The sequence below is a fragment of the Nicotiana tabacum genome, chromosome 11 (genome assembly GCF_000715075.1).
Source record: "Nicotiana tabacum cultivar K326 chromosome 11, ASM71507v2, whole genome shotgun sequence".
In the NCBI taxonomy this organism is placed as follows: Eukaryota; Viridiplantae; Streptophyta; class Magnoliopsida; order Solanales; family Solanaceae; genus Nicotiana; species Nicotiana tabacum.
In genome coordinates this window covers 148,362,478-148,506,656 of record NC_134090.1, presented here as the reverse complement: position 1 = coordinate 148,506,656, position 144,179 = coordinate 148,362,478, and the positions used below count along the sequence as shown (strand labels likewise).

At 39.7% G+C, this 144,179-nt stretch overlaps 3 protein-coding genes across 3 annotated transcripts; all 3 read right to left on the bottom strand.

The window, feature by feature from the left end:
• Window positions 1-56,438: 56,438 nt before the first annotated feature.
• Window positions 56,439-57,343, bottom strand: LOC107801076 (uncharacterized). The gene has a single exon (XM_016624343.2). It carries the CDS (start codon window positions 57,232-57,234, stop codon window positions 56,683-56,685), a length of 552 nt encoding a protein of 183 aa, XP_016479829.1. The 5' UTR covers window positions 57,235-57,343; the 3' UTR covers window positions 56,439-56,682.
• A 965-nt stretch (window positions 57,344-58,308) lies between these two features.
• Window positions 58,309-86,885, bottom strand: LOC107801078 (protein transport protein SEC24 C-like). Its single transcript, XM_075225547.1, has 26 exons — window positions 86,796-86,885; window positions 86,469-86,595; window positions 79,733-80,574; window positions 75,712-75,942; window positions 75,397-75,471; window positions 75,128-75,226; window positions 74,116-74,227; window positions 72,395-72,522; window positions 71,459-71,578; window positions 70,528-70,608; window positions 69,635-69,712; window positions 69,427-69,519; window positions 68,647-68,701; window positions 67,397-67,473; window positions 66,161-66,232; window positions 65,959-66,042; window positions 65,669-65,788; window positions 65,484-65,552; window positions 64,312-64,389; window positions 63,708-63,846; window positions 62,598-62,762; window positions 60,474-60,619; window positions 60,143-60,322; window positions 59,542-59,630; window positions 59,336-59,367; window positions 58,309-58,886 (listed from the first exon to the last, which is right to left on the bottom strand). Exons 3-26 carry the CDS (start codon window positions 80,549-80,551, stop codon window positions 58,780-58,782), a joined length of 3,249 nt encoding a protein of 1,082 aa, XP_075081648.1. The 5' UTR covers window positions 80,552-80,574; window positions 86,469-86,595; window positions 86,796-86,885; the 3' UTR covers window positions 58,309-58,779.
• An 8,784-nt stretch (window positions 86,886-95,669) lies between these two features.
• LOC107801077 (2-alkenal reductase (NADP(+)-dependent)-like) lies at window positions 95,670-99,961 on the bottom strand. Its single transcript, XM_016624345.2, has 5 exons — window positions 99,436-99,961; window positions 97,695-97,872; window positions 96,776-96,942; window positions 96,603-96,685; window positions 95,670-96,309 (listed from the first exon to the last, which is right to left on the bottom strand). The coding sequence occupies exons 1-5, from the start codon at window positions 99,703-99,705 to the stop codon at window positions 95,931-95,933; spliced, it is 1,077 nt and encodes a 358-aa protein (XP_016479831.2). The 5' UTR covers window positions 99,706-99,961; the 3' UTR covers window positions 95,670-95,930.
• Between the last annotated feature and the right edge of the window lie 44,218 nt (window positions 99,962-144,179).

Genomic DNA, 144,179 nt, shown 5'->3' with positions numbered 1-144,179 from the left:
TTTGGGGTGCATGCACGTACCATGCAAGTTGCAAAAGGCTTATCTTCCCAATAGCTTTTGAATCTTTTACCATTCTTTTACACACTCGATTTCTTCAAATTATTCTTTTCTTAACTTAACCATTGGTTTTTTGTTGGAATTCTTCTTCTCCAAGAATCATGTATACTTCTCTTAAATGATTTCCTTTTTCAATTATTGATCTAAGCTAGGAGCATGCATCTTTCACTATCTATTGGTTTTGTCAACGTTTTCAAGATATTACGCTAGCATACTCTGTATTTGTTAACCCCTACACTTTTAAGTTTCAGTTTTGCGTACTAATAGTGTTGTAACGACCCGATCAGTCGTTTTAAGTATTGTAGCCTCGTTCCCCCATTTACTACTCATTTTATGCTTAGTAGTTGCTATGTGAATTGTCGGGATAGTTGGTTCGGTTCCGGGGAGGTTTCGAAATAAGTTGAGACATTTCGTCTCAAGGTTGGCAGCTTAAATTAAAATGGTTGACCGGATATTGACTTATGTGTAAACGACTCCGGAATGAAGTTCTAATAGCTCTGTTGGGTGATTTGGACTTTGGAGTGTATCAGGATAATAATTTGGAGGTCCGTAGTTGATTTAGGCTTCAAATGACGAAAGTTAAAAAATTTGAAGTTTTGGAAATTGAAGAGTTTGACCGAGAGTTGACTTTGTGGTTACCGGGCTTGAATTTTAGTTTTGGGAGTTGGAGTAGGTCTGATGTGCAATTTATGACTTGTGTGCAAAATTTGAGGTCAATCGGACGTGATTTGATAGGTTTCAGCATCAATTGTTGAAGTTGGAATTTCTTAGTTCACTTTAGGGTTGAATTGAGGTGCGATTTATGTTTTGATGTTGTTTGATGTGATTTGAGGCCTCGACTAAGTTTGTATCGTGTTTTGGGACATGGTGGTATGTTTAGATGAGGTCATGGGGTCTTCAAGAGTGATTCGAATTGAAATCAGATTGGATTTGTGAGTTTTGGAGGAGTTGGTGTGATCAGGTCTGGTGCAACCACACCTGCTAGGGGTAGGCCACAGGTGTAACGACCCTAAACCCGAACCCGATCATGATGGCGCCTCTCATGAAGACAAGGCCAGCTGACACTTTCCGATTTCAGTTTTAAACAATTAAACAATAAGAATTAAGTCTAAAACGTAATAAATAATTCCAAAGTAAGCAGTGAACATTACAGTTTGCGGAAATAAAACCCAACACAGCCTGATACCGGGATGTCACCAGTCATGAGCATCTATCAATACACTACAAGTTTGAAATGTCTACCAAGCTATTACAGAATAACTGAAAAGAAGAAAGAAATGAGATAAAGGGGGAGAGTCACGGGGCTGCGAACGCCGAGCAGCTATCTCGTGGACTCTGAAATCTACCGGGAGCTCTCAACCCTCGCAAGCAGGATCAGCAGCGCCTGAATCTACACACATGGTGCAGGGAGTAAAGTGAGTACTCCAACTCAGTGAGTAATAATCATAAATAAAGACTGAGATGTAAGAAATCACGTAAGGCACATTACAAGCTATAATGAAGCAGTAAAAGCTAGTAAAAAAAGAAAATAAGGAAAACAGTGAAAATATGCAAAATTCACTTTAGTTCACTTTAAACTTCATAAAATGCCCTTTTAACAATTAAGCAAGTAAATGACAGGCAATTAAAAATATAAACACATAAAGGATCGCCCCACGGGCACAGTGTCACAAATCCGCCCCTCGGGCAATATCTCAGAAACAATACCAGCCCCTCGAGCTATGTCTCATATCACAATAGGTACCCGCGCTCACTGGGGGGTGTGCAGACTCCTGGAGGGACCCCTTACGGCCCAAGCGCAATATCAAGCCATCTCGTGGCATCACCACTAGGCTCTCGGCCTCATATCAACAAGCCACCTCGTGGCGTACATATCTCAGGCCCTCGGTCTCATAATCATAATCAATGTTTCCTCACAATATAGGCCCTCGGCCTCACTCAGTCAGAATCTCACAGCCACTCGAGTAATAGTAAAACATAGTGCTCATCCCAAAATATCATTAAAAATATCATTTAAGTGTTAAAGCAGAGTAAACATGGTTGAGTTATGAAAATAGTAGAATATAGCATGACTGAGTTCAAGTATAAAGTCAAAACAGTGAGGAAATATCAATAAAAATTCCCTAAGGGTTCAAATAGTTGGCACGAGGCCCAAATATGGCATTCAGCCCAAAACATGATGATAGCGAATAGTTTTTAGACAAATATGCGGTAAAACAATCACTCGGGATGGACTAAATCACAATCCCCAACAGTGCACAACCCCACGCTCGTCATCTAGCATGTGCGTCACCTCAATATAGCAAAATGATGTGCAAATCGGGGGTTTCATACCCTCAGGACAATATTTAAAATCATTACTCACCTCAATCTGATCCAAACTCTAGCCCGCGATGCCTTTGCCCCTCGAATTGGCCTCCACTCGCGTCGAATCTATCCAAAATCAGAATCACGACGTCAAAATATGCTAAGGGAACGAAGCCCAAGTGTAAATAATCAATTTATAATATAAATCCTGAAATTACCATAACCCGACCCCTGGTCCCACGTCTCGGAATTCGATAAAATTCACATCAATAGATTCCTTATCTCCTCACGAGTTCATACATATCAAAAGTACCAAAATCCAACCACAAATGATCCCTCAAATCCTCAAGTCTAGGTCTCTAATACCAAGCCCTAGTTTTCCCAATTTTTAACCCTTAAACTCCATTAATTATAGTTCTAATCCGTAAAATAATACCATAGGAACGAGTTTTAGGTCCAAAATCCTTACCTCAATGAAGTCCCCTTGAAATCCTTCTTCAAAATCGTCCAAAAAGCTCCAAAGCCGACTTAGAAATGGTGGAATAGCTCAAAAATCGCGAATTCATACCTTCTGGCCCACGAATTTCGCATCTGCAGTCAAAATCCCACTTGTGCGGTACTACATTTGCGGTCCTTGAAACGCTTCTGTGGTTTTCACTTAAACCACAAAATTCTGCATCTGCGATGCACAAGCCGCACCTGCGTCATCGAAGGTGCGGTTCACCAACCGCTTCTGTGGTCACAGCCTTCCTACCTCCTTTCCGCTTCTGCAGTCCCTTTCATCGCATCTACGGCATCGCACCTGCGGTCCCCAATCCACATGTGCGGAAACACCAGAAGTAGAAAATCTGTTGTTGCTCCAAACTCCCAAACTCTCCGTCAACCATCCGAAATCACCCTAAGGCTCCCGGGACTTCAACCAAAAGCACAAACATATCCCATAACCTTATTCAAACTTATACCAATATTCAAAACACCTCAAACAACATCGAATCAACCAAAACACATCGGATTCAAGCCTAAGTTTCCAAAAATCTTCTGAATTACGCTTTTGATAAAAAAAACCCTACTAAACCACATCTGAATGACCTGAAATTTTGCACGCACATCCCAAATGAACCAATGGAACTATTGCTACTCTCGGAATTCCATTCCGACCCATATATCAAAATTCACCTATCAACCGGAAAACGCCAAAAATCTAATTTCGCCAATTCAAGCCTAAATCTACTCCGAACCTCCAAAACTCATTATGATCACGCTCCTAAGTCCCAAATCACCTCCCGAAGCTATCTGAACCATCAGAACTCACATCCGAGCCCTTTAACACATAAGTCAACATCTTGTTGACTTTTTCAACTTAAGCTTCCTCAAAAGAGCCTAAGTGTCTCAAACCTTACCAAATCCTTTTCGAACCCGAGCTAACCAATCCAATCACATATAGAACCGATAGACAAAGCAATAAGAAGCAGAAATGGGGGAAACAGAGTGGTTACTCATGAGACGACTGGCTGGGTCATCACATCCTCCCCCTCTTAAACAAATGTTCATCCTCGAACGAGTCAAGAAACATACCTGAAGCCTCAAACAGGTGAGGATATCTGCTCCGCATCTCCCGCTCGGTCTCCCAGGTAGCCTCCTCCACAGGCCGACCTCTCCACTACACTTTCACTGACGCTATATCCTTTGATCTCAACTTTCGAACCTAACACTCCAAAATAGCTACTGGCTCCACATCATAAGTCAAATCACCATCCAACTAAACCGTGCTGAAATCCAGAACATGAGACGGATCCCCAATATACTTCCGGAGCATAGAAATATGAAATACCGGATGGACATTCGACAAGCTGGGTGGAAAAGCGATCTCATAAGCTACCTCCCTAATCCTCTGAAGCACCTCAAAAGGCCCAATGAACCGAGGACTCAATTTACCCTTCTTCCCAAATCTCATGACACCCTTTATGGGCGAAACCTTCAACGGAACCTTCTCACCAACCATGTAAGATACATCTCGAACCTTCCTGTTAATATAGCTCTTTTGCCTCGACTGCGCTGTACGAAGCCTCTCCTGAATTACCTTTACCTTTTCTAAAGCATCCTGCACCAAGTCTGTCCCCAATAGCCTAGCCTCACCCAGCACAAACCAACAGATTGGAGATCTACACCGCCTCCCATAAAAAGCCTCATATGGAGCCATCTGAATACTCGACTAGTAGCTATTATTATAAGCAAACTCTACAAGCGATAGAAACTGATCCTATGACCCTCCGAAATCAATGACACAATCACGCAACATGTCCTCCAATATGTGAATAGTGCGCTCGGACTGCCCGTCCGTCTGAGGGTGAAAAGTCGTGCTCAACTCAACCTGAGTACCTAACTTTCGCTGCACAGACCTCCAAAACTGCGAAGTAAACTGAGTGTCCCTATCTGAGATGATGGAAACTGGGACACCATGCAAACGAACAATCTCCCGGATATAGATCTCTGCCAACCGCTCTGAAGAATAAGTAGTGCACACAGGAATGAATTGCGCAGACTTGGCCAGCCGATCCATAATTATCTAAATAGCATCAAACTTCTTCAAAGTTCGTGGAAGTCCAACTACGAAGTCCATAGTGATCCGCTCCAACTTCCACTCTGGAATATCCATCCGCTGAAGCAAGCCACCCGGTCGTTGTAGACATGTGATTTTTGACTCTCCCTAAGATTTTTTATATTTTAGCATGTAAATATTTAATTTAGGCCTAATATAGCTATTTCAACTAATTTACTATTTTACTTTATTTTATTACAAGAAAATAAAAATTACAAATAAAATAGTTTCATTAATGTTTTGTAGTCATTTTTAATCTTGAAAAATACCAAAAAGAAAACAGTTTCATTTATGGTTTATCTTTAATAGTCTATTTTAATTAATTGGGAGTAGTCTTACATTTTTTAAATGCTTTATACTATTTTAAATAAGGAAAACTTAGGCCCTTAGTTAATGAAATCCAGATCTTCTAAGAAGCCCAATTGTTAGTTAATTCAAGACAATTTTAGCTTAATTTTGGGCAAGAAAATGGTCCAATTTCGGACTAGTCCTTTAGCCCAAATCCCCATTGCCCCAAAATTAACTCTTATGCCCTTATGGGGGTACAAAAAAGGAGGTGTGACAGCTCTGGCGACTCTGCTGGGGATAAGAACCCAGAACTTCTGATTCAGGGTTCAGAATTCGAGCTTAGAATAACTGTTATAGTTGGCTTTTATTTTTTTATCTGATTTTTATATGTTTGAGCCTAATGTGCTAATTATCGCTTTTTACCACTTTGATATTGTTGGACTGTATATAAATTGTTACGAAACCCTCCTCTCTCTGAGTCTTCTAAATTATCTGGGAAGTGTGCACTTCGTGTGACTTCTTTTCTGTTAGAGTCATATTCTTTATAATGAGGTTCGAACAAGTTGCAAAGCCGGTGAAGCTTCTGTATTCCTGGTATGTTGCCTCCCATCGGCCCGAGCTGTCCGCTCGGGTAAGCCAGGTCTATAACAGATAAATCCAGGTTTTTAAACCTAGAATAACATAGCCTCATGCTGGATCTCTAGTAGAAACGTTTGTTGCATCATGTGCATTTGACTTTGGGGACTTAACACAAGGGTTGGGTCCGTCTAGGACAAGTGTACCCAAAATAACAGACCATCTTGATGCATCCTATGTGCTACATGTTACATTTTTTCAAGGGTAAAAGGGTCATTTGGCGGACCAATAATAGTTGATGGCAAATGAAAAAAAGAAAAAGAAAAAAAGAGGGTGAAGTATGAAAATAAAGCAAGTAGGGCCCAGTTATGTTTTCTGTCACATTTTTGTTAAGAAAAAGAAAAAAAAAACATGAAAATTTCAAAAAAAAAATTGCACTTTTTCATCATTTTCCAAAAATAAAAAAAAACAAAAAAAAGGGAAAAGAAAATCCAAAAAAAAAAGAGGTTTACATGTTTCATCTTTTTTTAAAAAAAAAGGACAAAAAATATATTTTCTCTGAATTAGTTATTTTTTTATATTTCTCGCTCGTATCCAATTTGCCCGAACTACGTATACCTGATTCTCGTCTTTCAGGGCGTGATACTTAGGCAACCCACATAGGGTCCATTCTTCCTAGTGAGTCTTAGGTTCTTGATTTCGCGGGGTCGTAGCCAAATCTGGCATGTTTAGCCACTTTTAGTCACGATCATGTCTTGCATGTGTCCAACAGGAAGTGTTATTGTTTCACATAGCGTTCAGATCTTTAACTTATTTGGTCTTAATTTTCTTACACAAGTGTGGGTCTACTTACCGGAGTTTGAGCATGATATAGACACCCCGGGACCATCCAGTCAGGATCGCTCATTCAGGAGTTGCTTAAGGATATTTTTTTTATTTTTTATGTTTTGAGTTTGTTCTTCATTTTATGTTGTCTTTTACTTTCTAGTTTTGTACAGTAATGTCGAGTCTTTTGTTATTGTTGTCACACCTCCTTTTTCCGCACCCGAGGGGGCAGGGGAGTTTTTTCCAATTAAAGGACAATCGAAACGGGATTGGTTTATTTATTTCAGAGTCGCCACTTGGGAGGTTTAGGGTGTCCCAAATCACCAATTTTGATCCCGAATCGAGGAAAAGAATGACTCCATATTACAGTCTGCGTACCAGAAATCCGGATAAGGAATTCTGTTAACCCGGGAGAAGGTGTTAGGCATTCCCGAGTTCCGTGGTTCTAGCACGGTCGCTCAACTGTTATATTCGGCTTGATTATCTGATTTTATACAAATATGAACTTATGTGCAAATTTTAACTTTCACCGCTTTCATAATTATTATTATTTTTACAAGGAATTGCAACGTCGTGAAAACTTACGTCGAATCACGTTACATCAATGTACACGTGATTGTTGACATATCTCCACTCGGTTGAGATTTGGATTTGGGTCACATAAATGTGCACCCGAGTTAAGGAAAATAAATTATTAAAGGCGCGCTTAAAGCAACTAGCGTATTGTTATTTTGGGGAAAGCCATGAAATTCGCTAAACGGCATGTCCCGAATTCTAAGTATTTTTATATATATACATTTAGAGGGCCCCGCACTTTGTACATTTTTGTTTGTCGAGGCTCGTCTCATTCCTTATGAAAGGAATTTGCAACGTCATGGAAATGCATCTCAGACCACGCCACAATCAATGTACCCGTGGTTAGAGACACATTTCGATTCCGTTGAGATTTGGATTTGGGTCACATAAATGTGCACCCGAGTTTAAGGAGATAACATTATTAAGTACGCGCTTAAAGAGACTATCGCGTTATTATTCTGGAGGGCCGTGAGATTTGCTAAACGACCCGCCCTGGAAACTGAATGCTTCAATAATATACATTTAACGAGGGCCCCGCAGCTTGTGCGTTTTTATTTGTCGAGGCTCATCTCGTCTTTATTTTAAAAGGATATCCTATAGCAACTATGTTTCTTGTCGTTTGTCTCTACTAATTAAAAGCGGAGATAGTCCTAGTTAATTATATGCTTGCAGGTCATTTATAGCAGGATTCAGAATGCTTAAAAAAATCAGAAACAAGGCTGCGCCCCACAGACAAGCGATCAAATCTCATGGGCCCAAACCCAGTTTGTGCGGGATTGGCCAGGCTTGGGCCACTGATTTTCTGACGAGGCCTGCTTGGTCTGTTTCAACTTGGGCTCGACCTTCGTGAGGTTGAGACCGTAAACTCGTGTTCTTTGTTTTAAAGGTGTGGTTTATCAATTATAATAAGGCAGTTTATCAAAAGGAAATGAACTTAGCTAACAATGGATAGCTTCATGCTTGCCATGTATTAGAGAATATGCTACACGATTAGACTAAGTCTAAGATACAACCTACTGCATTGGGAATACTTTTACCTAACAGCATACATATACAAACTAACATTCAATCACCATGCATTGATATCTACTAGGCGTGCAAGCTACCATCAATATCCAAACAAAATGTAAACTATTATACATTACATGATATTCAATATAATAGTCTATGTATAAAAAAAACATCTTCAAATCTTCTCTTTTGTATTCATGCTCAACTTTCAAGTTACATTGATACTGTTAATCGTGTACCTGGTATAGAGGACAAAGAAGAAGGGAATGATCAGCTGGGCAGTATGCAATAAACACAGCAACAGCAGATACACAATGACAACACAGCAACAAACCAACAACCACAAGTGTTTTCCACAGTCCACAGACAACCAGCAACAGTTTCCAGAACAAAGAAAACCAGCAGATGGTCGAGCACCAAACAAGTAATCCCAGAAAAGAGTAATAAGATGCAGCCAAGAAAAACCAAAATGTTCAATGCAGTAACAGCAGAAAATCAATAACCACAAAAGCTCAGCAAACAGCCAACAACAATCAGCAAAGACAGCTTGAACAACTTGAACTCTTACACAGTTTTCAAATGATACTCATTCACAGTATTCTGAAATCTCTTTCTGTTTTGTTTTTTTTTTTTGAAGACTAAAAGTCCAGCCCTTTTTTAGTTCTGCAACAGCTTATTTATAAGCCAACAACCCAGTGCAGTCAAGCTGCCTGGATCCTGCCAGTTGCAATCTGCCCATACCCCTAACTCCCCATGCCTAAAGGCATCTTTCTCGGTAAACTTAATCAGCCCCCCATGCTTTGTCCTATTGCTCTAATCAAGGATTATGGGTGCATTTAAAGTATTCATTTTGAACCCATGCCCTCATGTTTTGCTCCCCATTGTCACTAGGTTAATCATATTTTAATTATCACTTGACATATTCTGAAATTATCCCCTAATCAGACCCTGTCTTATGCCAAGATTACCCTTATACCTTGCATATTACTGTATTACCCTAACTCTTAATAGTTAGTATATAAACCTCTCTGATTTCAGCCAATACCTGACTACTAGCTAATTAAACTCAATACTGTTTTCAGGCTGATTTGTTAGATTTCTAAAGCTAATTGCCAATTCTCTACCTACGTTCAGGCAATGATTCAAACTTTAAGCAAACAGGGTAATCAATCAAATGGTATGAGTTGGCCACATTAGGAGCTTTTCCTGAACAACTCACAACCAATTGATCCAATGTGCAGTCAGGGGTGTAAACTATGATTGACGTGCTATTATATCAGGCTTACAAACAACATAAAAAGAACGGACACAGTAATCGCACTGAAACGTAGGCTCCTGATTTTCAAACATTCAAGTGGATTCAGTTGACGACACTTATTTAGATGACTATACAAACTATAACATACAGCAAACAACCAATAAAATCAACAAACAAACTCAACTTTAAACTCAAAATGTACACACATGGATAGATGAGTCAGAAACCAAAACAAACCAGAACATGTACGACAGATAGAGTTTAGGATGACAAAAGAAAAAGGGAAAATACCTCCAGGACCTGAAACTAAGACTGACTCAAGCTCGAACTCGGGCCAGGTGATTTTGGGTCTAATGGACTTTAACCGAAGCGTTCTCAACTGAAAACACTTTGGTAAAAGTCTACTAGGCCCTGATCCTGCCACTGATTCGGACAAAACCCATAGATCTGAATCCTAGGGTTCTTGAGGTTCGATTTGGGAACCGTTCAATTCCAGTCAGATTCGAACGGAACCAAAGCCATTCAGGGGGTGAGGGAGGTTAGGAGGGGCTGTGGTGTGAGTTTGGGGTCAATCGGTGTAGATCTGGTTTTTGCTCGAATCTTCGTTTGAAGATTCGAGAAGCTACGGGTTGATTCGAGGTGAACGGTTAACGGATTCATGTTCAGGGTGGTTGGGTGCATCGGGGATGTTATTTTGGTGGTCATCGGAACTGTGGTTACCGGGCTCATGGGGGGAAACCTAGGCTGCTAGGGTTTGAGAGGAAAGGGGTCCTGGGGAAGATGGTGAATAGTGGCTGAAGGGGGGTGTGGTTTGGGGCGTGGGGTGTTAGGTTAGGATTATATACGGGGAGGGTGACTCAATCCTGGCCGTTGGACTGATCGCAATTGATGGTCAGGATTGGGGAAGCTTAACAATACGGTGCCATTTTGGTTAAGTAGGGGGTCGGTTAAAATGGGAATGGGTCGGGTCATGAGGGCTAATAAGGGCCATTGGATCAATGGATATGAATGGCTCAGATTAACCGTTCCTGAAACGACGTCGTTTGGGTCCGTACTTGGGCAGGCCTAGTTTGGACCGGACTTGTGCTGGTTTGGGGCCATTTTTTGTTTTATTTCCTAGGCCCAACCCGATTTTCATTCACTCTTTTGTTTTCTATTTTTTTTTTTAAACAAAAAATGAAATAATAATAATAAAACAATGAAGTTAAAACAAACAACAATGTAACATTTTAACACAATTATCACAAAAATATTTAAGTAAGTTAAATCACAACCTAGAACGAACGATGCACATATATTTTTTGAATTTTCTTTTAACGACCGAATTATGGTTTGATTACCATGACAGACATACTTTGTATTTTGATTGATAGCATCAAATGTAACGTGGACCGAACCACTAATGACTGACAACACGTGTCACGAACAGTCAAAAAATTGTACAGCGGAGTCATTTGTCACTATTTTTGTTTTCTTTTGGAGCGATTGTCCGTGAAGCAAAAATCACGTGCTTACAGCTGCCCCTCTTTGCACGAAGACACGAAGGGTTTTCGCGCAAAGATAAAGCGGGCGATTTTTTGCTCGTCTGAGTACTCCGTGTGAAGCATTTTTTGAAAAAGATTTGACCGAACCTTTGCTTCAGAGGTTTCCTACATATCCTGGGCTGAACAGGAATCAGGTCAATGTAGTTCGGGAAATTTTGGTAGCTGGGACTACCGTGTGACTGTAGTGCTCGCTGCTGTTGTGCGCTGTTGCATGCTGCTGTAGGATGCTACTGCTCACTGATCTCCTTGTTACATTGTTCTTGAAAGGAAAAACAAGAAGCTAAGCTAGAGTATGAGATCTCATCTATCTTCAACTTGTTCTTGTTGCCTTGCTTTCTTGTCGGCTAACGCTTTCCTCTGATGCCTTTATTTCGTGAACTTGGGAGATGATGCTGGTCCTTCGCCTTTTCTGAATGCCAGTTTTCATCACTTTGCTTGATCTGCTGGGAACATGGCCCTCTTCTTTAAACCTTCCGATGGTTTCTTCAGTGGTATCACAGTTTGTTATGTTGGGCGTGCTATAACGTTCCCAAACTGCTTCTTTTGAGACGCGTTCCTTCTTCCTTTTGAATCGCGCGCTTGCCTTTGCAGCCTTCTGCTTCTTGGCGCTGGGGATTTTATTGTTTCCTGCTTGGGGGTCTCTGTTGTAACCTTCCGCCTTCAGGTGAGGTTACTGATTCCAAAATCTAGAGCTGAAATGTATTCCCGCATTTTACTGGTGGGCGACCTAGAACTTAAAATGTATTCCTGCATTATACTGGTGGGCGACCTAGAACTTAAATGTATTACCGCATTATACTGGTGGGCGACCTAGAACTTAAAAGTATTCCCGCATTATACTGGTGGGCGACCTAGAACTTGAATGTATTCCCGCATTATACTGGTGGGCGACCTAGAACTTGAATGTATTCCCGCATTATACTGGTGGGCGACCTAGAACTTAAATGTATTCCCGCATTATACTGGCGGGCGACCTAGAACTTAAATGTATTCCCGCATTATACTGGCGGGCGACCTAGAACTTAAATGTATTCCCGCATTATACTGGCGGGCGACCTAGAACTTAAATGTATTCCCGCATTATACTGGCGGGCGACCTAGAACTTAAATGTATTCCCGCATTATACTGGTGGGCGACCTAGAACTTAAATGTATTCCCGCATTATACTGGTGGGCGACCTAGAACTTAAATGTATTCCCGCATTATACTGGTGGGCGACCTAGAACTTAAATGTATTCCCGCATTATACTGGTGGGAGACCTAGAACTTAAATGTATTCCCGCATTATACTGGTGGGCGACCTAGAACTTAAATGTATTCCCGCATTATACTGGTGGGCGACCTAGAACTTAAAAGTATTCCCACATTATACTGGTGGGCGACCTAGAACTTAAATGTATTCCCGCATTATACTGGTGGGCGACCTAGAACTTAAATGTATTCCCGCATTATACTGGTGGGCGACCTAGAACTTAAATGTATTCCCGCATTATACTGGTGGGCGACCTAGAACTTAAATGTATTCCCGCATTATACTGGTGGGCGACCTAGAACTTAAATGTATTCCCGCATTATACTGGTGGGCGACCTAGAACTTAAATGTATTCCCGCATTATACTGGTGGGCGACCTAGAACTTAAATGTATTCCCGCATTATACTGGTGGGCGACCTAGAACTTAAATGTATTCCTGCATTATACTGGTGGGCGACCTAGAACTTAAATGTATTCCCGCATTATACTGGTGGGCGAACTAGAACTTAAATGTATTCCCGCATTATACTGGTGGGCGACCTAGAACTTAAATGTATTCCCGCATTATACTGGTGGGCGACCTAGAACTTAAATGTATTCCCGCATTATACTGGTGGGCGACCTAGAACTTAAATGTATTCCTGCATTATACTGGTGGGCGACCTAGAACTTAAATGTATTCCCGCATTATACTGGTGGGCGACCTAGAACTTAAATGTATTCCCGCATTATACTGGTGGGCGACCTAGAACTTAAATGTATTTGAAATTGTTTCCCCGTTCTTCCGAGAAATTTTTTTGACAATCGGCAGAAAATTTTCTGCCTCGGTTTTTGGTGATTTCCCTGGCGTTGCATCTTGCTACCATCATCAATCCTTTGTTTTCCTGCAGCAGACAAAAGGATTTAATTAGTTTTAATCGTGGTGGTAGAGGGTGCCTTTCCGGCGGATGATTTTTCCTCTCTTCCCCTTTTCTTGCTCTATGTCCCCATAGTTGGTTAGTGGACAAAATTGCCTGCTGGGGGTCTCTAGCCTGCTGGGGCTAGTTTTCAAATTGTTCCCTTTTCTGCTTTATCTTTAAGCACATGCTGTGGGAATTTGCTTTTACTCCCGAAACCATTCCCTTTGGGAGCTTACTTCCTTCAAAACTGCGAGGCACGATCATTGCATTGCCTGGTGCCGGCCTTTAAGACTGTTTGTGTTATCCTGCATTGGATGAATTCCCCTTCGGTCTCTGGTAGTAAGCTTTGAAAAATCCTTTTCAAGACAAATTTTTAGGAAGAGAAATAAAAGCTAGAAAAGGAGAAAATCTTTCTGAACCAATATTTGGTGGGAGAAGAAACTCAGAAGAACTTATCTGAGGACATGACTGGTCCTCGGGATCATGACGTGCACCATAGATTCCCGACCCAGTCTATTTGTATCAATCGATTTGCCCGATGGTCTGACTTGCTGGGGATGATAAATGACTGTCCATTTCGTTGTGAATGTGGTCGCTTTTTGTTGATCTATCTCGTCGCCTCATAGTGCCCTTCGAGGGGTTTTCACCAATGAGACTCTCTCTTTTCTCTCATCTCCCGGCGCCTTATGGTGCCTGTGAAGGTTTTCACCAATAAGACTCTCTCATTTCATATCTCTCATCTTACGTCGCCTTTCGGTGCCTGTGAAGGTTTTCACCGATAAGACTCTTCTCATTTCATATCTCTCATCTTACGTCGCCTTTCGGTGCCTCTGAAGGTTTTCACCGATAAGACTCTCTCATTTTATTTCTTTCATTGAAGAATCGGGGTGTTATCGATACGACCCTCTCTTCTGGAGATCCCTTATGATCTCTTCTTTGCTGGGGATCGGTGTATTATTCTCGCACTTATTTGCCTGACTTGGCATCTCTTGGATATTGATCGGGGGGTCTTTTGGACGTCGATGTTGGTTTTGGTGTGAGGCTAAAGAAAGGCTATCAAAAATGAAAATAATTTTGATGGGTGATCTGCTACAGCTTTTGGAATCAAACCTTGGTTGGAACTTAAAATATAGCCTCTGCCCCAGCTTTCTTGCTTGGGGAAATTATTTTTTTTTACACTTATGTTGCGCTATATGCGTTACGCACACTGTGCCTATTATGCACACTATGTACATTATGCATCCTATATTCACTATGATGCATACTATGACCGAGCCGTGAGGCGCCTACGTATCCTCTTTGAGGAATCAGGTCAAACGTAGTTCCCACGGTTTTGCATTTCTTATGATTTTTATCTTAATTTTCTTTTTCCTTCTTTTCATTTTCTTTTTTTTTCATGTCTTTTCCATTAGTGATTCCAAAAGAGGGGTATGAAAGAATAACTTAAGGCTCAAAGGGGGAAGCAAGGGTTAAAAAGTGTTTGGATAGAAGAAAGAATTTGCCTCCGTCATCCCATTATCCAATAAATGCCAAATACAAACAAACGAACCAATAATTGCCATAATTAAAGAAATTACGCATAATATCTCTTGACTGCATCAGAATTGATAGCCATGTCGACACATCTCCCCTCGACATCTGTCAAACACAAAGCACCGTTGGACAATACTCTGGTCACGATATAAGGCCCTTGCCAATTTGGGGTGAATTTGCCTTTTGCCTCGACCTGATGTGGGAGGATCTTCTTCAATACCTGCTGCCCTACTTCAAACTTCCTGGGGCGCACCTTCTTATTATATGTTCTTGCCATTCTCTTCTGGTACAGCTGACCCTGGCACACTGCTGCCAATCTTTTCTCATCTATCAGGCTCAACTGTTCCAATCGAGCTTTGACCCATTCATCATCATTAATCCCGGCTTCAGCGACAATTCGGAGGGACGGAATTTCGACTTCCGCTGGTATTACGGCCTCAGTTCCGTACACCAACAAATAAGGAGTTGTGCCTATGGAAGTTCGGACGGTAGTGCGGTAACCCAACAAAGCAAAGGGTAATCTCTCGTGCCATTGTCTGGACCCTTCCACCATCTTTCGCAGTATCTTCTTGATATTTTTATTGGCTGCTTCGACTGCTCCATTCGCCTTGGGACGATATGGGGTGGAATTGCGGTGTGTAATCTTGAATTGTTGGCATACCTCTCTCATCAGGCTGCTATTAAGATTCGCACCGTTATCCGTGATGATCACTTTTGGGATCCCAAATCTGCAGATGATATGGGAATGAACAAAGTCCACCACTGCCTTTTTGGTTACCGATTTGAAGGTTTTAGCCTCAACCCATTTGGTGAAGTAATCAATGGTCACTAGAATGAACCTATGACCGTTGGATGCTGCCGGCTCGATGGGCCCAATGACATCCATGCCCCATGCCACAAACGGCCAGGGTGCTGACATCGTATGTAACTCTGTTGGCGGAGAATGAATCAAATCTCCATGTATCTGGCACTGATGGCATTTCCTCACGAAAGTGATACAGTCATGTTCCATGGTGAGCCAATAACACCCTGTTCGAAGGATCTTTCTTGCCAATACATATCCGCTCATGTGTGGCCCACAAACTCCAGCATGTACCTCTGCCATAACCGTCGTTGCTTGACTGGCATCTATGCATCTCAACAATCCCAAATCCGGGGTTCTTTTGTACAATACTCCTCCGCTGAGGAAGAAACCATTCGACAAACGCCGAAGGGCTCTTTTTTGGTCTCCAGAGGCATGTTCTGGATATATCCCCATTCTGAGGTATTCCTTGATATCATGAAACCAGGGTTCGCCATCTGCTTCTTCTTCTATGGCATTGCAGTAGGCGTGCTGATCACGGACCTGGATGTGCAGAGGATCAACATACATTTTGTCAGGGTGGTGCAGCATTGATGCTAAGGTGGCCAAGGCATCCGCAACCTCATTGTGAATTCTCGGGATGTGTTTGAACTTCACCGATCGAAATTGCTTGCTTAGATCATGCAAGCATTGTCGGTATGGTATGAGTTTTAGATCTCGCGTTTCCCATTCACCCTGAATCTGGTGTACCAAGAGGTCCGAGTCTCCCAAGACCAAGACGTCTTGGACATCCATGTCAGCAGCCAAGCGCAGACCCAGAATGCAAGCCTCATACTCGGCCATATTGTTGGTGCAATAGAAGCGTAGTTGAGCCGTAACAGGATAATGCCGTCCTGTTTCAGAAATGAGTACTGCTCCTATTCCAACCCCTTTCGCGTTTGCAGCTCCATCGAAGAAAAGCTTCCAACCCGGTTCCTCAGGTAATTCCAACTCATTTGTATGCATTACCTCTTCGTCAGGAAAATACGTTCTTAAGGGCTCGTATTTTTCATCAACGGGATTCTCCGCCAAATGGTCTGCCAGCACCTGGGCTTTCATGGCCGTCCTCGTCACATAGACGATATCAAACTCTGTGAGCATAATTTGCCACTTTGCCAACCTTCCCATGGGCATAGGTTTCTGAAAGATATACTTCAATGGGTCCAAACGGGATATGAGATAAGTAGTATACGAAGACAGGTAGTGCTTCAACTTCTGAGCTACCCAAGTTAGGGCACAACATGTTTTCTCGAGTTGAGTGTACTTGACCTCATGTACTGTGAATTTCTTGCTAAGATAGTAGATGGCCTGCTCCTTCCTTCCTGTGTCATCATGTTGCCCCAAAACACAACCAAATGAATTTTCCAAGACCGTCAGGTAAAGAATTAGGGGCTTCCCAGGCTTCAGCGGGACCAATACGGGTGGATTAGACAGATACCCTTTGATTTGGTCGAAGGCTTCCTGACACTCTGCCGTCCAACCTACCGCAGCATCCTTTCTCAGTAGCCGAAATATGGGCTCACAAGTTGCGGTGAGTTGAGCGATGAACCTGCTGATGTAATTGAATCTACCCAGCAAACTCATTACCTCTGTTTTGTTCCTTGGCGGTGGCAAATCTCGGATGGATTCAATTTTGGATGGGTCTAAATCAATCCCCCATCGACTGACGATGAATCCTAGCAGCTTTCCTGATGGAACCCCGAATGCGCATTTGGCCGGGTTGAGCTTGATATCATACCTTCGGAGTCTTTGGAAAAATCTCCTTAGGTCTGCTACATGGTCTTCCTGACGCCAAGATTTGATGATCACATCATCGACGTACACCTCGATTTCTTTGTGTATCATGTCATGAAACACAGCAGTCATTGCTCGCATGTATGTTGCCCCGGCATTCTTCAATCCGAACGGCATTACCCGATAGCAGTAAGTTCCCCATGGCGTAATAAACGCTATTTTTTCCGCGTCTTCCTCGTCCATTAGGATCTGATGATAACCCGCATAGCAATCTACAAAGGATCCGATCTCGCGCCCCGCGCAATTATCGATCAAGATATGGATGTTGGGTAACGGAAAATTGTCCTTGGACTTGCTTTGTTGAGGTTGCGGTAGTCGACGCACACCCTGATTTTTCCATCCTTCTTTGGGACTGGTACCACATTGGCCAACCACTCGGGATATCGAGTGACCCGAATGACCTTCGCTTGCAACTGCTTAATCACTTCTTCTTTGATCTTTACACTCATTTCTGTTTTAAATTTCCTTAGTTTTTGCTTGACCGGAGGGTATGTCGGGTCAGTGGGCAATTTGTGAACCACTAAATTGGTGCTTAATCCAGGCATATCGTCATACGACCATGCAAAAACATCTTTGAATTCCATGAGGGTTTTGATCAATTCTTCTCTGACATTCGGCTCAATGTGGATGCTAATTTTGGTCTCTTGGACGTTATCAGCGTCTCCTAGATTCACAGCCTCAGTGTCATTTTGGTTAGGCTTGGGTTTCTCTTCAAATTGGCACAGTTCTCGGTTTATCTCTTCGAAGGCTTCACCTTCGTCACATTCAGATTCATCGTCGCAAACGACCACTTGCATTATTGAGTCGGATTCAGATTGATTTATTAGACTAGGTCGAAGATCCGCTATGTATGCCATGTCATTAGAACCAGTAAAAAGAGCACTGTTCAGAAAGAAAAAGAACAAAACAAAATTAAAATGGGACAAAAGAAAAGAACTTTATTAAACTTGCGGGATAAAAGGGTTCACACTTTTACAAAAACGAAAGTAAAATTTGGATTACACCCTTGAATAATCCGGACAAAACAAAACACACAAAACATAAATCAAAGTCTACTACCAAGACTCCCCTCGGACAGGAAGAGGAGTAACTGTCCAATTGTTGGTCTTGGCCTCAGGCCCCACAAACTGTATCTCTGCTCTGCTGGAACCTTCTCCAGCTTCCACCATACTGACATCCACAAATAGCTTCTCAAAACTCTGATTCAAGTCTTCATTTATACCGATCAAAGGTCCTAGAATCTTTGGGACCGGCGACCCCTTGGCACTTGCTTTGACAAAAGACCTTGAGAGACGTGGCACTGGTTTAGGCAGAAACCAGACCCTCTTCTTCATTTTTCGCGCTTGCTTTCTATCTGCTGCGGTTGGTTTGAACCCCAATTCGAAAGTTTCCAGATTTTTAGGAAGGGAGACAGGTTGGACAATCCCTTGAAGCTCGACTCCCAGGCCTTTTCCCGGCACAAATCCATTACCCAGCATTTCTGAGACCATCATGACTGTTGCGGCAGCTACCTTAGGGTGCGGGATGATTTCTCCTTCAGAAATTTTGTTGGCCGACCCTGTATCGAAAATCTGGTAGACCCAAGGACCTTTGTCATCAGCGGTCTCTATGAAAGGTACAATGGCTCCGCCCATGGTGCACGTTGTATCCTCGCCGTGTAACACGACCTCTTGTCTTTCCCACTCGAACTTCACCATCTGATGTAGGGTGGAGGGCACCGCCTTGGCTGCATGAATCCATGGTCGACCTAACAGCAGGTTGTAAGATACTGTGGCGTCTAATACCTGGAATTCCATGGTAAACAGGACTGGACCGATGGTCAATTCAAGTACAACATCCCCCACAGTGGCCGTTCCGTTTCCGTCAAACCCTCGGACACAGATACTGTTCTTATGGATCCTTCCGTGGTCGATTTTTAACTGGTTCAAGGTAGATAGTGGGCAAATATTGGCGCTTGAGCCGTTATCCACCAATACTCGAGTTACCACCGAGTCTTCACATTTGACAGCTAGGTATAAAGCTTTATTATGCTCCGTACCTTCCACCAGCAGGTCATCATCTGAGAATGTTACCCTGTTCACCTCGAAAATCTTGCTGGCAATGGTTTCCAGGTGGTTTACAGAAATCTCACTGGGTACGTGAGCTTCGTTCAATATCTTCAACAGGGCCCGACGATGCTCCTCAGAATGGATCAGTAATGACAACAGTGAGATCTGGGTCGGTGTTTTTCTCAGCTGTTCGACCACAGAATAGTCTTGTACTTTCATCTTCCTCAGGAACTCTTCAGCCTCTTCTTCGGACACAGGTTTCTTGGTTGCAACTGGGTTGGTTCTTCTTAGCTCCACCGGAGTAAAACATCGACCTGATCGAGTCAACCCTTGTGCTTCACAACTGACTTCTTCCACCTGTTTTCCTTTGTACATCACCACTGCCTTTTCATATTTCCAAGGCACAGCCCTGCTGTCAATCATCGGCAGCTGGACCACAGGCTTTATGGTCACCAGTTCTCTACATACCCCTTTTAACACGACTGCCGGTGTGGGCGGGATCCCTGATATTACCAACTTGCTTGGCTCGGGTTTGCTTGTTATGGCGGACGGGCTCTTTCCCAATATCACTACCGGCTTGACGCCTTCTCCCTGCGACTGTACACTCGTTCCTCCACTGGTTGAGACTTTTTTCGGGGCGGCTTGGATCATCATCACTGTTTGTGAGGGTTTTCTCAACTCTTCTCCCTCACACACCAACTCAATCATGTGATTTTCGTGGTGCGCTGGCAGTGGGTTTTGGTTGATGTTAGGAGCTTCTGGTGTCTGGACCTCGATCTTATTGGTGTCGATAAGATCCTGTATGGCATGCCTTAACTTCCAACACTTCTCGGTGTCATGCCCGAGCATCCCTGAGCAGTATTCACAACTTATTGATCGATCCAAATTCTGAGGTGGGGGATTTGGTTCTCGAGTCTGGACAGGATTAACCAAACCCAATTGCCTCAGCTTGTGGAACAAAGCGGTGTAGGTTTCTCCCAATTCCGTGAAAGTTCTCTGCTTCCGCAACCTGTCATTCCTAGCATCTGGATTTCCCTGGAAGCCTGCCCCTGAAGGGTTTCTATACGCCCTCGGTGGAGGATAGGTGTTTTGTGGTGGTGCATATATGTTCTGGGGAGCCGGCGCGCGCCATTGTGGGCGAACCGGAGGCTGAGTGTATGCTTGGGCCTGGTGTACGGAACAATGTGGTTCTCGAGGTGGATAGAAATTTTGTGGTGGGTTGTATGGGTAGTTTGACCTGTGAGGTCTGGGTTGGTTGTAGTGCGGCATGCCAGCCCTGGACCAACTGCCTGCCTCGATCGTGGCAACCTCTTCTTTCTTTCTTCTCAGCGCACCTCCCGTGCCGCTTTGAATAGCCTGGGTTGTGGCTTTGAGTGCCGAATAGTTCAAGATCTTGTCAGACCTCAGACCCTCTTCTATCATGACCCCTATCTTGACCACCTCGTTGAAAGATTTTCCAACCGTTGTCACCAAGTGACCAAAGTAGGTTGGATCCAATGTCTGCAAGAAATAGTCCACCATCTCTCCCTCTCTCATGGGAGGATCGACTCTAGCTGCTTGTTCTCTCCAGCGGAACCCGAACTCGCGAAAACTTTCCCCGGGTTTATTCCCAGTTCTTAATAATGTGAGACGGTCAGGGACTATCTCGAGATTGTATTGGAAATGACCTGCAAAAGCCTGCGCCAGATCATCCCACGTGTACCACCTGCTAGAATCCTGTCTGGTATACCATTCTAGTGCAGATCCGCTTAGACTTTGGCCGAAATAAGCTATCAGCAGCTCATCCTTGCCGCCTGCCCCTCTTATTTTGCTACAGAATCCCCGCAAATGTGCCATGGGATCACCGTGCCCTTCATATAAATCAAACTTAGGCATCTTGAACCCAGCCGGGAGTTGGATGTCTGGAAAAGGGCACAGATCTTTGTATGCTATGCTGACTTGATTGCCCAGCCCGTGCAAGTTCCTGAAGGATTGCTCCAGGCTTTTAAACTTTCTCAATACTTCGTCCTGTTCAGGGGCCTTAGCCGGCTTCTCAATCTCTGCCGGCACTTCCAAATGTGGATTGTAAGCCTGTGGTTCGGGGGCATGAAACGTAGGCTCGGGGGGATAGTATTGTGTATCGTGAGCCTGAAACAATGGCTCACTGGTCGTTCTTTGCAAAGGGGCTGATGTTGGTCCCACAAAAATGGGAATATTGGGTGTTGGGAGAGGTTGATGGGGTGGTGGAGCTTGGGAATCATGAGGGCTTCTTTCTTGATGATAAAGGGGATTTGGGCGGCTTGTGGAAGGGCTAGAGTGAGGGTATTCCGGCGTGTGTCCCAGTGTTTCAGGGCTCTTTTGTGTTTTGGCTATGGCTAGCTGCATTGCACTCATCTCTAGTCCCATCCTTTCAATCTTTTCCATCGCTTCTTTCAACAACTGGCTCATCGGCCTCTCTTCCTCATTACTATTCTCTGAGGTAGTCATGCTTGTCGCTATTGGTCCTTTGGATCTGGTTTGGTAGGAGTGTGTTGCCAGAGTTCTTTAACAACTAACTTGTCTGGATCAGACAACAACAAACTTTGTTAGCGTTAGAGTTTAACAGATTTGATCATAACACATAGAGGATGCAATGCACCTAGGCAGTTAACCGTTTCTACATGCTTTGCTTCAAACAACATGCGTCATCCCGGTTTGCTCATTCGTCCCTTTTTAAAGTATTTTGGGAAACCCTGTGATTTATTTTATTTTGTATTTTCTTTTATTTCTTTATTAAAAGTGGTCGAATCTTATGGGGATTGCCTACGTATCACGTCCCCGCGTGAATCAGACCAGGCGTAGTTCTGCCTTAAAGTAAAGAAATACGAAATTCTTGTGAAGTCATAAATTCATTCTCAAAATTTTGCTATTACAAATTACTTCAAACAGGAATAGCAACAATACAGACTCCACGGTTCTTTGACCCTATTTGATTGAAGGAAAAATAGAAAACAACATATGGGAAAACATCAAAGCCTAAATAAACAAGACTTGACCAAAGGTTAATTTTCCAACTTAGGGACCCGCGAGGCATCATTCGGCCTTTTCGCGGTTCTAGGTACGAGATCCCTTTCGAGCTGCTCCAACTCGTGCATGGTCTGTTTGACATAACCCATCACTGCAGAGAGAACGGTGACGCAGGTCATGTTCTCACACCGCCGACACCGTCTGATGATGGCATGGGCAATGGCCCTGATCTTATCTCTGGTTTGTTTCTTCTCTATGAGTAGGTGTCTTATCTGATCACTGCACGTCTTGAATACCTGTGAGTCCTGTATATGCTGATTCTTCAGCTGCCGCACTTCTGTCTTCATTTGGGCCAACAAGTCGTAACAGTATCTACTCTCCAATTGGAAATCCCTGGCCCGCTTAACTGCTTTAAACTCAAGTGTGGCCATCTCTCTCTTTATTTTGGCAACAGTCTTCTCGTGGTCACGTTTCAATTGGTTCAAGCATCGGCGATGCTTATCTACTCTTGTATCCCATTGTGCCCTGAGCTCTGCTGCGACGTTTGCGGATTTCTCCAAACCATCTTGCCATTCCCTGATTTCACTTTTTAGCCTTTTTATCAGCTTCTCGTCTGATCGACGCCTTGGCTGTTTATCCGCATCCACCCTTATTTGTTTGATCTGGGCTCTGAGCATTTCGTTTTCCTGAATCAACCTGTTCCGCTCTCCCAGATTGGCAGCAACTTGCACATTGTGCTCATATTTCAAGCTTTCCACTTGTTGCTTCAACCTGCTGATTTCGGCGCAATAGCCTCTTTCTTTTGCCAGCCAATCCCATTGTTTTTGCGATGTTTCAGCGAAATTCAGGATGTGGGGTCTCTTAGCCGGCCTTTCATGCTCAAGTTCCCTTCTATACCATGCGAGGTAACCTGGTGCCATCTCACCTTTGGCTCGATCCCGTACGCAAGTATCTGATTTCAAATAATGACACTCACTCCAGATTTGGAGAATTTTCGCTTCTGGAAACTGTCCGTCAGGACTTATCTCAACTGCTTGAGTGCTAAGATCTTCCTCATGAGGTACTGTCTGGCATCTTCCGAGCTGTCTCAAAACTCGGCAAGGCGTGTAAGGTTGAATGCTCTTAAGCCCCATCAGTAAGAAATGAGTTTTAGCTGCCGGCATATATATGACTTCATCAACAGGCAACCATCCCAACGTCCATTGTATTTGGCTGGCAGTAAGAGCTTGAAAGAACGAGGTCCATGCCAGGACTCCTTTGGGCAAACTAATCTCTTTGGTTCTCGTGTAAAATTCTTCTATGCAAGTCTTTTCCAGGGAACCATGGCTCAAAATCTCAGAACGATGGCAGAGGTGCTCGGTCATCCACATTTGTAGGAGCAAGTTACAACCTTCGAAAAATTTTCCCCCAGCTTTACAAGCTGTGAGGGCTCGGAAGATGTCTGATACCACCATAGGCACGAGAGTACTGTCACTTTGCGTGAGTAAAGTGCTGATGACCCCGGATATCTTCAAATCAATGTTTCCGTCTTTCCTTGGAAATACCAGAAGGCCCAGGAACATCATCATGAAGGCTACCCATCTGTGTTTGTCCCACTTCTGACGAATATCTTTGCTGCACAGTTTGTTGATTGGATTATTGAATCCCCCTTCATGACCGTACCTATCATATATGAAGCATGGAGTGCAAAAACCGGCAGCCAGATCCGGGTTGTGGACCGTTCTGGGTATCTTCAGTGAATCGAGGAACCGATGTACCGTGACAGCTCTTGGGGCGACCAAGTATTTTTGCTTTAACGGAAGTTCAGCAATTCCGATGTACCCAGCCATTTCTTCCAAAGTCGGGGTGAGTTCAAAATCAGAGAAATGGAAAACATTGTGCGCCGGGTCCCAGTAGGTAACCAAAGCTCTTATGATATCTCCCCGAGGTTGGATTTCCAACAAACCCACGAGACCTTTCAAATATTTCTTGACCTCATTTTGTCCTTCAACACCTAGATCATTCCACCATAGCCGTAACTTGACAGGGATTTTGGTCATTATTGAAAAATGTTCATTTTGCATCGTGCTCATCCTGCACATTTATTCAGGTGGTTTTAACAAAAAGACTTGACGCAATAATATTTTACAAATGGGATCAAGTTTTGAACACGGCCTTTAAGTATTTCGGGGACGAAGATTTTAAGGCCGTGTGGGTCAACTGGACGAAAATACTAAACAAGACCCAAAGGTGGTTGTTTTATGCAAAGTCAGCCTTCCGGCGTCCCTTTCGGGAACATTCGGCTTTTATGACAAAACAACATCACCTGACTTATTTACGACTCTTCAAAATTTGACACATTTTTTTTATTTATTTATTTTATTTATTTATTGATTTTGGCTATTTTAGCAAAAATGGGATTGAACCCGACGAGGGTTACCTACGTATCTCACATCCGGTGAGAATCAAACCGGCGTAGTTCGGTACATCATGAATAGAAAAATCAATTAAAATCCAGAAAGCAAGAATATATTTTTCTTTTGGAAAGGAGATAAAGACTAAAGAAACAACATTTTTTAAGACTAAAGACTAAAGAATATATTTTTTTTTTTTTTGAAAATATAGAAAAGGTACATTAAAGAAACAACATTTTTGAATTACGAATTTTCCATTTTTGAAAGTAATTAAAGAGAATATATTTTTTTAGAAACCGGTCAGCATGCGGAACTGAAGCAAATAAATGCGCAAACAGGTAGGATGCAGCAGGATGGCCTTTTCATTTCAGGTTGCCTGTCCTAGACGGACCCAACCCCTGTGTTGAGTCCCCTAAGTCAAATGCAACGTGATGCAAATAAGCATTCCTACTAGGGATCCGGCATGAAGTTTCTTTATACTAGGTTTATAACCTGGGTATTTGTTCTAGACTGTGTACCTGAGCGGACAACTCGAGTCGAGGAGGGGGCTACGTACCGGGGACCCGCGAGATCGTCCGGCTTTGTAACTTGTCCGACCTCTTTCTTATTTCAGGGTATGACACTAACAGAATAGGGAGTCTCGACCAGCGAGCTTCTCCCCGGAGGTAAGAAGAGAAGGGTTTCGGCACAGTTTATATACAGTTCAGATAATATCAAAGAGGTAAAAGACAAAATTTAGCACGTTATGCAGAAACATGTAATAAGGATCAGATAATAAAGCCAAATATAACAATTATTCTAAGCTCGAATTCTTGAACCCTGAACCAGAGATTCTGGGTTAAAACAAGTCCCCAGTGGAGTCGCCAGAGCTGTCACACCTCCTTTTTCCGCACCCGAGGGGGCAGAGGAGTTTTTTCCAATTAAAGGACAATCGAAACGGGATTGGTTTATTTATTTCAGAGTCGCCACTTGGGAGGTTTAGGGTGTCCCAAGTCACCAATTTTGATCCCGAATCGAGGAAAAGAATGACTCCATATTACAGTCTGCGTACCAGAAATCCGGATAAGGAATTCTGTTAACCCGGGAGAAGGTGTTAGGCATTCCTGAGTTCCGTGGTTCTAGCACGGTCGCTCAACTGTTATATTCGGCTTGATTATCTGATTTTATACAAATATGAACTTATGTGCAAATTTTAACTTTTTACTGCTTTCATAATTATTATTATTTTTACAAGGAATTGCAACGTCATGAAAACATACCTCGAATCACGTTACATCAATGTACACGTGATTGTTGACATATCTCCACTCGGTTGATATTTGGATTTGGGTCACATAAATGTGCACCCGAGTTAAGGAAAATAAATTATTAAAGGCGCGCTTAAAGCAACTAGCGTATTGTTATTTTGGGGAAAGCCATGAAATTCGCTAAACGGCATGTCCCGAATTCTAAGTATTTTTATATATATACATTTAGAGGGCCCCGCACTTTGTACATTTTTGTTTGTCGAGGCTCGTCTCATTCCTTATGAAAGGAATTTGCAACGTCATGGAAATGCATCTCAGACCACGCCACAATCAATGTACCCGTGGTTAGAGACACATTTCGATTCCGTTGAGATTTGGATTTGGGTCACATAAATATGCACCCGAGTTTAAGGAGATAACATTATTAAGTACGCGCTTAAAGAGATTATCGCGTTATTATTCCGGGAGGGCCGTGAGATTTGCTAAACCACCCGTCCTGGAAACTGAATGCTTCGATAATATACATTTAACGAGGGCCCCGCAGCTTGTGCGTTTTTATTTGTCGAGGCTCATCTCGTCTTTATTTTAAAAGGATATCCTATAGCAACTACGTTTCTTGTCGCATTTGTCTCTACTAATTGAAAGCGGAGATAGTCCTAGTTAATTATATGCTTGCAGGTCATTTATAGCAGGATTCAAAATGCTTAAAAAAAATCAGAAACAAGGTTGCGTCCCACAGACAAGCGATCGAATCTCATGGGCCCAAACCCAGTTTGTGCGGGATTGGCCAAGCTTGGGCCACTGATTTTCTGACGAGGCCTGCTTGGTCTGTTTCAACTTAGGCTCGACCTTCGTGAGGTTGAGACCGTAAACTCGTGTTCTTTGTTTTAAAGGTGTGGTTTATCAATTATAATAAGGCAGTTTATCAAAAGGAATTGAACTTAGCTAACAATGGATAGCTTCATGTTTGGCATGTATTAGAGAATATGCTACACGATTAGACTAAGTCTAAGATACAACCTACTGCATTGGGAATACTTTTACCTAACAGCATACATATACAAACTAACATTCAATCACCATGCATTGATATCTACTAGGCGTGCAAGCTACCATCAATATCCAAACAAAATGTAAACTATTATACATTACATGATATTCAATATAATAGTCTATGTATAAAAAAAACATCTTCAAATCTTCTCTTTTGTATTCATGCTCAACTTTCAAGTTACATTGATACTGTTAATCGTGTACCTGGTATAGAGGACAAAGAAGAAGGGAATGATCAGCTGGGCAGTATGCAATAAACACAGCAACAACAGATACACAGCGACAACACAGCAACAAACCAACAACCACAAGTGTTTTCCACAGTCCACAGACAACCAGCAACAGTTTCCAGAACAAAGAAAACCAGCAGATGGTCGAGCACCAAACAAGTAATCCCAGAAAAGAGTAATAAGATGCAGCCAAGAAAAACCAGAATGTTCAATGCAGTAACAGCAGAAAATCAATAACCACAAAGCTCAGCAAACAGCCAACAACAATCAGCAAAGACAGCTTGAACAACTTGAACTCTTACACAGTTTTCAAATGATACTCATTCACAGTATTCTGAAATCTCTTTCTGTTTTGTTTTTTTTTTTTAAGACTAAATGTCCAGCCCTTTTTTAGTTCTGCAACAGCTTATTTATAAGCCAACAACCCAGTGCAGTCAAGCTGCCTGGATCCTGCCAGTTGCAATCTGCCCATACCCCTTAACTCCCCATGCCTAAAGGCATCTTTCTCGGTAAACTTAATCAGCCCCCCATGCTTTGTCCTATTGCTCTAATCAAGGATTATGGGTGCATTTAAAGTATTCATTTTGAACCCATGCCCTCATGTTTTGCTCCCCATTGTCACTAGGTTAATCATATTTTAATTACCACTTGACATATTCTGAAATTATCCCCTAATCAGACCCTGTCTTATGCCAAGATTACCCTTATACCTTGCATATTACTGTATTACCCTAACTCTTAATAGTCAGTATATAAACCTCTCTGATTTCAGCCAATACCTGACTACTAGCTAATTAAACTCAATACTGCTTTTAGGCTGATTTGTTAGATTTCTAAAGCTAATTGCCAATTCTCTGCCTACGTTCAGGCAATGATTCAAACTTTAAGCAAACAGGGGTATCAATCAAATGGTATGAGTTGGCCACATTGGGAGCCTTTCCTGAACAACTCACAACCAATTGATCCAATGTGCAGCCAGGGGTGTAAACTATGATTGACGTGCTATTATATCAGGCTTACAAACAACATAAAAAGAACGGACACAGTAATCGCACTGAAACGTAGGCTCCTGATTTTCAAACATTCAAGTGGATTCAGTTGCAACACTTATTTAGATGACTATACAAACTATAACATACAGCAAACAACCAATAAAATCAACAAACAAACTCAACTTTAAACTCAAAATGTACACACATGGATAGACGAGTCAGAAACCAAAACAAACCAGAACATGTACGACAGATAGAGTTTAGGATGACAAAAGAAAAAGGGAAAATACCTCCGGGACCTGAAACTAAGACTGACTCAAGCTCGAACTCGGGCCAGGTGATTTTGGGGTCTAATGGACTTTAACCGAAGCGTTCTCAACTGAGAACACTTCGGTAAAAGTCTGCTAGGCCCTGATCCTGCCACTGATTCGGACAAAACCCATAGATCTGAATCCTAGGGTTCTTGAGGTTCGATTTGGGAACCGTTCAATTCCAGTCAGATTCGAACGGAACCAAAGCCATTCAGGGGGTGAGGGAGGTCAGGAGGGGCTGTGGTGTGAGTTTGGGGTCAATCGGTGTAGATCTGGTTTTTGCTCGAATCTTCGTTTGAAGATTCGAGAAGCTACGGGTTGATTCGAGGTGAACGGTTAACGGATTCATGTTCAGGGTGGTTGGGTGCATCGGGGATGTTATTTTGGTGGTCATCGGAACTGTGGTTACCGGGCTCATGGGGGGGGGGGAACCTAGGCTGGTTTGAGAGGAAAGGGGTCCTGGGGAAGATGGTGAACAGTGGCTGAAGGGGGGGTGTGGTTTGGGGCGTGGGGTGTTAGGTTAGGTTTATATACGGGGAGGGTGACTCAATCCTGGCCGTTGGATTGATCACAATTGATGGTCAGGATTGGGGAAGCTTAACAATACGGTGCCGTTTTGGTTAAGTAGGGGGTCGGTTAAAATGGGAATGGGTCGGGTTATGAGGGCTAATAAGGGTCATTGGATAAATGGAGATGAATGGCTCAGATTAACCGTCCCTGAAACGACGTCGTTTGGGTCTGTACTTGGGCAGGCCTAGTTTGGACCGGACTTGTGCTGGTTTGGGCCCATTTTTTGTTTTATTTCCTAGGCCCAACCCGATTTTCATTCACTCTTTTGTTTTCTATTTTTTTTTTTAAACAAAAAATGAAATAATAATAATAAAACAATGAAGTTAAAACAAACAACAATGTAACATTTTAACACAATTATCACAAAAATATTTAAGTAAGTTAAATCACAACCTAGAACGAACGATGCACATATATTTTTTGAATTTTCTTTTAACGACCGAATTACGGTTGGATTACCATGACAGACATACTTTGTATTTTGATTGATAGCATCAAATGTAACGTGGACCGAACCACCAATGACTGACAACACGTGTCACGAACAATCGAAAAATTGTACAGCGGAGTCATTTGTCACTATTTTTGTTTTCTTTTGGAGCGATTGTCCGTGCAGCAAAAATCACGTGCTTACAATTGTACTTTGTAATTTGTATTTGAAAAAGTGTGTTGTAACTCAAAAATCCAAAAAAAGAGGTTTTGCGTTTTATATTTCTGTTAGAAGTTTTCTTAGAATACTAATTCTAGAAATAAAAAAAATCTTTTAAGGTGGTTTTCCTTTAGGAAATTAATATCTAGAACTCAAAATAAAAATTACTTTTATATTTCCTTTAGTAAATTAAGACTAAAAATTCAAAAAACAAAAAAAGAGAATTTTCTTTTAGTACCTCTTTAAAAGTTTTTTTTAAGATATTAATTCCAAAAATCCAAAAAGATTTTCTTTTGAGGTTCTTCTTTGGGAAATTAATGAAAAATGAATAGAAATTTTTTTACTAGAACTTTAGGACATTGTACATAGAAGAGAAAAAAAAATAACATATTTTATCTTGGGTTTATTTTCAAAGTTTTTCCCATAGGTAGTCAAATTGAAATCCAAAAATATTTTTATCTTTTTCATTTTTTGGTTCGAAATCTTTCTTTCAGGATATCAAACAAAATTCAAAATATTTTTCTTTGGTTTATTTTTATATTTCCTTCCTAAAAAAAAGAATCAAAAATATTTTTCACTTGTAGGGCTTTTTCTTAATATTTTCCCATTGAGTGATTGTTTCAAAAAAAAAGAGAAAAAAAATACATGCTCATTAAGCTAGAGTTAAGAATAGGATATAGAGCATTAAGTCTAGAAAATTCAAAAAAGGTTTTGCTTCTTTATTTCTCTTTTCTCATTAGGGTAATCATTAAAGTAAAAAAGAAAAACAAAGAAAAAGAAAAAGAGAACGTTACTTTGTTTACTTTATTCCCGATCTTCCCGAACTACGCAAAGATCTGATTCATGCGGCGTCACGATATGTAGGAAACCTACATAGGGTTCGATCAAATTATTTTTTTATTATTAAAAGAAAAAGAAAAAAAGAAAAAAAAGGAAGAAAAAAAAGAAAAAAGAGATGAAGTTATGGGATGTGAGAAATGAGAGGAAAGAAAAGAGTGGTAATTAGAAAATAAAAAGGAAGGAAAATGAGCAAGCAAGTGCTAGAAAAGGAAAGAAAAGAGAAGATTGAAATGAATAAATTGGGATGATGCCAAGTGACCTTGTGACCCTCGAAGTCATTCTTGAACTGTTAATTATTCTAGGTGCATTTCATTGCACGTAATGTGATATTTTTAGCTGTTAAATGCCCTAAAGCTAACATGATTACTTCATTTTGTTCCTCTTTGTTATCCTCATTATAAGAGAAGGGTGGTTGGTTTGTGGTTCTTAAGGTAACTCATCCATACAACATAAGATCAGAGAGCAAGGTAGCCATGACTAGCAAAGACCTGGATACAAGAGTTGTTGACCCGTCGAGTAGTAGTCGGAGTCTGAATTGAAAGAGGAGGTCCAAAGGTTGAAACGACAGATGGCAGAAATGTATCAGTCTTGGATCAGGGGGCATCCTCCACCTTCATTCCCCGCTAACTACACTGAAAACCCTGCAACTATTCCATCACTACCACAAATTCAGATTCCCACTACTGCTAATATCTCCCCACAACCTTTTTACACTCTAACCACCAAAACCACCTCATATCCCGCTCTTTTGGCCACTCATGCTCTTGTAGATCTTTCTCCAGCTACTTTTCCTCGATCCTCTAATGAGACTATGTTCAAAATCCCCAATGCCCAACATTGTGCTCCAGAACCAATTTTCAAGGCCTCGGGTCCATACTCTTACGCTCCTCATTTTGAGCCTCCCGGTGAGACTACAAAGCCTACTAAGACAGTGGAGAAAAATGAGCTACCCAGAAAGCTGAAAGGGTCTAAAACACCAAAGCTTAATTTATATGATGGGCGTGGAGATCCAGTAGCCCATCTGAGGGGTTACTGCAGTGAAATGAGAAGTGTTGGCGGGAAAGATGATTTGTTGATGGTGTATTTCAATGAGAACTTGACTGGGACAACTTTGGAATGGTATATTCGTCAAGATGTCAATAAGTGGCATGCATGGGATGACATGGCTCAAGATTTTGTGCGACACTTTCAGTACAATACAGACATTGTCCCAAACCGTTCCTCCCTATCACAGATGGAAAAGAAACCCAAGGAAAGTTTTAGGGGATTTTGGTTCAGATGGAACGAACAAGTTGCTCAGGACAGCCCTCCCATTGATAGAAAAGATGTTGCTGAGCCCCGCGAACGACAGGATCCAGTGGGCATTCCTGCTAAACGTTTTCAACCTCAATGCCGACCCCATGAACATCCCCAAACTCCACATAATCCACCACAGTATTATCCTTCGAACAACATCCAGCCATCTGCCCAACCACTAGGTCACTCCTAGGGCGAGCACCAGTATCCCAAAATTCTCATGCGCCTTCACAACATTTTCGAGCATCCAACAATCCTAGAAAACTAGGGCATGGAAGGAAACAAAGGCAAAAAGATAATTTCACGCCAATCGGAGAATCCTACACAAACTTGTATGAAAAGTTAAAACATTCTGGCCTGATCGAGCCGCTCCTCGTCTATATGTCGGACCCATATGCAAAAGGATTTGATCCTACTGTACGATGCATGTACCACTCTAATGTCCAAAGGCATAGCATTGAAGATTGTCGTGCTTTGAAAAGGGAAATAGAAAGAATGATTCAAGAAGGAATAATTGTAGTACAAGGCAGTAATACCCCAAGTGTCACACATAATCCTCTACAGGTACATGACAACACACAGATTGTTGAGATGGTTTGCAATGACGAATGGTTGGTCAAAGGAGTCAATGAGCCACTTGGTGAAGTTAATGATATTGAAATTGGTAGTGGTCATGTTAATATTGATGTGGAACTCAGTGGCCAAGATGCCGTGCTTGGTAATTGGAAAAATGCTCCATCTCTTGGCTAGCTGGGGAGGAGTCTTGGTGGTTTATTTTTTATGTTGTCCAGTTTATTTCAGGGTTGTAATCCCGATATTATCTTGTGGCTCAAATCCTTCTATCCTTTTATTTTGTCTAGTTCTTTTAGTCATAGTAACTCGTTTAGTGTTATCTAGGTTTGTTCCAGGGTTGCAACCCCAGTTTAGTTTGCTTGTTTCATTGTTCAAACCCTTTCACCGTCTGTCTAATACAATTTTCTGTTTTCTGTTATTCTAATCATTTTTTTGTTTAGTCCTCTTTTTCTTTTATAGTTCTTTTCATGCCAATTCTAGTGACATAACATTCACGCATAATTCTAGGCCTGGTCTTAAGAGTTAGTTTAGTCATGAAACAATGAAACAATTTTGAAGATGATAGGGACACTTGAGGGAAATAAGTACAGATTTGGACATTTTGAGATCATGAAGCCCGAACCATGTGAAACTGGGGCAGATAATTTGGGAATTTAATAGGGTGACAAGAATTCATTAAAGGAGAGTGCATCCCGAACAATTTGAAGCAAGCAACTTTGAGTTCAAGTGCATCTCAAGTTACAAGATAAAGTCAAGAATGTTCTCTCCGAATTGATGGAGGATATCCATTGTGAAGAGGGAGTCACCCAACGAGGGTTCTGTACTTGACAAGGCACTAAAGAAAAGTGGAAGGAACATCAGTAATATAAATGCTAAAGCCGCAAAAGAAATATTGTGCATGATCTTCAATTTTTTATCCTCAAGTTGCATATGTTGCATTTGGCATTTTCAGGGATTGAGAGGCCCTCTTTCAGCTACCCAAACACTTATACCATTTGATACCCTTTTGAGCCTATACTGATTTCTTTGACCTCCCCTCTTTTGGAATCAAGTTAGAGTTATACAAATAAAAAAGTTCATGTCCCCATAGGTTTATTTTAGAAAGTTCATTCCAAAAAGAAAATTCAAAAAAAAAGAAGATAAAAGTAGAGATAAAGAAAAAGAAGAAGAAAAAAAAGGAAAAAAAGAAAAATAGCAACAACAAAACGTATCTCTGTGAACTACGTTTGACCTGATTCTTGTCACCAAGATACGTAGGCAGCCTTACGATTCGATTATACCAAATAAAATATTTCATAATCCCATAAAGTCGAGAGTGGGGCAGTCTTTCTTAGTAACTCCATCAAAAGAAAAAGAAAAAAAAGAATCAAATTCCCTTGTTTTAGAAATTGGGGCAAAGTGTTGAAATGGATTCCAAAGGTTGTAGATAAATTAACCCCGTTGTCTTAGTTATTTTGAGCCTTTATGATATCTTTTCTTTCTATCCCTGTCCAAAAGCCACATTACAGTCCAAAAAAAGACCTCCTGGATAATCTTTGAGAGTGTTGAGTTTAGACATGCCAAGAGTATATGATGTTTTTACCATGGTTAATGCCTTGTCATCTGTCGAATCCGAGGAAATAAGAAGAAAAAAACAAAATGAGAGAGTCTTATCGGTGAAAACCTTCACAAGCACCATAAGGCGATGGTAAGTTGAGAAAAAGAACAAACTGAGAGAGGATTGATGGTGAAAATTCTTCGGGCACTACAAGTCGAATAAGGATCGTGAATCAGATTGGATAATCGGAGCATTGAAGCCCAATTTCATGGTTTAGGGGTATAACAAGAGTTGAACATCAGACTTGCTTGATAGATTATGCCACTTAGTCCAAAGGTGCATGTCATGGTCAATAGAGTTGGTTCTACATCTGATAAGTTTCTACTTTGTAGTTTTCTTGTTAGGAATCATCTCTTTCCATTGTCCTTTACTTTGTTCCTTTTGTCCTGTTTACTTCCTCTTCCTGAGTCTATTTGGGCAAAACAAGTGAGAAATGACTTCAAAATTTTTCACCAACTTTCTAATTACACAAAACAGGATTTGGCTAGCACATCAAAGTGGCATAAGTCAGGAAAGAACAGCGTGCGCACTGAGTTGGTAACAATCAACGTGCTTTGGGATTCATGTGAAGCACAAGGGTTCGGTATATGTCAATTCATGAGAAAAATGCAACAGATAGAGGATGTTGGGTTTGAACGGATCAGAGGTATTTTCTGTGAAAAGGGTGGCAGAGAAAGTGGTTACTCAATAAACAAGCAAGGTCTTTCGAGTTGAAATCAAAGTTATCATGGGAAGTGAAGGAGCAATAACCCTCAAAGTCAAGGCCACAAACCAACCACCATATCTATAAACTCACAATTTTTCTTTGTTTGAAACAGGGACGAATATTGTGTCCAAATCAAAGCTTGGAAGTTTGAATTTTTTTTTCAAGTGTCGTGCCCAAATTTTGTCAGCACAAAGGCGGTTTGAGAAGGGGAAAGAAAAATTTGTTCAATCTGTAGCAACCCTCCATGAGGAAAAGCATGGCTCAGGGGCAAAGAATTTTGTTCGTTCTGTAGAGATCCTCCAGGAAGAGAGCATGCCTCAGGTAAGTTCACTCTCGGCTTCTCAGGACCTTCTTGGATAATGGAACTTAATTTAAAATTTTCAGGACCCTCCTGGATAATGGGATTTAATTTAAAGTTCTCAGGACCTTCCTGGATAATGAGACCTAGTTAAATTTTAAGATCTTAATAGTTAACAAGATTTAGTGTAAGCTCTACCTTTAGGAAACATAGCTTAACTTTAAAGTTTTCACTCTTAAGATGAGATTTAATTTGAAATTTTCAGGACCCTCCTGGACAATGGGATTTAGCTTTTAAGTTCATATAGCTCTTTTGATAACAAGATTCGATTAACACTCACAGATGTTCCCAATATCAAACTACGGTAGAAAAATTTCTTTTATTTTGTCTGTTTTGTTGGAAATCAGTAGCCCACCTGGAGAACAAAGGGAAAGTAGTTCAAGTGTTGGAAATCAGGAGCCCACCTGGAGAACAAAGGAAAAGCAGTTTAAGTGTTGGAAATCAGGAGCCCACCTGGAGAACAAAGGGAAAGCAGTTCAAGTGTTGGAAATGAGGAGCCCACCTAGAGAACAAAGGGAAAGTAGTTCAAGTGTTGGAAATCAGGAGCCCACTCGGAGATCAAGGGAATACAGTTACACTTTCGACAATCAGGCGCCCACCTGGAGAGCAAGGGAGTACAGTTAAAGTTTTGGCAATCAGGTTCCCACCTGGAGAGCAAGGGAGTACAGTTAAAGTATCGGCAATCAAGCGCCCACCTGGAGAGCAAGGGAGTACAGTTAATGTTTTTGGCAATCAGGCGCCTACCTGGAGAGCAAAGAAATACAGTTAAAGTTTTGGCAATCAGGAACCCACCTGGAGAGCAAAGGAATACAATTAAAGTTTTGGCAATTATGCGCCCACCTGGAGAGCAAGGGGATACAGTTAAACTTTTGGCAATCGGGCGCCCACCGGAGAGCAAGGGGATACAGTTCAAGTTTTGGCAATCAGGCACCCACCTGGAGAACAAGGAAATCAGTTTGAGTTTCAGCAATCAGGCACCCACCTCGAGAACAAGGAAAACACTTCAGAATGCAGTTCAAGTCAGCAACAAAAGAAGCTCGTTGCAAGAATGCGGGTTAACAGTCCGAGATGACCAACATAAGTAGTCATAATCCATAATATAAAAAAAGAGTGGGAAAAGAAAAAAAGAGAAGTGAATCCAAAATACAGAAGCAGAGAAAGATGTGAACTGCTCAAGACGTGGTTGAAGTCACAAGCACTACATGTCCGATCTTGATCCGAAAAGCTGAAGAAGAGCGAGCTAGCACATGCAGCTAACAAGCGTCAAGGTTCAAATGTAGAGTCTGCATGAAGAGCCATTCAAAACTCAAGATAAAGCTTCAGAAGACTTATAAATAGGAATCTTGTAACTCATAGTTGACAGGCTTAGCTAGTCTTTTTCATTTTTTTTATTTTTGATGTAATAATGAGACCAGAACCTCGGCAGAACGGCATCTCGACCGGCTCTCCACCTCAGTATACTCCATTATCTCACTCACTTCTGAACTACACGTGGCCTGATTCCTTCATAGCCAAAGATATGTAGGCAGCTCAGATACCAAGGCTCGGTCATATTCTCCTTTCTCTCTTAGTTTTAGTCTCTCCAAATAAGGGTCGGGTCAAAAAAACTTGTCTAGTCGTTCTTTGTCTGAAAATACTTCATATTTCTAGTCAAACAGGGGCAACTGTAGATATGTGTCTGAAACTTTGTCTGACTTTTTATATTTTAGCATGTGAATATTTACTTTAGGCCTAATATAGATATTTCAACTAATTTTTACTCTTTTACTTTATTTTATTTCAAGAAAATAAAAATTACAAAAAAATAGTTTCATTAATGGTTTGTAGTCATTTTTTATCTTGAAAAATACCAAAAAGAAAACAGTTTCATTTATGGTTTATCTTTAATAGTTTGTTTTAATTAATTGGGAGTAGTCTTACATTTTTTAAATGCTTTATACTATTTTAAATAAGGAAAACTTAAGCCCTTAGTTAATGAAATCCAGATCTTCTAAGAAGCCCAATTGTTAGTTAATTCAAGACAATTTTAGCTCAATTTTGGGCAAGAAAATGGCCCAATTTCGGACTAGCCCTTGAGCCCAAATCCCCACTGCCCCAAAATTAACTCTTATGCCCTTATGAGGGTAGTAAAAAGGAGGTGTGACAGTCGTTGATGCTCATATTTCACCTGCTGGAAATTGAGACACCGAGCTACAAATCCCACAATGTCTTTCTTCATTCTTCTCCACCAATAATATTGCCTCAGATCCTGGTATATCTTCGCGGCACCCCGGATGAATGGAATACCGCGAGCTATGGGCCTCCTCCAGAATCAACTCCCGAATCCCATCTACATTGGGACATATATCTGGCCCTGCATCCTAAACACCCCATCATCACCAATAGTCACATCTGTGACATCATCGTGTTGAACTCTGTTCTTAAGGACTAGCAAATGTGGATCATCATACTAGTGCTCTTTGATGCGATCATATAAGGAAGACCGAGAAATCACACAAGCTAATACCCAACTGGGCATCGAAATATCTAACCTCATGAACCGATTGGCCAAGGACTGAACATCAACTGCAAGAGGTCTCTCCCCAACTGGAATATATGCCAAACTCTCCCATACTCACCGTCTTTCGGCTCAAAGCATCGGCCACCACATTGGCCTTCCCCGGATGGTACAATATAGTGATATCATAATCCTTTAGAAACTCCAACCATCTCCGCTGCCTCAAATTAAGATCCTTCTGCTTAAACAAGTGCTGGAGGCTACGATGATCAGTAAACACCTCACAAGACACACCATACAAATAATGTCTCCAAATCTTCAACGAGTGAACTATGGCAGCCAACTCCAAATCATGAACGGGGTAGTTCTTCTCATGGGGCTTCAACTGACGAGAAGCATAAGCAATAACTCTACCCTCATGCATTAAAACACAACCAATACCAACTCTCGAAGCATCACAATACACGGTATATGAACTTGAAGCTGATGGAAAAACTAACACTGGAGTTGTGGTCAAAGCTGTCTTGAGCTTCTGAAAGTTCTCCTCACACTCATCCGACCATACAAATGAAGCACTCTTCTGAGTCAACTTGGTCAAGGGCGATGCGATAGACGAGAATCCCTGAACAAACCGGCGATAGTAACCTGCCAAACCAAGAAAGTTGCGAATCTCTATGGTTGAGGACGGTCTGGGCCAACTCTGAACTGCCTCTATCTTCTTCAGATCAACTTGAATACCCTCGCTGGACACCATGTGCCCCAAGAAAGACACTAAACTGAGCCAAAACTCACACTTGGAGAATTTTGCATAAAGCTTCTCCTCCTTCAATCTCTGCAACACAACTCTCAAATGCTCCGCGTGCTCCTCCTGACTACGCGAATACACTAGAATATCATCAATGAAGATTATGACAAACAAGTCGAGATAAGGCAGGAATACGATGTTCATCAAATGCATGAACGCTGCTGGGGCATTGGTCATCCTAAAAGACATCACCAAGAACTCATAATGACCATATCGGGTCCTGAAAGCCGTCTTAAGAATATCTGAGTCCCTGATCTTCAACTAGTGATAACTTGAACGGAGATCAATCTTGGAGAACACTCTAGCTCCCTGAAGCTGGTCGAACAGATCATCAATGTGAGGCAAATGATACTTGTTCTTAACTGTTACTTTGTTCAATTACCTATAATCAATGCACATTCTCATGGTTCCATCATTCTTCTTCGCAAATAGAACCGGCGCTCCCCAAGGTGACACACTAGGCCGAATGAACCCCTTATCAAGGAGTTCCTAAAGCTGCTCTTTTAACTCTTTCAACTCCGCTGGTGCCATACGATACAATGGAATAGAGATGGGCTGAGTGCCTGGCACCAGGTCAATACCAAAATCAATATCCTTGTCTGATAGCATGCCTGGCAGGTCTGCAGGAAACACATCGAGAAAATCCCTCACAACTGGAATAGAATCAACACTGGGAGTCTCAACACCGACATCCCTCACAAAGGCTAGATACAAAAGACAACCCTTCCCAACCATACGTTGGGCTTTCAAGAATGAGATCACTCTACTAGGAACATAATCAGTCAAACCTCACCACTCAATCCGTGGTAGCCAATATGACTGTCTTAGCATGACAGTCTAGAATAGCACAACACGGAGATAGCCAATCCATGCCCAAAATAACATCGAAATCCATCATACACAATAATAAAAGATCCACTCAGGTATCCAGACCCCCAATAGTCACAACACACGACCAGTACACACGGTCTAAAACAACAGTATCGCCCACCGGGGTAAATATATGAACAAGGGAAACAAGAGACTCACGGGGCGTATCCAAATAACGAGAAAAGTATGATAACACATAAGAAAAGGTGGAACTGGGATCAAATAATACAGAGGCATCTCTATGGCAGACTGAAACAATACTTGTAATAACAACATCTGAAGCAATAACATCGGGTCTGCCTGGAAGTGCATAAAAACGGGCCTGACCGCCACCTGATTGACCTCCCCCATGTAGCGACCCCTAGCTGACTGACCTCCACCCCTAGCTGGCTGGGCGAGTGGTAGTGAAGTAACCGGCGCTGAAGCCGATAGCTGACTCCTCTACTGAGACGAACCCACGAGACGACGAGGACACTGCCTCTACATATGACCCATCTCTCCACACTCATAGCAACTCCCAAGTGCTGGAGAAGGGGACTAAAGAGAACCCCTAGCACCGGAATGACTAGCAGATGCACTCCGCATAGAAGAGCCTTGAACTGATGGAGCACGAGACGAACTCTGAGCTGGAAGGGCACTAAGTGATGACTAGCCGTGATGAGAACTGTAAGAACCATGACCAGATGACGCCCCACGATAACCTGGGCGAGCTGGCTGAGCATGCCTGAATGGACGGCCTCTGTCGTGCTGAAACTGACCTCTCGAATGAGCACCACTATAACTACCAGATCCTTGAGGCATGTTGGCCTCCCTCTCCTCTCGCTCCTGGCTACAAATAGACTCAATCTCACGAGCAATATCTACAACCTCCTAAAAGGTAGCACCAGTCACCCTCTCCCTGGTCATGAGAATGCGAAGCTGATAAGTGAGGCCATCAACAAACCTCATAATCCTCTCTCTATCTATTGGAACCAACCAAATAGCATGACGAGCTAACTCTGAAAATCTCATCTCATAATGCGCCACAATCATCACTTCCTGACGCAACCACTCAAACTACCTGTGTAGCTCCTCTCTGCGAGACTGCGGTACATACTTCTCCAGAAAGAGAACGGAGAACTGCTGCTAGGTAAGGGGTGCTGCACCAACAGGCCTACGCCTCTCAAAAGCCTCCCACCAAGTGAAGGCAGCTCCAGAAAACTGACAAGTAGTGAAAGCGATCCCGCTGGTCTTCAGAATACCCGCTGTATGAAGCATCCTCTAACACTTATCCAAGAAACCCTGGGAATCCTCGCCCTCTGCACCACTAAAAGTCGGAGGCTGAAGTCTACCAAACCTCTCCAACCTATGCTGCTCATTCTTTGGCATGGCAGGAACTACATAGTCCTGAGCAACTACAACCGGCTGGGCTGGATGTGCCTCGGGTGTCTGAAGTCCTTGCACGACCTGCTCAGGTGTGCGAGCGACGGGAGTCTAAGTGCCTCCCCCGGCCTAAGAAGTAGCTGCAGATGTAGTAATTGAGACCGTCTGAGCTAGGCAGTGCAAACTGATAGAATATGAGCCAAGGCCTCCTAAAGACCCGAAATCACAATGGGCACAGCTGGTGCTTGAGCTGGTGCTGCTGGAGTGTCCACAACTGGGACCTGATCCTGAATTGGGGGGGCTAGTGGATCTGCAGTTGCTGCCCTAGCTATTTGTGGGCCACACCTCTGCCCCTACCGCGACCACGACCACATCCTTGGCCTCTAGTGGCCATAACTGGTGGTACTGGTGGTCGTCCATCCTGATCGGTAGCGCATGTCCTCACTATCTGTGACAGAATAGAATATCAGAAGTTTAGTACTCGGATTAACAAATTCGCACGACAAGAATTTCAAGAATATGAAGTTTTTCCTAAAGGTTCTGTAGCCTCTCGAGGATAAATACAGACGACTCCGTACCAATCCGCAAGACTCTACTAAACCTGCTCATGACTCTAAGACCTATGTAACCTAGGCTCTGATACCAACTTGTCAAGACCCTAAACGCAGACCCGGTCGTGATGGCGCCTCTCATGAAGACAAGGCCAGCCGACACTTTCCCAATTCAGTTTTAAGCAATTAAATAATAAGAATTATATCTAAAACGTAATAAATAATTCCAACGCAAGCAATGAACATTACAGTTTGCGGAAATAAAACCCAACACAACCCGATACTGGGGTGTCACCAGTCATGAGCACTATCAATACACCACAAGTCTGAAATATCAACCAAGCTACTACAGAATAACTGAGAAGAAGAAAGAAATGAGATAAAGGGGGAGAGGCACGGGGCTGCGAACATCGAGCAGCTACCTCATGGACTCTGAAATCTGCCGGGAGCTCTCAACCCTCGCAAGTAGGATTAGCAACACCTGAATCTGCACACGGGGTGTAGGGAGTAAAGTGAATACTCCAACTCAGTGATTAATAATCATAAATAAAGACCAAGATGTAAGAAATCATGTAAGGCACATTACAGGCTATAATGAAGCAGTAAAAGCCAGTAAAAAAGAAAATAAGGAAAACAGTGAAAATATGCAAAAATCACTTTAGTTCAGTTTAAACTTTAAAAAATGCTTTTTAACAATTAAGCTAGTAAATGACAGGCAATTGGAAAGATAAACACATAGAGGATCACCCCTCAGGCACAGTGTCACAAATCCGCCCCTCGGGCAATAGCTCAGAAACAATACCAGCCCCTCGGACTATATCTCACATCACAATGGGTACCCGCGCTCACTGGGGGTATGCAGCCTCCTAGAGGGGCCCCTTATGGCCCAAGTGCAATATCAAGCCATCTCGTGGTGTCATCACTAGGCTCTCGGCCTCATATTCACAAGCCACCTCGCGGTATACATATCTTAGGCCCTCGGCCTCATAATCATAATCAGTGTTTCCTCACAACATAGGCCCTCGGCTCACTCTGTCAGAATCTCACAGCCCCTCGAGCAACAGTAAAACATAATGATCAGCCCAAAATATCATATAAGTGTTAAAGCATAGTAAACATGGCTAAGTTATGAAAAACAGTAGAATATAGCATGTCTGAGTTCAAGTATAAAGTCAAACAGTGAGGAAATATCAATAAAAATCCCCTAAGGGTTCAAATAGTTGGAACGAGGCCCAAATATGGCATTCACCCCAAAACATGATGATAGCAAGTAGATTTCAGTCAAATACGCAGTGAAATAGTCATTCGGAATGGACTAAGTCACAATCTCCAACAGTGCACGACCCCACGCACGTCATCTAGCGTGTGCGTCACCTCAGTATAGTATAACGATGTGCAAACCCGGGGTTTCATACCCTCGGGACAATATTTACAATCATTACTCACCTCAATCCGGTCCAAACTCTATCCTGCGACGCCTTTGCCCCTCGAATTGACCTTCACTCATGTCGAATCTATCCAAAATCAGAATCACGACGTCAAAATATGCTACGGGAACGAAGCCCAAACGAAAATAATCAATTTACAACAAAAATCCCAAAATTACCATAACCCGAACCCCGGGCCACGTCTCAGAATTCAATAAAATTTACATCAATAGTTTTCTTATCTCCCCACAAGTTCATACATATCAAAAGTACCAAAATTCGACCACAAATGGTCCCTCAAATCCTCAAGTCTAGGTCTCCAATACCAATCTCTAGTTTCCCTAATTTTTAACCCTTAAATTCCATTAATTATAGTTCTAATCTGTGAAATAATACCATAGGAATGAGTTTTAGGTCCAAAATCCTTACCTCAATGAAGTCCCTATGAAATCCTTCTTCAAAATCGTCCAAAAAGCTCCAAAGTCGTCTTAGAAATGGTGGAATAGCTCAAAAATCGCGAAGGAAACAATTTATACCTTCTGGCCCATGGATTTTGCATCTGCGGCAAAAATCCCGCTTCTGCGGTACCGCATTTGCGGTCCTTGAAATGCTTCTGCGGTTTTCACTTAAACCACTAAATTCCGCATCTGCGATGCACAAGCCGCACATGCGCCATCGCATGGGTGGTTTAACAATCGTTTCTGCGGTCACAACCTTCCTAGCTCATTTCCGCTTCTGCGGTCCCTTTTATTGCATCTGTGGCATCGCACCTACGGTCCCCAATCTGCAGGTGCGGAAACACCAGAAGAAGAAAATCTGCAGCTCCTCCAAACTCCCAAACTCTCCGTCAACCATCCGAAATCACCCTGAGGTCCCCGGGACCTCAACCAAAAGCACAAACATATCCCATAACCTTATTCAAACTCATACAAATCTTCAAAACACCTCAAACAACATCGAATCAACCAAAACACATCGGATTCAAGCCTAAGTTTCCAAAAATCTTCCGAATTGCGCTTTTGATCAAAAATGCAAACAAACTACGTCCGAATGACCTGAAATTTTGCACACACATCCCAAATAACCTAATGGAACTACTACAACTCTCAAAATGCCATTCTGACCCCTATATCAAAATCTCACCTATCAACCGAAAAATGCCAAAAATTCAATTTCGCTAATTCAAGCCTAAATCTACTCCGAACCTCCAAAACTCATTCGATTACGCTCCTAAGTCCCAAATCACCTCCCGAAGCTATTCAAACCATCAGAACTCACATCCAAGCCCTCTAACACATTAGTCAATATCCGATTGATTTTTCCAACTTAAGCTTCCTCAAAAGAGACTAAGTGTCTCAAACTTTACCAAATCTTTTCCGAACCCGAGCCAACCAACCCGATCACATATAGAATTGATAGACAATGCAATAAGAAGTAGAAATGGGCAAAATAGAGCGGTAACTCATGAGACAACTGGTTGGGACGTCATAGCAGGTACGGAGAGCAGAAGCGGCCATGGGGTCGCAGATGCGGATCTAGGTAAGTTGAGGTGATTGCACAGGTGTGAAGGAAAATTCCGCACCTGCGATCTCGCAGATATGGAGGCTGGTCGCAGAAGCAGAAATGGGCTTGGAGTGGTTTGTACGTTGAAGCGGATGGCTTTGCGCAAAAGTGCACCCGCAAGAGCAGGATTTTGGACCGCAGAAGCGGTTGGTCGTTCCTTAAGTGACCTCCGCATATGCGAATTTTAAACTGCAAAAGAGGTACTGCAGAAATGGACTTTTGGATCATAGAAGCAGGATCTCTAGGCTGTGTTTAAATTCGAAGGGTTCCGAGGTTTTAATCATTTTTGGACATTTCAAGCTCGGGCTTAGGCGATTTTTGAGAGGAATTTTGAAGGGTTTCTTGAGGTAAGTCACTTGTGACCATTTTTATTCAATAATCTTATTTCCCCATTGAATTTCTCAACTAGTTTGTGTGTTTTGAGGTGGAATTTTGGGAGTTTGAGGCTAGGGATTTGGGTGACGATTCAGTGTCAGAATTTGGTAAATTTGGTATGGTTGGAATCGTGGTTGAATGGATTTCGGGATTTTGTGACTTTTATCAGATTCCGAGACGTGGTCCTGAGGGTCGATTTGGAATTGAGTTTTTGACTTTTGATTAAGAACTTAGCATTTTCATATAGAATTGATTCCTATAACTTGTGTTTATTGTATCGAATTGTTTGCGGATAGATTTGAGGCATTCAAAGGCCATTTCGCGAGGTAGGGGCTTGTTGGAGTAGGGATTTGCACAGTTTGAGGTAACACTTCTAAACTTGGTTCTGAGGGTATAAAATACAAAATTGCGTGCTATGTGATTGATGTTGAGGTGACGCACATGTTAGGTGACGGGCATGTGAGCGTGAACCGTAGTAATTATGATTTAGTCAATTCCATGGAACTGCTTAGCCATCATATCTGAACAGTTTTACGCTACTCTATATGTTAGAGCACTTGAGCTGTAATTCATGCTAGAAATTATGTTTATGTTATATGTTGGTACTATTGGGACCCATAGTGGTCATTCTTTGCTGTTGAACTATTTACTTAATTGCAATTATGTACTCAGTCATATTCATCATTTCGTATCATATCGTAGTATTTGTTATCGTATACAGTCACATCTCACATTGATTAAGGCTGCTTAGCATGAGTGTTGTGAGCCCGAGGTACTGGAGAGATTAATGATTGAGTGAGACTGAGGGACTATTGTGAGTGATATTTATGGGTGCATTATTAATTCATGCCAGGATTGGCTTATTATAGCGCTTGGGATGGATCTGCCCCTTCGGGTATGCACATCCACATTGAGTGCAGTTTCTATTGATTTACTTGCATTGTGCTGGATCTGCCCTGGATTTATTACAAGCGGGATGGATCTGCCCTGGATATATTTGCATTTGGGCTAGATACATTGTGTTGAATTATTTTTTGTACTGTTAATATTGTATGTGGGCTGTAATATTCGAACTCGTCACTACTTTCAGTCTAAAGGATAGATTTGTTACTCATTGAGTTGGTTGTACTCACGCTGCACTCTGCACTTCGTGTGCAAATCCAGATGTTTTTGGTTATGGCGGTTGCTGATTCTCAGAGTTCAGTCATTCGGAGATTATAAAGGTAGTTGCCCTGGCGCCCACAAACCTTGAATCTCCTCCCCTATCCCTCGGTTTTGCTTGTTCAGTTTCAGTTTCTTAGACAGTGTTTCAGAATTTGTATATGTACAGATGTTCATGTACTTAGTGACCTGATTTTGGGAAAACTTATGTATCGAGTTGTGACGGTTTATCCGGTGTTTATGAAATCTCTTACTTATTTAAAACATGTTATGGTATATTTTATATTTTAAAGGGTTGGAAGTGTCTGAGTTGTCGGCTTGCCTAGTACCATGATAGGCGCCATCATGACAAGTTGAGTTTTGGATCGTGATAAGTGTAATATTTACACCATCAGAATATTTATAAGAATTTAGAAGTACAACTCTAAAATAAGCATTAATTAGATGATAGTAAAAAAACATATTTATAATTAGATTAAACAACATTGATTGTGTATATAACTTAAATTCTACCTTTTTACTTAATGTTGACCATTATTCACTAATTTTGTAACTATATTTGGTAAACCTATTTAAACAGACAGAGTAATTATGAACTCCTACTGTTTCCTTTGAGGGTGATGAGTGAATTAATATCATTAGTTCAGAAATGACAGATTCTTTGGAGCATAAAGTGTGGCTAAGAATTATACACATATCCATAAGCAACTCTAACGTAGTTGGCTTTTTTTTATTCAACAAAATTCTTTATATTGCACTCTATTTTTAATAGATCTCATGCTTTCCAAATGGTCTATATTATTGGATGTGTGAACAAAGTCCCATATTGTAACAATTCGATTTTGAGCATTTGCACTTTGCTCGATAGTTTGGGGGAACGAGTACCTCCGTATGATGTATTAGGACTTGTGTGCAAAATTTGAGTTTATTTCGAGTTGATTTGATATATTTCGGCGCGAGTTTTTGGAAGTCGAAAGTTCAAAAGCTCATTAAGTTTGATTTAAGGAGTGATTCGTCCTTTTGATGTTGTTATGCGTGAATTAAGGCCTCGAGTAGGCCCGTATTATATTATGGTACTTGTTGGTATGTTCGGATGGGGTCCCGAGGGGCCCTAGTGAGTTTCGGATAGGTTTGGGTTGTATTGCGCTCGCTTTTCTTATGTTTCGACATCGTTTCTTCAAGCATAAATGGTACCACATTAAACAAATGCGCTTCGATCTCTGTTTTGATTGAAACAATAGATCTATATCGTAATTATGGAGCCATAGCAAAAGGAATCGTAGAATTTAGACATCGTATAAGGATTTTATGGTCATTTTACTAAGAATTTGGTTGCTAGATTTTTCAGATTAATTACAAAATTGACACTGGCTTCGTATTTAAAAATCTGCACTATTTCGAAATATTGAAACCAACATATCTCATTCATTATAAGGTCAAATGGAGTGATTAAAAAGTCTAACTTGAATGAAATTTCACAAGGAATCCATTGGAGACATCACAAATGAGTTTCTTGATTGTTGGGCACACAAAATGAGGCAGAAAAGATGGACAAAAATACTTAATATTAAAGGTTTGTTCATTTGATCATATTTTGAGTTGGGGAGATCGGATATGGATAATATTTGGAGGTAATTTTCACCATATAGATTGGGGTAAGTGTTCTATACTCAATTTTGGTTATATTTCATGAATCCATCTTTGTTTTGGGCATTTGATTGATGATTTCAAAGTGAAACTTGGGGGTTTTGTCTAAAATTTCATAAAATGAATTTTTGAGTTTTGAACAACGATTTGGAGTCGGATTTGAAAGAAACTAGTATGGTTGGACTCATAATTTAATGGGTTATCGGATTTTGTGAGTTTTGTCGGGTTTCGAGGTGTAGGCCTGGATTTGTCTTTTTAGTTGATTTTGGCATTTTGATTAAAGATTCAACCTTTATCGATTGAGTTTGTTTCCTTTGGCATTATTTGATGTATTTGAGTTTCCTTTGACTAGTTTCGAGCTATTTGGAGGTTGGTACGTGCGGGATAACATTTTTGGAGCATCGTTTGGCTTGCTGGGTATTGGATTTGGCTTGTTCGAGGTAAGTAACACTTCTAAACTTGGTGCTGAGTATATGAAACCCCGAATTACGTGTTATGTGTGTGGTGTTGAGGTGACGCACATGCTAGGCGACGGGCGTGTAGAAGTGCACCGTGTGAATTGTGACTCCATTATTCCTGTGGTACTGTGTAGTTACCTAATTTTCTGTAACCATGAAATTTTTACGCACTAGAGCATATTAAAAATCATGCTGAGGCTATATGCCAGCATTATTGAGACCTATAGAGGTCATATTGCTGTTAAATTAATTGTTTAAATTGTAATTTCACACTCAGTCATGTTCATTCATTTCATATCATATCTCAGTCTCTGTTGCTATTTATTGACACATCATATTATTATTTTGGTCTAGTTTCATGGCATTGTGAGCTTGAGAGACTAGAGAGATTGATGACTGAGTGAGGCTGAAGGCCTGATTGTTATATTTTGTGGGATCGGGCTGCACGCCGCAACATGTTATATTGATTTATGTCTGGACCTGGCTTGTGATAGAGTTTGGGCTGAAGGAGCCCCTTCGGAGTCTGTACACACCCCTAGTGAGTGCGGTTGATTTATGTTGAGGGATGGGTCTTCCTTGGACATGGATCTTGACCGAATCATTTATATTTGGGGATGGATCTTCCCAGGGCTGGATTGGCCTTATATAGTACTAGTGACTGACTATCAGTTGCGATGTATATATTCGGGATGGATCTTCCCTGGGCTGGATTGACCATATACAGTACTTAGTGACTGAGCATGTCGAGTGGTTGAGCATGATGAGTATAAAGTGTGAGACAGTGAGGTTGAGTACTCTGAGAGTGTGAGTACATGAGTTCATCTCTGAGATACATTGCATTTGATATGCACACTTGACATACAGGCATATAAATGCATTTTTCTCATGTTGTACGGTATCACGTCATTCATGACTTCTCACACATATTGACGTATAGGCATATAGATGTATTTTACTCTTGCTATCTGGAAAACGAAACACCTTATTTATTGTTGAAAGAATTTTTGAGAAAATCACAGTTTTCAAACTTACTTATATTTTTGGCGATTTGGGTAAAAGATTTGGGTTTTCACTAATATACTTGAAAAATAAACCTATTTTCTGGAACTGTGAACGAGCTGAGCAATTTATCTTTGAGTTACTACTTTTATTACTTTCATTATATTGTTATGAATTGTTGTTGGCTATTGGTGTTGGACTCGGACCTTTGTTCTAGCTCATCAATACTTTCAACCTAAGGTTAGATTTGTTACTTATTGAGTACATGGGGTCGGTTGTACTTATACTATACTTCTGCACCTTGCGTGCAGAGGTTGGCTACTGACGTTGTTGTGATCGACGAGAGCTGGATTTGAAGATGTACCTGCATTCCGGTTATAGCTGCCTCTTGTTCATGGTAGCTCTAGACTTATGAAAAATCTATTTATGTATTATTCGGACAGATTATATATTTTTATTTCACACTAGCGTTGTAAATTCTTATCTTAGAAGCTCATAATTTGTACTACCAGCCCTTGGAAAATGTATAAGATTCAGATATTTTCTTTACTTATTTGTCTTATTAAATTTCATTAGAATTGAATATATAGTTGTTAATTGTCTTACCTAGCGGGTGGGGTTAGGCGTCATCACGACTAGTTGGATTTTAGGTCGTGACACATATGAAAAGTAGAAAAAAGAAGAAATTATTTATATGGAGTTAGATACTCTTAATGGTATGAGGTCTTGGGAAAAATCGTACAGGCTTGTCCAAAATGGATAATATCTCACTATATTAAGAGTATAACGATGGCAAAATGATGGTTTTGGGTCCGGTTTAGTATTTTCCCCCCTCAATGGGCTAGTTTAATACTTTTACCCGTAGCTTCAAAATGCATACACATCATATGAGTTGGATACTTTTAATAGTATGAGGCAATTTGGAAAAAAATGTAGAGATTAGTCCAAAGCGAATAATATCATACCGTGTTAAATATCTTTGGGTTAGCTTAAGGAGTTTAAGCCCAAGACTCATCTGATATCTTTTGAATATCCCACAGCCAACTACTAGCGTGCATGTACATATATGATTGTACGTTGTTGTGTGCATGAACGTACGTACCATATATGCAAGTTGCAAAAGGCTTATCTTTCAAATAGCTTATGCATCTTAATTTTAGCATTCTTTTACACACTCGATTTCGTCAAATTATTCTTTTCTTAACTTGGTCCTTAACCGTTGGCTTTTTGTTGGAATTATTGTCCAAGAATCATGTATACTTCTCTTAAATTATTTTGTTTTTCAATGATTAATATAAGCTAGGCCTCAAGGGGCATGCATCTTTCACTATTAACTAACGGTTTTGTCAATGTTTATTGTTGCTCCCAAACGCACACCCAAGTATACGTGATCGTAAAGGTAATAAAATGATAAGTCGAGTGTCGGACCCACATAGACTTGTATTAACTACCCACTAATTTCACCACGATTGTTACTCAGTCAAATCAATCAGAGTTTAAAAGTGTGACTATACTAAGCATTAGATGTAACAACTAACTAGTTAAACAAGCAGAACATAGTCGTTGTGTATTCAGTAAAGATGAATATTCTAGGGTTGTGATAGATTCACCAATCCTATTATATTCTAATTAACTCTCTCTTTCATACAATTCGCTAACGGTTGCTAATTAATCGAGTAATTACTCTTGTAGCAATCTCCCGAATTACTACTCGCCTATTCAAAATAGATTGACACTTATATTCTTATGAAACCAATTTATTAAGAACACATCAAGATTACGATATTCAATTGATCATGGTCACTAGGTATATTCCTATCCTAACCACAAATCCGCCCCCACTCAGAGTTAAGATCATGCCCTCTTTAATTCTTCTCTAGTCTAGATGTAGCTTTCCCAAGCATATCATAAATAGTAAATAGAACCTAACTGTTGGCTAGACAATTAAGCAATTAATTACAGAATTGAAGAAATAACAATATATTAGAGAATTATAATCAAGGTCAAGTCAACTTCAAACAACAATATTTATGGCTAAATTACAAACCTAGAACTTATAGGTTTTAGCCACTGATGATAAAGTCAAACAATTTCAAAGTCATGTTGAATAGTTGAAAATACTAAGAAAGATGAAGAAAAATTAAGAATCCTTGTTTCCGAGTGTTCCTTGTTTGTATTTTCCACTCAAAGTGGTGTCTCCCAATCCAAAATAGGTTTTGGCACGACCCGGATTTCCCACCGTCAGGATCGTGATGGCATCTAACTTTTAGGATGCTAGGTAAGCCATAAGATAAAGATCTAATACGCTAACCGTTATCCAAAACAGTAAATAACAATAGTTTAAACCAAAATAAAGTAAGGAAGTGCGGAAATTTGTAACAATCTAAATTCTAATACACACTACCCAAAATCTGGTGTCACAATCCACAAACTTCTATGAGTTACTACAAATACTGGTTTAAAGAAAATACATCTTTTCTCGAAATAAAAGAAAACAGGAAAACTAAGATAGATGGAAGAGGACTCCAGGGTTTGCGAACGCCTGCAAATCTACCTTGGGTCTCCTGATGGACTGAAGGCAGCAACCCAATACTAATTAATGAGGTCCAGTACCGAAATCTACATAGAAATTGTAGAGTGTAGTATTAGTACAACCGACCCCATGTACTAGTAAGCGCCGAACCTAACCTCGACGAAGTAGTGACGAGGCTAGGACACGATAATAACATGAATCCGTGTAGTTAAATCATAAACGAGAAAATAACAATAATGGAAATTTAGGAGATAATAACGGTATGTTGTGGGGGATATCAAATCCTGAAAATAGTACATTAAAGAAACATAGTAAATATCATGCTTTACACCAACGAAAGTAACAACATAGAAAACAAGTGCACGGCATAACCCTTTGTGCTTTTACTATCATTCTCACCATAAGAAACAGTAGAAACTGCACTGCATCACCCTTCGTGCATTAACTCTCTCATAACATGGCACGACATCACCCTTTGTGCTTTAACTCTCTCATAGTATGGTACGACATCACCTTTCGTGCATTATCACTCATATAATATGGCACGACATCACCCTTCGTGCATTATCACTCTCTCACAAAACATAGCACGGCATCACCCTTCGTGCTTTACACTCTTCCTTACCCAAACAACAGATTAATATCAAACTGGAAAGGGTATTGTCAATAACCAACCTCGTTTCAATATTTAATTTTACAATATAAATCTCAACTTGAGTCAATACTCAACCAATATATAATTCCAGGAAACATGATAAGATTTGTTTGACATGAAGAATAACCAGTTTAAGCATGAACAGTACGAATAAAGAATACAATAATCACAAGTATAAGACTCACTCGCATGCTACGACTCGACGTCAACGTATAGGTACTCGTCACCTCACCTATACGTCGTACTCAACAACCAAACACATAGTAGATAAGGCAACAATACCTAATATCTCAAGCTAAGGTTAACCACAACACTTACCTCGATTCTACGGCCAAAATCAAGCCTCAATCACCGCTTTTCTTCTAGATTCCACCTCCGAACCACTCGTATCTAGTCATAGTTAAATTAATAACATCAATTATTGCTAAAGAAATCAATTCCCATACATAATTATAGGTTTCCTAATATTTTTCCCAAAAAGTCAAAAATTGACCCCCGATCTCCTTGGTCAAAACTCAAAGTTCGGGCCAAAACCTGATTACCCATTCACCCCGAGCCCGAATATACAATTGGTTTTGGAATCTGACCCTAATTTGAGGTCTAAATCCCCAAATTTTGAAATTCCTAAGTTCTACCTAAAAACACTCAATTCCACCATGAAAAAACCCTAAATTCTAGGATGAAATCTTGTAAAAAATGTAATATATTGAAAGAAATGAGTTAGAAATCATTTACCTATGATTTGGGGAAGAATTAGCCCCTTGGAAGATCGCCTCTTGAAGTTTAGGTTTTGAAAATTTGGGAAATGAATCAAAATCCCGTCTAAGTCCAAAACTTATCAGCTACAGATGTCGTAGCTGCGATGCTCGCAAATGCGAGAAAGGCATCGCAAATGCGAACCTGTCGCATTTCTGCTGCTATCGCAAATGCGAACCATTTGGTCGCAAATGCGAAGGTCCCTCCCCCAGACTCACTTCGCAAATGCGAAGGGCTATTCGCATGCGAACATGGGCTGGCCCAGCTTCTCTTCGCATTTGCGATGAGAAGCTTGCAAATGCGACCTCATCCATAGTCGCAAATGCGAACCTTGACCTTGCATATGCGAGGTTTGAGGCCTGCAAAAAGTTCAGCTATACTAGTAATAATTTCTAAGTTCCAAATCATTCTGTAGCATATCCGAAACTCACCCGAGCCCTCGGGGCTCCAAACCAAACATGCACACAAGTATTACAATATCATGTGAACTTGCTCGTGCGATCAAATCGCCAAAATAACATCTAAAACTACAGATTTAACACCAAAACACATGAAATACTTAAGAACACTTAAAATTCCTATTTTCACAACCGGACGTCTGAATCACGTCAAATCAGTCCTGTTTCTCACCAAATTTCACATACATGATGTAAATATTATATTAACAATGTAACGGGCTCCGAAACAAAAATATGGGCCCGATACCAACAAGATCAAATATTATTCAATTTCTTTAAATCCTTAGATTTTCAATTTAATAATTTTTTTAACAAAAATTTTGTTACTCGGGCTAGGGACCTCGGAATTCGATTTCGGGCATATGCCCAAGTCCCATATTTTACTACGGACCCTCTGGGACCATCAAAACATGGGTCTGGGTCCGTTCACTCAAAATATTGACCGAAGTCAACTAAAATCACTTTTAAAGGCAAAACTTATTATTTTCTCAAATTTTCACATAAAGGCTTTCCGGAAATGCGCTCGGACTGCACACGCAAATCAAAGAGAAGTAAGATGAGGTTTTGAAGGCCTTGGAACCCCGAATTGGGTTCTAAAATACGAGATGACCTTTTGGGTCATCACAAGTTTAAACTTGTTTTTATACGAATTGGGGCGTCTTGGGTCGATATAACCTTGTTTCGGGTGAGGTAGGACACTTTCCCAGCACCTAGCGCCCAGGGTAGCGTAGGCTGCTGGGAATTTTGGTGCTTCTGGATATTTACACAGAGTTCGGGATTCGAGGTACCTAGCAAGATCGAAACAGTAATGATCGAAGTCGAACGGGACAGTCATTGAACAAGACCGAAGATAGCATAATAACGAAAAGGCGAGATACCCGTGACTGGTTGGAGATTATGGCGAAAATCTCGGAACAAATCAAATCAAGGGCGGTTGTTTAGCTAATCACGGGATTTATATCTGTAATTAGAATTGTACCATAGATAGGATTCCTCTACTATATAAAGAGTGTTCTAATCATTTTGTAAACTACTTCACACTCATGCATACCAAAGAAATATATCACATTTTATTCCTTGCAGGCTTTGTTGTTCAGTTCATACTTTCATTAACTTGTTCAGTTGGTTCGAGGGCAGTTAGCTCGAGGGTCATAACTGTTCATCATATTGGTTTGCTTTATTCTACTGTAATTTCTATAATTGGTTCTTATATTTATCATTTTGTGTCAAGTGAAATTACATATCCTTAAAACCACTTATAAGTTTAATTGTTATTCTATTTTAAGGGTAAATAGTTTGGCGCCTACCGTGGAGCTAAGGATAATAGTGATTGCCTGGCGCAATTTTCGTAACACACATAATGTTATGCTTGTTCTTTGAAGTTTCTTTGATTCCAGGATCAATATATCAATCTCTCAAGTAACACCCACACACACAAATAATGGCCTTGGTCCACGGCGAGAACGATAACATTGCCGCCCCAGGGAACGGGGTACCTCCAGTCAACCCCGATGGAGCTCCGACCATGGATCCAATCGACGTCAGTTCTCACATTGGCATTAATGGAAATTTGAGCGTCGATCCTGAAAATAGAGTCCGTAGGGATGCTCGAACAGCCTATTAGAAAGCACAAGGCGGTGAAGAAGGCGGGATTAGCCTTCGAATGATATTCGAAATATTGCAGGCCTAGCAAGGCACGATAGCGCAACTCCAAAATCAGAACCGCACACCGAGCAGGATCGAGGTTGATCCATCACAAGAAATTGTTCATAGAGCCGAATCGGTGGCGAAGAGATCGAATGGAGGAGAATCGGAGATCAATCCTACTATCGTAAAATGCTCGAGGAACTTACATACGAAGCGAATCGAGACAAGGGAAAAGAAGATCGAAGAAAATGATAAGAAAGTGAAGACTTATAACTCTAGGGTCGATCAAATCCTGGGGGCACCACCAGTATTGAAAGGACTTGATTCCAAAAAGTTTGTCCAAAAGCCTTTCCCCCCAAGTGCAGATCCGAAGCCAATCCCAAAGAATTTTTGTATGCCCGAGATTTCGAAGTATAACGGCAGAACGGATCCAAATGAACACGTCACCTCATATACATGCACCATCAAGGGAAATGACTTGGAAGATAATGAGATCGAATCCGTGTTGCTTAAGAAATTCGGGGAGACTCTGTCGAAGGGTGCTATGATATGGTACCATAACTTACCACCTAACTCTATTGATTCATTTGCTATGCTTGTAGATGCTTTCGTGAAGGCACATGCTCGAGCCATTAAGGTCGCTACCAGAAAGTCGGACCTCTTCAAGGTAAGATAGAAAGACAACGAAGTGGCTTAGACAAATCTTTTTTGTCGATTACCTCAAGCCAATCAATTGAATATTGATTAATACGTAATCGATCGAACACTACTTGAAAACGGCTCTTCTGCTCCGAAACGGACTGTTCCAAATGTTCCTGGAAAATTCTTGCTCCTATTGGACCATTTATGCATCTCTCGGTTCATGGATCTCTCGGTTCAAGAAATCAAAATAAGAGGCTCGAACCATTTCTTCTGACTCTTTTTCAAATTCGATAAATATTGGTTGATCGTATATTTCATTATAGTTCTATGATTTAGAGTATCCTTTCCTATTTGATCCTTTTGAATTCCATATTCGAAGGTGCGATTGGATCTATTCATTAAAAAGAATCGATTCAATACATTTCTTATATTGAATTTGAATCAGATTTCGGATCAATCTATATTGAATGACTGCCACCATTATGTTGTTGCTAGCAAATACCACTATTTTCGGTTTCGGATCTTCCAAATCATTCCCGCAGGAGATCCGGACCCATTTTGGTTTTGTCTCTATTACTCTCACTCTCCTTGTGTCTGCTATAACGTTCAATAAAATTCCAATAAACCTTTTTTTCTTTCCTTTTTTGTCTTAGAAGTATGAATTAACACATTAGGTGTTCATTTTCTTTACTAATTCATTTTCTTTGTACCATATTACTCAACATGCTCAGTAGATTTGTTATGTCTTTTGAGCATAAAGGTGTTCGCTATAAAAAGAACTTTTTTTACTTTCTTTCCAAATAATCTTGTAGTATTCCCTTCTCAATAGGTAACACATCATATTAATAATTAAAAATATCAGCTTATAAAACTAGTACCAAATGTTCCATAACTTCAATTTCCTCATTAGTACATATCTTTATATGAACCTTCCATGACAATACAAACGAAGGTCCTATCAAGTTACAACAACAAATCAAATAAATGAATGAATTAACTAATAAGAAGAAAGAAATTAAACATATACTACTAGTAGTTGACATTTGCAAAAATAACCATTTTTTACTTAGACTTGAAAAGGCTGCCAATGCTTGATGTTTTCCTCATCTTGAACCCTAGAGCTACTCTTCATTGCAACATTTCCACTGCCTTCAACATAAGCATAGTATTTCAAGAAAAATGCAAGAGTCAGAACTACCCATTCAAGGCAAAAGATGAGTGCACATAATCCACCAGCCAATCTCAAAATCATCACAGCATCTTCTTCTCTCACATAAGACTTCAAATTCCCAAGAAAATCCCCCGTTTTCGTGAAAATCAACACGAAAACAGAACCTTGAAATATTGCAGTTAGAACAGTGGATACCATGTGAGCTCCATATGATTTTCCAGCACCTGAGGTAGCTGATACGGTGGCGCAGCCAAAGACAGCGCCACCAATAGTGAGAATATGGAGAAGGATGAAGAAGAACCCGCAAAGGGATGGGATTAATCGGAGCGAAAGAGTCAAGAAAATGCAGCTAGAAGCTGCACCAAGAAGAATGTAGTTAACAAGGAGAAAGATTTTGTGAGTTCGGTGATGGGAATCAGTTGAATCTGAGTAATTGTTGAATCCCATTTCCTTTTCTTGGTTTTTTTCTGAAAAATTGGATTTTTGATGATTCCTTGGGAGATTTTGGCTAGTGGGGTTTTGATATTTGATGCAGAGAAGTGAAGTGAGGAGAATACAGAGAAGTATTTTGTATATATAGGGTGGGTTTTTGAGAGTACGAGGAGGTTTTAACGGTCATATTTGAAATCTGAGGCTGGTGGGAATAAGACCGTTGGGAAAAGGGAAAATATACAAAATTGTTGGCGGTGTAACGGCTATTGACTATGTAGGATCCATATGTCCTTACTTTTATATTTTTCCCCTTTTTGTTTTTTCGTTTTACTTAGGGCAGCAGGTGATTTGGGAAATGTGTTTTTGCATCAGATTAAAAAATATAAAAAAAGGTGTCTTGTGACACAATTTTTTTATCATTTAATTGTGGCTAATTTATGGTATGTGTTATCATTTCATTTGTGACTCTTAATAACAGGTGTCTTTTACACAACTTTATCATCTAATCATGATTAGAAGGGGAGCCTTGGTGTAACTGGTAAAGTTGCTGCCATAAGATCAAGTTATGGGTTCAAGCCATGGAAACAGCCTTTTGAGAAATGCAGGATAAGACTGCGTACAATAGACCCTTGTGGACCGGCCCTTCCCCCGACACCGCGCATAGCAAGAGCTTAATGCATTGGACTGTCCATTTTTTTTTCATCTAATCATGATTAATTCATATGTATCATCTCTTTCACTTGTGACTCTCATGGTTATTTCACATGGTTTGTTGCGAGATGCAAATTATTTTTTATTTTTTTTTAAAACATCAACTAGTAGCATAAACTTCTAAAGTTTGTTTTTAAATTATTATTTTTGCATGCATAAGTATCAAAATTGATATATCATTATTGCAAGAATGCAGTGCGCATGATGCTATATTTTCACATGGTTTGTTGCGAGATGCAAATTATTTTTTATTTTTTTTTAAAACATCAACTAGTAGCATAAACTTCTAAAGTTTGTTTTTAAATTATTATTTTTGCATGCATAAGTATCAAAATTGATATATCATTATTGCAAGAATGCAGTGCGCATGATGCTATATTTTCTGAATCTCTACCAACGTTATTCTCAGTATCATCATTAGTTTTTGATACACCTCTTCATTTAGTCATTTGAACAACAAACAGACAAAATTTGCTCTAGAAGTAATTCCTAATACTTCAATCAACAAAACTTGTTATGCACTTTGACATTACATAGCACGTCAAGTATACTAAGTAGAATCACTATCTGTGGTAGGAAGTAATAAGTACCGGTGCAATAATCAAGGTATGCACAGGCTGAAAAATGAAAACGTGAAACCCTGCTTTTTGTCATTCTTTTTCAAATGTGCTCTACAATGTTTTAGTGAAACCCTCTGACTTCTAAACTATGCTGCTATCCTACAAAATATCACGAATGTGACCATTTCTGTAATGCAGGTAAAACCAATTATCTGCTTCTTCATCAACTTGAACTCTTCTGTACCCCATTCTCTATAGTCAAAATTTATGAACAAAAAAGGATGTTTTCTCATGCCATTTTGCTTTTAATTTGCCCATGGATATGTACCAGAAAGTCTACATATGCAAGCCCAAGTGATGTCTTGTCTTCTACCATGTTGGAGAAAAACAACATACCTGAATAGAGATTTTCCAAACATAAGAAAACAATTGGAGATGACCAAAGATGAATAACACAATCAACAAAATATATCAAACACAATACTTTGAGCTTCCTGCATTCCGTACCAATCTGACATATGTAAAAGTTTGTTGGTAAAAATGAGTTTACGGAAATGCAGTTTAAGCAGTGCCTTTTTAACCCTGATGGCTAAGTAACATAAAATAAAATCTAGGTTAGAGAATATCTGGAGGCTAATTCATCATTGTATGATCTCATATGATGTATCTGTGCATCCAAGGGTAAGACGGTGCAAAATTGACTTGAAAAGGGACGAAAATCTATGTAGATCATCCACATGATATGGTCATTCCACCGAATTCCCCTTCTTTCAGACCTATCCTAAACCTCATTTTAACTGGAGGCGCTGTGAGAGAGGATAAATATGGGTTAATGTATTACAAACCTGATGAATCTCCTTTTCTGCATATTTTTAAGCTGGCAAGATCAAATAAAAAACACATCAGAAATATGGCAAACGAAGTGATAACATAGACTAATCACGTGAATGCCCGCTCTGATTTACAAGTAATCAAAATTTAAATAACAAACCATCTCCTAAAATAACAGAAGTGAAAAAAGTGCATGCACGCAGAAAACGAAACATCATACCGGAGGTAGTTACGCCTTTGGCTTCTAATATCATTAATGATATCATTGAGCTTCTTAGAGAGTGGATTGTCATACTGCTGCAGAACAAACTACAGAAAAAACAGAGGCAATGTGTCAGATTTGATAGACAGATAATCGCTTTTATTACATTTAGGTAATCACTTTGGTCCACCAAGGGAGAAAAGTTTGCTGTTTTTGATCCATACAACAACAACGAGCTTAATGCATTATGAGGAAAATAAGTTACGAGAACAAGTACAGACACTCAGCTGCTATCCATCTCGGACCTATGGAGGAGAAACCAACTAGACCAGCCTTCCTTTCTAGATGCAAAATGTTATGGCATGGAATTGCACAAAATCAAACACTCAAATTGGGAGAGGTTTCGGCTGCATGACTTCATCCTTCAATTTCCATAACCAACGGAACATGCCAAACATATATAGTAGTATAGTACATATAGTTTGACTGGCATTAACTAAGAAAATACATATTTAATGTACCTTTCGCAGGCTCCTATATTAAAATGATAATACATAGTTTACCTCAACATTAATTTACGATAATGTTACATCTTAACAGGGAAGGTATGTCAAATTACCTGTGCAGGAACTTCTTCAACAGATAAAATGCCCAGAAGTTGACGCATAACACCAGGATCTGCAGAGTTTCCAACATAAATTAAACAGTCCTCGCCATTCTCCAGAAGATAGATACCGTTGTCACTAATCTGTTCCTTGGAAAGTGGAATAGGAGGAGGAATAATAGATTCCTCGCCCTCCTGCAAGTCCAGAGAACAAAGCGAGATGTTAGAAATGAAAACGGAAAATAAATCTTGAATGAATCAAGAATGAATCAACAGTGAAAACTTGTGGAAAAGCAAAAAAGCAAAGGAAATACATACGGTCCATAAATACAAGAATAATCCATACCTCTATATTGTATTTATGAATGGCTATCAATCTAGGGTGTACCCAAGAGATAGCCAATGGAACAGACAGTGGGGAAACATAATTAATCCAGAAGGACCTATTATCAATCAGTCCATCAGTTCGCAATCCAGTGCTTTTAACCAGAGCTGAATATCAGGAGGATTTGTGTGAGTAGATTCATTTAATATTATCATACTTCTTTCGAGAATGTCTTTGCAGCAGTAAAGGTAACCATGCTCAACAGCTCAAGATGTAACAAAACATAAAAAAGTATGTACAAGCTAAATGTGCATATTGATAAAACAAGATAACTCTTCACTGTGTCCAACTAAAAGTAATCATTACCTTTGTCAGTTGCCACCATTAACATTAGCTATAACTACAATACGTGCTACTTGCACCTCAAGTGACCTACTTTCATTTTATCCTCAATATGTGCTACTTGCACCTTCTAGTAAATGTGCTCATTTCTAATCTTGCATTTGTATGATCGAATATTTATCTTAGCATCTGCACATCTACGTGGATTTTAACGGCCCATCATTGATTCCCACATAAAATTTTTAGTCTTGTAACTATCCTATAGAACTTACCTTTCATTTGAAAAGAATCCTCCTACCACATAATACTCCGGTAGCACTTATTCATTTCAAACATCCGAACTTGATTCCATGTGTTGTTTTTTGACCTATCATTCAATTCTCCCGGAATGAGCCTAAATATATCTGAATTGTTTGCATTTAGGCACAAAAATCCACATAATCTAACTTTAACTTCATTCTTCATATGCCGAGTGAACTTGATTGCATATATTCCAAATAAGTAGAAGTAAGATTGAATATATATAACGCAAGAAGTAAGATTGAATATATATAACGCAAGTTCACTCGGCATATGAAGAATGAAGTTATAACGAGATTATTTAGTGGATACACTTTTTTGGAAGATATTTGGTTCATTAGATTAAGAATGGGATATGCCGAGCATAATATAAAATATGTGTTTGGTTTTATAACAAAAAAACTTGGATATAATTTCATTTCCAATTTTACCCTTGACTAAAGAAATTTGGAAGAAGAGCTTTTGAGAAGGGAACTTTTGTTATTTGGTTGTTTATCTTGGGATTGGCTATCCCGAGTTATTATCCTCCATTGAATGTGGTATAAAAATAATACAAAATTGAGTTATAACAAATCCTGTGATTGCTTACTGAAAACAAAAATTCAATCAAACACGGGATTAAATAGTCCCACATTTTATTCTGAGATTGTTATCCCTTATCCCATGAACCAAACGACCCCTTACTCTATAGCGTGCTTCTCCATAATTCAAACTTTTGGTTGACACCCTCGTTGGTCATCAATTAACACAATATCGTCACCAAATGACACACCATAAAATTTCACCTTGTACTATGTTGGTTAGCTCATCCATAACTAAGCTAAACAAGTATGGGCTCAATTACGATCCCTGTTGTAAACCCGCGGTTATGGAAAAATCATGTGTATCTCCTACTACTGTTCTCACGGTAGTGATAGCTCCTACATACATGTCTTTTATAACATTTATATTTAATATGAATTCCCTTATTCTCCAACACCCATTATACAATCTTTCTTGGTACTCTATCATATGCTTTTTCGCCAGGTCAATGAACACTCTGTGTAGATCTTTCTTCCTCTCACAATAAATTTCCATCAATCTTCTTAGCGACAAGAAGATAGTTTCCTTTGTACATCTACCGAGCATAAAATCAAACTGATTCTCAGCCACTCTTGTAGTATACTTAGTACGCTCTATCACTATTTCCTAGAGTTCCGTCATATGACTCATAAGTTTAATACGATAGTTTGCACAACTTTGAATATCTCCTTTGTTTTTAATATACTAAGAGAAATAACAAAGAGAACTAATCGCTCCTCCGATTTGAATAGCAGTAAATGAAAACTAAGGTGGAATAGAAAAGGAGGATCATGTGGAATATCAGCTTTTGCTTATACTAATAGACAATAAAAACAGCAAACTTCAGAAGAGTGTTAATTGATAATTGACTATATGGATAAACCGACTCCATCAAATCATTGGAAAATGAAAGGCCTGGCTAAAAAGCAATGCAAGACATACCTAGTGTGTAAAGAGGAAGAATTTTAAGTGCCTCGGGAAGAACAAGATGTGATGAGGAAGAGACAGTGGCACAAAATTTACGATAAGAGTGTAGAATGTTGATGCAATGGTTTGTCACATGCTCTCGGATTTGTGGAAGAGGAGCTGTTGCAACTTCACTGGCCACTGCATGGGAGAAAAAAAGCATCTGCATGATTAGATTTAAACGAAAAAGAAGCAGAGAGTAAAGAAGAATTTCATGCAATTAAAGCATTAGGCTATAGTGAGTAGGTTAACTTTAATACAGAAAAGTGAGGGTAGGGGGAGGCACATGTGATGCTCATAAATAACTGGCGTTCTCCATGAATATCTAATATAGTCACTACTTTCCTTAAGAAAACAATTATTCTAACACGCCACCAGATTGTCATAGGATGCTCCACCGAATTAAATTACTGATCTACAATTCTAAATTAAGTGCAGATTTGTCAATCTTGTTTATCATATTACCAATCAAAGAAGAACACAAGCAAATATCAAACAAAAGAAGCAAGAAGCCAAAGTCACAGAATGAAAACACGGAAAACATCAGGTTTCTGCTTATCCAAACAATATCAACATATCTCTTTTTTCTTTGTTTCCTTTAGTCTCTGAGTATTTTGTTCAGCATGGATTTCCCAAAAGCACCCCCAGCCCCACCCTACCCCTACCTTTTCAAAAAAGAGGTAACAGCCATAACCATTCAAAACAGGGAACAAGAATCAACAAAGAAAGCACCATAGTAGAAATCATGATACCAAATTTGCACCTAAGGCCAAACATATGATTCAGTTGACTGGGAAAGGTTTCAATGGATAATCTTTAAAAATTTGCGGACGTGCATAGCAAACACAGGTTAACCTACCTTTTGGCAGTAGATAAAGACATTAATTTTGGGAGAACCCTGGTGTGAAAAAATTTCTTGCACTAAGTACGGAAAAGGTGGAGGACCGCATGAACATGCACAAAGGCCTTTAATGTATAGGTAGATGCACAACCAGCCTTCTTTCACAAAAGGGAAAAGATAGATTTAGAAGAAAAGAGGAAATTGTACTTAAGAAAAACGTGTGCTTTGTGACATAGTATCATTACCTTGCTTCAAGATGCAAGTAAATTGGGTATCCAAGTCAGCTGATAGAAACAGATTATCCAACACAGTGGTGCAAGGCAGAGATAAAGTAGAAACCCTGATTCTTCTTTGGCCATAGATGGTGGTGTAAAGGAGAGCACACTGGAGACATGGGAAAAAAACAATTGTAAATGGCCATCAAACTGTATCTGGGAAAAGGGGCAAGAAAGTGGGGATGGGGAATAGGAGACTACGAACAGAGCAATATAAGATAGACCAACCACCCTTTGTTAAGAAAAATGAACCTTGAATCTAACTTAACCCCAAAAGCTAACTCAAGATGTGAGGGTGTCTAGGACCAAATAAAGAAACTACAAATTCATTCCTTCAACCAATGTAGGAGACTCTAGCAACCCCCCCCCCCCACACACACACACACCCAGGTCTAGATATCTGGAGCATGAATAATAACATATGGAGCCCAACACCAGGTAACACAACAACAAGGATGGGTCCAACTCTAATACCAAGTTAAGAAAATGGACTTTAGAACTAACTCAGCCCCAAAAGTAGCTCAAGAAATGAGGACTGTCCAATGCATTGTAGAAGACAGAGCACCAATTTTACCTGAAAAGAACATTCAGAACCATCCTGCAATTTGTCATCGTGCTTTAATGTTACCATTATAGTTTTGTCACAGTCAATCTGCACAGTAGAAATTTTTAAGGTATGAACACATTAAATTAAGAAATCAGTCACACAAGCTTGCAATAGTAATTGACGAAGGAACATATAAGTTATGCGCACCCAAAAGAAAAGGCAAAACTGCAAGCTGTTAAACTATAGTATAAAAATAAGCAGCAGAAAAGGGAGGTTTTCAGTATTTCTACTTTTTCTATAGAAAAACTCATACTGTTGAAATTATGACCTGAATAGAGCCTAATGAACATATTTCATACAGCCAGCCCCGACTGATTTGAAATTGATGAGAAGTCAATGCAAGTTATTAATATGTAGAATACGGTTGAGGTCCTTCCTTAATCTATTAGAACCTAATAACATAACGGCCCATAAAGAAAAGTCTAGAGGTTTATTTTTGGGTGATAAACAAGATAAAAGCGGGATACTGGTATTACTTATGAGCCTATACAAGATATAGTAAAGTTGTAATGAGGAAAAAGCGTGCAATATGACTTTGAAAATTACTTCTTCGAAATTTTAATGTTACAAGCCCATTTTAAAACCTATTATAGCCAACCCTTCCGTCACCCATTTACCAATATATTATAACAATATATTGGTGGACTTCAATAAATAAAGTTGTAAGCACTATGAGCATTATTCCCAATATCTGCAAAACAGTTTTCAGTATGAAATGACACGCAGAAGACTGTTAAGATCTGCACTTAGGAATACCACAAGAATACAGATTTATCAGCCTCTTTGTGTCTCCCCTCCAACCCCCCACCCCAAAGAAAAACAAAGACTATCAAATGCTAGCTGGGTGAGAGAGTTGGTAGAACCTCACTGAGTAAATCAGGCAGGGAAGGAACAGTAGAATCGCCATAAAATATAATTACAGATAGTGGCTCATGTTTGTACTCAGAATCAGGTATTGTCAAATAGCTTATGGAAGTCCGGACGAGCTCAAAAGACCTGGTAAACTAATTTAATCCTTTTTTCATGTGTCTACTTTATTTATCATTGTCCAACCATGCCAATTGTTTTTCGCCTTTTTCTCAGAAAGTGCATAAAAGTCTTTCCAGGAGAAAGGAGGTAGAGAAAGAGAGAAAACAAACCGCAGGTAGATCAACATCTGTTGGAATTCGTCTAGAATAATTTCCAAAGTATTCGTGAACTTGAAGACCCTGCAAAAGAAACAAATCCAGCATGAATGTTGCACTTCTGTAGTCATTAATGCATTATGTTGACACATATCTTCTAGGGAGGAGCACAGATGAATAGAGAAAACAGGGAAGAATACCTGACTGCATCTTACACGCATTACAGCCTCAAACCCTTGGGGCCTAGTAATGTTCCATCGAAGATCATTGTAGAGCTTGGCAGTATCAGAAATAGCAGAGAAAGGGAAATAGTAGTACACCTGAAATAAGTGGAAAATTTAAGGTCCAAAACAAGACATAACAAAAAAATTAAGGAGCATGAGATGAAAAGTCATCGAGAACATACATATGCCAACTATTAGAAATGTTTATCGTGTTAAGAACCTTCTGGAGAAGGACAACGCAGGATTGTATGTAACTTAAAACTTACATTCCCTCCAGTAGTTCTAGGAAAGACGCATATGGAGGCAATGTCCACATATGATTGTGTTGTAAGAAACAAATCAACACAGACCTGAAGGAGTTGAGATCTAATCAATCAATGGGGGTAGGCAAATGAATTAAGAAGATCTAACTGCATTCAAAAATTCTAGTACTGGAGAAGTGTTCCGAGGCAGAAGGTGAAAGCTCACCTGATACTCAGCAAACTCGACAGCCATAGTCTTCAAGGTTTTGTCTGCCGGTTGGAGTAATTTATGAGCCTCCTGAAATTCCATTTATATGCAAAAGTCTTCTGGATAAATGCTGGTTTAATGTGATTGAGAAGTCTACTAACTACTGTGACAACAAATACACTATTTGATTTTGAGAAGGGATAGTTCCAACGTGCTGTCGAAAAAAAGAATCATTCAACTTTTGAGCTATCATACATCAATGTCATACACAGCAAAGTGAATAAGAGTCAGTTCCACAGAAGTCTAGGTAAGTGGAAATAAAAATCATTATTTGTCTAATAGTTGCCAGGTGGGCACATGAATCTTGGTCTATCATTTTTCTCCCTCCCAGTAACTGATTACCTTGTCCACACACAAACTACCAAATACCTCTTATTACTCAATCATTTTCTATGCGTAAGTGGCATCCTCAGTCCATGAACAATTACTCCATCCTAAATAAGCAAAACAGGATGACACTAGTTTGTATCAATCGAACCTGCAGCAAAATAACTATCTAAAGAAAATAAAAATCGGGCCCTCCATGTTAGAGAGCACACTTTTAAATTACTTAATTATATTATGTCTTAACACCTCCTAACATGCGGGCCTACTTCTATTTTATATGGCTGACAGTGAGACTCAAACCCGTGACCTCTACCTGCTCGGATACCATGATGGAGTTATGTGCCATCTCATTTGGTAGCAGAACAGGAAGAGGTCCTAGGTTCGAGCCTCAGCGCCACCCATATCAAAAAGAATTTCACGTGCTTGGCTCATGAAACGACTCATGGCAGCACGTGAGGGGTTGTGTTGAGACATAATATAATTATGTAATTAAAAGTGTGCTCTCTTTAAGCTTTTAGATGAGATGGCCATGCAACTCCAAGTCTCCAACAGTCATAACTATTACTATGTCAATAGCTTAGCAGGCAACAGACTCTAACACCTGTATCAGACATTACCCATTTGACTCCTACACTACATGATTGTCAGAGGATGATGGGCAGCAGGGATAACTAGTGGAATGCAGTTATCGGCTTTCTTTAAGAAACGGTGAACACATTACATGAACTAAAATTCAAGACTACTCAAGTGAAAAGAGTGTATGTCAAGTGATGAACAATATAGAAGAGAAACAGCTTTGATCGTCTAAACAAGCAGCCTTATTGCCTAAGAGGAGAAAGTCCAAAACAGAAAATGTAACAATTTTACCTTTTCAGCAGCTGATATGTTGCTTCTTCCTTCAGCCTCTCTAGCAGAAAGGGCTCCAATACCGGTAGAAGGCAAGACTGTAACATAGAGCAAGTATGGAGAAATGATATTATACAACAATTTACACAGATAGTAAATACCTAGCACATGCAAGATACAATCAAGGGTGAAGGAGCAGGGACAAAAGAGGCACTTAAAGTTCCCTGCAAATAGTTGCTAGATCTCCAGACTGTGATCCATGCAATTGGTTAGGTTGTAAACTAAATTATAGAAACACTACAAATATGCTGCTTAAATAATTTTTAAACACTTCATGCACTGTCTAATATAGATAGAAACAACAATGTTTCAGTACAAAGTCTCATCATTCTTCAGAATTGACTTGCAGGTGCCTAACCCAACAAAAGGAACGAGGAAGCAGTGATACATGCTAAAATAGAACATGATCAAAGACAGTATTCTATTGAACTGAAGTGTGCATAGGAAGACATATTCTGGACTTCAAATGCTAAAAAGCTCCAAAAAGATGAATCTCTCACGTGGAGGTGTTTGCATCTTTATGATGGGTGTTCACCTATGGCCCAGACCTCCTATTTGTTCAGCGAGGGTACTGATATTTTATACCAACTTATCTTAGATTACATCCACACTATGAGCGCTTTTTTACTTTTCCACCTTTACGTGAAGCAAGAAAAGCAGCATCAATGGAACAGCTACTAGTTGAAAGCATAACCCTGAACTATAAGAGTTATATTAACTAAGGGGCTCTACAGGTCCAATGGTTAGACTCTAGAGTGGTGAATCCATTAAGTCAAAACAAAAATAGAAGAGTTCCAAATGAACAATCATCCCCAAATGTCGATTCATTTAAGCAAGAAACCTACTACAGAAGCCAGTTTAACAAGAGACCCAGCACAATACTATCAATTCCCTATGCGAAGGTTAAGTGTAAATGCGTAAACAAAGAATTATATGGCAAGCTTCCCTGCTTCCTTGGTTCTGCTCACTCATATACTCCCTTGCCCAGGTGGGACCGGTTTTAAAACTAAGGGTTGGGAGGAACAAAAGTGATTTTTTTCGCTTCCAGTTGGTTTGGATAGGAGAGGAACAAGCGAGGGTAAGCTACTCCACTTGAGACGGTAGAACATACTACCTACTTTGTATCTTACATAAGGAACATGACAATATTGAAGCAGTGTATCCATACTGTGCATGTTGCCTATGAATAATCAATATATTTAGTGATTTACCTGATTGAAATACAAGTAGTTTCCCTCCGGTGCTTTTCATTGCCAAGAAAGAAGCCTAAAGTAACAAGCAAATAACAAAAACAACAAACGTATTATTCCAACACTGACTTGACTTAAATTACTTACCTGCATGCAGTAACACAATAATGCATAACTCAAACTTTCAATGTCTATATATCATTCCCTAGCCTTAAATCTTCTTTACTCCAATCTGCATGCACGAAAACTATTGCTTTTGTCTAAACCATTGCTTTTGTCTAAACTACTAAATGACATGTGCATTGCAAATAGAATATCTGCCATTCAAGCGAGCTCTATGTATCTTCAAAGCCAAGAAGTTAATAGCTAACTTTAAGGAGAGTGGGAGAACACTTTTTTCAATATAAAAGGATAATTGAACGAAGTACTTGGTTTTTGATAACCAGTGGAGCAAAGTACTTAGTAACAGAAAGTAGATAATAAATCATTAAACATTAAAATATTTTATCCCAAACAAGTTTGTGGCTTTACATCACTCTGAAATTTATGCAACAAAGCTATTGCTTTTAAAAGCACTGTAGAAAACTGCCACTGAAATGGTTCCAGGATTATCGAGTAGTATGGTCAATGGTTATCTGCGGATGCCCAAGGAAAGCTAGGAGGTATCCTCTTACCATGCGGTAGGAGAGTGACCAATGGCATTAACAGATTATTGGTGAATGATCTGTGTCCTGTCTCTTTAAGTTTGTTGACAGCAATTATCTATGGATTTTCCCAAGTTTATCATGTAAAGTATCATACCTTGACTGCAGCACCAAAAGCTGAATCAGCAGTCCTGTTATGTTCGAACAATGTTGGGATGTTTTCTAGGAGAAGCTCTAGATGTTGACGACACTGGAATGCAAAGATATAACCACTTTCACTGGGCACAACTTATATGCTTTAGCCATTTTCTTCCAGAAAAAGGAGAAAGAAAATAAACAGAAAGTCAACATTTTGCAGGACCAACCTCTGAGAGTCGCACAATAACATCGCTCTGAAGGGGAATGTAAACATCTTGGACATCAGGGACAATAAGCATCAATGGCTGCAAACACAGAATCGGGATCAAAAACATAGATTTGTGATCAAATGAGCATGCACTTTTACTTCAAAGTACATCAAACAACTTGCCACAATCTTAATGCACATTGGTATCAATCTCAAATTTAAAAAAAGTACCATCATTTCTTTTACAAAGTAAATTAGTTTATGCATACCAATAAGAGAACCCACTTCAAGCTGTATTTAAAAGTAAGAAGCAAAAGAAATTAAAATAGATTAAATAAAAGAACATCATCATATCAGAAACAACTAGAAGGGAAATAGACTGCAGATATTCCAAAAAGAATAAACACAAAACTGCAAAATCAAGTACAATGGAGCAGGACTACCAATAAAGGGAGACTATAGCAGCTGAGGAATAACTCTTTCCTGTATACTGGCAAATATTCTTTCTCATATTAAAACAATGAATTATCAATTACCAACAGACCAGACAAAAGGAAAATGAAATAAAAGTCATTTTGTTCCTTTTTCTGAAACTACTCCACTCCCTCACAATCTATAAATTTTTATTTCATTTATAATTTACCCGAGAAAATGGGAAATGTATTCAACTAAAGCCTTTGGCTACATTTACATAGAATCTAACAGGAAATAACTTTTAGAAAGCTGCGCAAACATTGTATCCAGATGTCTAGTTTCTACATTTAATTTTCCATCTGAGAGAAACTGTGAGTCATCATACACAGAAAAAAGAAAAAAGACAATAAGTATTTGGTGATTTTGAAAAAGCACTTTTTATTTAATTGGAACAGAAGCTATATCTAGCAGAGTAGATGCATTGCCAGTGTGTAAAACCTGCTGCAGTGCTCGTTTTAGATTGTAAAAATGGATAGTCGAGTCAAATGTAGCAATCCCAACCAATGTTCGAGGACCTTCCTGCAATAACAAGTTGTCAACATCAGAGACAGCTCATATATTCTCCCGATAAATGATGTACATTAAAAATCAAACCAACCATAATAGTGCAAGATAGCTCAAATAGCAGAGTATCATGATCACTAACTTCCATAGACCCAGTTAACCCATCCTTTGACAAGTAAAAGGCAATGTCTAACCACCTGACTAATATCTTCCCTCATGATTTACATTAGATTGATGTAGCTCCTTTTTATCAAATCATGTTCCAGTGAATTCAACTAGGACGCATAACTTGACTTGATCACAAACTGGGTGAATTTAAATCCATGCTTATCTCAACTATCACTCTTCCCACGTTCTGAGCTTGGGGCTGTCGCTGGAGCAGCCAATGGCTCTTGGTGCCAGCTGCCATTATCCCTCAAAAATGATGAGTCAACTATACTTACCTATCGTCCTGAATTATCCAACTATCATTAATATCACGTACTCACGAGGCAATACTTTGCTGAAACACCTCTCCCTCATAGAAACGCAATCAATGCAGACCTCAATTACACATTCTGCCCAATAAATCGAGGTTCACCGCACCATATCATAAAGGACTTAAGACAAACTTGAATTTCCTCAAGTCAAAAAGCTCAGAATCCGATATCAGCATCTCAAAGGATAGAACGGAAAAACTAGTAGCTTGTACATGATTATATTAACACTGAACTTCCAGCCACTTCAACAAATTTAGTATGATAATGAAGTTGTTTCAAAAGGATTTCCACTCAAAAAGACAGGAACGCATATCCTAATCTGTCCTTGATGTAAAGACATTGTCAATTAATGAACTAAATTACCAATAATAAATCAACAGACTTACAGGAAGATAAGAAATAACTTGGCTTATTGCACTGCAAGCAGCTGCAGTTGCACCAGTTTGTATCGCGTTCATGGAGACATCAATAAGGAAGAAATATACAACAGGCATCGGATCGCGCAGCTGAAACAAAATTTCCAAGTTATCACTTGAAAAATCAAAAACATTACCAGCCTATATCAAGGAAAATCACTGCACCAAGAACAAGAAGTGCATTCATAATTGCAAGCAGATTGAAAAACCATAAACAAAGAGTAGTCTTGAGCTAAAAGCATGATTGATTGTCTATCAATAAACATCTCTGTCAAAATAGAATTAAATGTGTTCAACCCATCACCACCACCACCAATCCCTTTTGCTGTCCACAGATCTTGCATCTCGGACCAGCAACTTGACAAATCAGCCACAATGTAGTATATCCCTTTGCCTTCTCCCTACCTTCCTCTTTTCGCTCTTCACATAATTATTTGCATTAGTTTAAATCTGAGTATGTATTACTTAAAGAATTATTAGAGCAGAACTGTTTCCTCCTCAAGCCTATTGAAGAAGATAAGAAGTTCAAGATGACTATCGATATAATCCTCCATTCCTCTTAAATAGGTTAAACTAGCAATAGAACAGCACATACATACTAATGAACTACTACTGAAAAACCATACGTTAGCAAACATTTCCAATGGATATAAGCACTAGGTGACATGCAAACTTCCCTAAATATCAAAACAAATCTAGATAGCAGTTGAAAGCTCTTTGCTCTCTTAAGTGAATGATAACCCTTTGCTTGGAATTCATTTTAAAGACAGTTCTACTTCAATAAACTCATCCAACCATGCCACTAATCAAGGTGTGCAAGCTTGGAATGTAAATTTCAAATAACTCTACATCAATAAACTTATTCAATCATACCACCATATCAAAATCCAACAAAAGGTCACCAACCGTATATTCCTTAGTAGCTACAAATTCAACAGTTCCTCGGCATAGTTCTGGCTTTTCATCAGCATCTCTACGCCTGCCATCTGAACCTAAGTTGCAGTGATAATCACGTGGAGTTTCATTGGTATATCCTGCAAAAAAAGATGTCAAGTGTATGGAAATTAAACTTCAGAATTTCATTCAAACTTCAATATTGGGAATTGCTAAGAGTTTTCATGTTCAGATTCTGTCTTAATTTTATCAGGTGCAGCTATTTAGCATGTTTCTTATCTTTTAGGATTGATTGCACTATGAAAAGCACAATGCCAGTCTTTAATCATGAAATTCGATGGTTTCCTGCTATGTTGGAGTCATACTTATCTAAAAGGAAAAGTGAGTTTGGAAATAAGATACATCTTGCACTGTTAATTGAGTGGAAGCAAGAGAAACTCACTAGAAACCCAAAACAGGAGGCATTAGAGTTTTTCTTTTTCTTTAGTTGTAACCGTAGTAGGAAATACACTTTTGATTCAAGAGTTTGGAGCAATTATGTCCAACTTCTATTGTCCTCTTGATTAAGCTTTTGTTGTTTCATTTCTACTGCTTTATGCAGCCTTGCTGTGGTATCCAAGAGAAGTTTAGGTGGATTTCTTAGACATTTTCCTTATCCCTGTTCTCCAGTTCTCTGCTGCTGAATTGCTCATTCTTTATCTAAGGGTAGACCATGTCCAGCCTCTGTTCCCCCAGTCCTTGAAATCCAATTTTTTCCTTCTACCACTACATCACTTTTCCTATATGGCTGTTATGCCACTACATCATAGCAACAACACAGGGAATCAGCCATTGTGATGTTCAGGGTACTGCAATACCGTTCACCCAGCCCAGAATAATACTTTAATAACTCGCACCAATACAGAAACAATCAGCCCATTAAGTTTTGCACCAATCCAGCCACCAAATAATCCTCAAACCTATGTTGCTCGGACACTTAGAAAATTTCGTCGGGTACGTGTCGGATCCTCCAAAAGTAGTATATTTTTGGAGGATCCAACACAGGTGTGGCATCATTTTAGAGAGTCTGCGCAACATAGCCTCAAACATCAAACCAGCTGTTGAATCTATAAACTTCTGCTGCCAATTTATTACAACAACAACAACAACCCAGTATAATCCCACAAGTGGGGTCTGGGGAGGGTAATATGTGCGCAGACCTTACCCCTACCCCGAAGGGTAGAGAGGCTGTTTCCAGGAGACCCTCGGCTCAAAAATTTGGTCAAATGTATGCTTAAGTGCTTAACACGAGAATCAATCTTCTAATACAAGACAAGTGCCCAAAAAGTTCCTCCTTGGTATGACTACTGCAGTGGGACTCATTAATATGCCTCAAGTGTGTCAGCAAAGTACATTATATTTCAGGATACTTTACTCTCTTTTGTCTCTCGTGAAATGCAAAGAATGATGATTCACGTGAGGTCAATTGATAAAGAAGAATGTTCTTTAGAAAGCTAATTTATTAATAAGACTAATTCGAGCAGAACTTAGGACAAGAAAATTCTATGTTTCAATGTTTGCCGTTCCATATCCTATATTTCTTACATGTTGTCATGCACACATGTCAGACTCGTATCCTTGTCCGAGTCTGTGTCCACGCCCCCTAGGACTTCAATTATGATATCCTAGAGGTTATCAAGAAGCATGCTCTGAACTCCAAGTATTAAGTTTGGCAGAAAAGAATTCATTCGTACCACATAAGTTACAAGTGAAACGTCTTCCCTGATCAATGAACTTCACAAAAGGATTTATGTAGCCTTTGCAACGAAAGCAGCGAACAGGACCACCTTGGCCAAAATCAACAACCTATCAAACAATGCAACATGTCATGTGAGAACAAAGTAAAGACAGCAACACAAGTATTTTCTCACTTAACTTAAGCAACGAGAACCCAATAACAGCTGTTTTCCTCCTAATGGTCACAATAAGGAGTAGCCATAAACCAAAATATATAAGAAGCATACAAAATTCAGTTGATACTTCACACAATTCCATAAGGTCTACCTGCTATTCAATTTTATACCGGTTATAGTCACAAAAAGAACATGGGAAAAAGCATCCCACCAGCACCTAGGAGGATTTTCATCGACACAATATATGAAATATATCGTAAACCTAGTCAAGTATGCCAACCAAAACCAAAGAGATCAAACTAATCATCCACCAAACTAGCATCATCCACAGATTTCACTACCATCTCATATAAGCAAAAACTTAAACTAAAAGGTGTTTCTTTAGTTCCAGCAATGTTACAGACTAGTTAATTGTCATGTTAAGTGTCTTATTTCAGCTCTCCTCTCTCTTGCTGTGATATATGAGCATTTCCCCAGCCTTCTTCCCACTGCCAATAGATCAAGACTTTTAACTCTTTGACTAACTACAGTTCTTTGCCCGTATAGCATAAGATGCATCTTTAGTCCTACCACCTGCTTCAAGCAATTTCTTCCCGCCTAATAGCACTAAACACTAGGGCTGACATATCAAATGCAACAACTAATGTTGAATAACTAATTAACTCTTTCAACACATGTTAATGTTCTTTTAGCATGGATGGATAGGCTTTGATCAGCATAGAAGGAACTTGAAAACTTACATATGAGACTCAAATATCGAGGAAATAATATGCTAGAAGCCTAACAAAAGGAAACAAGATAAATATGAAATGTCTGGCAAGAAAAATGTTCACAAGGAGAAAGGGTGAATTACTTCAATGGGCTCTTCACACGGATGAGGAAGAGCAAAAGGTTGGACCAACAAAGCCAACTGCATTGCAGAGGTCGTCAAAAGGTCAACGGTGCATGGAATCTGTTGAACAAACAACAAGGACCAATCATCTACTATCAGTTCCCATGGTCAGAATTTTTTGGTCAACAAGCATCCACTTCCCAAGGAACAAGAGAAGGTATATATACACAAAATCCATTAGATGGAATGGTAATGTACAGATACACAAAAATATAGTGAAGATAATGCACCTGATTAATAGTACACCTCATGTACCGTGGGCTGCAATTTCCATTATCCCTAAAGATGTAGTCACTGGTAGCAGGCTTCAAGAGAGACAGGAGAAATAGAAGGACATTAGAAAAAGAATAAGGAAAAGAAACTTCAATTGATATGAACCTTTGCTTCGTTTTTCTTATAGTAAATTTATATGAACCTTTACAATACACTAGGATTATTATTTACGGAAAAGCACAGCTCATAAGGCAATAAACACAATCCCTGGAAACCATAAACAATACTTTGAAGCAAAACAATTTCTTTCCTGCAACTAAGATATAATTTACCGGAGGGGGGTTGGCTTGGTTGCCTTGACGAGTTGCGTGCAGGATTACTGCAGAATTTGGAATTGGGCGCGGGACATTATCGGAATCAATTTTTGATTGCCCAGTTAATGCAGATCCAGCATAACCCATAGAAGGAGTTATTGCAGCCTCTGCTTGATTTGAAAGTGGCGGCATCATCCCAAACATCCTAGGCGGTTGCACTGAAGCAGGTACAGCAGAAGGTGGAGCAACCTATGAAACCAGTAAATTCATCATAAATACCTCAAATGAAGTGAAAATATAATACAAGAAGCATACAAAAAGCAGGACCAAGTACAAAAGGCATACTTGAATCTAGTTGATCCAATAACTTAGTCATCATGGTTGTAGGATTTCAAGGAACAAGGAAGAAAAGTACTTTTATAAGCACCATGTTCATAGGTGTTGCTTTTTTTTTGGCAGAAGATCAGTATGCCAATTCCAATTGCAAACAGGACAGGTTGATTTTTTTATTCCATATAGCATCAATTTTCTCTCTCTAAAAACTTAAGCATTTAGATGAAATGATCACACACTTCAAAATGATACCAAAGCAGGAAGAGGTCTTAAGTTCAAGTCTGACTCACAGCCACCCACTTAAGCAAAAGAATTTCCATGTACCTGGCCCATTGAAAAGAATCAGGACAATACGTGAGGGGTCGTGTTGACCACATAATTAAGTAGAAAATATGTGCTCTCTCTAACAGTTTAAGCATTTAGATGTGATTCCCACACACTTCAACATTTCTGAAAATTCGAAAGAAGAAAATCCAACTTTTTCAGTGTTACTCTACACTCTTTTTCATATAAAAGGAATGGCTCAGAGTTACTCTAACCGAAAATAACAAAGGTGAGTTTGGAAGAGAGCATGAATCTCTTTTTCCATAGAAAAGATCTGGGTTGATCAAAGCATACACGTCATTCTTTATTCATGGTAATTGATAGCAGAAGACTTGACTAAAGGATTTTGCACGCGACTTGGCGTATGTTATGGTCTTGAAGTAAAGATTGACAAGAAGCTTGAGAATTTATAGAGTTTCCTAATTAGATTAGAGGAAAGATTCTTTACTTCTCCCTTAACAAAGCATACTGTTGCTTGTGTATTCTGCCAATTTCTGGAGGACAGTAGAAAACATAGCCAAACATGCTGGTTCTCACTCTTAACAGGCTAGACACAAACAGAAAAAAGATCTGCCAGTAGTATGCTTCTACCTAAAGGACATCTTCATTCACATGAAATAATAAGGAAATTAACCTACCTATACTGAAGAACAATATTATGAATCTACAAGAATTACAATCACAAACTATAAGCATCAAAAGACCAAAGGATTTTCCAAAAAAATCGACCCCTAGAATGAGTAAGCTTTTGGAGTCAAAGGTTAATGTTGAAATGTCACACCAAGTAGGATACACATTTTTTCATTAGATATAGGTAAAGAGATGGTCAAGGGAGCAGCTACAGGAATTCCAAGAAGCTACTGATCTAAGCATCACCATGCATCAATGAGCAATCTTATGACATTAACTTCACAACACCATAAATGAGTTACATCATCCAGGTGAAGTGAGTGTATAGAAACTATATAGTATATCAAAATTTGAATTATCTTTTATTGAATTTACTCCTGTTAAAAATTAAGAAAATACTTTCACAAGCTAGCAATGTTGCTAATTTGTTTTATAAGGTTATTGGTTTGAAGCACAATTGTCAAGCATAGACAGTGAACGAACTTAATAACTCATGATCATCAATGTAAAGTCTCTGGTTATCTCATCTCAAGTTCATGAAGATTATGAAGGTACTTATCTAATGAATGAAACCTTATCTAAAGGGACTTCTAAGCCATTCAACTCAAAATAACTAATTTCTTCTTCTCTACTTTTCTTCACTTTATGCCCTTTACCTCATGGTAAGGTCTTAAAACTGCTTTCTCCATTTTAAGGCCCTACTACTCAATGTTTTAAAAGGCGAGGGCTTGAGGCGAGGCGCTTTACCTCTAACGAGGCAACGCGTAGGTACGAGACTCGTATCTATACGTTGTCTCGTGCCTATTTAAATTCTTCTTCCCGTGGCTGTTTCCATCCGTGCCTCTTAGTCAATTGCTGCGCTTTGACCATTTAACTAATCCACGTGTCATGTCACATCATCTTTTAATATAAACTCAGTTTTTTCCCAATACATATACCAACAACAACAACAACAACAACAACCCAGTATAATCCCACTTAGTGGGGTCTGGGGAGGGTAGTGTGTACGCAGACCTTACCCCTACCCTAGGGTAGAGAGACTGTTTCCAAATAGACCCCCGACATCCTTCCCTCCAAGAACTTCCCACCTTGCTCTTGGGGAGACTCGAACTCACAACCTCTCGGTTGGAAGTGGGGGTTGCTTACCGTCAGAGCAACCCCTCTTGTCATACAAAAGGTATGACATACATCATAATATTCAAATTAGTTGCAACGTCGTTACAACTCAAACATCAAAAGTAATGTATTCGATGCAAAATCTTATATGTATCTCTTAAGGAGTAATGAATCTTGAAAGAATTTCGATATTTATTTTTTTTTTAAAAATACTCCTTTTATTTAATATGCTTTCTATTTGAAAGAGAATTTATATAAAATATAATTCAAAATTTAAATATGATTCTCTAGCATCATTTATTTTTAAGTTTCAACAAGTTAATAAAGCGACACATAATTCACCATACTATATCATGATAACTAATTATTTGTAGATAGTTACTAGCTAATACTGAGCTATTAAATTAATAAGTATTGTATCTCGTAAACGTGAAAAACAAATATTTAGGAAAATAATTATAAAAAAATCATGGACTAATATAATAAAGACATAACAAAAGTTAATAAATAAATACTTTTAAATGAAAGATTTATTTAAAATCTACTATCATAGCAGTCTTAGTGGATAACATGCAATAATTTTTATTTTAATTATGACATAAAATACTCTCAACTTAATGATTTATGATTAAGAAAAACGTAATTTTGAATAGTCAACGATTTATTAAGAAAATTTGAGGATTTATAAGGTTAGTTATACACAATTGCATAAAGTTCTATTAGGCAAGCCCAGTACACTAAGCGTTGGGCGTGTCCGGGGCGTAAGCCCTGACAACCGAGGCGTAAGTCTTACAAAACTAAGCCCCACACATAAGCCCAGGGGCATTTTACGAGTGCTCCACCCCAGGGCGAGCCCCGGGAGAGTCCCAATTCTGCCTTTTAAAACAGAGCTACTACTTCAAAAATCCATTTCTTGTCGATACTAACAACCCAATATGTCACGGGTTTGAGCCGTGGAAGCAGCCACTAATGCTTGCATTAGGTTAGGCAGTCTACATCATACCCCTTGGGTGCGGTCCCTTCTCCGACCCTGCGTGAACGCGGGATGCCTTAAACACCAGGCTGCCCTTTTACTAACAGTCCAATACAGAAGCAAGGTATTGCTAAGTTACTGGTAAACAGCATCAAAAGGCTTCATGATTCTCAACATGATAGATTCTTTCTATCAATTAAGTCAGTGAGAATCTCTTGTATCATTAGGCTTACTGAAGCCTTGAGGCTGTTTCTGCAGCCAGAACCAAGAAGCAGCTAATTTTATGTTTACAGAACTCATTAAACTCGTAATTCTCCTGTGACTTACTGATCAAACAAAAAAATGTAAGTGGTGTAGACAACTTATACATATTTTCTTAACTCCCTTGAGCTGTAATCTCTTTGCAATGAATTGTTGACTTTTACTAGTGCGAATAATGGAGCACTAAGTATCCCATAACTTGCCATTCACAACTCTTAAGTTTCATATGTCATGCTACTACACTTGGCAAATAAACTAGCTGTAAATTCTCTGTTATCATGGATGCAAACTATATTGTATTTTTCCTTAAATAGGATATGCGCACAACTGTTACACTAATTTCAGGAAAGTCGAAACATATTACCTTAAAAGTACAATGACAATATGGTAAGCATATTTTACCTGATGAGGCTGTGTGTGCCATGTCTGCATTCCATAAGCAGCACTCATAGGAGGAGGCATGGCTGGGACTGGTGATGCAAAGGGGAAGGAACCTGAAGGAGGTGGCACATTGTGAGCTGATCCCGGAAATGGAGGTGGCGGTTGTGCAGTAACTGATGTTGTGCTGGCAGGTGGACTTCCAAAGGGTGAACGCATCCTTGGAGGGTGAGAAGGAGTTCCAGATGATAACATTGCTGATGGAGGAGCTCCAGCTGGTGGCCTCATTGTATTGCTTGCCGGAGAAAAATGTGGTCCATTCTGCATTGTCCCCGGACCAAGTGCAGGTGGACCATTACTAGCTGAACTAGAAACACCAGAAGGCGGCACAAGAGGGCTTGCTGAAGCGGCAAAAGGTCCTGGTGGGCCAGCATGAGCACCTTGTGCAGAAGGCAAAGCACTAGGTGGCAGGCGAATGGCAGTACCACCCACAGAAGGAGGCACTGCACCAGCAGGAGGTGGCCTAGATGCAAAGGGTGGTGTAGGTTGACCCACAGGAGGGCCAGATGGTCTAGAAATTAAATTGGGAGGCAATGTAGCTTGTGTAGGACCCCTTTGGAATGCGCCAGGTGGAGGAGGTCCTGGACGACTCTCAGGTGGCACACCAGCAAAAGGAGGTGGCTGCTGCCCAGAAGGCGTTGCACTAGGCCTAGGACTACCACTGGGGTTTGAAGGCGGGCGATTGGGTCTATGAATTTGCAAATTTTGCATTCCATCAGGAAGTGCATTAGGATTGTAATTGGGTGGTATATTCCCTGGTCTAGGTCCCACTGGAGCTGCCATCAATTACTAAACAAATTTCCCACCTAAATTAAAAAATCCCAAGTCAGAAAAATGGAAAAACCTCTGTCCCAAGACCACTTGATCTCACACAGAAAACAAGAGAGATACACCATGTGCATTTGATATGAGCGAAAATGTTTTCCACGACAAATATTTTACTTTGTAGAATCATTTACGGGATCATTTTTCAAGTAGTTGCTTTCGTATAAAGTAACATGTGGCAATCCTTTTAAAAAAGGAGGATCACCCATGAAGTACCAAAAAATGCATTGATAATACTTACTATGTCCTATTTTACGTGGTACATTTTCCTTTTTAGTTTGTTCCAAGAAAAAAGCACATTTCTATATTTAGAAATAATTTAACTTTAAAAAACTTTTGATTTTACACTTAAATGAGATGATTTATAATCACACAAAGTCTATGCCTTATTGCACCCAAGGGTGTGGCCTAGTAGTTAACGAATTGGGTTGAGAACTAGGAAGTCTCATGTTTAAATCCTAGCAAAGACAAAAAAAACTAGGTGATCCTTACCATCTATCCAAGCCTTGGTGGATAGAATTACCCGATACCTATTTCGGTGGAAGGTAACAGGTATATCATGGAATTAGTTCATGTGCGCGCTGTTGCGGAAGCCAAATGTATATAGTGTGAATAAGTCACAACTACTATACTAAAAATTATGGCAGCCACCAAATAATAAATAAGACAGTAAAACAACAATAAAGGGAACACCAGAATTTACGAGGTTCGCCTAATTTTGCCTACTCCTCGGACACAACCAATATTTTATTTCACTCCAAAATTACAAGTGAAATAATACTAAAGAGAGAAGATACAAATGCCTTAAACAGATGAGAAGGCAAATGAGAGGTGTGTTTAAATCCTAAACATTAGGCCTTCTTTTATAGGGGAAAACCCCCCCCTCCCCCCAAACTTAACTCCCAACCGATGTGGGACTTTGGCATTTTGCCAAATTTCAACAAATCTCCACCTTGGCAAAATTCCACATTTTCAATTCTCTCTCAATAACAAATTTTGGTTGTGTCTTCATCTTTAATCTTCAGTGTTCAACAATGTTGATCAAATCCAAACAATGTTGAAACTTGATCGCAGTCACTACCTTAGTTAGCATATCAGCAGGATTCTCCGTAGTATGAATTTTCTTCACTGTGACTCCTCCTTCTTCTATGATTTCTCGTACGAAATGATACCGAACATCAATATGCTTCGTCCTTGCATGATAAACTTGGTTCTTCGTTAATTGAATAGCACTTTGACTATCACAAAAAATTGTGATACCTTTTTGTTCAACACCAAGCTCCTTTAGCAATCCTTGAAGCCAAATTGCCTCCTTCACAGCCTCTGTAATAGCCATGTACTCTGCCTCTGTTGTAGACAAAGCAACTGTTGACTGCAAAGTAGACTTCCAACTAACTGGTGCTTTTGCAAAAGTAAACACATAACCAGTAGTTGATCTTCGTTTGTCCAGATCACCCGCAAAATCTGAGTCACAATATCCAACTACAGACTGATTGTATTCCTGCTCAAAAACTAACCCGATATCTACAGTATTATGAATATACCGTAGAATCCACTTCACAGCTTGCCAATGCTCCTTCCCTGGATTGTGCATATATCTGCTAATAACTCCAACAGCTTGTGAAATGTCAGGCCTTGTGCAAACCATTGCATACATCAAGCTACCAACAGCATTTGCGTATGGTACCTTTGACATGTACTCTCGTTCAGCTTCATCCATTGGCGACATAGTAGTACTTAGCTTAAAATGGGGAGCAAGTGGAGTACTAACTGGCTTAGCCTTGTCATCTATGCCAAAACGTTGTAGTACTCTCTTCAAATATTCTTTCTGAGATAAACAGAGTTTCTTTGAACGTCTATCTCTAATTATCTCCACGCCAAGAATTTTCTTTGCCTCACCCAGATCCTTCATCTCGAACTCCTTCTTCAGTTGAATCTTCAACTTATCAATTTCTTCCAAATTCTTGGAAGCTATCAACATATCATCAACATATAGGAGAAGATATACAAAGGAACCATCTTTAAGCTTGTGCAAATACACACAATGATCGTATTTGCTTCTCTTGTACCCTTGCCGCAACATAAACTCGTCAAATCGCTTGTATCATTGTCTAGAAGATTGTTTCAATCCGTACAACGATTTTTCAAGTTTGCACACCATATTTTCTTTTCCAGCAACTTTGAATCCTTCTGGCTGAGTCATGTAGATTTCCTCCTCCAAGTTTCCAGTTTTTACATCCATCTGAACTAGTTCCAAATCCAATTGTGCTACCAAAGCCAACATAATTCTAATGGAGGAATGTTTTACAACTGGAGAAAACACTTCATTGTAATCAATTCCCTCCTTTTGAGCATATCCTTTGGCCACCAATCTTGCTTTGTAGCGAACATCTACTTGGTTAGGAAATCCTTCCTTCTTTGTAAATACCCATTTGCACCCAATTGCTTTCTTTCCCTTCGGGAGATTGGCCAATCTCCATGTATGATTCTGATGAAGGGACTGTATTTCATCATTCATGGCAATCCTCCACTTATCTTCTTCTGAACTTTGGACAGCGTCTTTATAAGTAGTAGGAACATCATCAGTTACAATTGAGGTTGCACAAGCAACCGTCTCTATGAGACGAACAGGTTTCGTTATTGTTCTTTTTGGCCTGCTGGTTGCTATTGATTCAAGTTGTTGTTGAGGTTCCTGAGTTGGAATCTCCTCTACTGGCTCTCCTTCTAGAGGGTAATCTTCATTTGTTTCCTCATCTGCTTCTTGTGTAGGAAAAATAAATTTTCCCTCAAACTCCACCTGCTTAGAAGCACCTTTATTTTGTTTGGTGTCTTCTGTTACCTTATTTACCATAGCAGATTCATCAAAGGTAACATCTCTGCTGAATATTACTTTCTTTGTCATAGGACACCATAAGCGATATCCTTTGACTCCAGAAGTAATTCCCATAAAAATAGCCTTCTTTGCCCTTGGATCCAATTTTGACTCCGTCACATGATAATATGCAGTTGAGTCAAACACGTGCAAAGAGTTATAATCTACAGCAGGTTTTCCATACCATTTTTCAAATGGTGTCTTGCCATCAATAGCAGCAGATGGTAGACGATTAATGAGGTGGCATGCATATGTAATTGCCTCAGCCCAAAATTCTTTGCCCAAGCCAGCATTGGACAACATACACCGTACCTTCTCCAGCAAGGTCCGGTTCATACGTTCTGCCACTCCATTCTGTTGTGGTGTATGTCTAACAGTGAAGTGTCGGACGATGCCATCATTTTCACAGACCTTATTGAAATGATCATTTTTGTATTCACCTCCATTGTGTGTGCGAATACACTTGATCCTCCTGCCTGTCTGATTCTCCACCATCGTCTTCCATTTGAGAAAAATTCCCAACACTTCATCTTTGTTCTTCATTGTATACACTCATACTCTTTGGGAAAAATCATCAACAAAGGTTACAAAATAGTGCTTCCCACCCAATGAAGGTGTTTTGGAAGGACCCCAAACATCAGAGTGTACATAATCCAAAATGCCTTTAGTATTATGGATCGCTGTACCAAATTTAACCCTTGTCTGTTTCCCTTTAACACAATGCTCACAAAACTCCAAGTTGCAAGCCTTTACTCCTTTTAACAATCCTTGATCTGATAGAGTTTTCAAGGATTTTCCTCCAGCATGTCCCAAGCGCATGTGCCATAGCTTGGTTTCTTCTGCCTCTTTGTCGTCACTGGATGTCACTGTCGCTGTCCCAATAACTGTACTGCCACAATAGCGGTACATATTATTATTCTTCCGATTAGCCTTCATTACCACTAGTGCACCGGAACATACTCTCATCACTCCATTTTCTGCAATGATTTTAAACCCTTTTGATTCCAGGGCTCCCACAGAGATGAGAGTCTTCTTCAAATCCGGTACATATCGAACATCTGTTAATGTTCTGATCATTCCATCATGGTTCCTTAATCGTATTGAACCAATGCCATATGAGGTAAGAGGGTTGTTATCCGCTGTGTGGACGACTCCATATTCTCCTTCTTGAAATTCCACGAACCAGTCCCTGTTGGGACACATATGATAGCTACAAGCCGAGTCCATCAACCATATGTCTGATGATGTTGATGACTCTGTTGTAACTAATGAGAAATCTGAATCATCACAATCAGCTACATTTGAATCCATAATGGCCTTTCCATTGTTATGTTTGGCCTTATTCTTCAACTTCGGACAGTCTTTCTTCCAGTGCCCTTTTTCTCGACAAAAGGCACATTCATCTTTGTTGGGTCTGGATCTTGACTTGGATCTTCCCTTCTTTGTCCTCGTTTGACTTTGAGGACGACCCCTCACAAATAGTGTTTCTCCTTCTCCGCCCTTCTGTTTTTCTCGCTTTCTTTGTTCATAGCTGTACAAAGCCGAACAAACTTCTCTAAGAGAAACTTCGTCATTTCCATGGAGTAGAGTAGTTTCAAGGTGCTCGTACTCATCAGGAAGTGACGCCAATAACATCAAGGCCAAGTCACCATCATCATAAGTTGTATCCATATTTTGCAAATCTGTGACCAACTTATTGAAACTGGTGATATGTTCATTCATCGTGGTACCAGGAACATAGGTGAAATGAAACAGTCTCTTCTTCATGTACAATTTATTTTGACTATTTTTCTTCAAAATTTTATCCTCCAGTGCTTTCCATAATTTACTTGCAGAAGTTTCCTTTGTGTATGGATATTTCTGCTCTCTAGCAAGGAAGGATCGAATGGTACCGCAAGCAACACGGTTGAGAATCTTCCAATTTTCTTCTCCAATAACATCTGGTTTCTTTTCTTCAATGGCCAGATCTAGCCTTGTTGAAAAAGGACATCTAGAACCTCGCCTTGCCACATCCCAAAATGCCCGGACCCGTCAAAAATTTCTACCGCAAATTTCGCATTTGACACAATTCTTGTCATAAGCGAAGATGTCAATGATGACGTATTGTTGACACTTGATGTAGATTCTTCTTGTTTATTGTCTCCCATATTTGACACAAATATTATTTAATAACTGACGACACAAATCAAGATTATTTCCTTTCTGATGTAGAAGATCAGACTAAGCTGCAACCACAGAGCATACTAAGACAGAACCTTGACTCAGTTACCAAGATAAATCTTTTCTGATGTGGAAGATCAGACTATGCTGCAACCACAGAGTATACTTAGACAGTACCTTGGCTCTGATACCAATTGTTGCGGAAGCCAAATGTATATAGTGTGAATAAGTCACAACTACTATACCAAAAATTATGGCAGCCACCAAATAATAAATAAGACAGTAAAGCAACAATAAAGGGAACACCAGAATTTACGAGGTTCGGCTAATTTTGCCTACTCCTCGGACACAACCAATATTTTATTCCACTCCAAAAATACAAGTGAAATAATACTAAAGAGAGAAGATACAAATGCCTTAAACAGATGAGAAGGCAAATGAGAGGTGTGTTTAAATCCTAAACATTAGGCCTTCTTTTATAGGGGGAAAATCCCCCCAAAACTCAAGAGCCCACCGATGTGGGACAAAAATTTGCCAAACTTCAACAAATCTCCACCTTGGCAAAATTCCACATCTTCAATTTTCTCTCAATAACAAATTTTGAAAGGTATTTCTTTTTTTCTTAAACTTCATGTCAAGTCAAATACCATTACACAAATTGGAATGGAAAGAGTAATATCTTTTAGTATTAAATATTAAAATTAGTGTCTACCTGACACAAGTGATATGAAAAGAACTATGACGTGTAAAAGTACAATAACTTCCCTCACAAGTTTAAAAACTGGAACCTATTAATTAAAAGAAAAATCTTTTAGTAACAAAACACTGAATAAGAAATCTCACCAGCAAGCCGTCGACGGAATTAACGGACGTCTTCGCCGGCGGCAAAGAAAAGGCGACAACTTTTGTTAACTGAGACCGTTACAACTGAACAGTCAAATCAACCGCTGATTTTAGTGATCAATGCGACCTGAAACAAGACATAATTAGAGATTGTTAAAACTTTAAACTTCAGAACTAGTAGAGACGCATTCAGAATTTATAACTCAAAATTAGAGAGTGACGATGCAGTACATTACAACGATAAACTTTCTAAAAATAGTTTATTTATATACCGCAAGATTTTAGTGGCATTATATGATTTTTAAGGGGAAAGAGGGGAGAAGAAACCTGAAGATGTTAGGGGAAGAAGATTGCAGGCGCAAAGCTATGGAATTTAAGGGGAGGAGGGGTTTAAGTTTAACGGTTTATATATCAAAAAAAAAAAAAAGGGGGGGGGGGGTGGGGGGCGGGGGAGGGGGTGTGTCCATATTTGCTCTTAGATTGTGCAATATTTTGGTTTTCCTTATATTCTTGATTTGGTCCTTTTGGGGCCATCCCATAAAATTGGAACCATGATATTATAGATTTCGAATCTTGGATGAATAAAGTATTGTGATTGGACAAAAGCCAAGAGAATGACATTATATAAGGAAATATGAAGTATTTTTATGGTCACAAAATTAAGAGTACGATTCTATAAAAAAAAAAAAATTACACCGTCACATAAAAATCTTTATCTATATCTATATCTATATCTATATATCTTCTATATCTATACTATATTAAAAATATGAAGGCCCTTACCGAAATGTCGTTCACCTTTTTTATCCTTTAAAAATAATTTTTATGATAAACAAAATTGTAATTTAAGTTACTTTCCTAACATTTAGGATTTTGAAATCAATTAAACTTTTGCATATTAAACTTTTCCTTATTAAATTAGGTAAGAAAACCTAATATTTAGGAATTTAAATCAATAAATATTTTACCTTATATAAGTTGTACTAATTGAACATAAATCCTTTTTGATGTGAACGTTCTTATATGGTAACTTCAATTGATTTGCAATCAAAAACTTAAAATATTGGAACTTAAAATCACATATTAAATTAAAAGTATTTAATATAATAACGATCTAAACTAAAATTGTTTTAACGCGAAACAACCAAATATGCATTTTAAATATTCTTATTTTAGTCAAATAAAATATTTAATCCATGTTCAAATAAGCACCCAAAATGATTATTTGATGCCTTATATAATCATATTAAATAGTAAATAATTAAAAAAAAATCCCTTAAAAATAAATTTCATATTGAATAAAATGCAATGTAAATAATTTTCTAATTATTAAGACTTTAAATTTAATTAAAATGCAATGTAAATAATTTTCTAATTATTAAGACTTTATTAAAAAATTGTTTTTCAAAACTTCCAAAACAACCGTCATTAAATGACTCTACAAGTCTTTCGCCACACAATACGATTTGTTATTCAAGTTTTGAAAAAATATTTGTTTTTTTGGAAAAGGAAGAATGTGTGTGCCTGTCAAAGAAATAAAAAATATACTATAATAATTGTTCTATTTACTTAAACAACGTTGTTAGCGGAAACATAAAAGAAAGAACACAAGATTTAACGTGGTTCGGATCAAAATAATCCTACGTCCACCAAAGAAGAATTGTCTTTTTAATATTAACAAAGGAAGGGGAGAGTTCCAAATTACACTTAAGAGAATTTCTCTCTTAACTCTCTACTCAGTACAATGTGTTGTATTATTTTTAGGATGGTTTCTACAAATGAAGGAGTGCATCTCTTTATAGAGGTAAAGACCTCCTCTTGATGCCATTGGTGACATCAAACTACCTCATCTTGATGTCGTGGGTGACATCAAAGGAGGAAGCTTCCTCCTAGCATCCACACCAACTCTTTCCACCAACTCTTCCAATTGGCATGCCATTATTGACTAAACATAAACCAACACCTTCAATCTCCACCTTGGTTTGCGTTTCGAGTGTGCGTGTGAACAACTCTGGCCAAAACTTCTAAGCTTACTGGGCAACCCCGTTGTAAGAAACAAGAAGAATCAAACCATTGTTGAACACACCTAACAACTGTTCTCTTCGGAGTTGCATCAGTTGATGCACACCCCCGCCAAGTCCTTGCAGTGTGCAAACTTAGCGAGTGGGACTATCTTGGTCAACATATCTGCAGCATTATCGTCTGTGATAATCTTCACGACCTTGATAATTCCCTCTTCAACAACATCTCGAATAAAATGAAATCTGACATCAATGTGTTTAGTGCGCTCATGAAATCTCTGATTTTTCATTAGATGAATAGCACTCTGACTATCACATCTAAGAGTTGATTCCAGCTGAACCAAACTCAATTCCGCTACTAAACCTTTCAACCAGATAGCTTCCTTCACCGCCTCCACTGCTGCCATGTATTCTGCTTCTGTCGTAGACAAAGCGGCAATCGACTGCAGAGTCGACTTCCAACTAACGGCACTGCCAACAAGGGTAAAGATGTATCTAGTTGTGGACCTTCTTCTGTCAAGATCTCCTGCATAGTCAGAATCTACATAACCGAGAATTGAAATACCTCCACCACTTTTTCGAAAGGTCAGACCAACACCAGAAGCTCCTTTGAGATATCTCAATATCCACTTGACACCTTCCCAATGCCTCTTTCCTGGGCTGGACATGTATCTACTTACCACACTTACAGATTGAGCAATATCTGGACGTGTGCATACCATAGCATACATAATGCTACCAACTGCACTGGCATAAGAAATCTTTGACATATGCCCCACCTCATCCTCGGACTGAGGCATTTGTAACTCTGAAAGTTTAAAATGAGGAGTTAATGGTGTACTTACAGGCTTGCGCGTATGCATATTGAATCTCTTGAGAACCCTTTCAATATACCTCTTCTGAGAAAGATGTACAACACCGTCTTCTCTTGAAATCTCCATACCAAGGATTTTCTTTGCAGCTCCTAAATCCTTCATGTCAAATTCCTTACTCAACAGTTTCTTCAAAGCATTTATCTCTGTAATGTTGTTAGCAGCAATAAGCATATCATCAACATACAACAGTAAATAAATCATTGAGTTACTAGACATCTTCTTGTGATACACACAGCTATCAAATGCACTCTTTGAGAATTCATGTGTAGTCATGAATGCATCAAACCTCTTGTACCACTGTCTAGGAGATTGCTTCAAACCATACAAAGACTTCTTTAGTTGGCATACGTGATCTTCTTTTCCCTCAGCTAGGAAACCTTCAGGCAGATCCATATAGATTGTCTCTTCTAGATCACCGTGTAAGAAAGCAGTTTTGACATCAAGTTGTTGAAGCTCCAAGTCAAATTGGGCAAACAATGCTAGTAACACGTGAATTGAGCTATGCTTCACGACTGGAGAGAAAATCTCATTGTAGTCAATTCCCTCCTTCTGACTGAATCCTGTTGCAACCAATCTCGCCTTGAACCTATCATCTTCCACTTCAGAAATTCCCTCTTTCTTTCGGTAGACCCACTTGCATCCAACTGTCCTCTTCCCCTTTTGTCTTTTCACTAAGACCCATGTCTGATTCTTGTGAAGAGACTCCATCTCTTCAGTCATGGCTAACCGCCATTGTACAGCATCCTTGCAAGAAGTTGCTTCAATATACGAGGAGGGCTCCAGATCCTTAATCTCTTCTTGTTCAGCTACGAACGCATATGCAATCAAGTTTGCTTGATCTATAAGGCGTTCCGGTTCTCGTGTCTGCCTCTTCTTCCTCCCCTTTGCAATTGTGTATGGTTCATTGACAACAAGTTCTTCAAGGTCTACATCTTCTGACTCATCTTTAACCTGAGTCTCTTGATCCTTTTCCTTGGCAAGCTCCACCGGAAGCTCCACCTGCTCGTCGTTCTTGTTTCCTGAAAACTCCACAAAAACTTTACGGGGATCAAGTATAGAGGATTCATCAAAGGTGACATCTCTACTAACTATAAATTTGAGTAAAGACAAACACCAAAGTTTGTACCCTTTTATTCCATCCACATACCCTACGAATATGGCCTTCTTAGCCCTTGGTTCAAGCTTTCCTTCATTAACGTGATAATAAGCTGGACACCCAAATACTCGTAAGTATGAATAGTTAGAGGGTTCACCTGACCATACCTTATTCGGAGTCTTAAAGTCAATTGTCGATGCTGGAGATCGATTGACAATATGAGCAGCAGTGTGAACTGCTTTAGCCCAAAATACTTTGGACATTTTGGCTTGTAGGAGCATACAACGAGCCTTTTCAAGAAGAGTTCTGTTCATTCTCTCGGCAACTCCATTCTGCTGTGGGGTATGCCTGATAGTCCTATGTCTTGAGATCCCATGAACCTTGCAGAATTCATTAAACTCTTCATTGCGAAACTCCAAGCCATTGTCTGTGCGAAGATACTTGATTTTCTGCTACATTTGATTTTCAACCAAAATCTTCCACTCTTTAAATGCTTCAAAAGCATCACTTTTTGCCTTCAAAAAATGCACCCAAACCTTTCGTGAGAAATCACCAATAAAAGTGAGAAGATACCTCTTTTTGCCCTTCAATGGAAGTTTAGAGGGACCCCATAAATCTGAATGGATGTAGTCTAGCACTCCTCTTGTCTTGTGTTTGCCAGTGCTGAAGTTGACCTTCTTTTGCTTCCCTAGAACGCAGTGCTCACAGAAGTCAAGTGTATTGATCTTCTCACCTTCCAAAAGTTTACGATTGCTCAATATCTCCAGTCCACGTGCGCTCATATGACCCAGTCTCATGTGCTATAGTCTTGCCTTGTCATCATTAGATAACTGCACTGTAGATGCATTTGCAGAGCCAACAATGGTGCTTCCAGCCAATGTGTAAAGGCCGTTCTCCAGCTTGCCTTTCAGCATGACTAAAGAACCTTTAGTCACCTTTATAGTTCCTGCTTCGCTCGTGTACCTGTAGCCTTGTTCATCCAGAGTACTCAGGGAGATCAAATTCTTCTTCAGATCAGGAACATGACGGACTTGTGTAATAGTCCTCACGACTCCATCATGGCAGCGAACCCGAACTGAGCCAATGCCAACTATTGCACAAGTTACATTATTGCCCATTACTATGGTTCCTCCACTTTTCTCATAGCCGCTAAACCAGTCTTTTCGGAACGTCATATGCAGAGTGCAAGCAGAGTCTAACACCCATTTGTTTCCATAACTACTATTATTATTACACGATGTTGTTAGTACATAATCATTATCAAAATCATGTACCTGTTCAACTGTGGATGCACTCGCCTTTTCCTTGGACTTTGACATTGGGCAGTCTCGTTCAAAGTGCCCCTTCTTGCCACAACCCCAACACTCTGTATTCTTCTTGTTCACACGAGACTTTGATATGTGCTTTGTTTTGCTCTTTCCCTGTTGGCTAGTCCGCCCTCTCACAAAGAGCCCACTTGCCTGGTCATCTCTATCTCCTTCAATGTGCCTCCGCACATCACTAGAGTTAAGTGTCTACCGCACTTGCTCAAGCTTGATAGGCTCCTTGCTATACATCATTGAATTCTCAATATCACGATATCCTGAAATCAATGAAAATAACAAAGCACATGCAAGCGTCTCCTCCTCCTTTTTAATTCCTGCAATCTATAAGTCCATGATAAGTTTATTGAACACATCTAAATGATCTTGTAACGAAGTACCTGACCCCATCTTAAATGTGTGAAGACGCCATTGTAACAACATCCTTGTTGTCACTGATCGGTCTTGGTATAGCCCTTCTAGCTTTTTCCATAACTGTTTGGCCGTCTCTTCGGTACCCGTACTCACTTCACAAAGCACGTTAGGTGCAAGGGATAGTTGGATTGCACTCAATGCATCCCCTTCAATCTTCTTCTTGTCGGGAGCTGATATATCCTTAGGATACTTTCCGTCAATAGCATGGATTGAACCTTCTCTCCGCAGTAACGCCATCATCTGGATCTTCCAGCTATTGAAGTTGTTGCGTCCATTGAATCTATCAATTTCAAACTTCATGGAACTCATCTTTTCTTGTTCTTCCTCCTTGGATCGTTAAAGAATCTTGTTGCTCTGATACCAATTGTTAGCGGAAACGTAAAAGAAAGAACACAAGATTTAATGTGGTTCAGATCAAAATAATCCTACGTCCACCAGAGAACAATTGCCTTTTTAATATTAACAAAGGAAGGGGAGAGTTCCCAATTACACTTAAGAGAATTTCTCTCTTAACTCTCTACTCACTACAATGTGTTGTATTATTTTTGGGATGGTTTCTACAAATGAAGGAGTGCATCTATTTATAGAGGTAAAGACCTCCTCTTGATGTCATTGGTGACATCAAACTACCTCCTCTTGATGTCATGGGTGACATCAAAGGAGGAAGCTTCCTCCTAGCATCCACACCAACTCTTTCCACCAACTCTTCCAATTGGCATGCCATTATTGACTAAACATAAACCAACACCTTCAAACGTAGTAGGTGGCTTTAAACATATAAACAATGTTATGAATTTTTTAAAACAATGGCAACTCCATTGTTTTGGCTACACCTTTTAGTTAAGCAAGAAAATAATAAAGCTCTAGACAACTTTTCTTTTATGGATTTTGAGCCGAAATTAAATTACACAATTAAAAAAATAGTCATTTGCATCTAACAAAAAATAATACACAATTAGTACTTTATTATCTTAGCTAAAATTATTTTTATTTATGGTGAAACTGCAGCTAAGTTTTTACAAATTTAGCCCCCAAAAAAATAAAATATACAATTGGATCAAATAGCCACTGTATTTTAAAAAGAAATTAAAATACAAAGTTAGATAAAGTTTGCATTATATATCAAGATAAAGTAAGAAGAAATACACAATATATTCTAACAAATAAGCAATTATATTAATGATTGAAAAATATTATATCTGAAAGTTGATTTTTAAATTTTTCTTCACATGGCTAAAGGAGAGTGTATATATCCATGCACTTAACCACATCAATGTCCAGGAGTAACAACTATCAAATGGCTGACTTGGGGGTAACTAAGAATATAATTTGTTTAAGGGTGTAACTAATTTTGTGCAAAGCATAGGGCTTTTTTTAACATAAGCTCCATATTTTTCACTCATAGATTAATATAGTCCTTTTAGAATCCTTTAACGATAAGCAATTCCATTATAATTTTACTTTTACTTCCATAAAAGAAAATACTTAGATACATATGGTTATGTGCTTGAACGAAGAAAGAAATCTCACTCCAAAATGAAGAAAAAGTAGATTAATCAAAATATAGCGATTGAATAATACCTTTTGCAATTGTATTTAGTCTTTTTTAATATATTGAAAATAATTCATATGACATTTCTTATTGATAATAAAAATAAAATAATTACATATTTGTCTTAAGAAGTTTTGAAAAAATAATTTGCGGGTCAAGAATTTCGACACTAAGTTCCGATATATGGGCAAAACTTGGTAAAATTAGCACGGACTAGCCAGTTTTCGGATTGGTCATTCAAAAATAACCAGAGTTTGCAAAGTCATTAAAAAATAGCCACTATTTTGCTGCATCACGAAAAGTTCCAGCATAATATACTGGAGATAGGTGCACCTGTGTATGAACTTCCAACATATTATGCTGTAACTCCAACACGCAGAAAGTTTCAATATATTATGTTGGACCGGTATATTATAATGAAACTCCAGTATATTATACAGGAGTTCCAGTATACTTATGCTGGAACTACAGTATATTATGCTGGAGTATTTTCCGAATTTTAAACAGTATTTTTGTTTAGATTTATCTTTACATGAAAAGTGACAAAATTTCGATTACTTTTGAAACTGTAGCTATTTTTGAATGACCACTTGTAAATCTGGCTATTTTTGAATTTCTCCGTATAAATCCTTATGCACTAAAGGCCCCAAATCTTCAAAGGCAAATAGTCATCTACCACAGTTTCAAAAGTAATCGAAATTTAGCCACGTTTCATGTAAAGATAAATCTGAACGAAAACATTGTTCAAAATCCGGAATATATTCCAGCATAATATATTGGAGTTCGAATTTTTTACATGTGAACTTCTAATATACTGGAGTTTCAGCATAATATACTGGTCCAACATAATATGCTGGAAGTTCATATATAGGTATTCCAATCTCCGATATATTATGCTGGAACTTTCCGTGTGCTGGAGTTGCAGCATAATATGTTGGAAGTTCATACACAGGTGCATCAATCTCCAATATATTATGCTAGAACTTTTCGTGTTGCAGCAAAATAGTGGCTATTTTTCAATAATTTTACAAATGCTGGTTATTTTTCGATTATCGGTCCGAAAACTAGTTAGCCCGTGCTATTTTCACCAAAACTTGCCTTGCGTCCTACCCATACCTCCGAGGGGACTATTCTATGTTGACCACAAGTTTTGACGGACAACATGTGTGCCAGCAATTTCTTAATAGTACTATCTTCAAATCATTGTAATCTCCATTACTGCATTATCAATTGCTACATCCGTTATGCTGATCTCTACCATTAAAGTTCATACAAGGAAAACAAGTAAGAGACATGATTTATGTATGACCAATTTCTCAGAAACATGAATTGTCAAGAGTACGAACCCATCTTTTTTTTTTTTCAATGTAAGACGGGTCGTGTGCCATGTCATTAAATTGTTACCAAATATATATTTTCCAGCTAAGGAGTATACTTTTGTTCACCATTTTCAATAGTTGAATCACTTCTTTGTTTTAAAATATAAGAAAAATAATTTTGTTACACGATTTCCTATTAATATATATAGTATACCACTTGCCTTTTTCCTTGTTCTCCTTAAATACTTGCTCAAGGCTATATCATGGTTCCGTCGGGATGATCATGTTGGACCTAAAGTCGTATAGGCATTCATCCTTCTTGTCTTTGATTGATTGCCAACTAACATCGGAGAAAGATCAAATCGCGCAGGGAAGGGGTGCTACTCATCATCTCATCCCAAGCAAGAGCCAAATGTCTCATGCCTTTCTTGGTCAGACCAACCCAACCAACGATTTCCATTTTGTCGGATACTTAATAATGGTAGTCATATTCTTGCCAGGTGGCTTATGTGCATAAAAATTCCAAGCGTCCTTGGGCTATGCCATGAACTCTCATGCATGATACCAAAAAGGTGATTATTCTTCATCAAATATGCCAATGATACAAGAAAAATAATAGTAGTATCTTTTATAAATGCAATCTTAAATCTTAACATTATTCTGTAGAACATATAAAAAGCGGTGACAAAAAAAAAAAAAAAAAAAAACAAAAGACTTGCCTAATAGAGGACTAGCACAAAGATCTAAACAACCTGGTTCCTTTATTTAGTTGTTAAATAAAGAATGGAACACTAGATTGTCAAGCGAGGAGGTAGCAGTAAGATCTTTATCTCTCTAGAACAAATTGAGGGGTCTGATTAAGGTCAATTGTGCGCCACACGGATGACCTGTTTACCTATGTTCTTTCCAGAAAATAGCCCAACAAAAGCTGATGGACCACTCTCAAGGCCTTCATTCATGTCTTCTAAATATGTAATCTTTCCCTCCTTGCACAAACTAGTAACATCTTCAAGAAAGCGCGGAAATAAATGAAGATAATCACTTTGGAGAAAGCCCTGCATCTTAACACGCTTCGTGATGAGTTGAATCAAGTTGTGTATCCCTTGCGGATCAGAAAAACTTTGCTGAGATACCATCCCACAGATGGCAATTCGGCCGTTAATCCTCATGTTGATCAATGCCGCATCTAGCATGGATCCCCCTACGTTGTCAAAGTAAATGTCGATGCCCTCAGGAAAGTGACTATCAAGCAAAGTTAAAACAAGAGTTAGATTTGATTGTTATTATGAAAATGGACTCTATTCATCTTTATAATGCTCTAAGCAGAGGCGAAGGCGAATCCAGGATTAGACTCAGTGGGTTAAGAATAAGTGTGATCTTATTATATGTATATATTTTAATTTTTTTGCCATATGCATAGTTCGACAGGAAAACAATGAATCCATTTGAGCTCACAAAATCCGCTCTATATCCACCTCTGGCTCTAAGTTATTCCACTTTTCGACAGTTAAAGTTTGTTTAGACATTATCCTCACCTTTTAAGAGCTTTATCAAGGTCTGCTTCTTCCTTGTAGTTGAATGATCCATCGAATCCAAGCTTATCTTTTAATATGTCAACCTAATAGTATGAGGTTGAATTTGCAGTCAATAACATGAAATTAACAATGCAATTTCTAAGAGACCTTACAATCTGCGGCGAGAGACTTACCTTTTGTTTCGACCCGGCACTTCCTACAACATAGCATCCATGTAACTTAGCTAGTTGCCCAACAAGCTGGCCAACTGCTCCTGAGGCAGCAGATACAAAAACATATTCCCCTCTTTTAGGTGTGCAAACCTCATAAAATCCAGCATAAGCTGTAAAACCCGGCATGCCTGGATGAAGTCCACATTCATCAGACTCTTGAAGAAGCGACCAGACATTGAAAAATAACTGGAAAATCACGTCTAACAATTGCCATAACGGACAACAAAAGTAGATCGACTTAAAAATTAACTAAAGATTTTTAGTAATAGCAAACTTAAAATAGCAGGGTAAGGTGACAGAATTATTCGATCACCAAGAGAGCATAGTGGAAAAGGGCCACTTTTGCGCTCCTGATTTCGGGGACTTGGGGTGGGATCTAGCATATCGAAGAAAATGTTCAGAGTAATATAACTTAAAAGACAATGTCTAAGACCTCCAAATGCGAAAGTACAGCAGTCATGAAACACAAAATGGAAAGAGAGTTCCATAACCAGCATTCAACTTGAGAGATACAAGGTCTTAAAATCTCATAGAAGAGGAAGTCTAACTTTATGACGTTTTTTTCTTTTCAATTATTTATTTTTTGATAAGTAACTTTGCAGTGATGGACCAGTACAGATCAAGAAATTTTGTTGCAGAAAAGTAAAAACTGCATATACTTCAGATTCGATTAATTCCGATAAGGAAATATATAAATCATTTATAATTTGTTAAGTTCACTGACTGAACTCAACAAATACTAGTTTGGTGATAAACGAATCTGATGCTAAAGAGGTGAAAACAAGCTTGAACAAGGCTAATAGGAAGAAACACAAACTAAAAGTATGGATGCTATGGTGCTAATAAAAAGTTAAGAGACTTTAGGTTAAGATTAACCTACCAAGAAGACCGACATGATATGAGAGAGGTATATCATCAGCCTGAATTTTTCTCAGCTGCTCGGTTTTGTAAATTAAGCTGTACTCTTCCCAACCAGTGAACCCTGAGATTATATCACCCGGCTTGAAGTCTGGATTATCTGAGTCTAAAACTTTGGACACACCAAATCCTTCAATTACCTTTCCAAACGTTTACAGTTAAGCCTCATTGCAATAGTTTATGGCCAAGACAAAGTTCAACTATAAATGCAACTTGCTAGAACTGATTTTTGTGTTTCTTCTTGTGTGGTGCAAGTTAGGATTAGCCAGAGGGAATTCATTAGATTTTGTTTTTTATGCACCGGCTGCATATGATGTTTTCAAAAGAGCAGTTTTATTGTTCTGCGATTTGTAGTTTGCCACCATCAAATATATTTGTTAGACAACTTTGTTGAACTTATGACACGGATAGCATATCAATACAATATGTAGTTTTCTTTTCATGAAACAAAGGAACTATGATGCTACGGCAATGTTCAAGAAAATAAAGATTCAATTTGCCACCATCAAATCTATCCGTTAGATAAACATAATTGAACTTAGAAAAGTTTGTATGAGCAATTAAGCATGAGTACGCTAAGCATCTACTTTCACAGGAAACGGAAAGCATTTTAACCTTTTCAGAACCAAAGAAATTGTGATGACAATGGAGGCAATAAAGACTCACTATTGAACCAATAATAAACACAATTTAAGGACAGGTGAATTTTTGCAGAAATAGGTGATATTACAAATATTAGATAACGAGCACAGCCAATCTCAAAATCCGGACAAAGGAGGGTTGCGTAAAAATACTTAAATTACGATGACTCCTCTGAACATAAAGTATTCATGCAGCCAACCTCAACTAGTTTGAGATTGAGGATTGGTTAAATTAAGAGACAGAAGGATCTTAATAACTACAGCAAAAAAAAGGGAGATCATCACAACTTATAAAATAAGTAACATTAAACATAACCAAAATATTCCAATTAAATCAATTAACAAGATGCCTCCAATGCCACTAACAAATGTAGAGAACTTCCGGTTCTAGAAAAACTAGTCTTTTATAATAATGGACCAAAACGGGCTTAAATAGAGCGATATGGATTGTGAGTATTCATTCATATAGCAAACACCAATTTTCTTGGGATTGAGGCATAGCAGTTGTTGAAGAGGAGTCTTGACGTAACTGGTAAAGTTGATGTCATGTGACCAGGAAGTCACGGTTTCGAACCGTGGAAACAGCATCTTACAGAAATGTAGGGTAAGGGTGCATACAATAGACCCTTGTTGTCCGGCTCTTGCCCCGACCCTGCGCATAACAGGAGTTTAGTGCACCGGGCTGCCTTTTTTTTTTAGGCGTAGCAGCTGTTGTAAAGCAAGTTATAAGATATAGTACAGTAGTTAGCAATTTGTCAAACGTCATGTCACCTAAAAGATAATTACAAGTAACTTCACATAGAAAGTGGAATCAACAACACAGAAAATAAGGCGGGCGACTTTTTTTTGTTTCCAATCCGGTGTCCGGTATCCAATTGGGGCCGACTAAATTCGGATTCGCGCCGGACAATCCCACTATGGGGTAAAACGCTCACTAACAAATGCGACTCCATACCCAGGGACTCGAACCCGAGTCCTCTGGTTAAGTATAAAGGAGTACTTACTAAAGCAAGTTAAATTACACTGTCTAAAAAATTTTTTTATGATGCTATCGGTGTATACCTCTCCAGGAGTGAAAGGAGGGATGTAAGAGCCAGTGAAATTGCGCATTCGTCCACGCATAAAAGGGTCACAGGACAAGTACAAATTCTTGACCAATAACCCACCTGACCCTTTTGGGACTTTCTCTAGCTGCAACTTTTTTCCAATTCTCAACTCCATGTCAGTTTCCTTTGGTATTCCTTCTATGTATCCTTTGAATATGATTTGCTTGTTCTCCACTGTTTTTCCTAGTAGCTCAACTGCTTCTTCTTTTCCTGCTTTTTTCTCCATGTTTTACAACTACAGATAATGTACTCAAATAAGGCCTTTTTGTAGTGGTTTTAGAAATTAGATTGATCCCAAGATAGCAAATTTGTGATATTCTTGTTCCTTACACAGCTAAACTAGGCATAAGTAAGTGAACTTGGGGGATTTTGGAAAGTTGGGGGTGGGTTGGGATTGAGAAAATGTGTAGTTATAGCTGGAGTTAGGTACTTACCTAACAACCTCTTTTTGTCTCTGTTAGCCATTGTATATTGAACGGTACAACATGCACCACAACATTCCATTTTTTATTAAGAATCAATAGTCGCTCACCCAATTGCATAAATTAAAAATAACCGGCCAATAAATAATATATATATATAATTGTGTATAATAAATGTATAATCTATAAATACTAATTAAAAAAAGTAAACAATGAACCAGTCCGGCTATTTGTGTAAGGATCATACATTTTTTTTGCTTCTCGTCTGGTACCCTGATTTGCTATTTGTGTAAAGATTTCACATATTTTTGTTTCCCGTCCAGTACCCTGATTTGAGGAGGATTAATCTAGATTCATGCGAAAAAGTTTCACTTTTGATATAAAGTACTCCTTATAAATGTGACTTCATTTTCTGGTTCGAACTTGAAACCTCTAATTAAAAATTGAGTAATATTTATTACTTCACTACTTTTTGTGATACAATATTCCGTATTTACACCAACGAATAAGTTACAAGTGTGTTATTTATATGCATTTTTATCCTTAACATGATTAATTAATGCAAATTTTACCTTAATTTTATCGTTTTATCATAATAAATTACTATGGTATGGTGTAATAATGGGCAAGTAAGTTTGTTTCTTATAAATGTATACTATCTTGGAGTCGGATGCAATGTGGTAGCTACGAGTTCAATTAAACTCATAACTTTCGACGCGGAGTAGAAATTTATGTATAAAAATTCATTAAAATTGTAAAAATTAATAGATTTGAACCCATAACTTTAAAAATATAATGGGTTCAATGTTAAAATTTTTAAAAGTTGAACCCATAGAGTTTAATTCCTGGATCCACTTCTGGTCGGATTGATAGATCAAGAAAAATATTTATTTCTTAGACACTTTAAAAACTAAATCATACTTAATATATTATAGATCGATGCAATTTATGTATCCAAATATTAATAACACAATTTGAAATTTTTTGGACTTGTATGACCATGAATTTTTATTTTATTTTCTTATGGAGTCGGAATGAGCTAAGCGAGAAAGGGAAATGGGGAAAAGATGAAGGATTTTGCTGAGATTCGAGACCTACATCAATAACCTTTATCAATATAAGTTCAACTTTTACAAGATAAAACAAGACATTACGTTCAATATATAACTTGATTCTAAATAGAAAGAGTAACTTCAATACAGGCTAATTTGCAGTTCTTAAATAATTTAAAGACAAAAACTTGATTATATTCTTGTTTTCTTTTGTTAATTTCTTTGGTATCATCTATTATTTGCACCAGCGGTGTACATAGGTCGGGTTGGTTCGGATTGTTCAATTATCAAACCAAACTAATGGTGTCGGATTTTTAAATGTATAAACCAAACCAAACCAACAAAGTCGGGTTTTTCAGTCTCGGTTTTTCTTGGGTTTTCGGATTTTCGGATTTTTTCGGTAAAGTTTTCATAGCACAAAATATGTAACTTGTGCTCTAAATATTTCTTTAGTCCTAGTAAGATACAACTATATGATGTATTTTCGAAAAAATAACACAATAATATGAGATAAGTCATAGCATTATAAAATATTCTATAACAAAGATAATAAAATTGCATAAGAAAATATTGCTAATTAATAAGGCATAATAAAAATTAACATAATCTAAAAATACTATATAGGTCATGCTAAAATAAGTATAGCTAATAAGTACTATTAATTACATAACTAAGCACTAAAAAAAAGATAAATTAAGTTATGCATTTTCATTATAAATCAATGCTAAACAAAGAAATAAATATCCAATACTATCATCATTCCTAGTGTTGAATTGAATTTCTTTTGTTAGAATTAATATTAATTTGAACTTTGTTTGAGTTACTATATTTATGGGCTATAAAATTTATTTAGGAATTTTTACCTCCTATAGCAAAAGTTAACACCTTATTTATTTTAAATAAATATCATTTAAAAAACAATTATATTCTATAGATACCTTTTACTGTTTATAGCAAAATATCTAATTTTGGTACATCCTACCCCTAAGGCCTAAGCCACTAAATACGCTATTCAGTTACACTATTTTTTTTTCTCTCTAATTTGATACATGTCATTTTCTCTTCCAAATAATACCGGATTCATTGACCGACCACCACTTCTCTTGGCTGGGATTTGGGAACCTCCTCCTCTACGGCGAAATCCAGTTATACGGCTCTCTCTCTCTCTCCTTTTATCTCCTAGATTTTTTGTCAGATTTGAACTTGGTTATCTCAATTCCCAAATTCAAAAATGGGGAAAAACGATTTCTTAACCGCAAAGGCAATTGCGAATCGAATCAAAGCTAAGGGCTTACAACCACTTCTGAAAATAAGGCAACAGGGAGAAAGGTCAAAAACTCGAAGTATATCAGCTAAAGGAATCAGTAATACAACTTTGCTTCTGAGAGAGAAAAAGTTGAAGTCAATATAATTCACATGTCCAGAAAGGGGGTTGAGTGCAACAGAATCTATTTGTCAAGTTGGAATCTTTTTTATCGACTCTTGAATTTTGCTGTAAGTCTCCATGTTGGGCTTTTTTTCTTTTTGCTGAATTCTTCTGTTTAATAGTTTTACAGGATGCGTGGGAATAGTGAGATTCAGGGTTTTGCTTGACGACAGATTCGTCGGAAATTAGGGTTTGTTCTTGAACAAAGACGATAAATTTTGGGGCTGAGCAACTTGATTTTATGTTAATATATTTCAATGTATTTTCAACCTATCACGCTGTATTTTCATGTATTTCATTGTATTCATTGTCCTTTTTTTTTATTGTAATTCAATGTATCTCGTTGTATTCCATGTATTTCATTGTATTCACTGTCTTTTTTCTCATTGTATTTCAATGTATCCCGCTGTATTTTATGTATTTCATTGTATTCATTGTCTCGCTATATGCCATGAATGTATTCATATGTTTTTTTAATTAATATAATTTATGTATTCAGATGTATTATATAATTTCTCTGAAGATTGCGATGTTTTTGGGGTATTTTTCGGTTGAGAATCTTTTTTATAACTGGAAATACAAAATTTATGTGTTATAATTGAGTTTGTTGAGTTATATTAGGAGTCCATTATGTTAATTGATTCACTTTCCGTTTTAAAAATAGTGTAATCCCCTATTTCACGCCGTAAATACAGTCGAATACAATAATCTGTCCAGCTGTAATCCCATGTTTCACTCTATGAATACAATCGAATACACTTGAATACAACAATTGATTAGCTAGACTTCCCTGATTCAAGTCTATTTTTGCTACTGTATTCATGAATACAATAGCTTAAATACATCAAATACATCTTATAACCACAGAAAATGTATCTATAATCCGTAATATAGCAAATGGAATCTATAGATGTCTAATTACTGCTAAAAGATAGTGCTTTATGAAAATTTCTCATTTATTTACCATTCAATAATGTTAAGTCCAAACTTGAAATAATACGTTAAAATATAAAATTGAGAAAAAGTTTAAGAAATGTTTATAAATTACATTATAATAAATATTTATATATATAAAGTATTTTTAAAAATTCTAAAAACGTACTATTGGATTGGTTTGGTTTCGGTTTGACCTTTTTAGTTAAAACCAAGCCAAAACCAATTACGATTGGATTTTTTTCAATACCAAATCAAATTAAACTAAAACCACAATCGAGTTTTTATTTTCGATTTGACCCGAATTATCGATTTGGTGTGATTTATCTATTTTTATTGTACATCCCTAATTTGCACATAGTGAAAACAAGAAAGTAACATGACGTTGGAGTGAAAAAGCTGTAGCTCAGAATAACTTTATTTCGGATGCATAATTTCAATAGTATAATCAATGTTTTCAAAATTTTATATAGTTTGTTAGGATCGAAATAATCAAGTGCCATGTGGAAGCTAGTAAAGTAACACTTAAATGACGATAAATCGAATAATAGAAGAAAAATATACCAAAAGAGACATAAACATTTAACATGGTTTGGTCGATTGACCTACGTCCACGGATGGAGATGAGCAATCCACTATATGTGATGACCCAAAAAGTCATCACTTGTGTCGCAATGAAATTCTACGTTCCAAGGCCTTAAAAACCTCCTTTAGCACCACCTCAATTTGCGTGTGCAGTCTGGGCGCGTAGCTGGAAAGCTTAAATGTAAAAATCTATGAAAAATAATAAGTTTTGACTATAAAATCAATAAATTTGACTTCGGTCAACGCTTTGGGTAAACAGACCCGAAAATATGGGACTTGGACGTATGCCCGGAATCGGATTCTGAGGTCCCAAGCCCGGGAAATGAATTTTTAAAGAAAAATTATTTTCTGAAATTGTTTAAAGAAATTTGAAATGACATTTGCTTAGAACATGATGGTATCGGGCCCGTATTTTGGTTCCGGCGCCCGATACATGTCTTATATATGATTTAAGACGTTTCTGTGGAATTTGGTGAAAAACGAATGTCATTTGACGTGATTCGGACTTAAATTACAAAATTGATGTTTAAAAAAGTTTTGAGAAAATTTTATTGATCTCGAGATTTAATTTGATGTTCATGATGTTATTTTGATGATCTGATTACACGAATAAGTCTGTAGGATGTTTTTGAGGTTTTGTGTAAACTTGGTTTGGAGTTCTGAGGGCTCGGGTGAGTTTCGGGTAGGTTCCGGGGTGTCTTAGGCTTAAAAACAGAGCTGTTGCAGGCTCAGAGAGGTGGAGGACCTCTGAACAGGCCAGTGCGGTCCGCACGATATGGACTGCTGCCGCGGAGAGGGCTGTGCGGCCGCACTAGTTTTGGTGCGGTCCGCAGTGAAGAACAATTCACTGGTCCGACTGCGGAAGCCTATATCTTTTAATCTACAAGGAATTTTGAGATGATTCAAAACAAAAGTTGTAGCTCTTCGTGTCTAGTTTCCAGAACGATAAGGAAATCACAATTTGGACATATGTAGATAAAGTTATGGCCAAAATACTAAGATATATCACTGCAGAACATAAGAAGACTGTGCGACCGTAGTTGATTTTGTGTGGTACGTACAGGGCATCTGAGGGCAGTATATTTAGACGGGATTTTTAGTTATTTTTCATTTTTTAAGACCCCAAAAATATAAGAGGCGATTTTTCAAACAACCTTTCTTCTCCAAATCAATTGTAAGTCGTTTTTAACTAGTTTTCTTCAATCATTGACATCTTTTAACATGATTTCAACTTCAAATCAATGATTTTCATGGGGGAAATTAGGTGTTTTGGGTAGAACCTAGATTTTTCAAAAATTGGGGATTTGGACCTCGATTTGAGGTCCGATTTCAAAATAAATTACATATTTGAGCTCGTGGGGGAATGGGTAATCGGGTTTTGGTTTGAACCTCGGGTTTTGACCACGTGGGCCCGGGGGCGATTTTGATGTTTTGGGTAAAACTTTGGAAAACTCATTTTCATGCATTCAAATTGATTCATTTAGCGTTTATTGATGAAATTAAGTAACTTGTGGCTAGATACGAGCGAATTGGCGGAGGAATCAAGGGGTAAAGCTATAATTGAAACTTGAGTTATGTTCGAGGCATCGAGGTAAGTGTCCGGTCTAACCTTAGCTTGAGGTATTAGGAGTTGTGTCCTATTTGCTAATTGTTGCTTGTTGAGTACAACGTATAGGCATGGTGACGAGTATCTATACGTTGGTGTCGAGCATGACCGTGAGTCTTAAATTGATAGTTGTCGTGTTCTTAAATGTTACTACGGATGCTTTAGTTGATGATTCTCGATATTGGGCACAAAGTTAGTTGTTCTCGTGGATTTCATTTATTATTGAGTATTGGTATGAATTGAGCTGAGTAGAAATTGAGTTAGGATTGGTTATAGCTGATTCTCCCTTGCTGGGATGTTTGTTTTGATATTGTTGTTCCCTTGCCAGGAAGTTATTATATTGCTTTTGTTTCCTTGCCGGGATTCCTTGTGATTTTGTGTTGGCTTGTAAATGGGAGCGGGTGGTACGCCTACCACAGGACTTGAGAGATGGGATCGGGTTTCACGCCTGCAACAAGATGCGAATTGAAAGTAAACTATGTCTTTGTTTTGTTTTCTTATTCTAGTTAATAGTTGGATTTTTGGTTTCCTTAAAATTCTCTTAAGATTCTGTTTTATCTGTCATTCCCCGGAGTATGTTTCCCCTTCCAAGCTTTAAATTGTTTATTTCCGTTTATTTTTCTGCTGTATATATATATATATATATATAACTGCACAGGTTTATCTCTGCACAGGTTTATCTGGAGTCTGGTCCTAGCCTCGTTACTACCTCGCCGGGGTTAGGCCAGACACTTACCAGCACATGGGGTTGGTTGTGCTGATGCTACACTCTACACTTATTTGCAGATACCGGAGCAGCACTGGGTCAGCAGCAGTATCTTGGGAGCCAGCCATCAGTCCACCGAGAGTTCGAGGTAGTCCTGTAGGCGTTTGCAGGCCCGACGTCTCTTCTATTAGTTATTTTGTTCTGTTATCATTGTATCCGAGACAGACAATGTTCCTTCTTTCAAACGTTTGTATGTAGTAATCATAGATAGTCCGTGAATGTTGTGATACCAGTTTTCAGGTAGAGGCATATGTTGATTTCCGTATTATTTTGGTTTATTTTGTTTAAGTCTTCCGCTTAATCTCATATTCCGCTATTATTTAAATGTTTGTCACATGTTAAAGCAAGTTGTTAAAAGGATTAAAACAAAGAAGTAAAGAATTTTCTAAATTTCGTGGCTTGCCTAGCTTCTACGAGTAGGCGCCATCACGACTCCCGATGGTGGGAAATTCGGGTCGTGACAAGTTAGTATCAGAGCTCTAGGTTACATAGGTCTCACAATTCATGAACAAGCTCAGCAGAGTCTGAGGGATCGGTATAGAGACGTCTGTATTTATCCCTCAGAGGCTACAGAGTTAGGAAAAACTTCACATTTGTTCTTTCTTATCGTGCAGTTTTGCTTCTCAATACTAATTGCTTTTCTACTCTGTTCTTTTGCAGATGGCGATAACACGCACTTCTTCATCCACCACTTAGCCGCCCGAGCCCCCAGCAGCAGCTCCCACGAGGGGAAGAGGGCGAGGCCGAGGCCATGCCAAAGGCTGAGGTAGGGGCAGAGCTCAGCCCCGAGCAGCAGCCCTAGTGGCGGAGCCTCAGGTTGATTTTGATTACGAGGTTCTGGCCCCAGCAGTTCCGGTGAGCCCAGCTCAGGTCTTAGAGGGGTTTATTGCTACCCCAGTTCTTCAGGATGCTCTGGTCCGATTAGTGGGCCTCATGGAGAGTGTCACCCGAGCAGGCTTGCTTCTTATAGCACCGGCCATCTCTCAGGCTGGAGGAGGAGCCCAGACTCCTGCTACTCGCACTCCGGAGCAGGTAGCTCCCCAAATTCAGACTCCAGCGGTCCAGCCAGTTGGAGCAGTTCAGCCGGGTGTGGTAGCTCAGACCAGTGATGGAGCGGCTATGTCTGGCGATGCTTTGTGAAGGCTGGATAGGTTCACCAAGCTCTTCACTACTACTTTCAGCGGTGCTTTTTCTGAGGATCCCCAGGATTATCTATACAGCTGTCATGAGGTTCTCAGGAACATGGGGATTGTTGAGACCAATGGGGTCGATTTTGCTACATTTCGCTTGTTTGGATCCGCCAAGACTTGGTGGAGGGATTTCTATTTGGCCAGGCCAGCCGGATCGCCAGCCTTGACTTGGGAGCAGTTTACACATCTATTTCTGGAGAAATTTCACTCCATTACTCAGAGAGAGGCGTATCGGAGGCAGTTTGAGCACCTCTAGTAGGATTCCATGTCTGTTACCCAGTGTGAGACCAGGTTCATTGACTTAGCTCATCATGCTCTTGTCATACTTCCTACTGAGAGAGATAGAGGGTGAAGAGGTTTATTGATGGTCTTATTCAGCCGATTCGTCTTCAGATGGCTAGGGAGACTGGGAGTGAGATATCTTTCCAGGAGGTGGCCAATGTGGCCAGGAGAGTGGAGATGGTTCTTTCACAAGTAGATGGTCATAGGTCGGATAAGAGGCCCCATTATTCAGGTAGATTCAGTGGTACCTCGTCTGGAGGTAGAGATTCATATGGTAGAGGTCATCCCCCTAGTCCTTTCCAGTCAGCACTTCAGGTTTCTCACGGTGCTTCAGGTAGTTGTGGTCCTCAGATGCATTATTCTGATCAGCAATCCTATAGTGCACCACCAACACCTATCAGTGCACCACCACTTCAGAGTTTCCACAGTCGTCAACCCCAGCAGCCGAGGGATTGTTTTACTTGTGGTAACACGAGGCACATTGCTAGGTATTGCCCTAGAGCTTTGAGCAGTTCTCCGCATCAGGGTTCCCGTGCTATGGATCAGGCACCAGGTATCCCATAGGCCGCCCAGTCAGCTAGAGGTGGGGGTAGAGGTGCTAGAGGTGGAGGTAGAGGTGCTAGAGGTGGAGCTCAGGCCGCTAGAGGTGGAGGCCAGCCAGCTGCAGGCCGTCCCAGAGATGTAGTTCAGGGTGGTGAGGCCCAACCCCAATGTTATGCTCTCCCAGCCAGGCCCGAGGCTGAGGCTTCAGATGTAGTTATTACATGTACGGTTCTGGTTTGTGATAGAGATGCTTCAGTGTTGTTTGATCCAGGGTCTACATACTCGTATGTGCCATCTTATTTTGCACCGTATCTGATCACGCCTAGTGATTCATTGAGTGTTCCTGTTTATGTGTCTATATCGGTGGGTGATTCTATTATAGTTGATCGAGTCCATTGTTCTTGTATTGTGGTGATTGGGAGTCTTGAGACTCGTGTAGATTTATTACTTTTAGATATGGCCGATTTCGATGTTATATTGGGGATGGGCTGGTTATCACCTTACCATGCTATCTTGGACTGTCATGCCAAGACTGTGACCTTAGCTTTACCGGGTTTGCCTCGTTTAGAGTGGAGAGGGGCTCCTGGTCATTCTACCTGTAGTGTTATCTCTTATGTGAAGGCTCGTCGTATGGTCGAGAAGGGGTGTTTGGCCTATTTGGCATATGATCGTGATTCTAGTGCCGAGGTTCCTTCTATTGATTCTGTGCCCGTTGTTCGTAAGTTTCCTGAGATTTTACCTTCAAACCTGTCGGGTATGCCACCCGATAGGGATATTGATTTCTGCATTGATTTGCCTTCGGGCACTCAGCCCATTTCTATCCCGCCGTATCGTATGGCCCCGCCTAAGTTAAAAGAGTTGAAGGAACATTTACAAGGCTTGCTTGAGAAGGGTTTCATTAGACCCAGTGTTTTGCCTTGGGGTGCGCCAGTGCTGTTTGTTAAGAAGAAGAATGGGTCGAAGAGAATATGTATTGATTATCGGCAGTTGAACAAGGTTACAATCAAGAATAAGTATCCATTGCCGAGGATTCATGATTTGTTTGATCGGCTTCAGGGTGCCAAAGTATTTTCAAAGATCGACTTGAGATTTGGCTACCATCAATTGAGGACTAGGGCATCTGATGTCCCTAAGACAGCTTTCCGTACTCGGTACGGGCATTATGAGTTCTTGGTTATACCATTTGGGTTGACCAATGCCCTAGTAGCTTGTATGGATTTGATGGACCGAGTGTTCAGACCTTATTTGGATTCGTTCGTGATAGTCTTCATTGATGATGTTTTAATATATTCCCGCAGCCAGGAGGAGCACGAGCAGCATCTCAGAGTGGTTCTTCAGACTCTGAGGGATAGTCAGTTATATGCTAAGTTCTCGAAATGTGAGTTCTGGTTGGGTTCAGTTGCATTCCTAGGTCATGTTGTGTCAGCAGAGGGTATTCAGGTTAATCCGAAGAAGATTGAGGCAGTCAAGAACTGGCCTAGACCAACATCAGCTATAGAGATTCAGTGTTCTTGGGATTGGCAGGCTATTATCGTCGGTTCGTAAAGGGGTTTTCATCTATTACATCCCCGATGACCAGGTTGATCGAGAAGGGTGCCCAGTTCAGATGGTCGGACGAGTGTGAGGCGAGCTTTCAGAAGCTCAAGACAGCTCTGACTACAGCACCGGTATTGGTTTTGCCCACAGGTTCAAGGCCTTATACAGTTTATTGTGATGTATCTCGTGTTGGTCTTGGTGCAGTGTTGATGTAGGACGGCAAGGTCATTGCTTATGCTTCGCGGCAATTGAAGATTCATGAGAAGAACTATCTGGTTCATGATTTGGAGTTGGCAGCCATTGTTCACGCATTGAATATTTGGAGGCATTATCTATATGGCGTGGCATGTGAGGTGTTCACGGATCACAAGAGTCTTCAGTATTTGTTCAAGCAAAAGGAGTTGAATTTGAGGCAGAGAAGGTGGTTGGAGTTTTTGAAGGATTATTCTATCACTATCTTATATTACCGGGAAAGGCCAATGTGGTGGCCGATTCCTTGAGTAGGAAGTCAGCCAGCATGGGCAGTCTTACTTATATTCCGGTCGGTGAGAGGCCACTTGCTTTGGATGTTCAGGCCTTGGCCAATCGGTTCGTGAGGTTGGATATTTTTGAGCCTAGTCGGGTATTAGCTTTCATGGTCGCTCGTTCTTCTTTATTGGAGCGTATCCGTGATCGGCAGTATGATGATCCCCATTTGTATGTCCTTAGAGACACGGTGCAGCGCGGAGGTGCCAAGCATGTTACCTTAGATGATGATAGAGTTTTGAGATTGCAGGGTCGAGTTTGTGTGCCTAATGTAGATAGGCCTCGGGAGTTGATTTTAGAAGAGGCTCATAGCTCCCAGTACTCTATTCATCCGGGCACCACAAAGATGTATCAGAATTTGTAGTAGTATTATTGGTGGCGTAGAATAAAGAAGGATATTGTTGCATATGTGGCTTAGTGTTTGAATTGTCAGCAAGTTAAGTACGAGCATCAGAGGCCTGATGGTTTATTTCAGAGGATTGAGCTTCCCGAGTGGAAGTGGGAGCAGGTCACTATGGATTTCGTTATTGGACTCCCGCAGTCTCGGAGGAAGTTCGACGCAGTATGGGTCATTGTTGATAGGCTGATAAATTCAGCGCATTTCATTCCTGTGGCAGTCTCCTATTCATCCGAGAGGTTAGCTGAGATCTATATCCGGGAGATTGTTTGTCTTCATGGCGTGCCTGTGTCTATCATTTCTGATCGAGGTACGTAGTTTACCTCACGTTCCTAGAGAGCAGTTCAGCGAGAGTTGGGCACGTGGGTCGAGTTGAGCACAACATTTCATCCTCAGACGGATGGGGAGTCCAAGCGGACTATTCAGATTTTGGCTCCAAGCTTGTGTCATTGACTTTGGAGGCTCGTGGGACCAGTTTTTTCCTTTAGCAGAGTTTGCCTACAACAACAATTACCAGTCGAGTATTGAGATGGATCCTTACGAGGCTTTATATGGTAGGCGGTGTCGGTCTCCGATTGGATGGTTTGAGCCGGGGGAGGCTCGATTGTTGGGTACAGATTTGGTTCAGGAGGCCTTGGACAAGGTTAGGATTATGCAGGATAGGCTTCATACAGCTCAGTCCAGGCAAAAGAGTTATGCAGACCGCAAGGTTCGAGATGTGGATTTTATGGTCGGTGAGCGGGTATTGCTTCGAGTGTCGCCTATGAAGGGTGTCACACCTCCTTTTTGCGCGCCCGCCCCCGAAGGGTTAAATGCGCGAGGGGAGTTTTTCAAATTTAAGTGACAATATTCGAAATGAGATTATTTATTTAATTCAGAGTCGCCACATGGGAAATGTTTGGCTTTTGGTGTCCCAAGTCACCGGTTTATCTTGAATCCCAAATCGAGGAAATTTTCGACTTTTCCAAATGAAGTCTGCGAACCAGAAATTCTAAGTAAGGAATTCTGTTGACCCGAGGGAAGGTGTTAGGCACCCTCGAATCCCGTGGTTCTAGCACGGTCGCTTAAATTGTTATAATGGCTAATTATCTGATTTAAATACATGTTGTGACTTACGTGCTTTTATTAAGTTTAAACTGCTTTTATTATTATCATTTATTTTATAGAATTGCAACGTCGTGAAAATGCATCTCGAACCACGTCACAATCAATGCGCCCGTGATCGTCAACACATTTTGACTTCGTTGAGATTTGGATTTGGGTCACATCAATGTGCACCCGAAATTAAGAATATGATTTAATTAAGCCGCACCTAAAGAGTCTAACGTGTTATTGTCTTCGGAGAAGGCAGGGAAATTCACTAGACCGCCCATCTCCAAATTCTAAATGTTTATTATGATCAATTATTGAGGGCCCCGCAATGTGTATCTTTCTTTAAACGGGGCTCATCTCGTTATTTTAAAAGAGATATCCTAAAGTGGCTACATTTTCTATTATGTTTGTCTCTAAAATAGAAAGGGAAAAGGTACGTGCTAATTTACCTGCATGCCTTTTAACTAAATCCGGATTTCCTGTCAATCGTTTGATTCATTTGGTTAATTGTTTGCAAGATGAAGAACGCAGTATCTTGTGGAACCTGCTTCTAATTTTAATGAAAATTACATACAAGCTGGTGAAACGCTACAACTACTCCGAACATTTCTTGAGTTGAACTTAACTAAACTTATTTAGGCTAGATTAAAGGATTTAGCTACTAGACATTGTTACTAATGGGACTTGAACGTGACCCTATGTACTGCCTAACGGAACCCGAAAAAAAGGGACTAAAATGAAACAGAAACAGCAATGTATAAGGTCGGAGTATACATACCCCGTACTAACAAACAACTACTGAACTAAAACACAAAGGGCTAAACTCAGTCGAGTATCAGTACATACTTTCATACTATTGAATTATAAACTAATCAATTTTTACAGACCCGTTAATGTACCATGAATATTACAACAAATACTTGAACTTCTTCAACCTTTTTCATTTCATGCTTTCGAACTGTTTCAGTTACATCAATATGGGACTCGAAATGTGTACCTGGAATGTTGAAATGCAAAGAAGAAGAGGAGAATAACAGGGAAGATCAGCAGCAGCAGGAATCAGAGTAACAGCAGCAATCAAAGCAACACAGCAGAGCAGGTTCTATTGCAAGGAATGGAACTATAGTTGACGGAAAAGTAGCCAAATGATAGCAGCACACAGTGTAGTAGAAACAGAACTCCAGACAATCCAATTCCAAGATAAACCAAATGCAACAAACACTACCAGTAATCTCGATTGAAACTTAGAAGAAGCAATACTACCTAACAGATTGACAACAGATGAACTTCAGACAAACAAAAACCAAGTTTCTGATTTCCTGTCTGTTTCTTATTTCTTGCTCTCTTTCTATTTCTATGTATATATGTGTATCTATGTATGTACCCAGCCCTCTCTTCTCAGATCTATCTCCTCCTTAAAACTGATGGAAGTCCTTCCCTTTTATAAGCCTTAACCTCAGCCCTTTAACAGCCTGTTAGACCAAAAGAACACCCCTCCCATGTGCTATTTTCTTTTCAGTTTCCACTTAGCTATTTAAGTATTAACCCCATGACATTCCCTTGGCAGGCTTAACTTTTTAGTATGGTTTATTATTTCTGAAACTAAAGCAAAGTATGGGCAGCAGAATGTGATCTGACAGCATGTGCTGTCAACTATTTTATTCAAAAGCCCTTATGCAGGGCACAGGCTGTGCACAAATGCACCTGTGGTGCACCAATGCACATGTTGTGCACAAGTGCACATGCCCTGCAATTTTAGAACTGTAACTAAACAAAACATTTGATTTTACATTCCTGATCCAAATCAACAATTATAAGTACTAAACTCAGTTCCTGATTGATTCAAACAAATGTGTCCAGAAGCAAATCGATTTGTTATTGTTCAGGCAGTTGAAACTAATTGACGACACATGTCGACTCGACTATATTAATCATAACATGCACGATCGTAGCCAAAAATCAGACATTTAATAGTATCGACACATGATTTGAATTGTACTGACCAAACAGAATTGTACTCGAGGAATCAGTTAATCGGTTCAAATTTGAGATTCAGTTAATTGCACAACACATACATACATACGCATTATCAGAACAAGTAGAAGAAGGACTCAATCAAATGCAGAGGTTCAGGCAAGGTGGACAGGACACAGTTGGTAAAATTCGAAACACAAATTTCACAAAATATGAACAGCCTTTTAAACAATCACATGGACTAAAACAAATAAAGAAAAGAAAGCAAAACTCACCTTAAACCCCGAAAAATCGAAAACCTTAGCTTGGACTCGAACAGACCTTTCTTAAGGCTGAACGGACTTTAATCGAAGTGTTTCTCATATGAGAAACACTTCGATTAAGGTCCATTAGACCTTAATCTCTTGGTTTAGACAAGATACGGACCAGTGACGAGGAACCCTAAGGTTCCAAAAATTAGATCCGGGATTCATGCTTCCCTGGTCAGATTCGGACCAAACCAAGCATGGTTTGGTCACGAGGGGGGTCCAGGGACTGTCTGGTATGAATTTAGGGCAGATCGGTGTAGATCGAGTTTTGACTCGAATCTTCAAATGAAGATTCGAGAAGGTGGGATGGGATTCGAGGTGTGTGGTTGGTGGATTTGGGTTCAGGACGGTGAGGAGCATCTATGGTGTTAAGGGTAGGGTCACCGGCGTCCATGCCGCCGGCTTTCATGGTGAAGGTATACAGGGGCGGCTAGGGTTTGGAGGGCTGGGGTCTGGTGAAGACGACCTAAGGCAGGGGGGTTTGGATTAGGGCGCGGGGTGAAGGGGGAAGGGTTTATATACGGGGTGGATGGCTTGATCTCAACCGTTAGATCAATCTAGATCTACGGTCTGGATCTGAGGGCTTAAGTGGAACGGTGTCGTTTGGCTTAGTAAGGGTCAAGGTTGGTTCGGGTGGAACGGGTCGGGTTCATTAGTGGGTTATGGGGTGTGAGATCTTGGCCGTTGATCAATTTGAGATCAACGACCCAGATCATACTGGATTAAATGGTGTCGTTTGGATGGCTAGGGGCTGAACTGGACTGGACCGGGTAATTTGGGTTGGGTTGTCTGTTTGGGCCCTGAATTAAAGTGAAAATCAGCCCAAACTGATTTTCAAACCCAATTTTGCACTCTCTTTTATTATTTTTTTTTAAAACAAAACCTAAGTAAATCAAATTAAAATTAAATAAACACTTAATACAATTATTTGCACACATATATTAAAATATTTAAAACAGGTAAAATCAAACAAAACAAAAATCACGGACCAAGATGCCTATTTATGATTTTCTATTTAACAACCGGATTACGGTTCAAATTACGCATGACACATACATTTTTTGTATTTTGTTTTAATAAATAAAATGGGAAAAAATCATAAATAATTAACAAAGTGCCATGTAAAAATCCAAAAATTGTACAGCAGGACCAATTGTTATTATTTTTATTTCTTTTGGAGCGATTGTCGCGCGAAACAAAAATCACGTGCTCACAGCTGCCCCTCTTTGTTCGGAAACACGAAGAGTTTTCGTGCAAAAGATAAAGTGAGCGTGTATGAGCGATTTTTTCCTATGGACTACTCCTTGTGAAGCATGTTTTTGAAAGATCTGACCGAATCTTGCTTCAAAGATTTCCTACATATCCCGGGCTAAACAGGAATCAGGTCAATGTAGTTCGGGAAGTTTCGGTAGCTGGGACTACCATGGGACTGCAATGCTTGCTGTTACTGCTGTTGCTGTAGTCACCACTGCTTTACTGACCGCCTTATTACAACCAAAGAAAAATTGAAACTGAACTTAAATACTTATATGCATGTCAACTGCTAGTTACAAGATCCCTATCTATGATTCTTTTGCGACTTGATCATGGGTCTTAGCTGATTTTGCTTGGAGACTTCGATCCGAATCTTGATGCTTGCGAGTTGTAGGTGCTTGCTTATTCTCTAGGATGCTGAGTGAGGCGTGACTGGCAGAGTTTTGAATCTTAATCCAATGTTGGAGTCGATCCGCATTCCATTTAACTCCGATATCTCGGGACATCTTCTTTTTGTCTTTTTTTTGATTCTGAGTTGAGACTCACTTCGTGGGTCGTTTCGATCCGTGTGGCTCGAGGTTAGACCTGCGAACGAAATTTTCTGCCCCAGTTTCACTAGGAAAATTTCGTGAATTATTAGCCAGGAAGTTCATAAAATTGATGAAAGAGGATATGCATGCTCAGTTCAGGGTTGGGGCCCTAATACCGACTAGTTGGGGAGAAGTTTGGTTTTAGAGTTGAAACTCTAATACTGACCAACTGGGGGAAAGTTCAGTTTAGGGTTTAAAACCCTAATGCTGATTAAGAGAAAAAAGTTCAGTTTAGGGTTTAAAACCCTAATGATGGCTGAATGGAAAAAAGTTCAGTTTAGGGTTTAAAACCCTAATGCTGATTAAAGGAAAAAGGTCAGTTTATGGTTTAAAACCCTAATGCTGACTTCATGAAAAAGCTCAGTTTAGGGTTTAAAACCCTAATGCTGGCTGAATGGGAAAAGTTTAGTTTAGGGTTTGAAACCCTAATGCTGATTAAAGGAAAAAGGTCAGTTTAGGGTTTAAAACCCTAATGCTGACTGAATGGAAAAGCTCAGTTTAGGGTTTAAAACCCTAATGCTGACTAAAGGAAAAATTCAGTTTAGGGTTTAAAACCCTAATGCTGATTGCATGGAAAAGCTCAGTTTAGGGTTTAAAACCCTAATGCTGGCTGAATGGAAAAAAGTTCAGTTTAGGGTTTAAAACCCTAATGCTGACTAAAGGAAAAATTCAGTTTAGGGTTTAAAACCCTAATGCTGATTGCATGGAAAAGCTCAGTTTAGGGTTTAAAACCCTAATGCTGACTAAAGGAAAAATTCAGTTTAGGGTTTAAAACCCTAATGCTGATTGCATGGAAAAGCTCAGTTTAGGGTTTAAAACCCTAATGCTGGCTGAATGGAAAAAAGTTCAGTTTAGGGTTTAAAACCCTAATGCTGGCTGAATGGAAAAAAGTTCAGTTTAGGGTTTAAAACCCTAATGCTGACTAAAGGAAATATTCAGTTTAGGGTTTAAAACCCTAATGCTGATTGCATGGAAAAGCTCAGTTTAGGGTTTAAAACCCTAATGCTGGCTGCATGGAAAAGCTCAGTTTAGGGTTTAAAATCCTAATGCTGGCTGAAAGGGAAAAAAGTTCAGTTTAGGGTTTAAAACCCTAATGCTGACTAAAAGAAAAATTCAGTTTAAGGTTTAAAACAATAATGCTGATTGCATGGAAAAGCTCAGTTTAAGGTTTAAAACCCTAATGCTGGCTGAATGGAAAAAAGTTCAGTTTAGGGTTTAAAACCCTAATGCTGACTAAAGGAAAAATTCAGTTTAGGGTTTAAAACCCTAATGCTGATTGCATGGAAAAACTCAGTTTAGGGTTTAAAACCCTAATGCTGGCTGAATGGAAAAAGTTCAGTTTAGGGTTTAAAACCCTAATGCTGACTAAAGGAAAAATTCAGTTTAGGGTTTAAAACCCTAATGCTGATTGCAAAGAAAAATTCAGTTTAGAGTTTAAAACCCTAATGCTGATTGCATGGAAAAGCTCAGTTTAGGGTTTAAAACCCTAATGCTGGCTGCATGGAAAAAAGTTCAGTTTAGGGTTTAAAACCCTAATGCTGACTAAAGGAAAAATTCAGTTTAGGGTTTAAAACCCTAATGCTGATTGCATGGAAAAGCTCAGTTTAGGGTTTAAAACCCTAATGCTGATTGCATGGAAAAGCTCAGTTTAGGGTTTAAAACCCTAATGCTGGCTGAAAGGAAAAAGTTCAGTTTAGGGTTTAAAACCCTAATGCTGACTAAAGGAAAAAGTTCAGTTTAGGGTTTAAAACCCTAATGCTGACTAAAGGAAAAATTCAGTTTAGGGTTTAAAACCCTAATGCTGATTGCATGGAAAAGCTCAGTTTAGGGTTTAAAACCCTAATGCTGGCTGAATGGAAAAAAAATCAGTTTAGGGTTTAAAACCCTAATGCTGACTAAAGGAAAAATTCAGTTTAGGGTTTAAAACCCTAATGCTGATTGCATGGAAAAGCTCAGTTTAGGGTTTAAAACCCTAATGTTGGCTGAAAGGAAAAAAGTTCAGTTTAGGGTTTAAAACCCTAATGCTGACTAAAGGAAAAATTCAGTTTAGGGTTTAAAACCCTAATGCTGATTTCATGGAAAAGCTCAGTTTAGGGTTTAAAACCCTAATGCTGGCTGAATGGAAAATATTCAGTTTAGGGTTTAAAACCCTAATGCTGACTAAAGGAAAAATTCAGTTTAGAGTTTAAAACCCTAATGCTGATTGCACGGAAAAGCTCAGTTTAGGGTTTAAAACCCTAATGCTGGCTGAATGGAAAAAATTCAGTTTAGGGTTTAAAACCCTAATGCTGATTGCATGGAAAAGCTCAGTTTAGGGTTTAAAACCCTAATGCTGGCTGAATGGAAAAAATTCAGTTTAGGGTTTAAAACCCTAATGCTGACTAAAGGAAAAAGTTCAGTTCAGGGTTTAAAACCCTAATGCTGATTGCATGGAAAAGCTCAGTTTAGGGTTTAAAACCCTAATGCTGGCTGAATGGAAAAAAGTTCAGTTTAGGGTTTAAAACCCTAATGCTGACTGGCTGGGGACAAAGTTCGAGAATACTAAACGATCTCTTCTTTTTTAATTTTCTTGTTTTAGTAGAAGATAAAAGAGAGTTTCGTGGAAACTTACCTTTCGAGTGAATTCATCATTGCCAAGGTATTTCTTGTACCCGCGTACCTTCTTCTTTGGGCGACACCTGCTTCTTGCACGGTTGTCTTGGATTATACCTGTTTCAACTTTTCAGACAAAGAACAATTGTTAGTTCGGAAATGACGGTCAGTTTGGTGACCTTGACCGTTCATGTTGCTTTGTTGCGTCCTTATTTCTGTCTCGAAGTCCTGCCGTTGATTGGATTCAAATGGCGAAACTCTTTTGACTACTCAGGCTTTGTATTTCCAGATTCTGTGATGATTTGCCTCGCAAGGCTCTCTTTTATTTTTCTCTTTTTTTTTGTATCCCGTTTTGCTTGGAGGTTCTCAACGGGGATTTTATTGGAGGTATTCTGTGGGGATTGGTACAACAGGAAGCTCTGTGGGGGGGGGGGGAATATTTACAAAGTGGATTCTTTATGGGGATTTTTGTACAACGGGGCATGCTGGGGATTTGTTTCAAAGCGGGCTTTCTAGGGTTTGTTGGGGTAAGCTTGTTGGGGAATATTTACAAAGGGACTCGCTGGGGATGTGCTGGGGAAATTCCAACGGGGATTTTTTTTTTATATATTGGGGAGACTCTGTGGGGGATTGTACAAGGGAGACTCTGTGGGGATTCGTCCGAAGGTGGACTTGCTGGGGGAAATTTCTCTTTTTCCTCTTTACTTTGAACACCATCAAACATTATGATTCATCAGGCTTGGACGAACGTACCAACGAAACGAGGCATTTTCCTTCATGAAACGGAATTCCGTGCAACCAAACCTGCCACCTGTCCTTTCCGGTACATCTAGGACTTGGGCCTAAACATAAAAGAGATTCGAAGAAAAACAAAGAAAAGATAAAACGAATTTTAGAAAAAGAGTACCCCCTTCGGGACGAGAAAGACTTATCTGAGGAAGATAATGCTGGCTTTAAATGACATGACATGCTCTTTGGACTGGACGCCTGACTTTCCATGAGCTTGCGTTTCCCTCAACCAGAACGGATCTGTGATTCCAAACCTGGTGGAACTTTGCCGAAACCTCCTTGGGTGGGGTCACTCTTTCGGCCAACAGTGCCCTTTGCGGGTTTTCGCCGGCTGACCTCTCTCATTTCTCTTCCTGTCATCGCTTGATAGCACTCTTTGTGAGTTTTTACTAAACAAGCTCTCTCATTTTGGTTTCTCTACTCCCGTCTCCTCGTGGTGCCCGAAGGTTTTCACCGACGAGACTCTCTCATTTTATCTCTCTCAATTCAGAGTGTACCGGTCTCCATTTGTGACGCTTATTGGTTTCCCACTATATTTGGTAATTGATCTGAGGGCTTGTGCTTGGTAAAAAGAGGTGGATGATACCAACTTCTAAACTGCTCGACGTGCCCCGGTTTCAATTTCAGGGTGAATGGGATTTTATTGTTGGTGTGACTGAATCTCAGGGAGAGGCTGCCTACGTATCCTTTCGGAATCAAGTCAAACGTAGTTCAGGCCTCACATCAATGTTTTTTTTTGTAAGCGGCTCAAAGGTTTGTAGAGAGAATTGGGTAGTGTTTGGGGAGTAGTGGGGAATAAAACCTTCGTCATTTCGAATGCGTCAAGACTACTGGAGTATAATTCAGACGTAGTATCTCTTGACTGCATCCGCATTTACTGCTGTGTCGGGGTCATTTCCTTCGATATCACCTAAATACAATGCTCCTCTCGGCAATATCTTCCTTATGATGTATGGGCCTTTCCAATTTGGAGCAAACTTCCCTTTTGCTTCCTCATGATGCGGCAGAATACGCCTCAGTACCAGCTGACCTACTTCGAAATTCCTGGGTCGGACTTTCTTGTTGTAAGCACGGGCCATCCTTCGTTGGTACAACTGTCCGTGACAAACTGCGGCCATTCGCTTTTCATCAATCAAAGTCAATTGCTCTAACCGAGTCTTGACCCACTCGCTGTCTTCAATTTCTGCTTCGACAATGGTTCGAAGCGAAGGAATTTCTACCTCTGCTGGTATTACCGCCTCGGTCCCATAAACCAAAAGATAAGGAGTCGCTCCTACTGACGTGCGTACTGTAATACGATATCCCAACAACGCAAATGGTAACTGCTCATGCCACTGTCGGGAACCTTGGATTGTTTTTCTCAAAATCTTCTTGATGTTCTTGTTCGCCGCTTCTACAGCACCATTGGCCTTTGGCCGATAAGGAGTAGAGTTCCTATGCGTTATTTTGAATTGCTCGCATACATCTCCCATCAAGTGACTGTTCAAGTTTGCTGCGTTATCTGTAATGATAGTCGCAGGAATACCGAAACGACAGATAAGATTTGAGTGTACAAAATCCACTATAGCTTTTTTAGTGACCGACTTGAGAGTGACAGCCTCTACCCATTTCGTGAAGTAATCGATGGAAACCAGTATAAACCTGTGTCCATTTGAAGCTTTTGGTTCGATTGGTCCAATGACGTCCATGCCCCAGGCGACAAATGGCCAGGGTGCAGACATGGGATGCAGCTCTGTGGGAGGTGCATGAATCAAATCACCGTGCACCTGACACTGATGACACTTCCAAATGAAGCTAAAACAATCCTTTTCCATGGTCATCCAGTAATAACCTGCTCGAAGGATTTTCTTTGCTAAAACATACCCGTTCATGTGAGGTCCGTACACACCTGCGTGTACTTCGTGCATGATCTTTCTTGCCTCATCGATATCGACACATCTTAGAAGATTGAGGTCCGGGGTCCTCTTATACAACAATTCACTGCTCAGAAAGAAACCACTTGCATGTCGCCTAATGGTCCTCTTTTGATCTCCAGTAGCGTGCTCGGGGTATTCTTGTGTCTTCAAGAACCTCTTGATGTCATGGTACCAAGGCTGCGTATTTGATCCCGCCTCGATTACATTGCAGTAACCGTGTCTTTCCTTGATTTGGATTTCCAAAGGATCGACGTGGGCGTTGCCTGGGTAGGGTAGCATTGAAGCCAGAGTAGCGAGTGCGTCTGCCAGTTCATTGTGACACCTCGGGATATACCTGAACTCTATTGATGTAAAGCGCTTGCCGAGGTCCTCTACATGCTGTCAGTAAGGGATAAGTTTGACATTCTGAGTTCCCCATTCGCCTTGGGCTTGCCGGATAATCAGGTCAGAATCTCCCATAATCAGTAAGTCTTCGACATCCTGATCGATTGCCATATGCATGCCCATGATGCAGGCTTCATACTCGGCTGTATTATTTGTGCAAAAGAAACGAAGTCTAGCTGTGGCGGGATAATGTTGACCAGAAGGCGAGATCAAAATTGCCCCAATCCCTACACCCTTGGCGTTTACGGCTCCATCAAAGAACATCTTCCAAACATGAGCATCCTCTGAGACTACTTCTACAGTATTTACCTCTTCATCTGGAAAGTAGGTATCCAATGGCTGGTATTCCTCATCGACCGGATTTTCGGCCAAATGATCTGCTAGCGCCTGGGCTTTCATTGTCGTGCGAGTGACATAGACTATGTCGAATTCCGTAAGCAAGATTTGCCATTTAGCCAGTCTCCCAGTAGGCATTGGTTTCTGAAATATATACTTCAAAGGATCCAACCTGCTTATGAGGAACGTAGTGTGGGCTTGGAGATAATGTCTCAGCTTTTGAGCAACCCACGTGAGAGCGCAACATGTCCTTTCCAACAGTGTGTATTTGGCCTCGTAGCCGGTGAATTTCTTGCTCAAGTAGTAGATTGCTGGCTCCTTCTTTCCGGTTACGTCGTGTTGCCCGAGGACGCAACCGAAAGAGTTCTCCAAGACTGTCAGATACAAGAAAAGTGGCCTCCCCGGTTCTGGAGGGACCAAGACTGGGGGATTCGAAAGGTATTCTTTGACTTTATCAAAGGCTTATTGACACTCAGTTGTCCATTTAATCGCCGCATCTTTCCTTAACAGCTTGAATATGGGCTCACACGTGCTTGTCAGCTGGGCAATAAACCGACTGATGTAGTTCAACCTGCCCAACAGACTCATCATGTCTTTCTTTGTTCTCGGGGGAGGTAGATCTCTGATGGATTTTATCTTAGTTGGATCTAGCTCGATACCTCTCCTGCTTACGATGAAGCCCAAAAGTTTGCCCGACGGAACTCCGAAAGCGCATTTGGCTGGGTTCAGCTTCAAGTCATACTTCCTTAATCTCTCGAAGAATTTCCTCAAGTCTTGGATGTGATTATCCTGCGTCTTGGACTTGACTATCATGTCGTCCACGTACACCTCTATTTCCTGATGCATCATGTCATGGAAAATGGCAGTCATGGCCCTCATGTAAGTAGCCCCAGCATTCTTCAAACCAAATGGCATGACCCGATAACAGTAGGTGCCCCAAGGCGTGGTGAAGGCAGTTTTCTCGGCGTCCTCTTCATCCATCAATACCTGATGATACCCAGCGTAACAATCTACGAAAGACTGTATCTCGTGTTTGGCGCAATTATCAACGAGGATGTGGATGTTGGGCAGCGGGAAATTATCTTTAGGACTTGCTCTGTTCAGATCTCGGTAATCTATACATACCCGAGTTTTCCCGTCCTTTTTTGGTACTGGAACCACATTCGCCAACCATGTTATATATTGGACTACCCGAATCACTCCCGTTTTCAATTGTTTGGTGATCTCCTCTTTAATCTTGTCACTGACCTCAGTTTTGAACTTTCGTTGCTTTTGTTGAACTGGAGGACAATCAGGATGAATCGGCAATTTATGAACCACTAGATCAACACCTAGTCCCGGCATGTCATCATATGACCAAGCAAACACGTCTTTAAATTCAAAAAGAAGTTGAATTATCGCCTCTCGCATTTTCTTGTCCGTGTGAATGCTTATCTTGGTCTCCCGGATTTCTTCAGGAGTTCCTAAATTAACCGGTTCGGTGTCATTCAGATTTGGCTTAGGTTTATTCTCAAAATATTCCAACTCTCGGTTTATCTCCCTAAAAGCTTCTTCCGCATCATATTCTGGTTCTGGGTTCATTAATTCGCAGTTAAATAGCTCATTGTGATCTGGGCGTGAAGTCCGCAAGCATGTCATATTTAAAGCCGCATTATTATAGCTGAAAAGAAAGATAAAAGGAAAAATAACAAAAATCAGAACAAAAGAAAGAATGAGAAAACATTGATGATTTTTTTTTATTTTCTTTGGAAAGTTGGAAGACAACAATGTTTACAACTTGGGAATTCAAAACAACAATTGAAAGGAAGAAAACGTTCAAGTTATGTCCTGGAGATAACTTGTGACACAGGAAAGGTGGCAGGACAGGTCTACCCGGACTTCCGTCTAGTCGGGAATGGCGTGGCCTCCCAGTTTTGAAGTTTGGCGTTCGGCCCCACGTACATCATCTCAGCAATGCTTGTGCCTTCACCTGGTTGAACCATGTGGACCTCGTAGAGCATCTCTCTCATCGCCCCACATATCTCCTCGATTTCCTCAGCTGTGAAGTCCTCATCATCTTCTTCTTCAGCGTACCCTGGCCTGATGAAAGTTGCATATAAATCCGGCAATGGTCGAGGTAACTTCCAACCCTCATTTTTCCTTTTCTTTGCCCACTCTTCGTCTGCTGGAGTAGGTTTATAGCCTAGTCCAAAAGGTTTCTTGGTGACTGGCAGGGTAATGGGTTCTATTATTCCCTGAAGGGTTCGTCCAAGCCCTTTCCCTGGCCTAAATCCGTGCCGGATCATCTCTTTGGCCACCATAACCGAGGCGTTAGACAAGAAAGGCTGGGGGCAGGGTATTCCCTCTTCGTGCTGCTCTGCCAGTACAATCTCGAAAGCTTGATAGACCGTATGTTCGCTCCCTTCTCTCGGTTCAAGATATGGGATGGATGGGTCCCGATAGATAGCATGCTCATCTTCTCCATGGACCACGATCTCTCGGTCTTCGTACTCGAACTTCACAATCTAGTGAAGAGTGGAAGGCACGGCTCCTGCCGCATGGATCCAAGGTCTGCCAAGGAGAAAATTGTAGGATGTATCCATGTCGAGCACCTGGAAGGTTACTTGAAATTCGACTGGTCCTATGACCAACAACAGGTCTGTTTCTCCTATGGTATCTCTCTTGATGCCGTCGAAAGCCCTTATGCAGACATTGTTGGGTCGGATTCTTCCGGTCCCAATTTCCATTCTTTGTAGCGTGGAGAGCGGGCAAATGTCAACGCCTGAGCCCCCATCCAACATTACACGCTTGACATAATAGTCTTCGCATTTAACTGTTAGATGCAAAGCCTTGTTGTGTGCCGCTCCTTCCGGGGGTAGATCGTTCTTGCTGAAAGAGATTTGGTTGACGGCGAAGAATCTTTCTGTCATCCGGTCTAATTGCTCTACCGAGGTTTCAACTGGCACATATGCTTCATTCGGGGTCTTTAGTAAGATCTTTTGATGCTCGGTCGACCTCATTAACAATGACAGCATGGACACTTGCCCGGGGTACTTGCGCAGTTGATCTATCACTTCGTAATCTGGCATTTTCATTTGTTAGAAGAACACTTCCGCTTCTTCAACACTTACGGGCTTCTTTGGCGGGAAGCGCCTTTGTGTGGCGTTGTTCAGTTCTTGGGTATTTGAATACCTTCCAATGAAAGTATTTTCTGGAAGTTCTCCCATGACCTCTTTACCTTTGTACATTACCAAAGTCTTTTGATAATTCCACGGCACTGTGGACGGGTTGGTCATTGGCTTTTGTGGCACGCGTCCGATAACCACTGGCTCATTCAGCCGAGGTGGTTGAATCGTCCCCCGGACCACATAGGCCCCTTTCAGCATGTACATAGGTTTTGTCTTTTTGATTCCGAAGTTCTGCGTCTTCTCAGCTCGACCTCGTGGTAGGTAAAGAACTCCATCCTTTACCGGCACCACTTTCTTCTCCACCTTCTTTTCAGGCTCGCTCTTTATAGCCTTGGCCTCCTCCCCCTTTTCTGGTTTCTGGTCTGTTTCAGGCCTTTTCCCTGTGTCGACAATGGCAATTATAGCTTTCAAAGCAGGGTCGAATTCTTTGTCTTCGCAAATCATTCCGATCAGCGGCCCATTATTGTGAGCATGCAATGGATTGTTAGTCACATTTGGGATCTCTTCATCCCATAGCACTATTTTCCCTTGCTCTATCAAATTCTCGACCACTCTTTTCAACGACCAGCAGTCATTTGTATCATGTCCCTCGGCCCCTAAATGATAGGCGCATCTGACTCCAGCTTTGTAAGAAGTTGAAGTCGGGTTTTGCCTTGTTTGAGGGATTGGTTGCAAGAAACCCAACTGGACTAGCTTCGGGAACAAGGTTGAGTATAGTTCACCGATGGGCGTGAAAGTCCGCCTTCGGGGTGGCTCTTGAGGGCGGAAGTTATTCTGCGGGGGTTGTGGGTTATAGTGGTTGCGGTAAGGAGGCTGATTTCTGGGAGGTGGAGCTGGGCCTCGGTTGGCTTGTTGTGGTGGATGAGCATAAGGTTGGGAATTCATGACCATATAAGGTTGATGAGCATATGCCAAATTGGAGTGGGGGTAGTAGTGTTGTGGGGTTCTTTCCGGGAAACGGGGCCTGGGATGACGATACTCCCTTGCTTCCGAGGCTGCCATAGTCGTCTCTTCTTTCTTCTTCCCTCTTGTCATTCCTCCGGACCCACTTTGGACGGCCTGGGAGGTTGCCCTTATGGCTGCTTGACTCAGAATCCTACCTATTTTCAGACCATTTTCTACCATCTCTCCAATCTTGATCGCTTCCGCGAATGGCTTACCCATGGCTGACATCATGTTTTGGAAATAGTCAGATTCTTGAGCCTGGAGAAAAGTAGTGACCATTTCCACTTCATCCATGGGAGGCTTCACTCTTGACGCCTGTTCACGCCACTTAATAGCATATTCCCTGAAGCTTTCTGAAGGTTTCTTCTTTAAATTCGACAGAGAATTTCGGTCTGGTGCAATGTCGATGTTATACTGGAATTGTTTCACAAAATCTCTGGCGAGATCATCCCATGTATGCCATCGGGACATTTCCTGGTCCATATACCATTCCGAAGCTATCCCTACTAGACTTTCCCCAAAATATGCCATTAGCAGTTCTTCTTTTCCGCCGGCTCCCCGCAATTGGTTGCAGTATTTCTTAAGATGTGCAATGGGGTCACCGTGCCCATCGTATTTCTCGAACTTTGGGGTCTTGAAACCCGCTGGCAGGTGCACGTGAGGGAACATGCATAGGTCGGCGTAAGAGACGCTCTTCTGCCCGCTCAATCCTTGCATATTCTTCAAACTCTGTTCAAGGCTTCTCATTCTCTTGACAATCTCATTTTGTTCTCCAATTCTGGGATTCTGATCCTGCTCGGGTGCAAGCTCGCACTGAGGCGGTAGAGGATTAGTGCTGGCAGCGAACCTAGTTGGTTCCATTGAGAACGATGGTGCTTGGAATGTAAAAGAGGATGAGTCAAAGTTTGGTTTGTACGTGGCAGGATGTGCCGTAATCGGGCAAGGTGATGCAGTAAAGATGTTCATGCTTACATCGGTGGCTGACATTCGGGGATGAGGCTCAGAAGGCGATCCAGCAGAGAAGGCTGAGGTGGCTGGGTACCCGAATGGGGTAGCAGGATAATTTATGGGGACATTAGAAGTCCCACTTGACCTGGAGAATAATTCAGGGAATCCGGGGACGACACTTGGCGGCTCTTTCCCATTATTCCAATCGTCCAGCATTTCCAACATGCGGAGCCGTAGGATTCTATTTTCCTCCGCAGTTGCGGATTCAGGTGTGAGGACGGCTGAGATCGAGCTCTCCTCGGAAACAGGGATTGTTTGCAATGGAATTTCTGAAGACATTTCCACACTTCCTTTTGACCTGGTGAAGTAAGTGTGAGTACTGCTTCTGGTCCTAACAACAGGTAGTTGAACACTTCTCCTTGACCTCGTGAAGTATGAGTGCGAGGCCAGACTTTCACCAAACCAACCGTCTTTTCAAAAACCCTGATACTCAACGACAAACGCACGGTTAATTTGCAGCAAATAACAGATAGTTAATCTCACGTTGGGCATGATGCACCTATACAGTTAAGTGGATTACTATATGTTTGCTACGAGAGCATGCGTCATTCCGGCATTTTTCCTCTTATTAGTTTTTTCCCTTTTTTTTATTATTATTATTTTTCTTTATTTTGCAGTAAAAAAAATGCGACCGGATCCGATGAGAATTGCCTACGTATCACGATGCCTACGTGAATCAGATCATTACGTAGTTCGAAAAACACAAATGAGCGTAAAAGAAGCAACCTTTTTATTGTTGAAATGGTCTATTACAAACTACATTTTGTAAAAGAAAAAGCAAACTTTGAAAATAAACCTAGACTCAAAATAGACTAAAAATCACCCTGATGGGAAAAACAGGCAGAAGATGCTAAGATACGGACTTGACTTATGAGTGCATTATGGTTTTGAAAATTGGTGTCCGCGGGGCATCGTTCGGCCTCGCCGCGGTCCTAGGCGTGAGATCCCTCTCAAGTTGTTCCAGCTCATGCATAGTCTGCTTGACATAACCCATCACTGCCGAGAGGAAGGTAACGCTGGTCATGTTCTCACATCGTAGACATCGTCTGGTGATGGCATGGGCAATGGCCTTGATCCTATCCCTGGTTTGCTTCTTCTCTACGAGTAGGCGTTTTATCTGATCACTACATATCTTGAATACCTGAGCATCCTGCATATGCTGATTCTTCAGTCGCCGTACTTCTAACTTCATCTGGGCTAATGAGTCATACCAGTATCTGCTCTCAATTTGGAGCTTCTTGGCCTGATCAGCTGCTTTGATCTCAAGTATAGCCATCTCTTTCTTCATTTTGGCAACAGTTTTCTCGTGGTCGCGTTTCGATTGGTTCAAATGTCGGCGATGCTTCTCTATTCTTATTCCCCACTGTGCCTTGAGCTTTGCCATAATCTTTCCCGATTCTTCTAAACCATCTCGCCACTCCGCGACTTCTATTTTTAAACCCTTAATCAACTGCTGGTTTGATCGACTTTTGGGCTGTTCATCAAGAGACAATCTCAATTTTTGGATTTGGGCCTTGAGTTCTTCATTCTCTTGGACCAATTTATTCTTTTCACTTTGATCTGCCGCGATTTGTATGCTGTTATTGAACTTCAGATTGTCAATTTGTAGCTTCAAATCACCGATCTCTGCCCGATACTCTTTTTCTTTTGCTAACCAATTCCATTGCCCTTGAGATGATTCTACAAAATCTTTGAGATGCGGTCTTTTAGCTGGTCTTTTGCAAGACATGTCGCCTCTGAACCAAGCGTGATACCCTGGGGCAACTTCCCCTTTTGCTATATCCATCACACAAGTTCTTGCCGTCAGATGTTGGCACTCACTCCAGATTTGGCGAACTTCTTCTTCGGGGAAACGACCATCTGGACTGATCTCAATCACTTGGGTACTCAGATCTTCATCTTTCGGCACCACTTGATACCTCCCCAGTTGCCTCAGAACCCGATATGGGGCGTAGGGTTGGATGATTTTAAGTCCCATCAACAGAAAGTGGGGCCTGGTTGCTGGCATGTATATGATTTCCTCAACAGGCGACCATCCGAACGTCCATTGGATTTGGCTAGCAGTGAGAGTTCGGAAAAATGAGGTCCATGATGTGACGCCCTCAGGTAGATTGAAACCTTTGACTCTAGTGTAGAATTCTTCAATGCAAGTCTTCTCAGGCGAACCGTAACCCAAGAGCGGAGAGCGGCGGCATAAGTGATCGGTCATCCATATTTGCAATAGTAGGTTACATCCTTCGAAAAAGTCGCCCCTGGCTCGACAAGCAGTGAGAGCCCGGAAAATGTCAGCCATAATCATAGGCGCTAGGGTACTCTTATCTTGGGTGAGCAAAGTACTGACAACCCCAGTTATTTTTAGATCGATGTTGCCGTCCTTCCTCGGGAACACTATAAGACCTAAGAAGGCCGTCATGAAAGCCAACTGCCTGTGTTCGTCCCACTTTTGTCGGTTGCCTTTACTACATAGTTTGAAATCCGGCTTATTGAACCCGCCTTCATGACCATATCTAGCATACATGAGATGGAGACTGCAGAAACCTTTGGCAAGATTTGGATGGTGAAATGTTCGGGGTATTTTCAGAAAATCCAAAAACCGGTGTACCGTGACGGCTCTAGGTGCAATCAAGTACTTGAACCTTAACGGAGCTTCATCACCCCCAATGTATCCCGCTATTTCTTCCAACGTCGGGGTGAGTTCGAAGTCCAAAAAATGGAATACATTGTGCGCCGAATCCCAGTAAGTGACCAATGATCTGATAACATCGCCCCGAGGCTGAATGTCTAGTAAATCCGGGAGATTTTTCAGATACTTCCTCACTTTGCCTTGCCCCTCTTGCCTAAGTCGTTCCACCATAATCGCAACTCAAAAGGGATCTTGGTCATTATTGAAAATGGTTCGTTTTGTATCGTGCTCATCCTGCACATTTATTTAGGGCGATAAACTTTATTAGACTCAAAAAATTAAAATTATCTAGATTTTTTTTTTTTTTTGCAAAAACATGAGGTTGGACCCGTCGAGGGTTGCCTACGTATCTCACCCCGTGCGAGAATCAAACCGGCGTAGTTCGGTTGGATCAAAATAGGGGAAAACAAAAATAAAATCCTTTAAAGAAAAGAAGAATAACCCTTTTTTTTTGAAATTTTGTTATATGTTTTGTTTTTCATTTTATTATTTATTTTTGAAAAGAGACCAAGGAAATATTTACACATTTTAAACTTCCCTTTTTAATGAAATTTTGAAAATCTTTTAAAGCGGTGCTACAAATGAAACAATAAAATTTTTTGATATTTTATTTATATTTTTTGGATTTTGAAAATGATTAAAAGGAATAGTCAAACTGAAAGGCGAGCTTTTTTTTTTTTTTTTTTTTTTATCTTAGAAAATTCCGGTTAGGTTTGACATCACTCGGACATGGGTTTTTTTCAAAAGAATAAGTAATTATCTCCCTATCCTGCTATTCTTTTTTTTTTGAAAATTTTTCGGAAACCGGTCAACATGCAGATCTGAAGCAAATAGATGCGCACAACAAACGGGATGCAGCAGGATGGTCTTTTCATTCCAGGTTGCCTGTCCTAGACGGACCCAACCCCTGTGTTGAGTCCCCTATGTCAAATGCAACATGATGCAGATAAGCGTTCCTACTAGGGATCCGGCATGAGGTTTCGTTATACTAGGTTATAACCTAGGTAGATGTTCTAGACTGTGTACGCGAGCGGACAACTCGAGTCGAGGAGGGGCAACTTACCGGGAACCAAAAGGCCGTCCGGCTTCGTAACTTATTCGTCCTCTTTCTTATTTCAGGTATCGACACTAACAGAATAGGGAGCCTCGACCAGCGAGCTTCTCCCTGGAGGTGAAGAGAGAAAGGTTCGGCACAGTTTATATACAGTTCAGATAATATCAAAGCAGTAAAAAAAACAAACAGTGCAGCACGTTTTGTCAAAACATGTAATAAATATCAGATAATAAAGCCAAATATAACAATTATTCTAAGCTCGAATTCTTGAACCCTGAACCGGAGGTTCTGGGTTCGAATCCCCAGCAGAGTCGCCAGAGCTGTCACACCTCCTTTTTGCGCGCCCGCCCCCGAAGGGTTAAATGCGCGAGGGGAGTTTTTCCAATTTAAGTGACAATATTCGAAATGGGATTATTTATTTAATTCAGAGTCGCCACTTGGGAAAGGTTTGGCTTTTGGTGTCCCAAGTCACCGGTTTATCTTGAATCCCAAATCGAGGAAATTTTTGACTTTTCCAAATGAAGTCTGCGAACCAGAAATTCTAAGTAAGGAATTCTGTTGACCCGAGGGAAGGTGTTAGGCACCCTCGAATCCCGTGGTTCTAGAACGGTCGCTTAAATTGTTATAATGGCTAATTATCTTATTTAAATACATGTTGTGACTTACGTGCTTTTATTAAGTTTAAACTGCTTTTATTATTATCATTTATTTTATAGAATTGCAACGTCGTGAAAATGCATCTCGAACCACGTCACAATCAATGCGCCCGTGATCGTCAACACATTTTGACTTCGTTGAGATTTGGATTTGGGTCACATCAATGTGCACCCGAAATTAAGAATATGATTTAATTAAGCCGCACCTAAAGAGTCTAACGTGTTATTGTCTTCGGAGAAGGCAGGGAAATTCACTAGACCGCCCATCTCCAAATTCTAAATGTTTATTATGATTAATTATTGAGGGCCCCACAATGTGTATCTTTCTTTAAACGGGGCTCATCTCGTTATTTTAAAAGAGATATCCTAAAGTGGCAACATTTTCTATTATGTTTGTCTCTAAAATAGAAAGGGAAAAGGTACGTGCTAATTTACCTGCACTGCCTTTTAACTAAATCCGGATTTCCTGTCAATCGTTTGATTCATTTGGTTAATTGTTTGCAAGATGAAGAACGCAGTATCTCGTGGAACCTGCTTCTAATTTTAATGAAAATTACATACAAGCTGGTGAAACGCTACAACTACTCCGAACATTTCTTGAGTTGAACTTAACTAAACTTATTTAGGCTAGATTAAAGGATTTAGCTACTAGACATTGTTACTAATGGGACTTGAACGTGACCCTATGTACTGCCTAACGGAACCCGAACAAAAGGGACTAAAATGAAACAGAAACAGCATTGTATAAGGTCGGAGTATACATACCCCGTACTAACAAACAACTACCGAACTAAAACACAAAGGGCTAAACTCAGTCGAGTATCAGTACATACTTTCATACTATTGAATTATAAACTAATCAATTTTTACAGACCCGTTAATGTACCATGAATATTACAACAAATACTTGAACTTCTTCAACCTTTTTCATTTCATGCTTTCGAACTGTTTCAGTTACATCAATATGTGACTAGAAATGTGTACCTGGAATGCTGAAATGCAAAGAAGAAGAGGAGAATAACAGGGAAGATCAGCAGCAGCAGGAATCAGAGTAACAGCAGCAATCAAAGCAACACAGCAGAGCAGGTTCTATTGCAAGGAATGGAACTATAGTTGACGGGAAAGTAGCCAAATGATAGCAGCACACAGTGTAGTAGAAACAGAACTCCAGACAATCCAATTCCGAGATAAACCAAATGCAACAAACACTACCAGTAATCTCGATTGAAACTTAGAAGAAGCAATACTACCTAACAGATTGACAACAGATGAACTTCAGACAAACAAAAACCAAGTTTCTGATTTCCTGTCTGTTTTTTATTTCTTGCTCTCTTTCTATTTCTATGTATATATGTGTATCTATGTATGTCCCCAGCCCTCTCTTCTCAGATATATCTCCTCTTTAAAACTGATGGAAGTCCTTCCCTTTTATAAGCCTTAACCTCAGCCCTTTAACAGCCTGTTAGACCAAAAGAACACCCCTCCCATGTGCTATCTTCTTTTTAGTTTCCACTTAGCTATTTAAGTATTAACCCCATGACATTCCCTTGGCAGACTTAACTTTTTAGTAAGGTTTATTATTTCTGAAACTAAAGCAAAGTATGGGCAGCAGAATGTGATCTGACAGCATGTGCTGTCAACTATTTTATTCAAAAGCCCTTATGCAGAGCACAGGCTGTACACAAATGCACCTGTGGTGCACCAATGCACATGTTGTGCACAAGTGCACATGCCCTGCAATTTAAGAACTGTAACTAAACAAAACATTTGATTTTACATTCCTGATCCAAATCAACAATTATAAGTACTAAACTCAGTTCCTGATTGATTCAAACAGTTGTGTCCAGAAGCAAATCGATTTGTTATTGTTCAGGTAGTTGAAACTAATTGACGACACATGTCGACTCGACTATATTAATCATAACATGCACAATCGTAGCCAAAAATCAGACATTTAACAGTATCGACACATGATTTGAATTGTACTGACCAAACAGAATTGTACTCGAGGAATCAGTTAATCGGTTCAAATTTGAGATTCAGTTAATTGCACAACACATACATACATACGCATTATCAGAACAAGTAGAAGAAGGAGTCAAACAAACGCAGAGGTTCAGGCAAGGTGGACAGGACACAGTTGGTAAAATTCGAAACACAAATTTCACAAAACATGAACAGCCTTTTAAACAATCACATGGACTAAAACAAATAAAGAAAAGAAAGCAAAACTCACCTTAAACCCCGAAAAATCGAAAACCTTAGCTTGGACTCGAACAGACCTTTCTTAAGGCTGAACGGACTTTAATCGAAGTGTTTCTCATATGAGAAACACTTCGATTAAGGTCCATTAGACCTTAATCTCTTGGTTTAGACAAGATACGGACCAGTGACGAGGAACCCTAAGGTTCCAAAAATTAGATCCGGGATTCATGCTTCCCTGGTCAGATTCGGACCAAACCAAGCATGGTTTGGTCACGAGGGGGTCCGGGGACTGTCTGGTATGAATTTAGGGCAGATCGGTGTAGATCGAGTTTTGACTCGAATCTTCAAATGAAGATTCGAGAAGGTGGGATGGGATTCAAGGTGTGTGGTTGGTGGATTTGGGTTCAGGACGGTGAGGAACATCTATGGTGTTAAGGGTAGGGTCACCGGCGTCCATGCCGCCGGCTTTCATGGTGAAGGTATACAGGGGCGGCTAGGGTTTGGAGGGCTGGGGTCTGGTGAAGACGACCTAAGGCAGGGGGGTTTTGATTAGGGCGCGGGGTAAAGGGGGAAGGGTTTATATACGGTGTGGATGGCTTGATCTCAACCGTTAGATCAATCTAGATCTACGGTCTGGATCTGAGGGCTTAAGTGGAACGGTGTCGTTTGGCTTAATAAGGGTCAAGGTTGGTTCGGGTGGAACGGGTCGGGTTCATTAGTGGGTTATGGGGTGTGAGATCTTGGCCATTGATCAATCTGAGATCAACGGCCCAGATCATACTGGATTAAACGGTGTCGTTTGGATGGCTAGGGGCTGAACTGGACTGGACCGGGTAATTTGGGTTGGGTTGTCTGTTTGGGCCCTGAATTAAAGTGAAAATCAGCCCAAACTGATTTTCAAACCCAATTTTGCACTCTCTTTTATTATTTTTTTTATTTTAAAACAAAACCTAAGTAAATCAAATTAAAATTAAATAAACACTTAATACAATTATTTGCACACATATATTAAAATATTTAAAACAGGTAAAATCAAACAAAACAAAAATCACGGACCAAGATGCCTATTTATGATTTTCTATTTAACAACCGGATTACGGTTCAAATTACGCATGACACATACATTTTTTGTATTTTGTTTTAATAAAATAAAATGGGCAAAAATCATAAATAATTAACAAAGTGCCATGTAAAAATCCAAAAATTGTACAGCAGGACCAATTGTTATTATTTTTATTTCTTTTGGAGCGATTGTCGCGCGAAACAAAAATCACGTGCTCACAGCTGCCCCTCTTTGTTCGGAAACACGAAGAGTTTTCGTGCAAAAGATAAAGTGAGCGTGTATGAGCGATTTTTTCCTATGGACTACTCCTTGTGAAGCATGTTTTTGAAAGATCTGACCGAATCTTGCTTCAAAATAATAAATAATTAACAAAGTGCCATGTAAAAATCCAAAAATTGTACAGCAGGAACAATTGTTATTATTTTTATTTCTTTTGGAGCGATTGTCGCGCGAAACAAAAATCACGTGCTCACAAAGGGCGATAAGATTTGGGAAGAAGGGCAAGCTTAGCCCTAGGTTCATCAGCCCGTTTGAGATTCTTGATCGAGTGGGAGAGGTGGCTTATAGACTTGCTTTGCCGCCGAGCTTATCAGCCGTGCATCTAGTGTTTCATATGTCCATGCTTCGGAAGTATCACAATGATCCATCCCACGTATTAGATTTCAGCACTGTCCAGTTGGACAAGGACTTATCTTATGAGGAGGAGCCGGTGGCTATTCTAGACCGGTAGGTTCATCAGTTGAGATCGAAGAGTTTTCCTTCTGTTTATGTTCAGTGGAGAGGTCAGCCTCCTGAGGCATCGACCTGGGAGTCCGAGTCCGATATGCGGAGCCGTTATCCCCATCTTTTCCCCAACTCAGGTACTTCCTTCTTCTGTATGTTCGAGGACGAACGACTATTTTAGAGGTGGAGAATGTGATGACCTTTTGGGTCATCATTTGTGTTGCAATGAAATTCTACGTTCTGAGGCCTTAAAAACCTCCCTTATCACCCCTCCATTTGCGTGCGCAGTCCGGGCGCGTAGCCGGAAAATGTGAAAATCTTTGAAAAATGATAAGTCTTGACTATAAAATGAATAAATTTGACTTCGGCCAATGCTTTAGGTAAACAGACCCGGACCCGTGATTTGACAGTCCTGGAGGGTCCGTAGGAAAATATAGGACTTGGGCATATGCTCGGAATCGGATTCCGAGGTCCCAAGCCCGATAAATGAATTTTTAAAGAAAAATTATTTTCTGAAATTGTTTAAAGAAATTTGAAATAAAATTTGCTTAGAACATAATGGTATCAGGCCCATATTTTTGTTCTGGCACCCGGTATATGTCTTATATATGATTTAAGACGTTTCTGTGGAATTTGGTGAATAACGGATGTCATTTGACGTGATTCGGACTTAAATTGCAAAATTGATGTTTAAAGAAGTTTTGACAAAAATTCATTGATATCGAGATTTAATTTGATGTTCATGATGTTATTTTGATGATTTGATTACACGAATAAGTCCGTAGGATATTTTTGAGGTTTTGTGTACACTTGGTTTGGAGTTCTGAGGTCTCGGGTGAGTTTCGGGTAGGTTCTGGGGTGTCTTAGGCTTAAAAACAGAGTTGTTGCAGGCTCAGAGAGGTGGAGGACCTCTAAACAAGCTAGTGTGGTCCGCATGATATGGACTGCTGCCGCGGAGAGGCCTGTGCGGCCGCACTAGTTTTGGTGCGGTCCGCGGTGAAGAACAATTCACTGGTCCGACTTTGAAAGCCTATATCTTTTGATCTACAAGGAATTTTGAGATGATTTAAAAACAAAAGTTTTAGCTCTTTGTGTCTAGTTTCCAGAAAAATAAAGAAATAATAATTTGGAAATCTGTAGGGAAAGTTGACCAAAATACTAAGACCTATCACTGTAGAACACATGAAGCCTGTGCGACCGTGGTTGATTTTGTGCGGTACGCATAGGGCATCTGAGTGCAGTATATTTAGACGGGATTTTCAGTTATTTTTCATTTTTTAAGACCCCCAAAACATAAGAGACAATTTTTCAAACAACCTTTCTTCTCCAAATCAATTGTAAGTCATTTTTAACTAGTTTTCTTCAATCATTAACATCTTTTAACATGATTTCAACTTCAAATCAATGACTTTCATGGGGGAAATTGGGTGTTTTGGGTAGAACCTAGGTTCTTCAAAAATTGGGGATTTGAACCTCGATTTGAGGTCCGATTTCAAAACAAATTACATATTTGAGCTCGTGAGGGAATGGGTAATCGGGTTTTGGTTCGAACCTCGGGTTTTGACCACATGGGCCCGAGGGCGATTTTGACTTTTTTGGGTAAAACTTTGGAAAACTCATTTTCATGCATTCAAATTGATTCATTTAGCGTTTATTGATGTAATTAAGTAATTTGTGGCTATATACGAGCGAATTGGTGGAGGAATCAAAAGGTAAAGCTATAATTGAAACTTGAGTTGTGTTCGAGGCATCGAGGTAAGTGTCCGGTCTAACCTTAGCTTGAGGGATTAGGAGTTGTGTCCTATTTGCTAATTGCTTCTTGTTGAGTACGACATATAGGCATGGTGACGAGTATCTATACGTTGGTGTCAAACATGACTGTAAGTCTTAAATTGATAGTTGTCGTGTTCTTAAATGTTACTACGGATGCTTTAGTTGATGATTCTCGATATTGGGCACAGAGTTAGTTGTTCTCGTGTATTTCATTTATGATTGAGTATTGGTATGAATTGAGCTGAGTAGAAATTGAGTTAGGATTTGTTTTAGTTGATTCTCCCTTGCCGGGATGTTTGTTTTGATATTGTTGTTCCCTTGCCGGAAAGTTATTATATTGCTTTTGTTCCCTTGCCGGGATTCCTTGTGATTTTGTGTTGGCTTGTAAATGGGAGCAGGTGGTACGCCTACCACAGGATTTGCGAGATGGGATCAGGTTGCACTCCTACAATAAGATAAAATAAAATGGGAGCAGGTGGTACGCCTACCACAAGATGTAATGAAATGGGAACAGGTGGTACGCCTACCACAAGAAGCATGAAATGGGAACAGGTGGTACGCCTACCACGAGATATGATGAAATGGGAACGGGTGGTACGCCTACCACAAGATGCGTGAAATGGGAATGGGTGGTACACCTACCACAAGATAAAATGAAATGGGAGTGGGTGGTATGCCTACCACAGGACTTGAGGGATGGGATCGGGTTGCACGCCTGCAACAAGATGCGAATCGAAAGTGAAATATGTCTTTGTTTTGTTTTCTTATTCTGGTTAAAAGTTGGATTTTTGGTCCTTAAAATTCTTTTAAGATTCTGTTTTATCTGTCATTCCCCGGAGCATGTTTCCCCTTTCCAGCTTTAATTTGTTTGTTCTAGTTTATTTTTCCGCTGTATATATATATATAATTGCACAGGTTTATTTGGAGTCTGGTCCTAGTCTCGTCACTACCTTACCAGGGTTAGGCCACACACTTACCAGCACATGGGGTCGGTTGTGCTGATGCTACACTCTGCACTTATGTGCAGATATCGGAGTAGCACTGGGTCAGCAGTAGTAGCTTGGGAGCCAACCTTTAGTCCACCGAGATTTCGAGGTAGTCTTGCAGGCGTTTCGCAGGCCTGACGTCTCTTCTATCAGTTATTTTGTTCTGTTATTATTGTATCCGAGATAGACAGTGTTCCTTCTTTCAAACATTTGTATGTAGTAATCATAGATAGTCCGTGAATGTTGTGACACCGATTTCTGGGTAGAGGCATATGTTGATTTCTGTATTATTTTGGTTTATTTTGTTTAAGTCTTCCGATTAATCTCATATTCCGCTATTATTTAAATGTTTATCACCTGTTAAAGCAAGTTGTTAAAAGGATTAAAACAAAGAAGTAAAGAATTTTCTAAATTTCATGGCTTGCCTAGCTTCTACGAGTAGGCGCCATCACGACTCTCGGGGGTGGAAAATCCGGGTCGTGACACTATATAAAAGAGAGTACAAAATATTAAGGGAACAACCTCACGAAGAGGCAAATACAAGTTATTCTAACACTTGTCCCGTAAAGTTCTCCCCAAAATAAGACTCTCAAACCCCTTATGGCTATATTGTGGATGCTACTAAATGAGAAAGAAGGATCCTCAATTTATAAAAGTATAAAGCCTTTTTCTCCGAGAAAATGGACTAGCCAAATATGAGAGATTTATAATTTCTTTCCAAGAAAAGAAAAACTCAATTATGGTAAATATGTTGTCCTCTCCTTCAAAAGATAGGAAAACTACATATGGTAAGAAAATTAGGACAACACCAAACAATTCTTCCCCTGGCCTGAATTTTCTGATAAAATAAACTTGATTCACCTTCTTCACATAATCTTCAATAGGTCACATCTCCAAATCTCCACCACAAAGTTTGTCTCAACGTAAGTAGCACTCTGGTCAAATTTGTCAGACAAAAATCATAATTACCGTCAAATAGGTTGCGGCTAGAAGTAAACTCGCCAAGATGAACTTGTCTTGAACCTCGCTCTGATACCACTTGTTAGGATTGAAATAATCAGGTGTCATGCAGAAGCAAGCAAAGCAAACCTTGAACGATGATAAATTACATAACAATATAAAAATACCAAAAGAAATACAAACATTTAATGTGGTTCGATCAATTGACATGTATCCACGTTAGTGATGATCAATCCACTATATAAAAAAGAGTACAAAAATATTGAGAGAATAACCTCACAAAGAGGCAAATACAAGTGACACACTAACACTTGTCCCGAAAAGTTCTTCCCCTACACAAGTCTCTCAAATCCCATATGGCTATATTGTGGATACTATTGAATGAGAAGGAAGTACTCTTAACTTATAAAGTCAAAATCTTTTCCTCCAAGAAAAAGGACTAGCTAAATAGGGAAGAATTATATTTTTCTTTTCTTAAAAAGGAAAAAAAATAGTTATGGTAAATATGTTGTCATTCCTTCAACAGATAGGAAAACCAAATATGGTAAGGAAATTAGGACAAACACCTAACAATTCTCCCCCTTGGCCTGAATTTTCTGCCAAAATAAACTTGATCCACCCACTTCACATAACCTTCAACATGTCGCGTCTCCAAATCTCCACCACAAAATTTATCTCAATGTGAGTAGCACTCCAGTCAAATTTCTCAGACAATAATTACGATTACCATCAAATAGGTTGCGGCTAGAACTAAATTCGCCAAAATGAACATGTCTTGAACTTGCTCGAAGCTGGCTCTAATACCACTGTTAGGTCAAGGAAGTGTCAATCCCAAAAATAAAGAAGATAAAGAACACCAAGTTTTAACGTGGAAAACCTTCAAATCAAAGTAAAAATATGTGATCACAAGGATCCAAAAAGCTCCACTATAACAATTAGAAGTTTACAAAGGTTCTTCAAATTGACTACATAATAAGTGCCAAACACGGAGCAACAATAACAACAACAAATCAATTGAAGAAAGAGGAGAAGTCACAAAAATAAAGCTGCTGTTCGGGGGCTTGAAATAGGATGCTAAAGGCCTTTAAATCCGTTCTCACCGTTCAAATAAAATATACCGATGTTAGAAATATTTAGTTAAAATTTCAGCCCGATCCAACGGTTAACGAATCGAAAAATATAATTTGTAATTGGCTGGTCGGAAAATATCTGCAGCAAGACAAACACTTTTTCTTCTCTCTTCTCTCTTGATGAAAGCTCTCTTAAAAATCACTCTTATGTGCTAAAGTCTTTCAAAGACTTATGTCAATGAGCATATATAGAACAATTCTCCAAGGTTGTCTTATTTATAGATAACGAGTTATGCTTTCCTTAAAGCCAAAACCAACTCTAAATAGGAATAAAAATCGAATCCAATTCCGAATAGGAATGAAAACCAAAAGAGAATAGGATTACGCCATTGGAACTTTGGCTGGACAACATGGGCATAGGCCCAACAAACTCCCCCTCCGGCCAAAGGGTCAATTATGTCTTCGAGTAGAGGAACTATTGATAGGCTTCATGCCTGCCAATTCTTTACAAAAAGCATGCTTATCTGCAACCACCTTTTGTCAGCATATCCGAAAGATTTTCATCAGTATGTATCTTCTCAACCTCAAATAATTTCTCTTCCACGGTCATTCTTATCCAATGATACTTTCTATTTATATATATGGTCTTAGAATGAAAAGTGAAGTGCCTGGTGAGATAGATAACACTCTGATTATCACAAAATAAGATGTACCTTGGTTGCTCAAAGCCAAGATCATTAATAAACTCCTCCATCCATAATAGTTCTTTGGCACCTTCTATGACAACAATATATTCGACTTCTGTGGTGGATAGAGCTATGCACTTTTGTAGTCTAGATTGCTAAGAAACAGCTCCCCCTGCAAAAGTGATCAAATAACCGGAAGTGAATCTTGAATTATCAAGACTACCTCCTAAACTAGAGTCTGTGTAACAAACAAGTTCAGGCTTGCCACTGCTAAAGCACAACTTCAAATCTACAATACTTTTAGATACCTTAATATCTATTTTACCGCATCCGAATATTCCTTTCTAGGATTAAAAAGAAATTTACTAGCAGTACCAATGACATGTGCAATATCTGATCTGGTGCAAACTATAGCATATATCAAGCTACCAACGATAGAAGAGTAAGGAATACGAAATATCTCCTTTTTCTCTTCATCAGTACGTGGACTCTGACTAATACTCAGTTTAAAGTATTTAACAAGAGGAATACTAACCACTTTTGTATCTGTCATATTGAACCTTTTGATTACCTTCTCAATGTATTGCTTTTGGGACAAAAATAACTCCTTTATTTTCTAACAAATGTCGGTGGATTTGAATGCCCAATATTTTCTTTGTTGGCCCCAAGTCCTTCATCGCAAATGATCTACTCAATTGCTTCTTAAGGACTGCAATTCTGAATTTATTCTTGCCGACAATAAGCATATCATCCACATAAAGCAATAAGATAATAAAATTATCATTAAAGAACTTCTGGAAGAATACATATTGCTCTGAAAAAGTTTTCTTGTAGCCTTATTTTTCTGTGATAGATTCAAACTTCAATACCATTGCCTTGGAACTTGTTTCAATCCATACAGGTTCTTTTTCAATTTTCAGACATAGTTTTCTTTTCCCTTAATTACAAAATCCTCAAGTTGCTCCATATAAATCTCATCATCTAAATCACCATGAATAAAAGCAATCTTGACATCCATCTATTCAACCTCTAAATCTAGACTCGTGGCTAAGTCTAGAACCACACTAATAGAAGACATCTTCACAACATGGGAGAAAATTTCATCAAGTAAACTCCCTTCTTCTAGTCAAAACCTTTAACAACTAACCTCGCCTTGTACCTAGGCGCAAAGGTATAGTTATCTTGCTTTACTCTAAATATCCATTTGTTTGATAAAGCTCTCTTATATTTCGACAATTTCATTAACTCATATTTGCTATTCTTATGGATGACTTCATCTCATCTTCGATGACTTCTATCCACTGATCTTTTTGAGTATCTTGCATGGTTTCATCAAAATTCTCAGGTCCTCCTATGTCAGTCACGAGTACATACTCATCAGGAGGATAGCACATAGATTTTTGCTTCTCCTTTGTACATCTTCTAAGAGAGGTTTCAGGAGCATTCGAATTAGTTACCTGAGCAGGAATTGGTTGTTGATCAACCACAACTTCATCAACTAGAGGATCCATAACATCTACACAATGATAATCAATTTGATCCTGATCACTATCTTCATTATTGTCTTGGATTCCTTCATGTGCAATGGATGTTTTAGCAATAGAAACTGGATTAATATCAACTAAGCTCTCATTACTCTGAGACTCTATTGTTTCAGCTTTGTCAATATCTTCAATAGTTTTGTCTTCAAAGAATATTGCATCACGACTTCTAATAAGTTTATTGTCAACATGATCATAAAAATGATACCCAAACTCACCTTGACCATAACTGATAAAGATGCATTGCTTAGTTTTGACATCCAGTTTTGATCTATCATCTTTAGGAACATGCACACAAGCTTAACACCAGAAAACTCTCATGTGATTATAAGAAACATCTTTGGCATTCCAAACTCTGTCTGGGAAATCACCATCCAAAGCAACATCAGGAGACAAATTGATAACATAAAAAACAGTGTTAAGTAATTCTGCCCAACATATATTTGGAAGTTTACCCTCTGAAAGCAAGCATCTAACTCTCTTAACTAGAGTTCTATTCATCCTCTCTGCCAAACCATTCAACTGAGGCGTCTTGGGCGGAGCTTTCTGATGGCAAATTTCTTTTTCTTTGCAATAGTTATCAAAGGAAATACAATATTCATCACTATTGTCTGTGCGAATACATTTAAATTTTTTCCCCATATGTCTCTCGGCTAAGACATAAAATTCCTTAAACATGCCAAGTGCTTGATCTTTAGATTTCAAAGGATATACCTAGAGCTTATGAGAATGATCATTAATGAAGGTCACAAAGTAAAGTGCACCACCTTTTAACTTTACTTTAAAAGGGCCACATAAATCAGAGTGTACTAGCTCTAATAATTTGAGATTTCTTGAAGGAGGATGGCTATGAAAGAAAACCCTTTTCTGTTTGACAGCTAAACAATGAATATACCTTTTCAGCTTTGCTTGTGTTACTACAGAAAGTAAACTTTTCTTAGCTAAGCATGTAATCCCCCTCTCGCTCATATGACTCAATCTTCTGTGCCACAATTCTGATAAATTCTCACTTTCCACCATATTTATGCAGTCATGAAGAATAGAGCCCTAAGTCACATATAAATGAGAAGACTTAACTCCTCGAGCCACTACTAATGAGCTCTTGGTGAGCTTCCATTGGCCATTAAAGAGGGTATTATGGTAACCTTCATCGTCTAATATTCCTGGCGGAGATCAAATTAAAAGGAAAGTATAGAGCATATTTGATTTTGAAGAACTAACATTGAACCATTATTAGTTTTCAAACAAACTATGCCAATACCAAACACCTTAACTTCACTGGCATTGCCCATTTTTAACATTCCAGAATCAATAAGAGTATAAGATGAGAAAAAATCTTTTCTTGGTGTGACATATGAGGTAGATCCAGAATCTATTATCCAGCTCGTCTCATGGGATACCAAATTGATGACATTTTCACCATAAGCAAAAAGAAGGTCATCTCGAACAATAGCAACAACATTATTTTCGTTACTTTCAACTTTTTTCCTTCTCTAATGTCTTAGTTTAACTTGTGGCAACACCATTTGATATGACCTTTCTTGTCACAGTGGTTGCACGTAATATTATGGTATTTGGACCTTGACTTACTTATGCTTTTACCTCTATTCCTCGAACCTCTTATTCTATCTCCCCCGCTCTTCTGTAATCAAGATATCTGCTCGTGAGGATGAACCCTGAGA

Bases quoted from the DNA above. Each gene is read 5' to 3' on its own strand.
- LOC107801076 (XM_016624343.2), bottom strand. From the start codon at position 57,234: ATGGGATTCAACAATTACTCAGATTCAACTGATTCCCATCACCGAACT.
- LOC107801078 (XM_075225547.1), bottom strand. From the start codon at position 80,551: ATGGCAGCTCCAGTGGGACCTAGACCAGGGAATATACCACCCAATTAC. The intron at 70,609-71,458 runs GTAAGTCTGTTG...TTGTTATTGCAG, and splicing joins AAGTTATTTCTTATCTTCCT to GAAGGTCCTCGAACATTGGT. The intron at 58,887-59,335 runs GTTTGTAATACA...ATCTCTATTCAG, and splicing joins CAGAAAAGGAGATTCATCAG to GTATGTTGTTTTTCTCCAAC.
- LOC107801077 (XM_016624345.2), bottom strand. From the start codon at position 99,705: ATGGAGAAAAAAGCAGGAAAAGAAGAAGCAGTTGAGCTACTAGGAAAA. The intron at 97,873-99,435 runs GTATACACCGAT...ACGTTTGGAAAG, and splicing joins CTCCTTTCACTCCTGGAGAG to GTAATTGAAGGATTTGGTGT. The intron at 96,943-97,694 runs GTAGGTTAATCT...GACTTCATCCAG, and splicing joins ATATCATGTCGGTCTTCTTG to GCATGCCGGGTTTTACAGCT.